Raw genomic sequence first — 143,863 nt, 5'->3', positions numbered from 1 at the left:
TGGACTGGACCTTTAGCGGCGATTTTGATCAATAACGGCAACAGACGTCGCCACTATTAGGTGGACCTATTCGCTGCAAGGTGTGGTCATTAGCCGCAAAAGATGTTGCTGACTGTTATCCGAACCTATTAATGGCGACGTTTGGTCATTAACGGCGACCATTAGTCATAGAGGCGAAAGTGTGGTCATTAGCGACGAACCTAGCAGCGACCCAATAATGACGACATGTCGCCGCTAAAACTATCAGTGGCGACATTTTGGACATTTGGCGGCGATTTTTGTCGCTGCTATTGAGCACTTTTTTGTAGTGAGGGAATTATGGGCATAGAAAGCGATGAAAAGGAGTAGGGCACGTTGCAGTTGCGATGAAATTGTTCGATGCAATTATAAACCCTAAATACATTGTATCGGTGAGACTTTACGGGCATACTTATGCTATGCATAAGATCGATAACCAAACAAAGTTGAACGATAAAATCAAATAACATTAGTAATTTACCATTTTAATATATATTATAATTGTATCATAAGAAACGCAAGTATTGAAATTGTCATGGTAAAATAAAAAAAAATAGTTATATACCCGTCATTTATACAAAACAAATGAAGTATTTTCTTACCTCAAATGTAGCATTCCCAAATTGGCGCTTTGATGGCGCGCACACGCACGAGCTCAGGCGATGGGCGCAATGTGGCGCTTTTAATGACGCACTTGGGGGCACGTGGCAGACGCTAGGGCTGAGTCACGATACACAATGGACCGTTATTACTCAGTGACATGACAAGTTACCAAAGATAAGGGACCAAAAGTGAAAATTTGAATACGGGAACCCATCGCGATACGCGATGGACCTTTATGACTCAGCGGCACGTATCGCACCAAGGGGACACGTGGCAGATGCTAGGGCTGAGTCATCATGCCACACGTTAATTTTCTGACGTCGCGATACGCAACGGACCCTTCCATCACGATGAGCTCAAACAAAGCCAACGTGATACGCGATGGACCGTTTTTACTCAACGATACGTGTCGCACCGGGGTGACACATGGAAGACGCTAGGGCTGAGTCATCAAGCCACGAATCAACTTTCTGACATCGCGATACATGGCAAACCAAGGAAGGATCCATCGTGATACGCGATGGAGCCCAATTTAGCTATAAAAGGGGGGTTTACGACATCTCATTTCACACACATCAAAACACACTCATTCATACACACTTTACCTCGTTTTGCATGCCAAGTCTCGTAGTGCGTGCCAAGCCTCGAGGTTTCGACGGTTTAAGATCGGTACACAATATAGAGTAGAAGTTTTGCTCGAACAAGGTTAGGCATATAAACTCTAAATACCCGTGTATGGTTAATCATTATTCAGAACAGACACTCACAGGTGAATATGTTAAACCTTTATAAACAGTCAAAATATATTTAATATGAACGGGTTGTTTGTCTTACAGAGTTAGTCAAACGTTTATAGAGAATAAAAGCAACTAAGACCGATTACACATGTGTATGTATCCAAACATATATGTCTAGCCTAAACATTCTAAGGCTACGTGGACGTGGGCTAACAGACATAATCAGCTCTCCAACAGGGGCTACATGGCTCAAAGAACTTTTGTGTGTGTAGGGCAGTGACACAAATACCGATAATATAAGATATTTCAGTTAAACTTGTAAAGAAAACTATATTTGTATTATAGCAATAAAGATTTATGAAATCCTTTTAGAGTCAACGATTCACCAGCGTATCACTGACGTATTTCCCCCCACATTTCAGGGAAACGGATTAGTACATATAGCAATGAATTAATGTCACTCATGGACTTAGATGCTCGCTATATGGAGAGGGCTCAGTTTTTAATTATTAAAATATTGCAAACAAGATCAAACAAGGTTTGTAAATCAAACACTTGGGTATTTATTATTAGAGAAGTTTTCAAATTAAATTAATATTTTATTATTACCAAAGTCTTCAGCTAAATAACCTGCAACTCTGATATATTTATAAAACAGGTACTGAATATTTTTCATACTCCTAGGCCCTAAGTTGGGGTGTGACACAATGAAACTAAGAACTTAATCATAAAATTTGATGACCACATAAACTGATAAAATCACAAAACATTCGATTACGAAAAATTGTTGAATGCCTAAACAAACATACAAGATTAATTAACCGAATGTTAATAAACTCTAGTTCCAATGTAAAGATTCAAAATACCAAAAAGTCTTGCTTAAAAACACAACCATACTCCTGGAGATGGTCACGAACGGTTTAGCCTTGCATCTTGATCTTGAATAGTTTCATTGATTGTCGCAAAGATGATAACATGAATGATTATGATGATTGGAAGGTGTTATGATGGTGTGTGACGGCTCCCAAATCTCCCAAGGATGATAGAATATGAAGGATAATCGATTTAGGGTTTATTCCGGCTTAAATATGGAAGAAAACCAAGAAAAATATGATTTCTCGTCAGACCAGGTCGTAAGCTACGACCTGGTCGTCGTAGCTTACGGTGGGACCGTAGTCTAGGTTTGGAAGCTTCTGCCTTACGATGACTTTTATTTCATTTTCATACTCGTCTCGTCGAGAAACCCAAAATTCATATATTATGGGTTTGGTAAGTCATTTTCTAAGCCGAGATATGCTCGTTTTACTAAAAGGCACTTTCCTGGTAACTGGTCTTGTTTAGTTTTTGCTTTGGCTTCAGGTTTCTCATCAAAACCATTCATGATTCCTTCTTAACCATCCATATATGTTTCCCTATGCTTCCGTCTTCTCGAGGCTTACTTAATCTTTATCTGGATAGCTCTGAATTAGCTCGTTTAAGCTCCGAACACCTGCGATCATAAAAGAACTCAATGTAATCGTGTTTGATACATATAAACAACTAAAATACATAAAATAACTCATATATACACATGATTTATACCCGACCATCAGGTATACTAGCCATGATCGTGCGGAATTTTGAACCTGGGTGCTAGATAAGCGTTTTTTTACTTTTTTAATTTTTACGTTTTTTGTCTTTATAATTTTTTTAGTTTTTATTTTATTTTCTCTTGGTGGGTTTTTTTTTTTTTTGTTCAAAATGGTTATTAAAGTTCTCAATTTTTATATTGTTTTAACACGTTATAATATGTATTATTTTTTTTTTATTTATAACTAACTAGTTTTTATCCGCCGCATTACTAGTTGTTTTACATTATTCGTTTCCAACATTTATATATTTTTTAGGATTTTAATTTTATTTATTGTAAGAAGTTAATAATATGCTTAGATTTTCATAATGAACGGGTTTCACAAATATTGAGATGTTATAAACCAGTTTAAAAGCTAGTTGGGTTTGGTGAGACTCATGACCCATTTTTTATTTTTTATATACTCTAGAATTGTTTCATTATTATAAATATCTTTAAAAAAGTTGAATTTGCGGGGAGAAACTTAGAAACAAATTATTTTAAAATTTACGAATGTTTACTTCTTATTTTATAAGTGCGGGTGCTACAATTTCCTCCATGAAGATGCAATATTTAACTCTTGGGTTTATGATTTTTGAATTCTTGATTACTTTTAAAAAGATTTATAGAATGGAAGAGCGTGACCATCATCCCAATCATTTGATTGAACAAATGTCACAAAAATCTCTTTTTTCCTTCTTTTTATTCCCTGAAAATAACTTTTTATTACTTTATGAAAAATAATCATTCTACTATGAGATACTTGCAATAAAAAGTGAATAACTAGTTATTTCATAGGCAAAATCCGAATATACTCAATTATATGGACACTTTTTCTATGTGGCATTCTTGTTTCTGATACAATTTGATAAGGCCGTCTTAACTCTGAATTCATTTCAAAACCTCAAATACATTTTCTAGTCTCGGATATATTTCAATAAAACATTCTCCAGTAGTAATTACTAACACGGACAAGTAAATATACCCCTAGTCTATCATGGAAGGGTGCAACTACTCTTTCATAAGCACAAAACTCGTATTGTTTATCCAGTTCTTAGTTGGGTACCTTGGTGGAAAAGGTGATGCCGACTGAAATTTCGAATTTGTTTTATGTTTTCAATTTCTTTTTTGTTATTCTTTCATTTTCTTCCCAGTTTTTTAGGTTTATTTTTATTTTTATTTTTTGAATTGTTATCTGTCTTATAATTCCGATTGAATCGCACGCCTTCATCGTAGCGCACGGGTCTCCACTAGTAATAAACTTTTTCATATTAAACTATTAATATTTATATAATGAACCATTATATTAAATGGTGGGAGTATTTTTGTGCTCAACTGTCAATTATTATATACAAATTTGAATATACAAAGGTAATGAACACTTCTGGAAAGTAAAGTCAGAGGGGGTAAAACCAGAATAGACTATTGTGGTCATGGTCAAAAGGATTGTAGGGTCAATGCTTTGATGTCAAAGGCATGTGTGGTGCCTGATCCAAAGATCCACATTCCTTCATATACACATCAAATGTCATGCCTACTCATTCATCATCATGTGTCTTGAATGAGATCTAAGATTTTATATCTTTTTTACATTATGAATTAAGATAACCATTTTCATTCTTAATGTCAACCTTACTATTATTTAAAGTGGTTATGCGGTTCTATGTTTCTCTACCTAAAGTTGGTTTTGTAATTGAAGGCCATAACATATAGAGTGACATATTCATTAGGAAAACAATTTTAAGAATATAACAACATAATAAACTTTTACGTAATGCTTGATAGATGTGAGTTGGAAAAGAGAATGCGGTAAATGGTTTGATAACTGCCCTATGCATCACAAGCTAAATTTACAAGTAATATGTAGTTCTTGTGATTCTATACTTAAACTCGGATATCTATTGAACCTGTAAGGTCAGATTTTGATTCTTCAACAAAGTTTCCGATTGTGTTTATAAAAGACGTGGTTTAATCCAAAATGGGCTAGCGGCGCAGGTTGTTGCTCACCAGCCTTCAATATATCGATATAAATTAATTCAATACAACTTGTTTATATAAAAAGACTGCATATAAATCTTTACCAAATAGATTCAATGGCTAAAATGTACTAAGTGATTTGGTACACTTGATAACAATAGTTAAGTTTGTACTAGTTCATGTTAAAATATTAATCGATCTGCTTTTTATACTCTTTTCAACCATATATTTTCTTGAAAACCCAAAAAACAAATATGAAACCAAATAAAGTTGTCTAAATATAGTTATAAAACCATAAGCCAAACTTATTTGCATAGTTTGAATTTGAATGATCCTAGGTTTTGAGTTTCTGCATACAACCAATCCTTCTTTTTTTTCTTAGAAAAAAAATATATATTTAAACCTAATTAATTCACAACATTTAGATTAACGAGTGACTGGTTATTACCTCATCTGCCTACGTGGCAGTGATGTGACGCGATAACTAACTTCTAGCTATCCCATAAGACTAAACGTAGTGGGGCGAAATATTGGGCGATTTTGGGGCGAATTTGGGAGGAACACCGCCCCCCGGGCGATATTGGGGCGGAATTGGGCGGGGGCTGGAGGTTATTGTCGCCCAGCATGTCTGTGTGGTTTGTGTGTGTATATTATTATTATATACATGTATGTGTGATAGATATATATATATATATATATATATATAGGGGAGGGTTATATAAAAAATAAGTAGTTTTTTAAGAAGAATAGGAATAAATCATAGTTATTGGATCATGTGAATCAATGATTGAAATTTAAAATTACTAAAAACCGTCATAGTTTCCTAGAATTACTCTTTCAAAATTATAACCGACATAGGTTCCTAAATTTATTCTTTAACCATAGGTTGTAATGCCACATGTCAAAAATATATTGGTTCTTATCATTCCTATGAAACTCTTTATTTTTATTTGAACCATATATATATTATATTACTATTTGTAGCCCTACACCATTACACCCAAAATACAAATTATCATCCTTTACTGACTGGACATCACATCAGTGCCGGCTCTAGTATGAAACTGGTAAAGCAAAAATTTTAGGCCTCCATATTTTGAAGGCCCCGTATTTTAAAATCTTGTAGAGTATGTTTTAAGCAAACTGCACTAGTGATATGTATTTGTTTATGTTTTTTTAAAGAAAAGAGAAGAAAATTTTGAAACAAAAGTGAGTTGTTCTGGCTTTGCATTTTGCTCTGTTTTTGTTGTTGGTGACTGTTGCCTTGTTGAGGTCTTTGAGAAGATAGTTGCAAGCAAAAAAGTAACTGGTAATAGCAATGTAACTGTTTACTAATAAAGAATGGCTATATTGGTTATCTAAAAATTATCATTTTTCTTTAGTTTACTTTTACATTTTAAATATAAAATTCTATGTATGTAATTTGAATATACGGAGTGTGTTTTTCTTAATTAACTTGTTATAAAAAGTTTCCCTGTATTTAAATAAAGAAAATACATATCTGAAATATAACTCAATTCGTAATATAGCATATATTGAAATATGGAAAAATTTGGATAAAATAGTATATTTAAAGTTATATGAATGTCCCATAAAATAATATGTTAAAAGTTTATCCAGCTTACATATTACAAGCTACTTATTACAAGCTATTGCTTAAAACTAAATATTTAATGAAAATTATATAAAATAAAATTTCAGTATATCACTTAGTCGTTTAATTATATTAATTATGATTATTTTGAAATTAACATGTAACATCTCTTTATAATTTGACAATGAGTTATAATAAAAGGCCTCAATTTTTTTGTAAAGCTTTAGGCCTCTCAAAGTGTTGAGTTGGCCCTGCACCACGCGGCGCAATACGCTTCAATTTGTAGCTTCTCCATCACGCATAGCCTAAGGCACAGTGTTACCGTAAACAAATCACAACTTTAATGTTAGGAAGTGTGGTCTGTCCATAGAGATTAGGCATGATTCGTAGGGATGATGAATGAAACAATATGATTGCAATCCCCACTCCAAATATATATTCTCTTGATTTATGTGCACATAAGTGGGTTCTTGTGGTGTTAAAATGTGGCAATCATACACCCATACTTCACATTCCTTTTGCCTCACAAACTAACAATTTATAGGTAAAACTATGTTAAACTAAAATAGATACAACATATAGATATAATTAAAAGTGAAATAAAGAAATTGTATCACAACCAAATACATATATAACCTATTGGAACAACCTTCAAACCACACTCATGGTTTGATGCTGCCAAAGAACTTACACTAAAAACAAAACGAAAAACTAATATCCGAGAACAAAAACCGTATGGCAGACCTACATAGTAGGTTACAAGAACCCCCTTCGGATTTTTAGTAGAACGTATGTATAAAAAAATAACTTGAGTGTACAACTGCTAAAAAGAACAAGGGTCGGCCTGATAGTTAAGGCTTTGTTTTGTTACGCCCGACTTCAATTCTTTTTCCCAGTGTGTTTTTTGAAATCTTTTTTAAGTCTGTTATATAATGTTGCATATGACACATCGTTATTCTATTATAAATCATAATCATATTTTGTTACTGCTAGATATGATTGTACTGAGAGTGGTTGAGAAGAAGTCTATTTGTTATAAATTTAAACTCTAGGCAATAATTATTTCAATGTCTATTCTACCATAATACATTTTAGACTCACTTAGTGCTCATTTTGTTATCATCTATAAGGACTTTCTGCTAGAAATGATTTGATTTCGCGTTACAATTACTTTGTAAGCTTCCATCGATCACCTTGAATGAAGTTTGTTACAGTGTCGACATGCTTAGATGGAATCCGGTTACTCCAACCCTTTTTGACAATTCCGTTGTTAAAGTCACCGCAATAAAATGTCTTTCATCCTAAGTCACCAGTCCATGTCATCCACCCTTTGGTCAAAGATGCAATGCAACATTTTTAAAAGATGAAAACTCTTAAGAAACCACTACAGGTAGGGTGTTATTTTTTTATAATTTGTAAAGACATATTTATAATGTGTTTTTTTATATTTAATGACGAAGACGTTATTTTATGTATCCTATTTGTATTATGTGATAAACCTTACTTGACACAATCATGAAACAGATCGGAATTTTTTGTATCCGAACCTATGAAATTGGAGAATATAAAAATAGTGAATCCACTGGAGCAAATTCCTAAATCCATCACTGCGTATTGATCTATATGTCAATGCACTGCAGTTGCATGAAATTGTCGAACACTACTATCGCTACCGACTCTCACCATCATCAAGTCAATTAGTAGTAGCACTCGAAAAGGCATCATCTTATCTTGTGAGCAACAAATTAGATGGTTTAGATGGTGGCTGCGAGTTAAAAAAAAATTAATCTTTATGTTTTACATCATTTTGAATCTTCATATTTTCTTTTTGAATCTTTATGTCTTAAGTAATTTGTAATTATGCTTTGAAGGTTACATTAAAGTTTAATGATTATTATATAACCTAAGAGTTCCAGTTGTATTATTATCAATATGATATATTTTGAAGCTAGAAGTTGAAACCACAAACGCAACCATGCAAGTGTATTGATATAGTTGCAGCCCACTAAAGACTAGCCCAATTATTTTTCAAAGTCTTGATACACCATTTGTTTGGATTAATTGCATATTTAGGTAGGGTCATAGGGGTATAGAAAACTAGCCTCTAATAGTCTAACTAGATCAACCCATAAGCTAGGGCTGTGCATAAAACCAGAAAAATCGAACCGAAATTGAAAAAACAGAAAAAACCAAAGCAAAGCCAAAATGAATTAGAAACCAACGGCTCGGTTTTCGACTTTAGTAAAAACCGAATTATTAGTTTTGGTTTGGTTTTAGTGTTTAGTGAAGAACCGCAAAAACGAACCGGAATAAACAAAAAAACCGAAAAAAAACATAATAACATAACAATAACCATTAAAATCCAATCTACCAACGACTAAATGCTATTGAATTTATGACTTTTTATCTTAATTTTGAATGTAAGAATATTATATTAGTTGTCAATATTATAGGTCAACATACTCAATATTCTATAAACCATTAACTTTTCTAATTTTTATATATATATACTAGTAGGTACCCGCGCGATGTGGCGGGATTCAAAAAAATATGTATTATTCGCAAAATGCAGATTTAGTAAGACCGCGTTAACATAGGCTAAAGTGAAACCAAATGCGCAAGTGAAGAATCATTCATGTATACGTTGATATAACACATGAGATCTTTAAGAGATTAACTAAACAAAGGTGATGTCCAATAAAGGAGCCATTCTACACCAAAAATATAGTATTATTTGCAATTTAGAGTTTACTTTAAGATATAAATAAATATATATAACTAACAAGTCACTTACTTTGAAATAATTATACAAATAGAACAAAGTGCAATTCAACATCAAATCTTTTTTATATAACCACTTAACAAAAACAACCAAAACATTATATTATCCTTAAGTGATAATATACCACACAATACTATGTTAGTTCATTAAACTTTTGTATTTCAAATATCTATATTTATGTTGTGTGTGGACTTTGTATTAACACTAAATAATATATCACCAAACCAAAGACTGTTAACTTTTTAGATGACAATTAATTGTAATAATTACTCGTTACAAATTACTAATTACATACATCTAAGATTCTACCATGCGATTATGTTAAGTAGGATTGGCGATGAAGTACTGTTATTGATGATTGATGTTATTACCAACCCATTCTATAAATATTGCTATATGTATTTGGTAATCTAAAATTATAGTTTTTATATGCTTCATGATTAATAATTTTTTATTTTTTTTTGTAAGAGGAACAACACCATGGTAAAAATTGTATGAATTTAAATGAGGCCTACAACAAAAAAAAAGAGAAAAAACTCACATTTATTGAAACATGTCTTCAAGTAATGTAAAGTCTCCAAAAGTAAACAAAATTATATGATAACAAAAGATATCATATCTTCTCCCTACAATCTATAAACTAAAAGATACTAAACCAAAAGTAGCTAGTCCTCTGTTTACACACTCGATACCAAATGACACCATACCATTAACAATAAACATATACAAATTGTAATCGTTTGGTACTTATAATGAATTAATGTTTTATATACAGGTTAGTCAACAATCAATGAGTCAAAATTAGTATCAAGAGTCAATGTTTCATGTGACAGCCAACAAAAGAAGATAAAGCTCTACAACACCACCAGCACACCTTACTTCAATTGTTTTATGTCCATATGTAACAGTGAAATTCAAAGAAATATAAGTTTTATAAAAGATTTCTTATATATGATAGTATAAACTAATGACCCAAACAAAATTGAATGGTAAGGACATTTGAGCTGTGAGAGAAAAGTCTCGTGAACATGAACTTCAAAGTCCATAGTTTCCATTTCCATTTTCCAACATCTGGTTATGACATAGAATTTTAAGTTTTTAACCCAGATTATAGAACACCATTACAAAACACATCAGAAGTTTGAAACATAATTTTGTCAGATCAGATCCCTTTTTTAGAATAATATTTTCCCAGGAGTTTTTTCTATTTCATTGAAGAATTAAAAAGGTATATTGTTAAGCCAAATAACTTGTATAGAGGCTTGAACAGCCATAGAAACATTCCAAACCAACCATAGTGTGTAAACACGTCAAATTCAAATACTTGTTAACACCTAAGCGCGTCATAACCCAAACCAACCATAGTGTGTAATAATGTGTGAGCGTGAATGCTCGTCACGTTACCTGTTGCTAGACAGCATATACAAACGTTTGTTTTAAACACAACTTCTTTCTTTTAGCCAAGTTTGAGAGCAACGTTTGACTTAGCAACGTCTAGTGCCTCATCGGCGTGTTTGATATCCAATACCTGGAGACAAAACCACATGAGCAATTTATAGATTTTCTGGGCCAACCCGACAGAGTCACCCACCCAGCCCAACCAACTCATCTACCACCGATAACGAAAATAAAAATGTTACCCGTCCTTGATCAAGACCACCTTTCCCGCCACCACCTTTGCCCTCTAGCGGTTTCTGTGCCGCCTTTAGCCACTCTAGAACCTTCAAGTGGTTGTTTTTTCACTCTTTTCCGACACACCTGCACACACTAATGCCTTCTTCGACTGTTCGTTCGTGTTGAAACCATCAATGTCATTTCCTATCCACAAAACAAAACATGTTAACAAAATAAAACGTAAAAACAACACAAATAAAATAGCAGCAATATCTGACCCCACACCAACATGTGAAATGGAGAAAGCTTACCTGAAGATCGAAGACTTTTGCCTTTAGACCCGCCTTCTTTGCTACTTGAATCAAGGCAGACTCCACGTGACCATTTAAAAATGCCACTTTATGGAAAAACATTTCAAGAAATGTAAATATGTCAAAAATGTAAAATATGTAAATGGGTCAAAAACGTAAACGCAACCTGTTCAAGCAGGCATGATGCCACCTCAACTTTCTCCTTAATAGCACCAAAGGCATATTTAGTTGTTACATAAGTAACTCTTCTAAATTATAATCCCCTTAGCAATTCCTTCCTCGGACAAAAAAGAAAACGCTTTCGCCTCGCGGGTATTTGTAATACGAGTCCCTAGTTTTACTCACAAAATTTAATAAACAGATTTAAATATATTTACAAAAATCACCAAAATTAAAAAACTTGTGTACCGCCTACAGATATCGATGACCATTCCTTCATATTCAAGATTAGCCACTTTTTAACCAAGAGCAACAATCCTAACTGGATCTAGATACACCTGCACTCAAAATGCAACTTTAGAATTCGTGTATTTTGTATAAATAAAAAATTTAAAAATCCCCTTCTATTTCAAACCGCTTACTTAACCAAAAACACTAAAATAGCACGCAAACCGTCTACATGTTTTGCATAAGAAAGGCTTGCCTCCTTTGTAGCTCACTTTTAACTTGTTCATTCTCAACATTAGTCCCGAGTACTTCCTGCAAAGATATTGTAAGGTTTATAAAGGTTTTGGATTGCACGCAGATGGAGCAAGAATTTAACATGTGTGTACATGTATGATTAGGAGCAATTCCTCAACGCCTTTCTAGTTCACCTAAACAAGATTCCCCACAAAATGACGGGTTAAAGGGGTCGGGTGAATGGTCAACAAGTAATTTGTAATCGTATTCAACAGCTTACCTGACAAATCACTTCATCACCCACATGAAGTTGGACTCAGACTCGCCACTTATTTCACCAACATGAAGCACAAAACCACCATAAAGTTGAACGTTGGTGACTTTAAATGATCCCGATTTGCCTCTAATTCCTCCAGTATCAAATATTTAAAATAAATAACAAAAAAAACAATAAAGCAAATAGTATGGTACGAGGATTTTGTTGCATATTAATCTAACACTAACCTGACCATTTTGTCCTTATATGTTTTATAGATAATACAGATATAGATATAGATATAGATGATTTCTGATCATTACCCAAAAAGAAAAAAACCTTGAATGAACATACATGGTATTACCATTCGCTATATGCACTCGATTTGAAATAAAAAAAAATGCATTAATATCAGTAGCTAGCTTCATTCATTCACATGACCTATATGAACAACGCGCGGACGTTGAACCTACAAAAGTAAAAAAAAATTGCAACATACATGGAGAATTATGTTTCTTACGAAATCAAAATCAAGAGACATGAGTACTACCTTGAAAGCAAACAAAATGCTAATGGTTTTTCTAAGCTGTGTTGTAAACTCATAGCTATCGTCATCTACTACATTAAACTGTTTGTAGTGAGTATGGATTTTAGAAATATTAAAAAATAACTAAAAGGCTCAACAGACCCACAAAACACAAAGAACTAACCAGGAATTGACTCACCATTAAACCACTGATATCATCGAAAGCAATTTCACCCTAAACCCTGAAAACGAAAATACACAACCACAGTCGTTATCAAGCATTTACACCACCAAAAACTCGTGTTTTGCAGAAAACAAAACCACCAACAGTAGTCGCTATCAAAGGCCTACAGTGGAGGTGAATGCCAACCAGATGTTGTAGAACAAATCGGAAGTAATGGTGGGGATGGAGATGGGCGGAGGTAGATGAGATCCAGCCATGGAAGAGAAATAATTCAAAATGGAAACCCTAAAAGTTGTTTTACATACGATTCGAATTTTAAATTCCAAATCTCCCGGTTTTCTCTTCACTAACCCATATGCTTCATGATGTTGTACATTGTGCATTAAATATAGTAAAACTCTTATTTTAAGAGTTTTTGGTAAATTACCTTATTACCCTTCCTATATGTATTATAAGGTAGTATAGGTATATAGATATTGGGTCAATTTTTCAAAACGAAACCGAATTGAACCCAAAAACAAAAAACTAAAAGCAAAAAATAAAACGTAACGGTTTTGAAAACTAAAAAAACCCACAAATTTGGTTTTTGGCTCGGTTTTAACTTAAAACCGCACCACGCAAACCCCCCAACAATAGTTTGCCTGTTAGTATAGGTGTTAACGGTGCATGGTTAACGAGTTGAAAGATTCATACTGTCAGGTTAATAAGGCGAATCCAAACACAACCCATATATGTATCCATGTCAAATGCATGTTGAATAATTTGGGATAAACTAGGATTTAGGCCCGTGCTTCGCGACGGGATCATTGAACCGGAAAAATAAACATACGTAAAAACGTTAAACCACGAGTTGATGCGAATTCATCTTGTATCAGGTTACAACATTGAAATTAAACAAAAGAAATAAACCCTTCAATGCCAAAATACAACAAATTATAATATGTAAAGCCAAAAAACCGGAACGTTATAGTTGTGAACTGATGCAAGTTTTGTTAGTATCGGCGGCACAAACATAAATTCGTAAACATGAATTTGTAAGAAAAAACATATTTTAAAGGCTCAAACGTCGAAACATGGATATAAAAACATTGTGATGACGGGATATTTTTAAATCACGATAAAACTTTCGATCATTGTAAAACTAACTATAAGAAATACGAAAGCAAAGTTAAAACAAAATAGTTTAACCAACAAATAAAACATGTAAAACCGACACTTACCCAAGTTTAAAGTTTAAAATTTTTGTTTGTTAAATTTTTTAATTAGTAGAAAAAACAAAGTAAGTAAAGGTAATAAAGACCAAGTGATAGTGTATAGATCTCTATGTATTTTTTTAAAAAGTTGGAATATATATATAAATATAAATAATAAATATATAGTAAAAGTTAATTAATAAGAAAATAAAATATTATTAAATTGAATAGTAAAATGAATAGTGTTTTTGTGAGGGGGTATCTCCTTTTTAATATATATACTAATAAGAAAGAAAAGGAGTTTTTTCGTTAAGTATGAAATTGTATTCATCAAATTTTGGGGCGAAGTTAAATTATATGTAATTGCGGTTAATATAAGCGCTAACTATTTCATTTGTGTTCTATGTTGTGAGAACTTCGTAAAGAACCAAGTCCTGTCCAATACAGACATAAGATGAATGAAGTATCGATGCCTAAAATTGAGTGTTTGGAATGTTAAAGCTGTCAAAGGATTAATAGCATTCACAATGGGTTCTTCAAATTTATATGAGTGTGATATCCATTTTTTAGAGTATGGTTGTGAGTAGAGGTGCACAAATCGGTTTTTTTGAAAAAACCGGTTCGGTTTTTAACCGGACCGGTTTTTTTTATCCAGAAAAAAACCGGTTCGGTTAATAACCGGACCGGTTATTAACCGGTTATTATTGCTGAAAACTCAAACCGGCCAAACCGGTTTGGACCGGTTTAGAAACCGGTTAGAACCGGTTATTAAACCGGTTTTTTTATAACCGGTTTTTAAAAACCGGTCTAACCGGTTAACCGGTTTTTTTTTTTTTTTTTTTTTTTTTTTTTTTTTTTTTTGCTTTAGGGTTTAGGGTTTCGTTGTTAGCATTCTTTGCTTGGAAGATTAAAAACACATAACTTTCATTTATAGCTTTTACATTAAAAATACAAACATTAAATCGTTATCGCATATTCGTAACTCAAAAATACAAACATTAAAGAATGTTTAGACACGATTACATTAACAAGTTGATGTTTGTTACTCATTTTCTTCGCTACCCGATCCCGAGCTATTCCTTAGGTAATCGTCGTACGCGGCTTCTTCATCGGTCATTGGTTGAGTGTGTCCTTGATTGACCTCGTCTTCATACAAGGCCGCCTCATAGTCCATTTCCCCCTCGAGTGAGCGTTGATGTTGTGCCCTGTCTAAAGAGTCCAAGTAATCCTTGTAGCAAATCGACATCTCTACAGCTGGTGGAGTGAGTCGAGTCCTCCTAATCGATATAACCCTGCCAGAAACAGAAAAAGCAGACTCCGAAGCTACCGTGGAAGCTTGGACCGTTAGTAAATCTTTGGCCATGGCGGCGAGGATCGGAAACTCATCCTCCTTACCTCTCCACCAAGCCAGCAAATCAAGACTTCTAAATTCATCCGGAGTCATGTGTTTCACAAAGTTGGTACCACCATACCTTCCAAGTTCACTGCTTGGGGTGTTTACCCTTTGACGTTTACCGGCGTCTTCCCAAATCATGTAGTACATCCCCATTTCAAGGTCGGTTTGGGATTGGGATTGGGCAACAGCTCTTAACGAGTCATGAATTTGGGAAGACGACCCGTATCTTGTAAGGTAAACATCATACATGTTTGCCAAGGTGGTGTTGAAATCATTCTTTAAAGTTTGGCTATAATAGGGGTTTTGATCGTCGTTTAACCCTAGCTCATCACAAATTTTTTCTATTAAAGCTTCAACACCACCAACATTGATGCAAGGGTTTAACGCAGCAGCACAGGTCAAAACAGCGGGTAGTTCTTGAAAATATTTTTTAAATTTTTCTTTCATTTTTACACCCATATCAAAATAAGGTGCACCCCTACAATGAAGGTCACTCAACTTTGTGCACATGACAGCAATTTTTGGTAAAGCAATGGGGCTTGTTGGATAGTAAACCCCGGATAAACTACTTGTGCAAGATTTAAAAATTTGAAGAACCTCCGTAACGATCTCAATCAATAACCAGTTTCTAGGATCGTACGGTGCACATTTACCCCTATTTGACAAAATTTGATGAAACGCAATTAACGATTGTTTTTGTTGGATGGCTTTCTCAAACATTTCACAAGTCGAGTTCCATCTTGTTGGACAATCCCAGTTAGGCCCCAACCATTGACAGTTAGCTTCTTCAGAAAATTTTTTGTATCTTGAAAATGTTGAATTGTTGCTAAAAACATCTCGTAACATTCTTTTAAAATTGTTTCTTTGCGTTTCGATCACGTTTAACCCATCTTGCACGGCCAAGTTGATAATATGTGCAATGCATCGGCTATGAAAAAACGCTCCATCACAGATAGGTTTATACTTTAATTTTAAATGGCCAACCGCGGTCGTATTGTTGGACGCGTTATCAAACGATATTGAAAAGATTTTATCTTCAATCTTGTATTGTCGAATGACTTTATCCAAGAGTTTAAAAATATTTCTACCCGTGTGCGGGTAATCAAACAATTGAAACGCAACGGTTCGTTTCATCATTTGCCACGACCGGGGGTCAACCCAATGAGCCGTCACACAAATGTATGAGTCGGGCGAACCATTAGGTACCGACCACACATCCGTGGTTAAGTTCACACCAGTTTGTAAGTTTGAAAAGTATGAAATTAGTTCGGATTTAGCGTTTTTCCATGCTTTAAGCATATCTCTTCTAAGGGTCGAACGACTTACGTGTTGGTAGCGTGGTTGAACATACGTTTGCATCATCTGCGTGAATTGAGGGTTGTCGAAGTGGTTGAAAGGAAGTGATTGTTGAATCACAAAGTTGCCAAACTGTTGACGTACCGCTTCAAGGTCGTACGTAAACACCGTTCCTTGATTCGTCATCTCCGGCTGCGAACTACTTCCGGATTCGTCCTTCAAGACCTTGCAAGAGGGCTTTTCTACATGAGCTCTTAAACTGGAGTTTGCTTCTTTGTTATAAAACTTCAAACAATGTTTGCATCTAGCTTTTTGGGTTCCGTTAGACATTTCGCATAGGTCGAAATGTTGCCAAATATCTTGGTTTCGTTTCGTGGGGATGACCCGAACGACGGTTTCTCCCGTGTTCGAGGCACCCATGTTGACCGATGAAGCAGCACTTTGGGAGGCCATGATAATCGACTACGAATTAAGAGTGGTATACTCGAGTATGAAATAAACGACTACGAAAGAAGAGCGTTTGGAGTTGTATAATCGCGTATGAAATAAACGTTTAGAGCTTTTGGAGTTGTATAATCAAGTGTGATCTAACCAATACCCAACCTAAACTATATATAGATGTTTGTGGGGGTAAAATGGTAAAAAAACCAAAAAAAAACGGCTAAAAAACGGTCAAAAACACAAAAAAACGGCTATAAGGCCGTTTGGTAACGTTCGAAAACCGGTTAAACCGGTTAACCGGTTATTAAAAAACCGGTTAACCGGTTTTTTTTATAACGGTAATAACCGGTTATTTTAAAAACCGGTTAACCGGTTTTTTAATAACCGGTTATTAAAAAAAACCGGTTTTTTTTATAACCGGTTATAAAACCGGTTTTGGGTCCAAAACTTATAACCGATACGTAAACCGGTTACGTAAACCGGTCAAACCGGTTTTTAAAAAAACCGGTTTTTAAAAAACCGGTTTTCGGTTAAACCGGCCAAACCGGTTCCGTAACCGGTTTTTTTGACCACCTCTAGTTGTGAGTAAGTGGAAGAGAGAAAGTGTCATTGTCCATGAGTACATTTGAAGAAACACTTCATACTCTATATTTTGTTTAATAATTATTGAAAGTGGATAAGAGAAAAAAGATAACGATAAAGGTATAAAAGTACTATTTAATTGAAAATAAGAGAGATAAATATATTAATTTTTAGTATAATTTTATATTTAATAATGAGAATGGATTAAGAATGCTTTAATAAATAAAGAAGAAGAAATGGGATCTTGTCCAATTGTGGTAAAGAGAGACAAAACCTTGAATAGTTATTAAAGAGAAGTACTCCTCTCATAATCTAATATTTATTGGATCGCATTCATGTGTGCACATATGTGTGTTGATATCATAGTGAACCCCATTGAGTGGTGATCATTAAGTTTTTTAACCTGTTGCGAGTTCGGTCCGGAAGCCATGCGCAGATTCCTAGGTCCATTAGTCATGTGGGTATCGAACTGACTACTTGTGTCGGGCCAGCTGCCTGGGCTCCACGTGTACACGTAGTGGTTGCGCATGTGTGGTGTCAGGACCCGCAGAGTGAAAGATTCGTCAGCAGCCGTTCCAGCTCTTACTCATTTTGAGACCATTGGGCTTCTCAACTAAATACAACACGAGTCTTGGACTTCTGATAGGGCATATCATATTTGTTGCCCCCTTCTATTCTGGCTCACATATTCTGTTCACTTGATTGGGCCGTTTGAACAGGCTACATGATTGAGATCTACGATTCATAACATCCTAGACATAGACCAATGCATACGAGGATAATTGTATTGTGTCGTTACGCTCTTAATAAATAATATATAGAATTACAAATTTGTCTTTTAATTTTATTTAATTTATGAATCAGGTCCTTTAAAAATTTTATTTGCAAGCGATGTCCTTTATATGACAAAATACATTTGTTTTTTGTCATTTACACTAACTGTCATCAAAAAACTCAGTTAAATCTAAACATGTCAAGACTTAACGGGGTTTTTGTTTAACATATTTTATTTAGTTTCTTTTTCTAATTTGTTTTTTTAATTATAAATACTTAAATAGTATGCGTAAAAGACTTAAATGCCCTCACATGCCAAGACTTAACGGGGTTTTTGGATGACAGTTTGTCTAAAGGACGAAAATCAAACAAACATGTCATATAAAGGACACCGTCTATAAATAAACTCTTTAAATGACCTGATCCATAAATTGCATATGTTTAAAGAACAAAATTTACAATTCTGTCTAAATAATAAAATAGTTGTAAGAGTTACAAGTGACCTGATTGCCTAGTTTATATAATGATCATAATGCCACTGTGGGACTAGCTCACATGAGAGAGGTGCAAGCCTCTTTTCGGTTCAATCTCAAGTAAGAAATAATTTGATGTAATTTTGGAGTATAGAGAAGAGGTGCAAACTTAAAAAAATATATGATGATCATAATAATATATTAAGTTTAGTGAAACTTTCAAAAACTAACTAAAACATGAATATGAATTTTTATTCTTCTATTTTTAGTCCCAAACAAAGAACACCACCATCATTGGCGGAAAGGAAAACAAAGTCGAACATACCTCGGCCGATTAACCGAAAGAAACTTGAAAACTAAGATGCAACATTCTTGAACTCTTGTTATACAAGGTAACATATATAATCTTGTTGTGGTGAAAGGGACAATGGACATGAAGTGTTAGAAAGTGACTAGTTACGGAGTTGCCTCTTATTCCACACCTTGACTTATACGTTCTTTAAAGTGTTTCATTCTAAAAAGGGTGGAAAGAGGCAACTTAAATGATCATCCATTAAATATCCTCACGTCCATAATTCCTTTCACCAATACAACATCAGAACTCGGACTTCCAAATGCAAAAGAAACAAGAAATGTATCACATTCGAGTTGAAGCTCTCGGATGCAAAAGAAAACGTTTGTTTTTAGGCATTATAAGAAGAGAAGTGGCTTTTGGATGCAAGAAAGTGTGTGTTCGACGCCCAATAATTAGTTAAAAGCTAGAGCATCATTAAAACAGAAAGAATAGTCCCAAACAGCTTTGAATCTGATTCTGCAAACTACTTTACAAAGTATGAGGTGTTTTGGGTGAAAGGCACATGAAGTAATGAATGCATGTGGGATCGATTAATAATAATGTTACCTATACTCTACTTTAGACCAATAAATTAATTAATCTACTCTGTACCAAGTGGGCTGGCCTCACATTGGCATTAAAGTAGTTAATATAAAATCAAAAATCACCCGGGTCTTAAGAGTGCCATGCAATGTCCACACTTGCATCTTCGTTAAGTCTGCTATGACTTCAAACTTTTTGTACATATTTTAGTTGACTTGTTTTAATTCTTATTTCTATCACATAATAACCAATTGTAGAACTTAACTAACATAAGTTGGCGAGTCGAATGGGTATGTGGGTTCTATGACGTTTCAAGAATTAGAGTGTTTCCCAGAAAATATGTTTCTGTTAGAAACATCTTTCGTTGCAATGTTTCTCGTTTCTGTATTTCAAGTGGTTACTGAATCCCATCATGTGCTTATGATGTTACTGACTAGTTTCTTGCTAGTCGTTTTCGTTTCATCTATATTTAGCTGTAAAAAAAAAGACCATAATGGTAAGACAGTAACAGTCATATTATCTTATTTATCACATCAATAATTTACAAACTTTGAAAAAAAGTGCAAACAAGTCATGCCAATAATGTAAAAGAATTTGTCAAGATCAATACTACAATACCAAACCAACAAAGTCATCAATCCCACAACACACTAAAAAGCCCACAATAGCAACAACTATCCTTATGATTCAATGTAACACACAAATCATTTCCACAGTTTGTGCTTCCCACCGAAGAACCCTCCCTTGTGCCTACCAAACATCCCATGCTTCCATCTCTTTCCAAACTTGCCATGCTTGAACTTACCATGTTTAAACTTACCATGGTGACCAAAACCATGACCATAGTGCCCATGACCATGAGAAAGATGGTGGGCCCCATATGCAGCGGCTGCAACCGCTGCACCTCCGGCTAGCAGTGATCCCATGCCAGGTCCATGCCCTGAAATGTTTCTTTAGTCAGACCAAGCTTCATGTTTTACAAAATTTCAATTATCCTTCCAAGAAAATAAAATTGACTAAAAGAACCTTGTGTAAAGTGTCAACTGAAATTAAAATCTTTCATCTTATTATTAAAGATATAAAGGGCAAATAGGTAATCTCAACATACAAGAACCTTGACTAATTTTCTATCTGGTTGACCCTTATTTTATTATTTTCTTATTTTTTTTCATTTTTTGCTAACTTTTTAGAACCTAAACCTAGGTTTTAAACGCATCAATTGAGCACAAACGAGGTATGTTCGTGTTCGTTCTTTTAACTTTAACCGAACACAAACAATTAAACGGATGGTTCACGAACGTAAATGAACAAAAACGAACAAACGTAATTGAACATAGATGAACAAAAATAAATGAGCAAACAATTAAAAGTAATGTTTGTCCTTAAAATTTTATAAAACTAGACTAAATAGTAAGAGGTGATATTTTAATTTCTTAAAACTAAACTGTAATGGAACTAAATTTTTAATTGAAAACATAAACAAGCGTAAGCGAACAAACCTAAACATACATTAAACCAACAAACATAAATGAATGTAACCAAACGCTCATGAACATAAATGATCGAACAAGACATGTGCTTATGTTCTTTAGTTTAACCACATGAGGAAAAACTAACATTCATGCCCGTTCCTTTATCAAATAAACTAACTTCCGGTCAAACGATTCACGAATACAAGCCAACCTACCCATTGGGCCGTTTCATTTTCAGCTTTTTACGCTTTTTCTATGGTATGGAGGCTAATTAGCATTAATAATGATAGTTGTCAAAACAATAATATTACATACAAAGTTGTTGAAAAAACAAACCTGAATGAGATGGACCCGGATAGCCTGCTGGAGGGTAACCGGTGGGAGGATAACCACCGTAAGGAGGATAACCAGCGTGTGGTGGATAACCATGTGGCGGGTATCCACTTGACGGAGGATAACCAGCTGGTGGGTATCCGCTGCCAAAAGGGGGGTACGGATACCCCCCATGAGGAGGGTATGGTCCGTTTGGTGGCGGGTAATATCCGGTACTCATAGAGTGTCCGAGATGCGAAAACAATCCTCTCTCTTGATTATTGTCTGGATTATTATTATTATTATTATGTTCATCTTCACCACCACCACCCATTTCACCTAAACTTGATAATTCTTTCACAAAATCAGCAACAAAAATATATATATTTTATTTAATAATATTTAACCAACATGATGTGTATGACTATATTTTTGTAGAATATAAAAGTAGTCTTGTTAACCTGATTCTATAGACCAAAAAGAGTTGAATAAATCAATTACTCAAGCAGCAGCCATTAATTAACCTGCTACACTTATTTGCGTATCATTTTGTACCCCTAAAAAACTTTCATAACTCGTGGTTAATTAACTTTTAAAAATTTAATTTTAATATGCAAGTAAAACTCGAGCCCATGCTTTAATTAGGTCATTAAAATATAATTAAGCCATAGCCCATAGCAAATCAAGTTGATTTATTAAAAAATTAAAATATAATAATTAGAAAATCGGATCATGATCCATTAAGCCATAAATTTGATTAATAATAATAATATTATTATTGCACCGGATGATATGAAGAATTCTGTATCGCTAGGGTTTAAGACGGGTCGCAACGAAGAAGAAGAAACATATATACGGATTCAGATAATGAATGAAAATAATTATAAATATAAACATAAACATATTACTAACCGAATTGAAAATTCGTGGGTCTTGAAATTGAATTGAAAGTTGAAACAATAATTGGAAAGAAGATATTGAGAGAGAAGATAGATATTGGTTTTGGTTGGGAGATTTTATTTATTTATATACCATCAAATATTATTATTATTCAATGGTTTGCGCGTCGATCAACCAACAGATTTTATTCACGCCTTACTTTACTTAAGCGCGTATGCATTTTTTGACACGTGTCAAGCTATTTTTTCTATTCTTTTTTTGCAAGTTTAGTTAAAAAAAAAGTTATTATTATAGACTTTGTTACCACCCATAGTTGAGAGAATAGCTCACACATCGTGTTTAACATGTTAAATGTGATTCGAATAGTGTTAGTATCAAATATGAAAATGACTCGTTTAATATTAGTTTTTGTTGGTTTAAGCATGGTAGTTATTTATTTTATGTATCAAGAATGAGAAATGATAAATCATAGCATCTTAAGTTTAATTATAAAAAATATATACGTATATAAAATTGCATAGTGTATATTTTTGCTAAAATGATCTTATCGTGTAGTAAATATATACCCAATTGTCAGTCATAAATGGGATATGAGAATTAATAGAAGGAATGGAGATGATGATTGAGATCATACCAAGTAACAAAAGGATTTGGTATAGCTTTTATTTGAACAAGGTGAAAGATATATGGTATGTGTTATCAAATAGAACAAAGATAAAAGTGAATACGACTAAGTTTAAACAAGAAACTTATTAAAACTACGTGGTTTTGATATAAATTATCTCTGAATCTTATTTCCTTTCAAAAATAAAAAGTAAAGGATATCTTTTTTCCAGTTTTGTATTTGTTCTTCATCGCCGTGCACATCGATAACACCTCATGTTGTCAAACCAAACTTTGAGTTAGGTTACAAACACAACAAAAAAAAATTGTAAGTTGTAACAAGATTTAAAATTTGTATCATTTATGTTTCAATTTGTTGAGAAACGTGCACCCGCCAAACGAAATTTGCTTGGGAAACATGACCAAATTGTATTTAAAAGATAAACTGGCAAAACTTGTCTTTGTCTTTTATGTTTACATGATTTTTCAGTGGGTGTCCTTTACAAAGATAAATGTCAGTAGACATATTTTACATTTAAAATTTTATCACGTTATGTCCTTTGATCCTAACCCTGTTAAATTTTTTCATTAAATATGATCATGTGCAATGCACATGAGGGTATTTTTGTAACCTTACACGTTATTTAATAATTAAAACAAAAGAATATTTAGATTTACATGAGGGTCAACATGGGTTTGACTAACGGTAGGGGCAGATTGAGCCCGCCAGAAAAAGAGAATGGTACAACATGCGCAGTTTAAAATGCAGTGGTTAATTGTGCGCCCGCCGATATTACACAGGGAGACAAATCATAATTTTCTCGGGAAAATTTATGGAATGGGCTGGGAATGCTTTTACACATAAAAATCTACGAGAGTCAATGAATTCCATCATGCAGGTGCAATGTACGTGCCTAACAAAATAAACATATACCACACTTCCTAAACCCAATCAACTATAATATACATTTCACAGCATACACGAACCCAAATAAAGCAAACCAAGAGACAAAGACACGAGAACAACTTTCGAAAGAGACTCACACTACCACGGACAAAGAAATGAAGCAAATGGAAAGTATACCATGATAGCACATTAATAATACACCGAATAATAATTTCATATATCACATACCAAACACACGCCAAAAGACACCCCCACACCCATGACGGTATTCTTCATACACCAATTAACACATATCGAGTGAATAGAAATAACCGGCCAATTTAATGAATCCACCCAATGAGCCCAATCCCCACCTCCAATTAGCAATCTAGTCTACCACGTATGTTAGATAAAAAAAATATCTTCACTTTTTACATGATATGTTAATGAGTTTGGCCCTATATACCTAGACTTGCCACGACCACCAAACTGATTTTGTAATGCCGCAAGATATTAGTAAATGGCTGGTCATTTCCTTGTTGGCCCCACAGGCCACAACTCAGACAACAACAATTTGAGAGGGAATCTCCCCTTAACGATAATGCATCAGAAGTTGCAATTCTTTCCATTGATGTCGTCTAAACGAGAACATGTTATTGTTAATAGTTATTCTACCTAAATATTGTTTCCACTACATTCAGCTGAATATTTCTTCTCAAGTCTTATGCTCTTCCACTACATTTTAGCTGAATATTTCTTCTCAACTCTTCGTAGTTTTTTGTATTTCTTCTCAGCTTTTCTCTTAGGCTTTGCTAAGAGAAAACATTCACTGGTAGATTTTTGTGTACATGTCTTAAAAAATTGCCTTACGCGGGCCCAGGTTTTCGAAGTTGCATTCGTGTCCGCGGAACGCGAGGGCACACGGGCACGCAAGAGTTCGAAGAATTTCTAGTCTATAAACCCAATTTTGAACCCCCTTCCCTACGCGCAGGTAGGGCTTGTGGTAAAACACAACATAAAGCTTCAATTCAGTAGTAAATGTTATACCTTATAAATAACTCTTCATTTTGTTCCAACCCAACGTGGGACAAACTTTCACCACTTTGCTATTTAAGACATCCATTCACACTATTACACTCAAAACTTCCAAACACTTTTTGTTTGTTTAATAGGTTGAATTCATTTCTATAGGATCCCACACCAAGTGAAGAGTTTCCATCTTTGAAATAGGTTGAATTCATTTCTATAGGATCCCACACCAAGTGAAGAGTTTCCATCTTTGATTTGATGTCATCTTAAAGTCAAATTCTTAAACCACCATATTATAACAAGCCAATTTAAACTTGTTTAGATACTTAAATACTCCAACATCCAAAGATGCGACAAGTAGGTTCCAACTTTCAAATCGACAAAGTTACACATTAATAACTGTTGGATTTTATGGACGTTTCGGGTCAAGTTAACGTGACCGACCCGAACGTGACCCGGAGAGTTACACCGGGGGTAACGAGAGATGGGCTTAATTAAATGTTAATTAGGCCCGACACAATTAATTAGATGGACAAGATGATGGTCAAGGCTTGGTTTTGTTAATTGGGCTCAAGCCCAATTGGTTTAACATGCTTAAACCCTACAAATATTACTATATATAGAATATGATATTAATATTTTAAAGATATACTTAACAAAAGCCTAAACCCTAGCTGCTATCTTAAAACCGGCGCCGTTTTCCGGCAGCCGCTTTTCCGGCGATACATTCCGGCCACCGGAATCTCAACCTCATCATCTTCTCCGGCCGTTTACTTGCAAACCACCACCACAATCCCTTATCAAGCTTCTGGTGTTGTTCTTTGCTCGTCTCCGGCCGCCTATAGCCCTACTCCGGCCACCACGTTTTTCCGGCGAGCTATTTTAGGTCGCCGGAATACCGTCTCAGCCAACCTACACCAAACACAGTCACCAAGTTTCATTCTCTGGTCATTGCAATCATCACCGCACCCCAATAAACCCTCGACGTCCATTAAACACTGATCCGCGCTTTTCCGGTGAGCTGTTATCTTTCCGGCAAGCTCGGTTTTCCGACGAGGGTTAGTCGGGTGAGTTGCCGCTGTTGTTTGCTGCTGTCCGTTGTTGTTGGAGCTGCTGTCCGCTATCGTCTACTCTAGTTCCGACGAGTCGCCGCCGTCTGCGGCCGCCCTCCGCCGCCGTCTGCCGCCGGAGCTGCTGTCGGGTCTCTTTTGTGTCCAGATCTAGCCTTCTTGTTAACTCCTCGGTGTCTTCCCGGTTCTTGTTAACCGAGGTATATCGAATACCCAACTATGGTTGATTATTTATTTGTTATTCGTACTCGTATTGTTGTAATCGGATCCGGGTTCGGGTTTCCGTTTTTTTTGGTTCGTTTTAACTCGTTAATATCCGCTGCGTTTTGTTGTTCGTTTACATACATATATTAATATTGATTAATATTTATCGAAACGAAACTTATAACTAAAACGGGTTCCATTTTGTTTATCCGTTTTCGTTCTCGAACCACCGTTGAAACCCAACAGTGGTATCAAAGCCGCGGTTACAACGTACGAGTCGATACCGGTTCGTTTAAAACCGGATCTACATCTTAAACTTTAAATCGTTTAAAGTTTATAGATCTAGAATTATTTTCGGGTGATTTTGGATTGGTCAAAATTTTGTTTATTTTATTTGACCAAATCAAAACGACCCGAAATTCGTTTATTGTGAATATGTAAATCCGGCCCCGACCTATGTGATTGATTGGTTGTGTTTGGTGTTTGAGCTTGTTTTGGCCATACGGTTGGTTCAAAAGTTGTAAAAAGGTTATTATTTAATTTTCGGTTTTCTTTTGGCCATAAAGATGGTTCAAATTTGTAATAGGACATATTAATGTTAGTCTATAAATTTGTAATTAAGAAGACGCGAAGATAACCGAGGACGAGCTCAAGGATTTCTTGGAGTTAGTGGGAGTTCGGGCAAGATGACGGGATGCACGAAGAAGTCCATCCTTGTGGTTGTTTTGTGTTGTGAACCCCTTGACCCGATCGGTCTCCCTAATTGGCTCTAGCGAGACCGATCACCTTTTGGCCATAAGGATTTACATATTTTTATTATTTGCTATTGTGATTGCTTGGATTGATTATAATAGGATTATAATATCACCGATCTAATACCAAATAAATTTGAAAAATAAACATTTTATTAACCTATTATGTTTTGCAAATTAAAATCGTTTTAATTTCCAAAACTAATAACTTAATAGATTTTCTATTAACTTAAAATTGGTTTGTCATATCGCGACAAACTTAGTTTTTAATAGGTTATCTAAAACTAAGTGTCCTGAGAGATGAAAGGGTTCATCTATTCGTCCCGATAATAAATACAGTAAAATTTGACTTTTACTCTATTTGGTAAATTTTAAAATTAATCCCAATTTAAAACCAATAGTTTATGCCAATCCTACTACAAGTCACACTTGAGGCATACTGCGAAATTTCGAGTGTTTGGAGCTACAACACCGCACTTGTTTTCTAGCCTATCCCATCAAGGTGAAAGCGCTTCGTTGACACATCCGGCCCTTTCACACGTCACGGTACTAGGACAACTATTATTTTACTCTCCTGTTACGTGCTAAAGCTGTCTGGAGACTTAAAATGGGCAAAGATGAGGCTAAACGTATCTATACAGACAATCGTTGTCTCTATAGGCCTCATAACCGAGAGTTGTGCTCTATTCACAATTGGCAATCGTTGTCAGTCTGCCTAACCACTTATTAATGTTGTGTGCTACAACTGCCTTTAATAACTAGAAGCCAGATTCTCATACTCCTAATTAATTAATGTTATTGGGTCATTAATAATAGGACTACAACATCGAAAATACTAATTTAATTTACTTTTGCTTAATTAATCAGATGTCGTCAAACGAAATTTCACCCTACGCCCTTAAGACTATCCTTGAGAAGGATAAACTGAATGGTACCAACTTCATCGAATGGCACGCAACTTAAGACTTGTTCTCACCATGGCAAAGCGCCAGTATGTTCTCGATGGACCTGTTCCAACTGAGCCTGAAAACAACACAGCCACTGCACGAAAAGTTCTTGACAAGCATAAGGATGACTCGGCTGAGGTCTCCTGTATTATGCTAGCCACCATGACTTCTGAGCTTGCTAAAGGCTTGGAAGACTTTGGTGCCTATGAGATGCTTGAGCAACTCAAGGGCATGTTCCAGAAACAAGCCCGTCAAGAACGTTTCGACACCATGAAACAACTCATCAGTTGCAAGATGGCAGAGGGGTCTCCCGTCAGTGCTCATGTTCTAAAGATGAAGGGGCACATCGATCAGCTCAAGAAACTTGATTATCCCATGCCCGATGAGATGGCATCGGATTTCATTCTCAACTCTCTCCCCAACTCATACGACCAGTTCGTAATGAATTTCAACATGAATGGTTGGGTGAAGACAGTGCCGGAGCTTCATAACATGCTCAAGACGGCTGAGATGAACATTCCTTCTAGGACCAATCAAGTTTTGATGATTCGATCTGCTGGTGTCAAGAAGCCAAAACCAAAGAATCGGGGTTTTAAGGGGAAAGGCAAGAAAAAAGTTACTGTTGCTGCTCATGTTGCCACCAACACTAATAAGGTGGTTGCAAAGAAAAAGCCGCCGCCCTTTGAGGAGCGCAAGTGCTTCAAATGCAACCAAATGGGGCACTGGATGAGAAACTGCCCCGAGCACCTTGCTGAGATCAGAAAGAAGAGAGCCAATGGTGAAGGCTCTTCTGGAGGTATTTCCATATACGTTATTGAACTTTTCACTGTCTCTAGCAACACATGGGTATTTGATACCGGATGTGGTTACCACATCGTTAATGTCTTGCAGGAGCCTGAGAAGTGGAGGAAACTGAATAAAGGCAGCATGGAACTCATCGTTGGAGATGGGAAGAGAGTACCAGTTCTGGCAACTGGAGTATTTCATTTTACTTGTCCATCTGGCCTAGTTTTTCCTTTAAATAATTGTTTGTATGCTCCTGGCTTGACCAGAAACATCATTTCAGTTTCGTTGTTATTTGAGCAAGGATTTAAGTATGTTCTTAATGGCATGGCTATTTCTGCTTACTTAAATGATATCTTTTATTTTGAGGCTAAACCTCGAAATGGTATTTATGAGATTGATGTTCAACCTGACAATAACGTATATCATCTTTCAAAACGTATCAAGACTAGTGTCAATGATACTTTTCTATGGCATTGCCGACTTGGCCACATAAGCAAGGCAAGAGTTAAAAGGCTCCAATCCGAAGGTATTCTTGAATACACAGGACCAGACTCTTTTAACACTTGTGAATCTTGCTTAGCTGGCAAACTCGCCAAAGACTCCTTCACTAATAAAAGTGAACGAGCAAGTGATCTGTTAGGACTCATACATACTGATGTATGTGGACCTTTCAGAACCCTGACTAGAAACCATGAAAGATACTTCGTTTCTTTTATCGACGATTATAGTCGATACGCTTATGTGTATCTTATGAAACACAAGCACGAAACTTTTGAAAAGTTCAAAGAGTTTCAGAGCGAAGTGGAAAAACAACTTGATAAAACCATTAAGATACTTCGATCAGATCGAGGTGGAGAGTATCTCAGCACATAGTTCATCACTCATCTAAAAGAGCATGGAATTGTTTCACAGCTCACTCCACCTGGCACACCCCAACTTAATGGCATGAGCGAGAGGAGAAATCGAACTTTGCTAAACATGGTTCGATCGATGATGTGTAGAACTAACTTGCCTCACTCCTTTTGGGGTTACGCCCTTATGACCGCCGCCCGCATTGTCAATCTAGCTCCAACTAAGAAGATAGACAAAACACCACATGAGATATGGCATAAGGGAAAGAAACCCAAATTGTCTTATCTTAGAGTATGGGGATGTGATGCTTATATCACAAGTGAGTCCGATGACAAGCTTGATCCCCGCGGCGAAAAGGTTATTTTCGTCGAATACTATTACAAGAGCGGTTATTACTTCTTTCATCCTGATACAAATGCGATTTCTGTCAGGAGGAAAGGCTACTTCCTTGAAGAAGAATTTCTTAGTCAAGGAACTAGAAGTGACATTGTTGATCTTGAAGAAATTCAAGAACCACAATCAACCGCTGAGGTAGTTGGAGAGTCTGATCAACAGGTTGCTGTTGCTGATACATCAGACGTGAACACAAGCGTTCGCAGAAGTAGTAGAACTCCCGTACCAAATTCTAGATACTTATGTCATCTAGATGGTGCCGAATTCTTATTAGTAGCCGAGTCTGGGGACGAGCCTACTAACTACAAGTCTGCTATCTTGGATCCGGAATCCAAGAAATGGCAAGATGCCATGAATGCTGAGATGCAGTCCATGCATGATAACCAAGTTTGGAACTTGGTTGAGCTACCCCCCGATTGTCGGGCAGTAGGGAGCAAATGGATTTTCAAGAAGAAAACCGACATGCATGGAAATGTGCAAACCTACAAAGCACGGCTAGTCGCGAAAGGTTTCACTCAAACTCAAGGTGTTGACTATGATGAAACTTTTTCGCCCGTTGCTATGACTAAGTCAATTAGGATATTGCTTGCCATTGCTGCATACTATGATTATGAGATATGGCAAATGGATGTCAAAACCGCTTTCCTTAATGGACATCTTTCTGAAGATGTCTATATGGTTCAGCCTGAAGGTTTTGTCGATCCAAAATATCCTAATAAGGTTTGCAAATTGAACAAGTCCATTTATGGACTTAAGCAGGCATCTCGAAGCTGGAATCTTCACTTTGACGAGAAAATCAAAGAGTTTGGTTTTGTCAAAAACGAAGATGAACCTTGTGTTTACAGAAAGGCTAGTGGGAGCACTATATCATTCCTCATCATGTATGTGGATGATATACTGATCATTGGAAATGACATTCCTATGCTTAAACAAGTTAAGCTATGGTTGGAATCTTGTTTTGCAATGAAAGACCTTGGAGAAGCCGCTTATATTCTGGGAATAAAGATCTATAGAGATAGATCTAAGCGGATTCTAGGGCTTAGTCAAAGTACTTACATAGACAAAGTAATGGCACGCTTCTCAATGGAAAACTCCAATAAAGGAGCTGTTCCAATGACTAAGGGAACCATGTTGAGCAAATCGCAATCTCCGGCAACGGACATTGAATCTAAACGTATGCAAGCAATTCCATATGCTTCTGCGGTTGGCTCTATCATGTATGCTATGTTATGTACTAGACCTGACGTCTCGTATGCCTTGAGCATGACCAGTCGTTTTCAACAGAGTCCTGGCATTGCCCATTGGACTGCTGTGAAGAACATACTAAGGTACTTGAATAGGACCAAAGACATGTTCTTGGTGTTTGGGGGAGTGGAAGAGGAGCTCACTGTAAAGTGTTACACTGATGCTAGCTTCCAGACTAACCGAGATGATTCTCGCTCACAGTCGGGTTTCGTTTTCACTCTCAATGGAGGAGCTATTTATTGGAAGAGCTCCAAGCAGAGTGTAGTAGCGGATTCTACCACCGAATCCGAATATATAGCCGCATCTGATGCTGCTAAGGAGGTTGCTTGGATGAAGAAGTTCATCACCGATCTCGATGTGGTTCCGAGTATTCACAAACCAATCGAGATATTATGTGATAACACAGGTGCTATTGCTCAAGCCAAAGAGCCAAGGTCTCATCACAGAACCAAGCACATTCTAAGGAAGTTCCATCTTATTCGGGAAATATTGGAACGAGGTGACATCGTGATAAGCAAAGTAGACACATATCAAAATCTAGCCGACCCGTTCACTAAGCCAATGACTCAGGACAAGCATGATCTGCATAGAGATGCTATCGGGCTTAGACTTGCTAGTGATTTATTTTGATTTAGTATTTGGATGTATGAACGTTTTATCAGTTGTACTTTTCTGTTCACTTTTGATTTAATGGTTAAACGCAAACGTTGAATGATACAACTGTATTCATTTTAATACGTTTAATCCATGAATATTGTATTCTAAATTATCCGTAGTCGGTCATACTCGTGGGAGCGATTCTGAATTAAGACTATTCTGACTTTGGACTCAAGTAGTTGACTTCCAAACTCACAGACCTCATTATGAATGACGTTGGATGTAACTCGCATCAAATCATCTTCATGGATCTTAATCATAAGATGTTTTGATAATAGTATGCTCATTTAGTATCCTTAGACCTGAGATACATATTAGAACTTTCGTTTACCGAGGAATACTCTTTGATCATGTCAACCGCTGTTGCGTAACTGCCAGCCATAAAGGCATTGATTGGGAATGTTCTGGAGTTCAGTGGGAGTTATATGTAGTCAAGATGGGATTCTGCACTCTTACATTTAAATGTAACAGTTAGACATATTGGCGCCCTCGTTGATTCAAACTGGTAAAGTGTGAGGCCTCACCCAAACTAACTGTGTGTTTGATTGGACCACTTTGACTCTATATCGAGAATTACAATAATTGAACACTATATGAGATTGATTTGATCCATGTCTCATTGTTCAATTAATGTCTTATGCAGAAAGGATAGATGACAACGATTACTATAAATACATTATCTTGCAATAAGGTATTCCAAGATACTTTGGTTATGGATTTAAAATGTCATATTCGGTTGGAGACATCTATGTGTAGCTAGAACGCCTCTAGCTGTCAGCGTTGTGATACTTGACCCAAATACGTCCAAGTGGGAGACTGTTGGATTTTATGGAGGTTTCGGGTCAAGTCAACGTGACCGACCCGAACGTGACCCGGAGAGTTACACCGGGGGTAACGAGAGATGGGCTTAATTAAATGTTAATTAGGCCCGACATAATTAATTAGATGGACTCAAGGCTTGGTTTTGTTAATTGGGCTCAAGCCCAATTGGTTTAACATGCTTAAACCCTACAAATATTACTATATATAGAATATGATATTAATATTTTAAAGATATACTTAACAAAAGCCTAAACCCTAGCTGCTACCTTAAAACCGGCGCCGTTTTCCGGCAGCCGCTTTTCCGGCGATACATTCCGACCACCGGAATCTCAACCTCATCATCTTCTCCGGCCGTTTACTTGCAAACCACCACCACAATCCCTTATCAAGCTTCTGGTGTTGTTCTTTGCTCGTCTCCGGCCGCCTATAGCCCTACTCCGGCCACCACGTTTTTCCGGCGAGCTATTTTAGGCCGCCGGAATACCGTCTCAGCCAACCTACACCAAACACAGTCACCAAGTTTCATTCTCTGGTAATTGCAGTCATCACCGCACCCCAATAAACCCTCGACGTCCATTAAACACTGATCCGCGCTTTTCCGGTGAGCTGTTATCTTTCCGGCAAGCTCGGTTTTCCGACGAGGGTTAGTCGGGTGAGTTGCCGCTGTTGTTTGCTGCTGTCCGTTGTTGTTGGAGCTGCTGTCCGCTGTCGTCTACTCTAGTTCCGACGAGTCGCCGCCGTCTGCCGCCGCCCTCCGCCGCCGTCTGCCGCCGGAGCTGCTGTCGGGTCTCTTTTGTGTCCAGATCTAGCCTTCTTGTTAACTCCTCGGTGTCTTCCCGGTTCTTGTTAACCGAGGTATATCGAATACCCAACTATGGTTGATTATTTATTTGTTATTGTACTCGTATTGTTGTAATCGGATCCGGGTTCGGGTTTCCGTTTTTTTTGGTTCGTTTTAACTCGTTAATATCCGCTGCGTTTTGTTGTTCGTTTACATACATATATTAATATTGATTAATATTTATCGAAACGAAACTTATAACTAAAACGGGTTCCATTTTGTTTATCCGTTTTCGTTCTCGAACCACCGTTGAAACCCAACAATAACTACTCCCTCCATCCCGGTCAAAGTGTCTTAGTTTGAAAAATAATGCCCTTAAAAGTTGGGTCCATAAATATTGTTTATTAATGTTAGTTATGTCCCTTGCCCTTGAAAATTGGCCAATAAATTTTGAAAGTGGATATTTGTAATAAGACAAATAAAAAAAGAAATATGGATATTTTTAATGAGACAGAGAGAGTATTTATTATCATCATATCCATCAAGCCAGAACAACCCGTAAACTACAATCCAAACTATAGCCGAGAATTGAAGCTCGGATATTAGCAAGGTTAAAACATAACATAACATGACTATAATTAACATATCAACATTAGTAATTACTTCCATTTCTTAAACTTTCCCTTACCCTTGTGCATTCCAAACTTCCCATGCTTACCAGCCTTGAACTTGCCACCGCCATGCCTACCATATTTTCCACCACTATAATGCCCATAGCCGCCGCCGACATGGCCTCCGCCAAACTTACCACCACTGTGATGTCCATAGCCGCCATGGCCTCCACCATACTTGCCACCACTGTAATGTCCATAGCCTCCGTGGCCTCCACCATACTTACCACCACCGTAATGTCCATAACCTCCATGGCCTACACCATACTTTCCCAGTTTGTGGGCCCCATACGCGACTGCAGCTGCGGTTGCACCTCCAGCTAGTAAACCATATCCTGATGAAACATATGAATGTTGGGTGATGATCACCAAGTTGAAAAGATTAAAAACAAAATACATGCATCTTTCACCATCTAAAGCACCATAACTACTTTAATTATAGACCAAGGCTTTCCAAAATGAAAAAGTTGGCTTTAGATATACTTTTTGAAATAATAATAATAATAATAATAATAATAATAATAATAATAATAATAATAATAAGATTTGTAATCTAATTATTCTTTTCAACAATAGGATAAAGTTAGGTGTTGATATGCAATCATCAAAGGAGTATTTGTTCTAAATATTTTCTTTTTATTTAACAGCAGAATAAATAAATAAATAAATAATAGAGAAAATCGGAAAAAATGTCCATTTTGACTGTAGATATTAACAAAATAAGCTCGACTCTTTAAAACTATCAAATTAAAATAGGTGTTTTCTATTTTTAGTTTTCATTAATTACAACCATTCACGGGTGGACACATGTCGCCAAAGCATCCGATCTGACGCATCAGATTTCAATCTGATGCGCCAAAAGACACTTGCCGCGCTCTCATTAATTTGTAACTTTAAAAACTAAAGGTTGTATTGTCAATTTTATCGTTCAAGTGGATATTTTCGTGATTTTCTCTAAATAATATGCGAAGTAACGAGTTTTATCTTCTCATATAACTCAAGAGTATAGAACAAATTGGACTCCTATCTTTTATGGCTCGGTGTTAGGACTTCAACTAGAAAAAAAAGTTTATAGGACTAATTAAATGGTTTATTTTCTGCAAACAATCTTTGATTATACAGCCAACAATCAGCTTTGATTAGTGTTGATCTTCGATCAAGATAACTATTTCTTAAAAAAAAGTTAGAAAATCATATATTTCCAGTAGAGGTTTCATGATATATATAACTTAACAAGTGAATTGTAAAAATGTGAAATACCTCTTGTACCATCTGGATCTGTGTGTCCTATATTCCCTTGGTGTGGGGGATAGCCTTGTTGCGGAGGTTGTCCTTGGGGAGGATACCCCTCTTGTGGTGGGTATCCTTGAGGGGGATACCCGGCTGGTGGGTATCCTTGAGGAGGATACCCAGATGGCGGTCCTTGAGGGGGATATCCGGATGGTGGGTATCCTTGAGGAGGATACCCAGATGGCGGCCCTTGAGGGGGATACGCAGATGGTGGGTATCCCTGAGGAGGATACCCTTCGTGTGGAGGGTGCCATCCACTCATGTTTTTTCTTCAACTTGGTATCACCTGCGGCCACAGTTGACGAGGAAAGATCGCTCCTAATTAAGTAAAGCGACTGGTTAATGAGCTACAAGCTATATGTAATATGCCTACATAAAATGATCATGAATACAAGCATGCATGCATTTATGATAATTGTTTCTTGAGCTACACTAATGTAATTTGTGAATATGTGATAAGACACCTTCATAGAAAATACAGTCACTAAACATATATTAACGTATTCGATCACAGATGTGATGGTAAACGAAACTTCGATTTGCAGAATTAATTCAAAAAAAGAGATATATGGAAATAAGTGGAAAAGTTCTTACCAGATGATTTGGTTTGAAATTAATTTGCAGGGTTTGAAGTTGAAATTGTGCAAAGGCAGGCCTATATGAGAGATATAAGATAAGAAGAATAATAAACAAGTTAAGAACAAAAGATATAAAAAAGAAAAAAAAATACTATGCACCTTTCACCATTTAAATTTAAAAACACGCATGAAAGTTTAATTATTGAGCATTTCCAAAAAAGTTTGCTTTGTATATTCTTTTCACAAAAAGAAAAAAGAAGATAAAAGTTAACAACAACTCTTATCCTATCTTTGCTTTACTCTTAGTTTTTTTAATCCATTCAGTTTTGGGACTACTCAAAACACACTTTGTTCTTGTTTTATGTCTATGTTTTATTGGGTAAATACTTTGTGTTTGCAATTTGTTTAAACTTATGTTTTGGGTTTGTTATAACCAAAGACCACAACCATGTCTAGTTCGTTTAGACGTGATCGAGATTAATGAGTGAGGAAGTTGCAAACGACGTGGTCAATTATCATTCCTATCGTCGCACCCTTCACCAACAAACACACGTACTGATTCCTATTCTTTGTTAGGGTGATTTAGAGTTGAACAAGAATTGGTGAAGCTTTTGTGTTTATTTACATTCATCTATGTTCTTGGAGATACTACTGATCAATATTTGTGGCAACTAAGTTATCTCATTGATTTGTATTCAGGAAGACTTTTTTAGAAAGAGTCGTGAACGTAACCGTGTCTTTTATGGTTTGGTGACAGGATTTTGACTTTGAAAGAAGTTGAGAGAACAAATCTGTTTATAAATCCAACCATTGTGGACCCAAGATTTTTTATACCGAGTAGGGCCACGTCCAATTTTTTTATTTTTTTTTTTGAGACGGATCACATAAATAATGATAGCTTATAAACTCAATCTATCAACAAGAACTTTACTCAGCGGTTAGCAACTTTTTATAGATAGTTACTTAGTTTTGTATCCATCAATTCCAAGGGTCTTAAGACTCAACAAATAATCAGCAATAAAATCTAAAATTAAACAAACAAAAAGTGTGTAACAAAATAATAAATATATAACCCTATAAAATTAAGTTAGAACTTTTAAAGGTGAATTATGTGACATCCTTTAGATAAACAATATTAAAGGTTTGGTGTCATGGAATGGGTTGTATGGAGACATGCATATTTCAAGAGATGGGCAGATGGCCGACAAGTCTCCTGTACCAACCACACCTCAAATCATTTCAGTATTCAAAGGCAATGGTCATTGATATGAAATATTTATTAACTTTTTTTTAAACTTGTATTTGGATTACTGATGGGTCATTAGCCCACTAGCCCACCGATCGTCTTAATTCCATACTCACCAGGATCACTGATGGAGTGATGGGTCACTGACCACCCGATCATCTTCATTTCATCCTCAACAAGACATGTCTTTTTATCTGCAGTGGCACTTCCAGTGAGTGGCATTTCTTCATTGTAGTTGCAACTATACTGGTGTTTCGCGACCCATTGCAATATTGCTCATCAACATGGCTTGTATCTTCAAGTCACTCTCTCTACGAGTCTCCATCTACGCGACTACGCCCATTGTCAAACCACACGCTTAACATGGTTAGTTGGCCTGTACCCATCACTTCACTTTTGGCTTTTCGTCAAGGTAAGTGTTGATACATTCATTCTCTATATCTACAGTTTGAAGCTAAACACTATAGTAAATACATGTCGTGTGAAACATATGGATGTCTACATGAGCATATGCTAACAACTATCCGTACGCACAATCGGCTCATGTGTTTATCATGCAAATCAACAAAATTATACATAAACCATGTTTTATTATCATAATATCTTAAACCAGAACCATAATAATCCGCCAAGAACGAACAATCCAGAAATTACAATCCTAACTATATCCGACAAACTCGGATTTTACATAAGTTAAAACATACCATAAAAGTATAACATATACATCATCAACATTTACTTCCATTTCTTGAACATCTTTCCCTTACCCTTGTGCTTCCCAAACTTCCCATGCTTCCCAAACTTACCTTTCCCATGCTTACCGCCCTTGAACTTGCCGCCATGCTTACCATGCATGCCACTAACAAACTGTCCCATACCCGGTCCATGGCCTCCATGCCCCCCATGCGATGATGTCATCTGGTGGACCCCGTACGCAGCGGCAGCCGCCGCTGCACCTCCAGCCAGCATGGCTCCCATACCCCCATGTCCTAATCAAATTATCAATGTTAGATTATTATTATTTATTATTTTTATAATGATAAGGATGATGACCGGGTTGAAAAGATCATAGTAAAAGATTGAAAAGAGCATAAATTTCCCCAACAAAGTTTGCTTTAATCTAATCTAATCTAATCATAGTAATCAAATCATTTCATTTCAACTATTGGATAAAGTTATCTCATATTGTATTTGATCAAAGAATTATTTATCTTACCATCTAAAGCAGCATAAATACTTCGAATGTAGACCAAGGCTTTCCCAGAAAAAAGTTTGCTTTTCCTATTTTTTACAACCTTTTTTGCAAAATGTAATCTAATCGTTTCATTTCAACAGTTGAATAAAGTTATCTTGTTGATATGATATTTAATCAAAGGAATATTTGTTCGAAATAATTCCTTCTAAATTAACAGCAGAATAAATAATATGGGTGGAACCGCTTTACTTAACAGCGCGCATGGGTCATTTTGGGCTCAAACGATCAAAATCGAAATTTCGGTTTCTAAGATTATGAAACCTGTTCAGTTTTTTATTGGCCATTTGAGCTTAAAAACTTAGTGTCAAAAAAACAAATGGACCAAAAATGATGAATTTGGGCTTAAATTTTTTTGTTAGTTAAATTATTATAAATTACTTAAAACTGAATATAAAAAATGAAAATCAATAAGTTCAGTTTTGGTATTTTCAGTATGTTTTCCAAGGGAAGCCTTTATTATACTGCAAACAACCAACTTCAATTAATTCTTTAGGTTCAAGACATCTATTTCTTCTAAAACGAATAACCATCCAATTTCCAATTGAGCTTTCACAATATGCGTACTTAAATGTAATGTGAAAACTTATAAAAATGTGAAATATGAATGTCGATGAGATCAACTTACCTCCTGAACCATGTGAAGTGGCCGGATAGCCACTTGGAGGATACTGATGCCCTTGTTGTGGGGGATACGATTGTTGTGGGGGGTATCCGGGATACCCTTGTTGTGGAGGATACGGTTGTTGTGGGGGGTATCCGGTATACCCTTGTTGTGGAGGATACGGTTGTTGTGGAGGGTATTGTTGATTGTGATGTGCGTATCCAGCAGCAGCCTGTGTTAGATTAGAGAGTAGCCCCTTGTCCTGATCTTTATGAGGCTCGTTTCCACTCATGTTTTTTCGAAAGTTAGAATTACCTGCAACCAAAATTGAAAAGAAAAGATACTAAATTATATGATAATTGTTTTTAAACTACACAAATGTAGTCAGGCAGCTGCTTCACAGAAACTATTGAACTTCAAGAAAACAAGAAAATGGAGTCTGTCCTGCTTAAAGGCGATTGGGTTATAAATGATTCTGCTACCTTTTAAGTTATGGAATAAAATTTGAGTGGTTATCTGTATGAATGTTAGGCATAGTAAAGAAGACAGTGATTCAATTTAGCATCACAAAAGATGTATTAAAATTCAATTTAGGGGTGTGTTTTCTAACTGTACCAGAATACCGAAGCCACCCGAAATACCCGAACCTTAAATGGTTCAGTTATCGGGTCATTCTTTTCTCAACAAAAGCCCCGAACAACCCGAACGCAAAATCAACGGACAGGTAGGACGCCTTACGTGTGTAAAAAGGCACCGAACGCATTACCAGTGTCGACGCCTAACCAGCACCGGGCACGCAATCAATGATATACACTAACAGGCGTTGAACACGTATAGCGTTAACCGACACAGAGCACGAACGTGTTAACCGGCATCGGACGCGTTGACGCAAAAGCGATACAGAATAAAAATGAAAAATATATCATCAAATAAAGATGAAGTGATACAACCCAAAATTAACAACTAGTTATTGTCAACAACAATTAGTAGATGATTATTCATGAACACAACACAATTAATTTAATTTCTCAGCAGTTTCAAATTAAAAATTATTAGGGTTTGTCAGTAACAAAATTGGGGAAGATATTTAGCAACTGTATCAAGATATTCGATGATCACAGGAATATTATTATTAATGAATTCGATCAACAATAATAATTTAAAAACTATGAAGCTAAATCGGTGCTTACCGGTTTGAAGTTGAAATTAGCTTAGCGTAGTCTCCTTCCTTGCGAATGAAGATAAGTATAATAATAAGTTGAAGATATACATATGTATGTATATATATAGTCAGAGAGAGAGAGATATTTATTATTATTATTATTATTAATATTATTATAGAGATGATAGTGGACACGTCTGTTGTGCAGCTACGCGTTTACTTTGATACGTACATTCGCATACACGTTTCTTGAACGTGTATAAGTTTAATACTCGGAGTAATCCAATCCTAAATAAAAAGTGACTCCAAACGACACTGATTGATTGCGTAAAGCATTGTGTAGCCCAAACTCATCATCTTATGATTTAGAAAAACCCAGACGCAAATACCAATTGCAATAAAACTCGGTTATTATCATATTTAAATTTGAGATCTTGCATTTCCCTTTAATAGCGGTTGAACTTAAGCGCATTGACAACAAAAGTAGCTTTTTACTTATTTAATTAAAATTTCTTTTAATTTAAATTTTAAAGTAATTCAACTATATGATAAATTATCTTTTAATTATACTTTGAAATGAAACGATTCAATAAATAATGATGCTTTGGTATTTGTTTTTTAAATAATTACCGTTTTCCTGATATTTTTAGTGAAATTTATGCGATCAAGAACTTAATGATCTCATTTAGTGTATCAACTTAAGAAGTTTGGGTTCTCGTTAGATATTTGATTTTCAGCTTTGGATCTTAAATTTATTATTATGGTATAATGTTGTTTTGATTTTGATTTTGATTTTGATTTTAGTAGAGTGACATGCAAGTCCTCTAGGTTATGGTGTGACCAAAGTACAATTGTTTAAAATGTTCGGAGATAACGATGTTTGAAAACGAAGATATTCACCATAATAGCTATCTTCCTTTCCTTTGTTAGTTAATTTTATCATTAGCAGTGGCTAAGTGAGTTCAATAGTTAATTATAATCCATTAAATTTCGCTTGGTTAGAACTTGAGTTGAATAAAATATGTTTTGCTACTACCTAAGAGGGTACACATCAAATCAATATATATGAAAGTACGTTTTCAAATAAAAAAAAGTTCAAACTTGAGGTTACAACTCAAGATCCGAGCTCGAGCTTCATATATCGATTATCTGAAAATCAAACTCTTTTAAAAACAAGCCCAAATATAAAAAGATGAGCAATATTAATTAAGGGGTGTAAATGCAAATATATAAAAAAACAATCCAACCAACCACATAATAAGAGCAATGGAAATGGGCGTGAAACACCCCCCGTGAGACCTCATTTGGCGCCATGAAGGGCGCGAAATACCCCCCCCCCCTCCGTGAAGGGGGCACGATTCACCCACCGCGAGAAGTTTAACGTTGGTGAAGAGATGCATGTGGGCCCCGTTTGCAATTAAAACGATAATATTTTAAAAAAATAGCTGTTGGCTATTAAATAAAAAAAAACTTTTTCCATTTTCTTTTTTTATCTATAAATACCTTCTTATTTTATAAAAACAAACACACAAAACTACTCTTTTTCTCTCTATAATCTATAAAAATTCCCTATTATTTTTTTTAAAATGTCATCACCATCTTCTTCCTCTTTGTCTTCGAGCGAAGAAAAAAACGCTTATATGTTTCGTGCTTTCGCAAAGGGGTGTTATGAGTGGTGGCAACAACAAGAAGAGGCGGGTTCGTCAATACGACACGAAACCCGACGTGAACGTTTAAACCGTGACCGAGCGGTTTTGTCGGCATGCTTGGTAGCATCGATTGCACGCATTGGGATTGGAAAAATTGTCCTACTGCGTGGCATGGTCAGTTTGCACGAGTTGATCATCCATATCCTAGTATTATTCTAGAAGCGGTTGTAACATCCGGCCCCTCGCACCACCAATATTGTCCGCTCTGCCTATGAAGAGCTCACGGATTTGTTTTTGGTTGCCCAAAACGCGTTGGTGATTGAAGAGGCAGGACATTACTTATAACCAGTGATCTCTCTTGTCCACGACCGATGTGGGATAGCCTAAGAGTGGGACGATGTTGTGTTTGCCAAGGGTGTTACAGCGGTGGCGTCCCAAGACTTATGGTTTTGGCATGCATTTTTTGGTATTGCCGGCTCAAACGACATAAATGTACTTGATCAATCTCCCGTATTTGACGATTGGATCAACGAGACGGCACCGGACTCCTCTTTTGAGCTTAGAGGGGCGCTTTACAAGCGTGGGTATTACCTTGCCGATGGAATATATCTGATTACTCGACAATTATCAAGTCGCTTTCGCAACCCATCGGCGTTAAACGACAAACGTACAAAAAAGCTCCTGACGCGGCAAGAAAGGATATTGAACGAGCATTCGGGGTGTTGAAGTCTAAGTGGCACATTGTGGATCGTCCATCCAAGTGTTTTTCTCAAGTGAAAATGAGGAACATTATGTACGCTTGTGTTATTCTTCATAATATGATTTTAGAGGACAACGGGTTGGCGATTTGTCAACATAACCCAAATGAGGATGCGCCTATGTACGAAGAAATCAACGAAGACAAAAAACGAAGAAACCGTCAAGAAATTCGAAGCCGAGAGATTCATGACACATTAACGGCGGACTTTATCGAATATATTCACGTTCGTTCAAGCAATCGGTAGTTTATTTATGTAACTTTTATTTATGCTTTTATTTTAAAATTATTGTAACTTTTATTGTAATGTTTTATTTATGTTTATTAGTCTTTGAATGTATTGTAATTTTTATTAATCAATTAAATTTTTATTAGTTAATTTAAAAAACAAAAGATTAAAAAAATAATAATAAAATAATTGAGGTTTCACATACCCTGTTTCACACAGGGTATTTCCAGTGAAAAATGTGGATGTGAAATGGGTATGTGAAAGCAGATGTGACACATAAAACTAAAGTGGAAAGATATGATATACGATATGATGGCATTGGCTCCTTGTTTCAATTTCAAACCACTGCCATTGCCACATTCACGGCGGTTCTCCTCCGCCGTCGTACAGCCGGATTCTTCATCTACTTCATTATCATCTACTCTGGTCACCTACCGTCCTAAGTTCAACCCACCAATAAAAATTAATTATTATTATTATTATTATTATTATTATTATTATTATTATTAACATTAACAACAACTTTATGACCATTAACTAGGCCTGGAAATTTTAACCCAGTCCGTGCATAACCAATACGTGTTACGCGCCTTACGTGGCGCTTGTGTAAGCGGCACTGGGATACGCGTAACAAGTGCCAAAAACCATAAGCAAAGCTCACATTTATAGTAAGTTAAAGAAAAAAACATGTTTCAAACTAACTTGTTTTGACCCGAAACCCCGTGCGACCCGGACCAATTAACGGGTGCCGAAAACCAGAAGCAAAGATGAAAGTTATGGTACTTTAAAGAAAATATATATATATTTTTAAAACTAACCTATTTTGACCCAAACCCCGTTCCGACCAGAACCTATTCTAACCCAAACTCTTCCCAACCCGGACCAAATTAACCTTTTTTTGATCGTCCGGTTCTGACTTGTGACCCAAACCCGCCCGACCCGGCCAATGAGATTTGTATTAATAGTTACAAGTTACAACACTAAAATAGGTGTATCAACAGGTTTCAACTTAAGATGATCACCAAAATGCAGTTAATGAATAAGTTTTATTAATATAATCTTGATTTTTTGATAGGGATTAGGGAATAATACAGGTGATTATCAGAAACTAGTTTTAACTCTAGAAGGATATGGTGTTTCAACTGTGGTTGCCAAAGTTTCAAGAATCGACTGGCTCAGAAACGCTGCGGGTTTGGTTGACCCTAATTACTGGCGAGGCACCCTCCAACCTCGGCCCGTTCTTGATTGGTAGGTTGGCTTTGCATAGTTTTTGAGCATTATGATTCAAGTTCATGAATGAGTTGATTTCACACTTGAAGTTAAATGTACTATCGGGTGCAGGTATTTAAATCGGGTTGATGAGGCTGTCAATGAAGCTTTGAAACAATCTCAAGGTTAGAAGATGAGCTAGTGCCATAGAAACCAATATACTTTATTGTTCCTCAACTTAATATATTCAAGTCAATCATTTTTGTTCGCTTAAGTGCAGTTCTGTTCTGTCGTTACATTTGTTTTAGTTCGTTTGTTTACGTTCGTTAATACGTTCATTTAAATACTTTAAGCCCATTACAATTTAGTCTAGCTTTAATAACTTTTTTAGGCCAAAACACAACTGTTCACATTTTCTTTTAACGAAAGAACGGGCTCAAAGGAGCATGAACACGTTCATTTTTTTAACAAACGAACTCGAACAAGAAAACAATGGTCGTTTAACTGTTTGTGTACTACCATTTGTTTGGTTGAAGTTAAAATAAACGAACGCGGACATGCTTCGTTCGTGTTCGTTCTATTCGTTTACAGGTACGAAAATTTTTTTATATTTAATAATGGCTTTTGAACTTTTAAAATGGTCACTCTGCAGGCGGTTCGTTGTCCATAATCAGACACTCTGCAGGAGGTTGGTTGGCTCGGGTGTATATGGAAGAGTTCACCGAGGCTAGTAATAACATTTCCTTGCTTCTAACTCTAGGATCGCCTCTTCAGTATGTAATTACCAAATGCTTTAAACATTGCTTCAATTCAAGATATAAAGTTTAAACCTTTTTTTTTCATTTTCTGATTCTAATTTTTAGGCCACCACCAAAAGGGGTGCCTGGAGTTATTGATCAAACAAGGGGTCCGTTGGATTATGTTGAGAAAAACTGCAAGAAAGCTGTTTATACTCCAGAATTAAGATACGTATGCATCGCAGGCAGGTATACTGTGATAATGTTTTTGTCAAGAAATTAAAGGGTGGGTATTTAGACATTTCAATAGTTTTGGTTCCGGTTTTGAGCAACTTGCAGGTACATCTATGGCGGTCGTTTATTTGGTAACTCATATCCTGCGACAACTGTTCCAGTTACAAGCGAGTCAGGAACTTTAATATCAACAGGTGCTACGTTTCGCACCCGCTTTGTTGGTCAGGGATACAAACATGTATTTTTTTTCTTTTTTCTTTTTAATCCAACCAACCCGTCCGATCAACCCATTTCATGAATCGGACGGGTTGGGTTGACCCTATAACACCTTGTCTATATTTTTCCTTAGTGGGTTGAATACGTTTCAAAAACTATAATGGCATAATTCGTTATGAACAAACTTTGAACCTTGATTTTAAAAAGTGTGTTGATCATGTATGTGAGACGCATCTTATGTACAACCATATAGGCTTCATTTACAATCAAAGGCTGCATCTCTCATCTATTATGCATAAATCTTTGAACTCGGAACCAAAATGAAACTCAATACATATGCAGTCAATATATCGGTTATTGGTCACCATGTGAACTATCAGTCAAAATACCAGTTAAAGAATCGGTACTACTCAATCTTTAGTGTTTAACAATGTTAGTGTTTTAGTCTTAATAAGTTCCTACTTGCTACAATTGTAAGTCCTTTGCAAGTTGCGTTAAATTGCTATATATATAAATTCTGCATTATATTAAAATCGTTCCTTGAGCGATATATGATATTTTTCGGCATTCACTACATAGCTTTATACAGATATAACATTTGATGGAGCAAAACAACATTTCAGAATCATAATATTCATCATCAGTTTGATATAATAATTAAGATACTTCAAAATCTTAATTCAACACAAAAACTCTTACCAATTTGTTTTTTCAAAGCTCCTCTTGATTCCTCAAAAACTCACCCGTATCCGCCTGCCGAATAACCACAAGCCCATTCGGGTCCATCTTCCTACAATCCTGCGTCGACTTGGCGGCAATCCTGAACCCCAGTGGCACATCCGACATCGAAAACACGACGACACCATCATAGACATTAATACTATCCGTAATCCTCCCTAACCCACCTTTAATGACATCATTCCCATACAAAAACGACATTTCCGATGTGGGTTTCAACCACACCTTATGTTTCGCATTCGCCGCCACCAAATTCAAAGCTTGGATGGTTAAATGAAACTTGCCGCTTTTGGTGAACTTACCGATGGCTGTTCCAAGTGCGACGAGGTTGTCGCGTTTGATGTTGGTGGCACGTTTGACTAGTGATTCGGAGACGTAGTAGACTTTGTTCTTGTGGAGGCGGGAAGCAGTAACGGCCGGGGGTTTGGTCGGGGCCTTCGTGTGAGGGAGACTCGACGATGTTTTTGAGGTTGTTGCCGGTGAATTTGAAGAGCTTTTCGAAGACTTGGGTGGTTTCGGATTCGTCTAATGGCCTCATCTCTGCCGGCGGCTGTGGGTTTTGGGGAAGAAGAAGAAGAAGAAGAAGAAGAAGATGGTGGAACCCTAATTTAGGGTTTAAATAGTCAGAATATAAAAACTTAAAATAAATAAAATGAAAAGGAATGCAACCTGTTTGGGTCTAAATAAAAATAAGATCACATTTGGTGACTTTTGTCACTTTAATTCAAAATATATATATATTTTTTTTAATTTTTTATTGTTATTATTATTATTATTAATATATATATTAAAAATCAGATTTTAGTTACATAAAGTACATCAAACTGTTACAGGAAAACGCAAAGTCGTTGAATTCGAAGAACGATTAGAAAGATAATAATGAATCGGCAGATTATTTACACTAATATAAAGTCAAAACCCTAGAAATCAAAATCGAATGGTTGCGAAATCGAATTGAAATCAGTTACAGGTTTAAGAGTAATGTATATAACATAATTAATTAGGTAAAGAGTTCATATAAGATGAAATTAACAGATATTGAGCATGATAATAATAATAATAATAATAATAATAATAATAGTTGAAACTGTTTACCAGAAGCTTAGTTGGTCCGGTGAAACGCGGCGGCAGTGGGAAATGATGAAAAACCTTACAGGTTGTCATATATGATTCTCTATGGGCCTCATCATATATGGTCTGGGCTTGCTTACTTACACTGGTTTCGTTCTGTAGTCAGCAGACGAGCGTCGAGCGGCAACAACTCGCTGCCAGTGATGGGTTCATGGTGCAAGCACGACTAGGCATGTATGCTTTCTTTCCCGCTGAGACCATGCCCGATGAAGTCCGGGACGAGTTAACAAAACCAAGCGTTTCAACACAAATCAAGCATCTCGATCTTCATATATTTGGTCAGTGACACTCAGCCTCAAATAAAGCTCGTTTACTTATCGAGCACGAGCTCGACCCTTGTTCGGGGAGCTCATTTAGGCTCATCGAGCATCAATGAGTCTTGTTTATTTTTAAATTTTACCTCTTTTAGACTTGTATTTATTAAGTTAACACTTCACAACCCAGCCCTAGCCGAGCTTTGTCTCGTTTAAAATTTTTCTAAACATATATAAAATTATTAGTAAGAATATGTATATAAATTAACTAATACACAATAAACGAGCCGAGCATTAGTTTGAAAAAACAGCTCACGAGCCGAGCTCGTGTTTGCACCCATGTAAAACTGAAACATATTTCTCATAAATCACTCTAAAAGACTCAAAACTCACATAATTTAATTTTTATGTATGTTAAAGTATCTCTTTTAAGTTTAGCAAACTTATCTACCTATTGTAATAAATAAAAGTATAAAACCATTGTTGTGTCACATGACACCTAATTATCTCATTTTTTGACAAGTGGCATCATTATTGTTCAACTTTGAAAGTCATAAATATCTAATTAAAACAATTACTAAATATTTTAAACATTCCATATTGATGATTTATCTATAATTTTTATAGTAGTAAATAAAAAAAAACAGAAATGAAATAACGTCTGTAGAACTTTTAAAACTCATTTTAGTGTGTGTAAATTTGTGTTGTAAGTTTTTAGTTTATTAGTGACCGATTCAGAATGTGTCATAATTCGTCTTTACTTTGAACAACACGAAAATGGTTAATCTCATTTGATTATTTTTTACTATTAATTCTATATAATAAACTTTTTTATATGTATTGATAACTTTTGCTAAAGTGACATAATTCAGCACTTAAAGAGAATAATAGATTGATGAGGGTGTATATCCATATTCCTTCTTTCAGATCTAATAATTCTATACATTTTTTTGTCACATGTTAACTGATAGTGAAATTAATTGTGCTTATTCATTGTCACAAGCTTGCATCAACTAGAGTTTTAGGCCAAATTGATATAGAAAATGAGTTGTTTTGATCTCTAAAATACATTGGTGTCATTGTGAGTTTTGTTTCCTTGATGATATACATTTACTTTCATGAAGCAAAATTCAAATGTTATTGGAATAGTATCCTGGTGGTGATAAAATTGTGTTGCCTCTTAGACCATCTCCAACGGTTTCTGGTTCAAACCAGTCACGTCAGCTTTCTTAAAAACCATCTTTTTTACTCCAACAATACACATTCTCAAACCATCTTTGCATTTCCACATCATCACTTACTTTTACATTTATTTTAAATAAGAATTTCACAATACTATAAAATAATTTTTTACTTAAATAAATAGCAATACAATGAAAATCTAATAAAAATAGATTAACTAAAATATAATAAAAAGATAAACAAAAAAAATACATAATTTAAAATGACAATTACTCTAACAAAATGAAAGAGAGATAATTTGAAACTTTTGCTTAATAATAAAACTTATGAATTATTATTCTTAACCGTCCACAAATGTTCCACTAAATTATTCTGAAGTGCATGATGAGCACCATTGTTACGTAAATCCCTGAACCATTGTACGCTTGTAAAGTTTTTTTTATTCGAATTAAGCGTTGTAAAATAAATAATAAAATCGTTAAAAAAATAGCCGTTAAAAAATTTAACCGTTGAACTTGTCGTTATGTAAAAAATAGACAAACAAAAAAAATACATAATTTTTGAAATAAGTATAAAAAAATATGCATATAAGTATAATATTTTAATATATTTTATAAATATAAAAATGGGTAAATATATATATGGGGTGAATTATATAGTGTTGGGACCCACAATTGGTGGTTTTTTGTGGTTTGAAAAATCAAACTTGAAATGTTGTTTTTGGTTTAAACCAAGTCCTCCATTGGTTTCTTGGATTTTAGGTTGGTTTAAATCACACAAAAACCATCCAATGGAGATGGTCTTATAGACACAACACTCATTATTTTATTAAAATATTACAAGTTAAGACCATAAAGTATACTTGACTATTATAAATGATAGGAAGATGGTTGCAATTATGGGTGTTGCAAACCGAATTTACACAAAATCATTGTAAGGAGTAAGAGCATGAGTAGGGTGTTCGAAATACTAATATGTTTCTTTTAAGTTGGTTGTTTATTATTATAATTTGTTTATGTTCTATCTCCTATACAATAATCTCAAAATTGTTTGATGTATGAAAGGAATGATGGTTTGGTTTTCAGTAAGATAATTATTTGTTGTGAATAAAATATTTGTAACAGTTTGTTTACTCTGATTTACGTAACACGTCATAACAAGTTTCACTTGAAACATACCCACTTTTAGTATGACTTGGATCATTTTGGGCAAGTTCAACTTGTATTCGACCCTTTAAGTATATGGGTCAATTTGCTACTTGTGTTCTCTTATAGTTGGCAAAAAGGACGGATCTTGTCAGTCGGCGCAACACATAAAAACCGGTTTGGTCAGTACAAGTTAGGGTCAAAACTGGTTATTTAAAAAAAAAGGTCACTTTTGGTTTTGAATATGTTTTCTTTACACTTTGTTTTACAGTTTCACACAAATATAAAACTCGCTATAATTGTTTAGTTTCATGTATGTTGTTGGAGTTGAGCAGAATGTGTCAAAATCATCGAAAATTAAAAGTTTAATAAGATGTCATGTTTGATACAAAAAAAAATTGTGATAAAATGCCTACAATAGCTTTATTAGTATTACAATTTCTTTTCTGATATTACTAAATATGCAGTTGCTCTTACTTCTAATTTTATAACCTAAGGCAGAATTTCGAACAAAAGACATAAAGTAAGTCACGCAAGTTTATTTTTTTGTTGGTTACAGATGGTTAATAATTTAATATTATTAAACCCTTAATTTGAATTCTTTAGTAATTTTTTTTATCGATAGAAACTATTGCAAATGTTAGTTTAGTAGCAAGATATGTTGAAACTGACTCAACAATATACTTAGATGCAGTTTTTTTTTTTTTTTACTTTTTTCAGTTTTTGTGACTTTTCAAGAGTTTTGATGTATTTTTTGTACATGATTATTGCAATTTGAAGAACCAGAATCATATAATAAGATAATGAGTGAGATTTAATTTTTTTAACCCGTGTAATATACGGGTTTATAACCTAATGAAATAATGTATTATAACTCTTTGTTGCAAATACGACGCATGAAAACTATATAGAAACCAAACATAAATGTGATTATTAAGTTTTAGTGAACGTGGTTAGTGAAACCAATTCCTGCTACGTGATAGTAACGTTACACGACTTTTAATTTTTTAATGAAGCCGAATCAAATCAACTTTTAATTTATAATCAGTTATTCCATTCTAATGGCCAACACAACTGTACTAGACCATATCAACTATTGCTATTCATATTGTATAGAAGGTTTAAAAACATGTATGGAAGTATATTTGATCATCCATGATCAAGTTTGGCCTGTGGATTAATTATTAATTGTCATTTTGGGTCACTTTTAGTCAAAACTATTACTTGTACTAAATTTCCATATGATTTATGCATTGATTTTTTATTCTTTCACCTAGCATTGCAAAATGCAAAGTACCATCTATCAAAGCCGTGATTGATTATATTTTCGTTTTTTTTTAAATACGCACGCGTTGCAAAATGTTGAAGATGAGATAAATCGAGTCTCAGCTGCTATCATTTTACCCGTCCCGTCTTCTTTCACAAACTTGACATCTAATTTTTGGAATACCGATAATACTAGTAATATTAACTTTTATAAATATTATTACCCTGGAAAGTCATATGTTTTCTTTTTATATTGAAATTCTGCAACTTTTGTGACATAAGAGTAACTCATCCTAACACATTGCTTCAACAATCCTTTTATATTTTTGTGAGGCAATTGTAAGTCCTCCTAACATATTGCTTTAAAATTTCTTTTAATATTTTAGTTATTAAAATGGTTCCTTAAAGACTTAAATGTGTATTTTTTGAAACATATTCTATTTTTAAAATTTCCTTTTTCATAATCTCCAATATTTTGGACGTTTAAAAACATTAAATTTCACTTGTTTTATACTAGAAGAAAGCTTGTAACTAACATAACATAACGTAACAACATTTATAAGTTATAACACAGTTATGTGTTTTACTACATCAAACAATAACAGTTTCATAAAATCTAAGTATGACTTGCCATCAAGCCTTTGAGCAAAAAAAATCCTTTTAAGTATGTTTTGGTGGGCATTTGCCGAAAATTTGCTACATTATGTTGTGCAACAAGGCTTCGCGCAGGGCCTAATTCCGTACCCATACTTGAGCTGTAGAATGTTGCTACTGACATCCTCTCATTGTTTGAGTTCACTATCGCTTGATGCTCGATGCTCATGTACACGCCATTACTTACAATCTGCAAAACGCTTAAAGTTCATAATATGAAACTAATAAAATAAATTAGAGTTGGCAGTTAGAATCTGTCTTATTCTTATTTCTAATAGAAAATTATTAGCTAAAAGAGGTGGTTAAAGAGTCTATATAAAACCCATGCCGAATTGTTACCCAAAACGAGTACGTCGGATCAAGTTGGTAACAAGTCAAAACGGGTTTAAGTCACACTGGTCGTTTTAAAAAGTGATTGTTTGGGTTCAAATCAAAAGGTCTTGACAAAATTGGATACTGGTGGAAACAAGTCGTTTTAAAAACTAACTAGAATCCAAAATTGTCTTACTAATTACCTCCATTATGTCTCCAATGTTGACTACCAATGCATCCGGTCGAGGTTCAACCGTTACCCATTTTCCATCTTTGCGTATTTGTAGGCCCGAAGTTTCGTTTAACTGGTAGAGGATTGTTAAAGCATCTGCATCAGAATGAGGCGAGAACCCCAACGCCCTTTCGGGTTGGGGACATGGTGGATAGTAATTCATTCTCACTTATTGGAAACCTGCGTCCTGAAATAACTCATTCATTTCTTCTTTCTCTATCCCTAGAGCCTTAGCCATTTGAACTAACAACTAGTTATTGTCAACAACAATTAGTACATGAACACAACAAAATTAATTTAATTTCTCAGCAGTTTCAAATTAAAAATTATTAGGGTTTGTCAGTAACAAAATTGGTGAAGATATTTAGCAACTGTATCAAGATATTCGATGATCACAGGAATAATATTATGAATGAATTCGATCATCGATAATAATCTAAAACTATGAGGCTAAATCGGTGCTTACCGGTTTGAAGTTGAAATTAGCTTAGCGTAGTCTCCTTCCTTGTGAATGAAGAAGACAAGTAATTCAACTATATAATAAATGATCTTTTAATTATACTTTGAAATAAAACAATTCAATAAATAAGTTTATAAAATTTTATCTGATGATTTAAGAAAAACAATGTTTTGGTATTTCTTTTTTAAATAATTATCGTTTTTTTCTGATATTTTTAGTGAAATTTATGAGATCAAGAACTTAATGATATCATTAAGTGTATCAACTTAAGAAGTCTGGTTCTAGTTAGATATTTGATTTTGAGATTTGGATCTTAAATTTAATATTATGGTATAGTGTTGTTTTGATTTTAATTTTAGTAGAGTGATATGCAAGTCCTTTAGGTTACGGTGTAACCAAAGTACAATTGTTTAAAATGTTCGGAGATAATGATGTTTGAAAACGAAGATATTCACCATAATAGCTATCTTCCTTTCCTTTGTTAGTTAATTTTACCATTAGTAGCGGCTTAGTGAGTTCAATAGTTAATTATAGTCCATCAAATTTCGTTTGGTTAAAACTTTAGTTGAACAAATATGTTTTGCTACTACACAAAAGGGTACGCATCAAATCAATACATACGAAAGTTGTCATCATCGTACTCAGTATATCCTACCAATAGCAAAGCTATGGTAGGGTCTGAGGAGGGTAAGATATAGACAGCCTTACCTCTACCCTTTAGGAATAGAGAGGCTGCTTCCGGTGAAACCCTCGACTCGATTTTGCATCAAGCCTTAGACATAAGGAGCATAACACTCAACCATCGGGACACCGCCAATTGGTGCATGTACCCTTGTCTTTCGGCTATCAACGCCACTATATGGTGCCTGATTAACCTCCCGTCACTTTTCACGTTATTTTCATGAGATTAGTATAATAACGTCAAAATTAATGCAATTTCACTTTTGCCTACCCGAGGGTTCACACATATATAGATTATATGCGCGCACCGCAAGCAGGACGAAATACATACGAAAGTACGTTTTCAAATAAAAAAAAGTTCAAACTTGAGGTTACTCAAGATCTGAGCTCTAGCTTCATATATCAGTTGTTTGAAAATCAAACTCTTTTAACAACAAGCCCAAATGGAAAAGATGAGCAATATTAAAGGGGTGTAAATGCAAATATTTAAAAAACAATCCAACCAACCGTCATATGTAACCACATAAAACTAAAGTGGAAAGATATGATATATGATACGATGGCATTGGCTCCTTGTTTCAATTTCAAACCACTGCCATTGCCACATTCACGGCGGTTCTCCTGCGCCGTCGTACAGCCGGATTCTTCATCTACTTCATTATCATCTTCTCCGGTCACCTACCGTCCTGCTGTCATTCTGCCCGTAAGTTGGATCAAAATTGATATTATTATAATGTGCAGAGATTTGTAGTATTAGTGATGATATTTTATTAAGTTTTTTATTACTAACTGAATGCTATATATGATGAGATTTTTAGTGAACGGTGAAAACATTTTTTTTATAACTATATATGCATTAAAATCCTGACAGGCCCCATGATATTTTGAAACCGACCCCATGAAAAAAATTTTTGGGTCTGAGTGACAGTAGTAACAAGATTCCAGTGACCTATAAATAGGGCCAACAACCATTAGTTGTAATAATCCCGTTTCAAATACAAAATCAATAATACGAATTCGTTTTTGGTTGATTGTTTTGTTGTTACTTACGTGTTGATTGTTTTGTTAATCGATCCTAGTTACTCTCTCTATATTCAGAGAATCACTACTCATAGGACTCTAGATTTTAGAGACAGAGACTCTGCAATGCTCTAAGGAGAATTGTTACAATTATCATAAGTTTCTAATCACTGTTTTTTACAAAAAAAAAAAAAAAAAAGGTGTTGATGAATTTCATTATGACTTGGGTTAATTTAATCTTAACTTTTGCTAGGGATTAGGTAATAATACAGGCGATTATCAGAAACTAGCTTCAACTTTACAAGGTTATGGTGTTACAACTGTGGTTGCCAAAGTTTCAAGAATCGACTGGTTGAGAAATGCTGCTGGTTTGGTTGATCCTAATTACTGGCGATGCACCCTCCAACCTCGCCCCGTTCTTGACTGGTAATTCAGTTTTACATAGCTTTTGAACATCATGATTCAATTTCAATCTTAAGTTCAATGAATTGATTACATGCAGGTATTTAAACCGCGTTGATGAGGCTGTCAATGAAGCTTTAAAACAATCTCAAGGTAAAAAAAGTGTTAATAACTTATAAACCAATATACTTTCTTGTTCTTACAGGAAAAAATGTCTCTCAGCTTAATGTGTAAAAGTCAATCATCATGTAAAAACTACACAAAGAAATCACTAAACTAATTTCTTTATATTAAAGTCTCTAAATCTAGGCCTGTAAAGGAACCAAGTGTTCAGCGAACTGTTTGGCAGGAAGTTCATATATATGCGTTTATTTAATAAATGAACGAACATGAACACATTTCTCGTTCGTTTATTTATGTTTGTGAACGTTAGGGTTACGTTCATTCATTTATTTACATTTATTTTTGTTTGTGTAAGTTCTTGTATGTTCGTTAGTTTACATTTGTTTAAGTTTGTTTGTTTACTTTCGTTAATATGTTCATTTAAATCTTCTAGGCCCATTACAATTTAATCTAGTTTTAATAACTTTTTGGGACAAACACTTTGTTGTTCATATTTATTTTAATTTTTCGTTCATTTATGTTTGTTCATGAACCGTACGTTTATACTGTTAACAAACGATTATAAACGAACACGTTCGTTTTCTTAACGAACGAACGAGAAGCGAACAGGAAAACTTCGTTCGTTTAATCGTTAATGTTTGACCATTTCTTAGGTTAAAGTTAAATAAATGAACATGCTTCATTCGTGTTTGTTTGATTCTTTTGCAGGCTCATCTAAACTTGTCTGAAGTACACGCAAACATTTTTTTTAAATAATGACTAGTTAACTCTTAAATTGGTCACTCTGCAGGTGGTTCATTGTCTGTAATCGGACACTCTGCAGGAGGTTGGTTGGCTCGGGTGTACATGGAAGAGTTCAGCGAGGCTAGTAATAACATTTCCTTGCTTCTCACTCTAGGATCACCTCTTCAGTATGTAATTACCAAATGCTTTAAACATTGCTTCAATTCAAGATATAATGTTTAAACCTTTTTCTTTTTTTTTTCATTTCTGATTTTAATATTTAGGCCACCACCAAAAGGGTTGCCTGGAGTTATTGATCAGACAAGAGGTCTGTTGGATTATGTTGAGAAAAACTGCAAGAAAGCTGTTTATACTCCAGAATTAAGATACGTATGCATCGCAGGCAGGTATACTGTGATAATGTTTTTGTCAAGAAATTAAAGGGTATTTTAGACATTTCAATAGTTTTGGTTCCGGTTTTGAGCAACTTGCAGGTACATCTATGGCAGTCGTTTATTTGGTAACTCAGATCCTGCAACAACTGTTCCAGTTACAAGTGAGTCAGGAACTTTAATATCAACAGGTGCTACGTTTCGCACCCGCTTTGTTGGTCAGGGATACAAACAGGTATTTTTTTTTCTTTTTTCTTTTTAATCCAACCAATCCGTCCGATCAACCCATTTCATGAATCGAATGGGTTGACCCTATAACACCTTGTCTTTATATCTTTTTATGGACACTTGTAGTAGTTTAGTGGGTTCTTTATGAACAAACTTGGAAAACAAGTTAAAATTACCACCAACAGCAACAGTTAGAAGTCACACTTCTTAACCTAAGGTATAACAAAACATTATGTTTTCACAGGTATGTGGGCAAGCAGATGTATGGGGTGATGGAGTCGTCCCCGAAGTATCAGCCCATCTCGAGGGAGCTTTAAACATTAGCTTCGACGGGGTGTACCATTCACCAGTCGGTTCAGATGACGAATCAAGACCATGGTATGGCTCACCGCCCATAGTCGAGCAATGGGTTCACCACCTTCTTAACTAGCCACTTATGCATATAATACACACATTCTCATCACAAAAAAAAGACCATATGTAAAGCAGTAAAACCATAATATATCAATGGCAAGAAAACATCATTCACCAAAAACATGCTTTCCTTTCCGATTCTTACAAGTGTTTAATCATCAGCATCCATTTCAAAAGATTGCAAGTTCCTAGATCAAAAGAGCAATATCAACATTCAACAACAACCTGCCTAAATGTCATAATCAGTAATCAAGTAGTCTTCACAAAATGTGGAGCAAGCAGTTTGGCAACCTCTAGAAACCCTACTCTTTCTTTCCCATCAAATATTGTCTTGAGCTTCTCATCACATATTATCTCTTTCTTGTTCATCGGATTCTGCAATTAAACCAATTTCATCATAACCTTAGGGGCTAATAATATCAAACCACAATCAAACGCCATGGCCTATAAACAGAGTTTAAGATCAACTAATATGAACATATTTGATCACAAACTTAAGGTTAAAATGCATGAAAACACATCACATAACTAGGGGTGCAAACAAGCTGAGCCGCTTGCGAGCTACTCGAGCTCGTATCGATAAAAAGCTCAAAACAAGCCAAGCTTTTTTGATCCCAGGCCTCAAATAAAGCTCGTTTAGTAATCCAGCCCGAGCTCAAGCCTTGAATGGGAAGCTCGTTTAGGTTCGTCAAACCTTAACGAGTGTTCAGTGTTTTTCAGTTTTACCTCTTTTAGACTTCTAAGTACTAGAGCTCGAGCCGAGCTTAGGCTTTTTTAAGTTTTTCTCAAAATATATAAAAATAACAAAAAAAACATATATAAATTAATTAATAAATAATAAACGACCCGAACCCGAGCTTTAAAAAACAGCTAACGAGCCGAGCTCGAGTCCTCATAAGTCAAAACGAGTTGACTAAATCATTTTACTTGTCCAGGTCAACACATTTGGGATTAATTAATATGAAACACTAAAAATGAACATAAAAACTTAAAATATTATTAAAAACTCACATGAAAACAAGGTAAGACCCGCAGACCCGAACTGATCTAGCCCAGTTATAGTTCTCAGGGCTTGAGAATACCATTAAACGGGTGGGTCCGGGTCGAGAAGGGACTCACTGGTTTGACCCATTAGCATAGCCTATAAACAGAGTTTAGGATCAAAACATTGGGGATCAACTACTATGCAAAAACATAAAATATTATTAACAGATTTGATAACAAACTTAGGGTTAAAATGCATGAAAACACATAACTAGAGGTGCAAACGAGCTGAGCCTCTCGCGAGCTACTCAAGCTCGAATCAATAAAAGGCTCGAAACAAACCAAGATTTTTCTAGATTGAGCCGGGCTAAGGCTTGTTTAAAGTATTTCTCAATAAATTTAAAAATAACAAAAAAACGCATATAAATTAATTAATATATAATAAACGAACCCGAGCTCAAGCTTAAGAAAAGGAGCTCGAAACTACTACATTTCATCATGACCGGTTAATAACTTCAAAGCACAAATCAAACAGCATTAGAGGTGAGCATAAACCGGGCAAGACACTCGAGACCCGAACTGATCAGAATATCATCAACCGGGTCCGGGTCAAAACATTGGGGATTAACTAATATGAAACCCTAACCCATAATATTATTAATAATAACTTGCCTGAAGCTGATTGGACTTGATGTACTCCCAAATCTTCTTAACGGCTTCAGTGCGAGCCGACTCAGAGGCGCCGAGGAAGTGAGCTAGGGCTGGTGAAACGGGTAAGGGTTTCAGAATGCCGGCAGAAGAAGCCTTCTTCTCCGTTGGTTTCTTCACGGTGGCGCTCTTCTTCTTTAAGGCGGTGGTGGGTTTGGGTGTGGCGGACTTTGCGGCGGCGAGTAGCGTTCTGCAGCCATTGAAAACCCTAGCACTGGACGCCATTGTTGTGTGGATGTTTGTTTTCAGTGTTTCGGTCCTTAGCTTTTATACTTATTATTAATATTGTTATTATTATTATTATGGATTGAGTTATAATAAGAAAATTAGTTTTCCTAAGAAATAATCTTATTCATTCGTTTTACAATTGAATGGTTGAGATTAGATTAGAGATATCATTAAGTGTAAAACAAGTGTAAGGACATAATAGGGATAACACATTTGTTGACTTTCTCTCTCCATATGCAAGACATATGTCAAATACTCCCATCATTTTAAAACGCTCATAACTTTTTTATATGACATTTTTTTTTCAAAACAATTTCACCATAATAACGAGTGTTTTTTTATCTTTTATATGAGTACCATATTGCTATATAAAAATACAAAAAAAATTCGTGGGTTTTTTACAAAGTGTGTTTTATCAAAATTATGTTTTACAAAATTGTGTTATACAAGTGTGTTTTATTTTTTCATAGTGTTTTTTGCATTGTGTTTTTTACATTGTGTAATTTAATTGTGTTTTTATTGTGTTTTTGTCATTGTGTTTTTATTTTCATAGTGTTTATTCCATTGTGTTTTTTACATTGTGTCTTTTTCATTATGTTTTTCATAGTGTTTTATTTTCCGACGAAATTTCCGAAGACTTTTCCGGCAAGATGGTGGCGGTGTGTGGCGGTGGGCGGTGGTAGTTGTAGGAGATAAGTGAAAATTTAAGTGGGTTTTAATTAAGTGAGTTTTTGAAATTAAATTAAGTGGGTTTTCAATATTAAGGTATTAGACAAAAATACCCTCCTTTCTAGCATTCTTAGGATAATCAAACTTCTTATTTGATCTTTTCTCTTATTATTATTATTATAGCAATTAACTAGCCCTTCAATTTATATTATAAATTTATTTATTTAACTTTTCTATTTAATTGATTTTATTTATAAATAAACCTCTTATGGTAACAAAGATTAGTTTGAATCCGGGTCAAAACATTTGTCAGCTTTATGTTATAGGGTTTCGACTCTTATAGCGCACATGGCATCAGGAGAATCGGGAACCAGGGGTTATGCCATTCGAGAAAAGCTCTCCGGGGGTTTCGAACTCGGGTTTGCCACAATTTTGTTTAAATTAGATTATATGGTTTAAACAATATAATCTATATATGATTTTATGCCATTCAACGTTCTAATCAATTTTATTTGGTTTAAAATTGATTGTATGTAAAATTTATGTTACGGTCGATTGATTTTAACAAACGTCTATATCACTTAGTCCATTTCGTTCATGTGACATAAAACAATTTGAAGTAATGTGTGGAAGTCCTCCATGTTAGTTACATATAAATTGTAAATGAGCCAGTCTCAATCTTGAAAATTTCTCACGAGTCTCAAGCTTGAAATAAACTAAGCTCGAGTCCTGTTAAGTTAAATGAGTTGAGGTCGAAGTTAGACGAGTTTGAGTCTAACTTCCGTTGACATTTTTACACCCCTAGTAAACTAATTATAACCAATTAAATTATGTTTATTAAAAACTCAAGTTCGCGTGAGTACATGACATATAAACTAGATAAACTTTGATGAAGGTAAGTTGGAACATATTATACATCTAGAGCTCAATCGTATCAAGTTACCTAGAATATACAGATCTTTATAATTCGGATTTGTAAAGATCGAGAGACAACATAAAACATTTGAGTCTGCTTCAAGATCTAAGCCACTAACTACTATTATTGATTTCCTGATGTTTGTGACCACAAATGTTACCTCATAGAAAAACTTGCGACTACATCTTGTACTTGCTAATACTTCATGTGAAATATTAGGACATACCTTATTGATTGTTCGTAAGGATATAGCTCATTTTTCTCACATATGGACCTAGTCACAAAGAATAATATGTACACTTCTATAGTCATAACTCCTAGCTAACTTGCTTTGACCACGTCCTTAAAATATCTTGGCCTCTAATATTGTGCTCTCGTGAAACATTTTCTCAGTTGTTTGTTATTAAAAATCAAGTATATATAAAGTCTAAATGTATTATTAAATTATTCTTATATGAGCTTATTAACCTGTATTGGCTTAAACTCAGGGACAGATCTAACATAGGTTGAGATATACTACCTTTCAACTTTCTTGACGATGTACATTTTAATTAGTGCAAATTATTTATATTCTTCTCTCTATGTATCGGCTATCCTTGAACAAAATTATTTTATTCACACTACCCATCAACCTTTCTTCTTGATTCACTACTGCTAGAACTTGTGCATAATGACGTATTGTTCATAGCTCTCAGCTAGATTGGAGGGTTAGTTAAACCACTTTTAGTACTTCTTCAAATTTTTAATATGATTTGCGACAGAATATAGATGGTTGCAAACTTGCAACCGTAGTGCGACTGGTATTCATAACTCAATTTTAAATGATTAATTTTACCTTTTCTTTTGCAAAAGATTTTCCATCAAATATAGACGGTGGAAAAATCTGCAATCGTATTGCGACCGGTATTCATAATTAAATTTTGATCAATTAGTTTTAACCTTTTTTAGATCGTTTTGCGGTTGAATTTTGACGGTTGCAAAATATGTGAAATGTTTTGCAACCGAATTTAAACCTTTACGACAGTTTTATTCGTTCGCAAGTTCCATTTCGCAATTGCTTGGTTTATATCTTGCTTTGGAGTTTCGCCAACTGCTTTGAGATATCTTTGACCTCTAGAATTATGCTCTTACTAAACCTTTTCCCTGCTGTTTGTTATATATTCATTTGACTCACCAGATTTTGATGGATTTTACTATGAAGACATGTTTTTCCACTTGACTTTATGTAATATAAATAGATAGATATGTAAAGACATATTTTATAAGATTGCAAATCATGATCACTTTTTTTTTGTCCTCATGAAAACAGGTACCTTCTGACTATCAAATATTAAACAAACAACTTTTTATCTTCAAAAATCAGTATAATTACAAGACATTGAATAAATAATATATGTACATATATATAGGATATTCCTAACTCATACATGAAAAAGAATATAATAGATAATCACATGCAAGGGAATAATCATCAACCATTGACCCAACCAAGTATGCAGTGTATAAGTCGTCCGAAATCATCTGCCATTAACTATCATTACTTGTGAGTGAAAAGAGGTTAATCACTAAACCCGCAGTTAGAGCGAAAATGGAAATTGCAGGACCATCACCGGTTGTTCCTTTTGTGATAGTGAATGTTCTTGCACTAATAATCTTCAGTCCCATGGTACAAAACATAGTCATGATTCCTATTTTATTGATACTAACCATTTACTTGCTTTCTACGTTCTTTCCAACCCAAGATTCTTCGGCGAATTCATCATGTCAGTATCAAAGTGGATCTAGTCATGAGGGTGAGGGGGGTTTTGGATTTGGAGCTTTTCTTTTGATCATGATATTTCTTATTTTGTGTCAAGTCTTATGAGCTTGCGCTCGCTTGTCATGACCGCGTATCAGAGTAGTATGATAAGTGGTGTTTCTTGCATACAATCAAGAGTTTGCTACATCCAAAATGTGTTTGGCTAACAGCAGATTATATATGTGTTCATGATACATATAATTTAATGCTCCTTTGTACTTGTAACTCAGATATTTGCCTAGAAAATGTATGTTACCAAATTTTCTTATCCATAGCATACTTACAATAAGGGAATGAATAAATAAACAAATGTTAATTATTTTACAGCAACCTCTTATTTTATTTGTAAAAGGGTCTTTTTGGATATGAAGCTCTTATCTTTATACAGATTATTAACAAAGTTGGTGTGTTTGGTCTCCAAAGGCATTTCTTTCCAAACACACAAGACCAAGTTGACTAGCTTAATTAGGTGAATGGATAATCTGCAAATCATCTAATCATTGACTTTCTTGAGCTTACAACTAAAACATACACATACATTGTGTTTGTGTGTCTCATTTGTATGCATCACCATTGCATATATGTTGGTCAGCAAATACATGGTGAGATCATTACAAAATAACTAAATTATTGCAAGAAAAAACAAACGATCTAAATCATTAAAGTTTGATCAAAGGCTCATATATACACATACGGACGTTATGAACATAAATATAGGTAACTGTTTACCGAATTTGTTCAGTTTTTGTACCGTTTACCTCAAGATGTGTAGGTTATATGTAAACGGACAATCAACTATATCCATCCCTTTAAAATACACACACACACACACATAAATGTGTATATGTGTGTGTGTGTGTATGTATATATATTCAACTATCATATGTTGGTTTCACTCACCAAATTAGGTAATGAGAACAAGAGGGCCATCTCCTCTTGTGCCTTCTTTGATGGTTGGCGTCCTTACTCTAATCATATTTAGCTCTACCATTGAAAGCTTACAGGAAACCATTTCGTCACTAATTACAGGGGAAGAAACATTAATTTTGTTTGTTCCTATCTCATTGTTACTGCTCATACACTTAATCTCAAGATTCCTCTCTAAGAGTTACAATTCGTATACATATCAGTCTAGTAGTGGCTCCGAGTTTCATTCAGACGGGTTCGGATGCGGATATTTACTCATGGCTGTGCTCTTCATCATCCTCTGCCATGTTTTCGCTTGAACTTATCTTGCTTTTAAATATGCTCACTACTAATTAATAAACTTGGGCGGGTTGTTTTCTTGTTATTTGTTTGTTAACACGCAACTTGTGATTAGTAGGGGAATACACACATGATTAATGTATGTGAACATGCTCACTTATAGTATGTAGGTTTATTTTCTTGTAGCTTAAACTTTGTTTTCTTGTTTTATGTATGTTTGAGGTGGTGTTGCAAAAAAAAAACAAAAAAAAACATCCAAAAGAAAAGAAAAAAAAAGGCAGCAGAGAAGTGAATAAAAACAGGAACAAATATGAAATTTCTGCTAACTCTTGCTACTAAACATAATGCCTTCACCAAGGCACTTTTCCGTCGAAAGCCCCACGGTACGTGCAAGGGTGTCCCATACTGCATCTAAAATTCATCGGTGATACTCTGTCCGAAAACATGGCGTGAGTAATGAGTTTACTAACGTATATTATCAACGGCAAATATCGACAGCCTTTTCTGTCAGCTCACATGTTAAAATCTAAGACGGATCATTGACAGATGTTTCAACGATGGTTTCTCGACATGTGCCTGGCCGCCTGCCTACAAATTTCTAAGCGGTATTTTGTTTTTGTAATTTTTGGACAACTTACACACTCTAATTATTTACTCATAAATTGCACAGTATTGACAACATGAGACTTGAACCCCTACCTCTTTACCCATGAAGAAAGGATCACAGGCAGTCGGTAACTCGGTATATATTGTTCCCTATATATGAGCAGCAGATCTTGTTCTAGGAAAAATCCTCTGATTTGTAGTTCTTTTAGGTTAATCCTCTAACTTAAGATAAAAAAAATGCATCCATCAGTTCCTTCATTCCCCCTTAATTCAATTACCCTGGAGGCCTTGATCCAGATTAGCTCAAATGCGTACGATGTATGGATAAAACAATTTGAGACGCATTTATTGTATTTTGGTTCTACATATTAATCACGATCGCATGAAGGTATTTGGATGTGTTAATGAAAGTTTAGACTATAGAACCATAGGGGTGCAAATGAGCCGTGTGAGCTACTCGAGATCGGCTCGTTAAAAATGGAAAATCAATCTATCACTAACCGGGCGGTATATCAAATTTATCTCAAACATACTCTCGAGCATAGATTTTAGTGTTTTTTAAAAGAGCCTAGTTATGAATCAATGGTCTACATCGACTTTTCCTACCAATATATTTCAAGACAGAAAACCCCTATTTTTAAAGTCCTTGGAAAGTATATCGATTGCGAAATATGTTGCTAATTTTGATCACATCAAATATATCCGATCAAATACTTCGCAAAATTACAGATAGCATGATAGCATGTTTCAATCTTAAGGATGTTAATATTAGTAGTGATGCACACAATTTTTTCACCATTTATTAAATCAAACACAAAGGAAATATATAGTCGGTTGTGGCCATGTGATTTCTCAGAAGAAATGGTTCAGTCCTCATGCTATATAGACCAGTGGCGGATCTATATGTGGGGGCTAGCCAGAGGGTGCTCGGATACCCTTCAACTTTCTTGATAAAGTGCAATTTCATGTATTGTATACCTCAAAACTTTAAGATCCGTCATTTTCACATAACAAAACCCTTTCTTAATATGTAAACGAAAAAAGTTCTGGGACGTGCACCCTTGAATTTTCTTTTAGATCCATCATTGACCTAGACTCCTAGAGGATATGGAAGCAGAGGATCGAACACAAAGTTCAAAAACCCTGACGATACTAACGTTGTTGATCATTCTTAGCTTCTTAGTAGGTTTGATTATGTTTAATAAAATTTAAAACAAAGACATTGATATTATATAAAACATGACATAGTATACACAAATCTCTCATTTCATGCTAACACCAAATGAGTAGGGCAAACAACACTTATTACAAGAAAACAATATAAATTCAACATCAACCATGGATGCATTAGTAGCTCAAACACAAAGACAACAACCAACTCTTCCTCCATGCATAATAGAGGCTCCAATCCATGAGCTTCAAGATTCGATCAAGTGATTCTGGAAATATGTAAGATTATAAACTTATTCCATCAAATCAATATTGGCCAACTTGTTACAACCGTGCCAAGAAATTGTTAATCATCTCAATATGAAAATATTCATTAATTGATAAAGATATATAATTTCATATATGCCAAAAAATATGTTTAATTATAAGAAAATCTAGTTGCTTTATTTTTTTAATCTATTTTGACAAGTATATACAAAGGTTATACGTACTAATGGTTATTCATTTAACATGACCATTAACTTTGGCTAATCTATGCATGTTCATATAGCTTAAAGGTCATATTCAGTGTAGTCTAAATTTACAAAAGGATACTAGTAACTTACTTGGTGCAATCAACGCTAGTTGAGATGGTGAAGCCCAAACTGATCCCACAATTTCCCGGAAGTGATTTAGCTAGCGCGGGATTCGGGTTTATACTTCCTGAAAGCTTCTGGAGGCAAGTACAAGCAGCTCGTTTATCGTCAGTGGCGGTCGTGGCAGCCACTAGAGCTTTGGCACCGGAACAACAAGGAGGTGGGGGCATCCCGCTCCTACTTTTTAGGTAATTCACACACGGCTGTAAGTCCTGGATGACCGTACTACAAGATATCGCAGCGTCTGAGGAAGGTAACGACAGTATAAGTAGTGAAACGATTGTGATCACTAGCAAGAGTGGTACTTTGGAAGAACCCTTCATGATGAAACGGTGTTCAAGTGATTGTGATTTACTTTTGGTGGATTTGTGGTGTTTTTTTATAGGAGAAGTTGAAGTATGTTAATTACCATTGAGAAATATTTATTTTATTGGTTTGAGTATGTTAGTGATTGAGTGCAAGTAAAATGGAAATGTTTTTCCAAACTCTTGGGTTTCTTATTCATGTTCTTATAGTCAAACAAACATAGACAAGTATACATATATAAATAATTAACAATGAATATGTGGATGATCGATCTTATGTTAAGGTTTGGGATTTTATGGTCTCAGGTTTAAAACTTGATACCAGTTGCACGCTCACACACACACATGAAGTGATATATGTGAGGTGACTCGATTGACAATTCAATACGTAAAATTTGGAGTGAACCTATAAACGCTCTCACGGAAGTAAAATGGCTTTTCTATATCATGTAGCATTTGTTATACTTATTAAAATGTATGTAGAAGTTAATGATTGTTAATATGAAAGAACATACAAATTAATGCCGGTAAACATCTTGAATTAGTGGTATTAACTTGTTTTAGAAGACTTACAACTCACTTGGCTTCAAAATGGATATCTCAACAACTTGTCGTATTATACTATAAAATAACACTGACTTTTCATGTTATAAAATTTGAGTTGTATTTAGGTTTTCGGTTTTTTTTTTCATCAAAGCCTTTTGTATAATCAAATGTGACATGTCTTTTAAATAAAAATTTTGCCAAATTTCGGCCTATTTATATAAACGCACACTAGATCCAAACCGGTCACGCGTGATGGGATGCAAATGAGGAGGGTCACACTGGTCATTTACCACTTCATCCAATCAGGTTTTGATGTGTTATTTGTGAGTAGGTTTCAGATGAAGGTGGTGGGATAGCAAGAAGTGGTCTTCCTAGGACTTTAACATATCTTTATAGTATTGCACATGATTCGGTTTATGAGCGGTTAGATGTTGGATCCACAGGTGTGGTGACAATGGATGGATACAGGTTACCCATTAGTCAGTTGTATGCTCGGTACTTGAAGATAATGAACGTGTGTTGTGTTGTTTTGTGTTGCGGGGACATATGCGTATCTTCACTAGCTTGTCGTGTTTGGGAGTCACAGGAACCGTTACCTTGATAATGTGTGCTTTCGTGTTGATTAGGTAACATGTATAATAGCGTGTTTAGATGTAAGTATTTAAGGTTTGATTGTAATAGAGCAAGAAAAACATGACATGGGTCCAAAAATGCATCATGGTGTTTAATATCATATTCATATAGCTAATCTTAACTTCTTTGATAAATAAGGTATAAAAGCAGTGTTCAAGTTGTACTAAAATTAAGAAAATCAACCCAAACTTTACAAGGGTAGAACACATCATCAAGAACCCACAAATATGTTTACAACTCTATTATATACAAGCCATTTATACCTGTTTAAATTCAATTATTAACACCCAATTATAAAAGATAAACAAAAAATCACTAGTGGCAAAACTTAAAATTTTATTAAAAAATGAAGTTATATAGTTTTAACCAACCACAACATTTCATTTGAATTATCAAACCAAAAGTCCAACCTACCTCAAAGAAGCCTTGAGCAACATAAAACAAAAATAATAACAATAAGATTGCATTGATCAATCAGCAGCCATAAAGGGATCTGTCTCTCCAAGATCTGCAACCAGAGGCTTCAAACTGCTTACATCCTCATCTTCTGTTGAAAAGTAGGTCGGGAACGGAAGCGTTGATATATCGGGTTTCTTGTACAATGCATCTTTTAGGAATACGAAATCCCCTTTGTTCCCCGGTACCTGCAATAAACCAATATAACAAACAATATGTGAACATACATATAATAAATTGAACAAATATATAGATCCAAATCAAGAATCATACTTGGCCTCTAACCCAAATCAAGTTCCTTGCAGGGTCTATCTTGTATACCCACACGTTTTTAACTGTCATCTGCTTCCCGCCCATACGACCGGGCATCTTTTTACCTTTGAATACCTGATTCAGAAATGAATGTTGTAAGAAAACACAAAGATATTAACTAATGGAAAATGAGCACACATATAATAATAATAATAACATACCTTACCCGGAGCATCTCTCTGACCTGTAGAACCAGCACCTCGATGCGACAATGATGTTCCGTGAGATGCGGGTTGTCCAGGGAATTTCCATCTTGTCATCACACCCTTAGTTGGCATATAAATATCATATAAGATGACTGAACATATGTATGTATATTAAAAAAAACAAAGCATGATTTAAGTTATCACCTCAAAACCTTTTCCTTTAGTGATTCCAGTAACATCAAGGAATTGGCCAGGAACGAAATGACGGACGGTGATCTGAGTGCCAAGTGGCAGTAGCGCGTCCTCGGTTACAGGGAACTCTCTTAACTTCCTCTTCAAAGGAACACCTTGTGCTCTAAAGTGTCCTACTTCTGGCTTTGTTAAGTGTTTCTCCTTTTTATGGCCACAACCAATCTGATTAACAAAAACCGTATCCTACCATATGTTTAGAACAATGTTGTAAAAGTAGGTCTACAAGGCCAAGTACTCTCTGAGTACTCGCTACAAGGTATGGTGCCGAGGGGAGTTTCTTTAACTCCGCCTAGTTACTAAAAATTGGTCAAAGGTGGTCAACATTAGCCTGAATCACATCTAGTCGGTTAACTTGGGTCTATTTTGACTTAAAAAATACAACATAATTTGTATTTCTATAATATTAAAGAACGAATATCATTATTTTTAATTAATGATTAACATTTTCTAGAATAATTTAGTGTTTAAAAATGTATTTCTCTTATTTATATTGATATTCATTTATTTTGTTATAAATATTAGTAAACTTATGATATTTGAAATATATATATTACCCAAAATCTAATTTTCTTTATATTTATCATGTCCGAGTACTCTCTGAGTACTCCCTGAGTACTCTGAGTGAGTACTCCCTCCAAGGGGGTCGGCCACCTAGGGACCGCCTAGCGACTTTTGCAACATTGGTTTAGAAGGTGATTGTAACTACTAAAAATCTGTTTAAACATATTGTCGTCGTCACCGCAGCATACATAGTCATTCCCAGTGCACAAATAGCATAATAATAATAAACAAAAACACGAACAACTTAAGAGATAATAATAATAATAATAATAACAATAACAATAATAATAATAATAATAATAATAATGAGACCTGTAGAGCGGTGATTCCTTCTTTGTCGGGTGTTTTAACTTGGGAGACAATGTTTTGATCGCACCAGAGAACAGTAATGGGAACCCTAGCTCCCCATTTATCCCAAAGCGCCGTCATTCCACATTTCACAGCGTTAGCTCCGGTCCGTTTCGAATCAGCCGTCATGACTCTTCTTCTTCGGTTGTCTGCATCGGAACCGAAGGTTCTTAACTGATTGGCAGCTATTGAAACTGAAACGGTGGTGCTTCTATTAGCAGCAGCTGTGGATACATTACGGAGGTAGTATATGAGACCCCCGGCGGCCATGATTGAAGGTGTGATTAGATGATCTGGATCAGGAGGTGCTTAATATTACATGCAGAGATTAGCAAAACTACTAGCCCACTAAACAAGCCACGAATTCTTTTGTTTGACCACAAGTTTGTTTCTTTACTTAAACAAACACGGACCAGTGGGGCTGTCACTTTTACCCGAAACCTAACTCGAGAAAACCTGTATCCGAACCCAAACTAACCTGACCCGAGAAACCCGAATTAAAGTTATTCGGGTTGATTCTTGGGTTTGATTAATGGATTGGGTCAATCCAAATAAACTATTAGTTTTGAAACCATATATAGTTTTATGTGTAATAGGCTAAGCGTTAGCCATTTTATTAAGTTGTCATAATTTGTCCAAAATCAATTGTTCTTATTCCACCAGTTATATATCGATTGTTTATTGTTTATTTATGTTTTCCGTTTATGACGAATAGCAATCGTAATCGAACAAAATCACGTCTGATATATTGAAGACGGTTATAGTTGGAGCTTGTTAAACTTTACTCTTTTTTTGAATTGTTTTATAGGGTTATTATGTTAGTTTATTATTTGGTTATTTACGTTACGAGTAAAGAAGAGTTGCTTTAATTTCGGCATTGTGGTTTATAAAATTTATTTATTTATTATTAATTTTTTTCTATGATACTCGAAACCCGATTAACCCGACCCGAAAAAACCCAAACCCGAAAAACCCATGAGAAATTTGGGTTGGGTTTTGGGTCGATATTTAAAACTTTGAAACCCGAAGAACCTGACTCGAAAAGTCCGAAACCCGAAAAACTAACCCGACGAACACCTCTACAGACTAGTCATTTATGTTTTCTTTTACGTTTTTTTAATTGTCATTTATGTTTCAAAACTTTATCACGTTATGTGCTTTGACACTAACCCAATTAATTTTTCACGTTAAATTTGGTCATCTGCAAATTAACATACAATTATACCATATATAAATAAATAAATATCAATGAGTAGGGCTGTCACTTTTACCTGAAACTAGAGGTGGCAAATGAATTGGGTCGGGTCGAACGAGTTATGGGTTGAAATGAGTCATGGGTCAAAACGAGTTTGGGTCAGAATGAGTTTGAGTCAGAACGGGTCAATTAAAAAAAGGGTTGTTTTGGTTTGGGTTGGAATAGGTTAGGGTCGAACCGGGTTTCGAGTTTTTTTTTTATGAACGGGAATAATGGCGGAAACATTTTAGTTTTTTTTTAATTTTTATTTTTTATTTATATTTTAAGTTATGATTTTTTTTATTATTTTTTTTGAATTTTTTTAGAGGGGTTTCTATTAAGATCAAAAACCCTTAAAAAAATATTCAAAAATTATAACTCAAAATATAAAGCATAAACAAAAAAAATAAAAACACTAAAATGTTTCCTACGTTGACCTCGTTCTAAAAAAAACCAAGAATCGAACCGAAACCGAAAAAAACGGAAAAAAACGAGTCCCGAATCGACCAAAAAGAAACCAAAATCTAACCTGTCACGGGTGAAAACTCGTGTTGGCTTGAAACATGAACCGAACACGTTCCAATCTGAAACCCGTTTCGTGTCGAAACTTGTCTTGTATGAAAACTCGTTCCGATTCGAGACCTGTCACATTTCCTTAGGACGCTAACCCACATCGACCCAATTCTTTGAACTTGTAGACCCATTTTGACCCAAAAATAAAATGATGAAATTTAAAATGACTCATATTGACCCATTTAGTTAAAACATTTTACCCAAATCAACTCATTTAATTTTTAAAACAACTCAAATTGACCCATTTGAAAGAGTTTGGGTCAAGATTGCCACCCCTACCTGAAACCCAACCCGAAAAAACCCGTATCCGGACCCGAACTAACCCGACTCGAAGAACCCGGACCCAAGAAAAGACTAACCCGAACCCGAACCGAAGTAATCCGGGTTGGTTCTCGGGTTTGATTTATAAGATTTGGGTCAACCCGAATAAACTTTTAATTTTGAAATTAAATATATTTTTATGTATAATAGGCTAAGTCTTAGCCACAAAAGTTATCAGAATCTGACTCTAATCGACTGTTGTCATTTTAACTATTATGAATCGATTGCTTATTATTAATTTATGGTTTTCGTTTATTACTAATAGCAACCGTAATCGAACAACTAGATCACGCCTGATTGAATACAATTATGGTTCGAGTTAGTTTTGCTCTTCTTTTGAATTGTTTTATAAAGTTAGTTAGTTTATTCTTTGATTATTTGTGTTATAAGCAAAGAAGAATATGTTGTTTTAATTTTAGCATTGTAGTTTTTAAAACAAACTTGGTTTTGTGTTTTTATTTATAGGATACTCGAAACCCGAAAAACCCGTGAGAGATTTGGGTTGGGTTTCGGGTCAAGATTTAAAACTTTGAAACCCGAAGAACCCGACCCGAAAAACCCGAAAAACGAATCCGAAGAACACCGCTATCAGTGAGTATGTTGATGATCTTACGTTAAGGTGGCTTAGGATTTATTGATCTCATGGTTGAAGCTTGATTTAAGGGGTTTTCTCACGCTGTTTGGTTTCTTCCTTCTTTTATGGTGTTTCTAGGTAAATTAGACCTGAAGCATTAAAATTGGTATAGGCGATTAGCATCCCGTCACAGGAAGCTCGGTCGAGAACGTTGTTCAAAAAAAGCTATGTGCATGATCTCTTTCTGATTTTTTTAATAGTTTTGTTACAATCTTACCATCGTATTTTAAAAAAAATATTAATTAATTGCAAATTCATCTTCAAAATTATTCAAATAAAATGTTCACAAGTCATTTCTAAATTGTCATAATTCACTATTTTCTTTCACATCTTAACTATCACATTGATCAATATCGTCACAAGTACATAATAACATTACTGATATAATCATTTAGAAATCAAGTATACACGTTCAAGTTGCGTGTGCCCACACACACATGAAGTGATATACGTGAGGCGACTCGATTCACAATTCAATACGTAAAATTTGCAGTGAACATATAAACAATCTCACGTAAGTAAAACGGATTTTCGATCATGTAAGTATTTGTATATACACTTGTTAATTATACATATACAGAAACCCCAAACTTGTTGCATTTGAAAACTTATTAAAGTATATGTAGAAGTGGCCAATGATTGTTAATATGAAGAAACAAACAACACAAGTTCAATACCGGTAAACATCTTGAATTAGTGGCATTAACTTGTTTTAGAAGGCTTACAACTCACTTGCTACAAAATGGATATCTCAACAACTTATTGTATTTTACAATTTAATAACATTGATTGATTTTAGAGGTTATAAAATTTGAGTTGTATTTAGGTTTTCGGCATTTTTCTTTTCTAATCAAAACCTTTTGTATAATCAAATGTGACGTGTCTTTTGTTTTGAGTTATTTTTTATTTATTTAAAGGCTAAATATTTGCCAAATTGTTTACTCCTTTAATTATACAAATTAATTACAAGTAAAAAAGAAATGTTATATTTATCATGCAGCATGCACGTTTGCATTGTATTGTATATAATAAAACTAGAATGCATCCTTGAAAAACATTATAAAGTGTCAACTTTTATAACCCGGTTCACGTTTGGGGATAAGACATGGATAGATTATTTTCTTGTAGTAGTTTAGAAGTAAGAAGTAGATGGATGTTTGAGTCGTCAATTTAATAAAAGTTATCGTCTAACTTTTCCAACACCTTTCCAAGGCATAGGGTATATTTATTTTCGTTAAAATTTTAAAACAACGGATTTTCAAGGGAAATTTTAAAATGTTTTGTCATCATTTCAATAGCAGGCTTTCAAAACCTTTTGTTGAAGTTTTAAAACTTCCAAGGGATTTTTGATTTTGAAGCTATTTATTTTGGTTTTCCATCTTAAAACATCTATAGAAACATATAAAAAAATGTATAACCGGTTTAGACCAGAACCGGTTACAACTCGATCCGAATCAGTTCCTATAGGTCTGAATAATTCCCTTCAGAAACCGGTTTGTAACCCGTCCCCATTTGAGCAAAATTGGCTAACCCAAAGCAGTTTGGGGCCATAACCCGATATGTCCATCTCTAGAGCCAGGTAGAGATGTACATAAAAACCGGTTAACCGGAAACCGAACCGGACCGGTTCGTTTCAATAAATAGGTTTCTGCCAAAAAAGCGGTTCGTATAGAGGTTTGGTTATTGCACAATTTAACCGGTTTTAAAACTGAACCGGTTTGATAAGTTCAAGTAGTTCTATGCTTAAACCGGTTTTTTAAACCGAACTAGTTTGAGTCAAACTGGTTTCAAACAAGTAAAAACCAAACCGGTTCGGTTTGTTAAAAAAACGGTTTATACACCTCTAGAGTCTAGAGACAATAAGATGGTTTTCATGGGCTAAGAAAGAAGATGAGAAGTGGGTTGGGCTTGGAAGCAAGAATTGGGCTGGGAATTTTGCTGTAAATGAGAGTGGTGGGCTTCAAAATATTAGCAGTCAACCATTGGTCGGAGACTGATGTTGGATCGGACTTCGGAGAGTGTCACTTGAACTAAACTAGTAAACTTTCAAGTAATTGTGTTTGTATTTTCCAGTCAATAATTATATACTCCAATGGGTTCATTTTCATGTAGTCTCCCCTTTGCCTCTCCTATTTTATATATTTGTTGTATTTTTTTATTTGCTATCTAAGAAATAAATTGCAAGCATATGTGACATATGTAAAAAAGTCATACAAGACTCTCACCAAATTTGACAAATTTTAAGGCCTAATTTTCGTTTTTGTGTTACACCAATTTTTTTTCTTACTTTGAACGCCAAATTTCTGTTATATGAGGGACTTGAACTTGGATATCCCAACCTTTTTCGTTTTTGCATTACACCCTTTTGTTACTTAATCAACCTTAAATACAACAATACACTTTAGGTTAAAAAAAATAAAATAAAACAAAGAAAAGGTCCATTTGGACATGTTAATATTGTAAATGGGTTTGAGGGTCACACCATATGTTGATTGCATGGTTGTTAAATTGGATACGCAAACTCACACGATGCCATAACAAGCAAATTAAGGTTTACTGATTCTTGTGTGTATATTGTACATTGTTGGATATTGATGGAATGATGGGCCCTACCGTACATGTTAATTGGTAGATTGTACACAAAAAAGTTAACGCCGTTAAGGTTTTTTTAACGTTGACCACTAAGAGCCAATCTTTTTTCTTTAATCAAATGTGGGACCACCAATGATGATAAATTCAGTTGAGATTATTATCGGCTAATAGCTTTTAATTGGATTATTATAAAATCCAATAAACCTAAAAAGAAAGATAGAAACTAATTTGTAACTGTCGTTAGATAGAATGCAAAGGAAAATAAAGGTTTATTACCCCCCCCCCCCTTCTATAAATATCCAAATTATGATGCCTAAATCCTAATGCCACATGGATTGTTCGAACTTTACAAGAACAAGAATCAATTTGTCAGTTGGTACACCCTTCCCACACTAACTATTGGTTTGACAACGGTTAGAAGTTCCTTCAGTAATCGGTCAGCGATTAATGGTGGAGTACGGACCTTTCATTTTAATTTACATTTTTATTTTTTATTATTTAACTGTTTTTCGTTGGAGATCGACGATAACAATCTGTTAACAGTAAACGGGTTGAACTTGTCAGCAAATTCCTCTTAATACATGATCAGTTAGTTGTAGGTAGAACAAACATGTAGCTTTGAATAATGATAAAAAGATTCTAAAAGAGAACAACAAACTTCCAGATGTGAACCAATCACAATTAAGAAAACTGAGGGAGTATTCAACTGTTTTTCAGCGAAGCTACATAGGTTGTTATCCTAGGATAATCCTATTTTATATCATTGACTTTTGAAATAGTCTTAATTCCTAGATAATTTTGCTATCATCACAAACCATTCACTGGCATATATATATATTATATGTGTTTGACGTGAGGATAGGGAATTTAATGATGTGTCCCTTTCCTTTGTACAGCAGACTAGACCAGACCAGTTCATATATACAGAAAGTCATTAACTGAAAGGTTGATTAAATTAAAATAGTCTTTTGGATTGCTTTATTCAAGTTAAAAAATGGTGTACTTGAGAAGTAGAATAGAGAACGTGTAGTTTCCGTTCTAAATAAAAAAGAAAGAAAAAGAAATTGGTCCTCAATTTATTTACTTTGCAGGCTTTGATTGTGTTATATGCGAACGGATATGCATGTTTAGAGCCCGCTAATTTTTTGAAGGAAAAGCACAGACAAACCAGAGATGCAAACAAGTCGTCGGGGGAAATCTGAAACAAGTCGAATAGAATTTTAAATATAGCTTTGATGCAGAAAACCTTTTCACGTTAAGTTTAAAAACTAAAACAACTTTACATATCAAATGTAGTTATAACCCTCTATCCAAAGAGATGAGGGTTAGGTCCCACGATGTAGTATCGGATTGATTTAATAGGTATTACAATTATCAAATCAGTTATTATTGTAATAAATTTACTTCTAAATTACACATGTATGTTGACCATTTAATATTTTTGAAGAAACACTAGTTCAACCCTAAAAGGGTTAATCTAATATCTTAGCCGAGCCGGGGGTTATGTTTGATCTGATCTCCTCGAATAAGAACCAATTCAGCCTGCAAAACAGAACGTCGTGAGCTCGTTACAAGAAGGGGAACACGAGATGGGGTGGGGTCTTCTTGTAACCACCATCCGGCGTGTCAATCAGTATGAGTATTGAGAGAGTGAGGACCCTTCAACCGTTGATCCAAGTGCAGTATTTATATCTGGAAGGGTAGAGAAGGATTGGTCAAGTTGTCACTATAAGTGGAAATTCTATTCTTGTGGGGGGGGGGGCACATTTAAGCTTTTTGATTGGATGTGACAGTTGATGAAAAGCGACGGCTGTCACCTGAGGGTACTGTACAACGCTGTTGTCCTGTACCACGGTATTTTTGTCTCTAAAATCCGGCTGCAAACCAGTACAAAATACCACAATATATTTGTCCAGCTTAGCTAGGTCACAGAGGGCTATTTACGAACGATTTAAGTACAAATGAAATCACAGTCCCGAATACCCAATTTTCTAGTAGCATCTTTAGCTTTCACATTCAGAAACTCAACTTGTCCCATGCCAAAAACAATAGTTGACTTAAACTAGTATACGCCAAACACATCAATTTTGATCAACGCGGGAAATGACGTTAACTTCATTACTTTACTTTAGATGACTAAAATATTAATGATCCTATTGATAACATATATACATACCTTGATTTATTAATAATAACATTCTATCATAGTACTTAATTAACATATTTATTTAAAAATAATTAATCACAGTTTAAACTCTTATTTTTAGGCCTATATAAACCCTATCTATGGTAATACTTTTGCATGGTAACTAGGCAAGTATTCTAGAGGAAATGGAAGTAAAGTTTTTCTTCCGTTTCACGGTGGTAATCTATCTACTCGCCGCGGCACATTTTTGTTTTGCCAGCAAAAGTAGGTCTCTCAGTTCCAAGGAGAAGTTTGAGGTTCTGAATCATTTGACTCGTTTAAATAAACAACCGGTTAAATCCATCAAGGTTTGTGATCTTACTTTTGCTACTTAATTTCGCCATTTTTCTTGCCAGATGTTGGCTAACACGTGATCGTAATATTCTATGAACTTTTTCAACAGAGCCCGGATGGTGATATAATAGATTGCGTCTGTATCTCTCACCAACCAGCTTTTGATCACCCACTTCTACAAAATCATACCATTAAGGTTTGCTTCTTCAATTCTTTTATCCTCATGTGTTCATATGTATTATGATCAACATGGTAACAATATTTTATTATAGATGAAGCCAAACTATCATCCAAATTGTGCAAAGGATGGCAGCATTAACATGAATGCTTCAAAAGTTGGGTTATTAACATCATCATCGTCGGATGAATCAATTAATCAATTGTGGCATGCATAAGGAAAATGCCCCAAAGGGACTATCCCCATTATAAGAATAAAGAAAGAGGATGTATTAAGAGCGGATTCCATCAAAGGTTATGGGAAGAAGAAGAAGAGTATTCCTGTTGCTCAACAAAGTTCCGTTGAACCTGCACTTACCGACGTGCGCAAGGGCCATGAGGTAACTAATGAAGCTTCTTTAGCCCCATGCATATACATATTGTATTCTACATATATCTTGTTTTCATTCATTATATTAATTTCTTGATCTTGAATTTGAGTTTTTGTTAGTATGCACATGCACAAACTGATTAAGGGAATTATTATGGAGCACAAGCAACATTTAATATTTGGAACCCAAAGGTTCAAGAAAATAATGAATTTAGTTTGGGTCAACTATGGATATTAGGAGGTCCTGATTCAGATTTGAATACCATTGAAGCTGGTTGGCATGTAAGTTAGTCCCTTCTTAAATCATTTAACTTATCATATCATATAATTAAAACATGCATGTAACCAACTTTCATATCTTCCAGGCATATCAAGGACTCACAAAATAATAAAAGTATTAGATGATTTGAACACTTTAACTTAGAATTCTTACTTACAACTTTGATATTATAGGTGTTTCCAGAGTTGAACGGACACCAGCACGAGGCTCTTCATCTACTGGACTGTAAGATTATAAGTAAACTTTTTTAAGTAAATATTTGTCTAAATTCAACAACTTGTAACTTTATTATTTATCATATTTCTGGGCAGAATGATGGATATCAAACAACAGGATGTTACAATCTTAAGTGTTCCGGGTTTATTCAAACCAACAATGAGATTGCAATCGGAGGCAGCATATCTCCTACTTCACTAGTTGATGGTTCTCAATATGAAATCACCATACTTATCTGGAAGGTATACATACATACATTTCTCCAAGTTCCTAATTATTTATCTCAAATTATTTTAATTTACATCATCATTCGTGCATAATTACGCCTGTTTTATATATGATATTCATGTTTTCCCTATTCAAGTATGAAATATGTAACGAGTTCTAGCTAGTAATCATAAATGCTTACAAACTTAACTCACTTTTTACCTTGGAAAGGATTTCGGAGGAAACAGTGGAAAAATCATGCTTCCGAGTTTTTTTTTTTAGCGAAAGAAGTAATGAGAAATGAAAGAAAACTTTTTGAAAATTCCGAAATTACCCTCGACTAATTATTAAAAACATTATGTCAACTCAACCCTTTCTTTTCTCTCCTCAAGCTCATTTCTCTTCTTTTCTTTCGTTTAATAAACTCGGAAACATATACTTATATGCAAATTTTATCTACGTAATATTTGTTCGATTACGAAGATAAAAAGATTTCATATATTTTCTTAATATGCCGGTCTAAAGGGGAAATTTTAGTGACAAACTATGGCATTTGTTTCTCTTTTTGAAAGTTGTTTTAAATTTTTATGAATCTAACTATAAATTTGTATAGACACACATACTAGATAACTCAACCAAAGTTTGTAAAACTCAATAAAATAACTTGAGGCCAAAAATTATAAGTTTTACAGTTATTAAGACTTAATATAAATGGTTTAATGTTATGCATTTACAACTATTTAAACACAAGGTAAAGTTGCATAAAGTTTATATACCATTGTTTGTAGGACTGAAGAAACACTAGCCGGACCCCGGGCAGATTACTGGTAACCTGGGGGTTAGATAGATGTTTCCCACGAGGGGTTAGACCCTGAGAAGATGGTTCTTCTGATGACCTGCAAAACAGACACCGTGAGCTTGTCACTGAGAAGGGGGGGGTTCCTTCTTGTGACCACCCTCCGGCGTGAGAATCAGACTAGATTGCTCTTTAAATATAAGTGTATATTAAGAGATTGCTAGAGCAGATATCAAGTATAATACAAGATGAGATGATCATACCATTTGTGGTATTTATAGCCGAAGGTAGGTTTCCAAGGAGGTGTGGCCGGCTGCAACAGTGTTCCTGTTCCACCAACAGTGGCCTACGCACGTGCCCTGCTGGTAGTTGGTGGGTAGGCAGCGGCTGATAGTGACCAGGCCTGCTGTGTACTATTCCTTTTCCACCAACTGCCGGCTACGCACGTGGTATGGCAGTAGTTGGTGAGTAGGCAGCGGCTAATAGTGACACAGTACAGGAGCATGCTGCTCGCCATACTGTTGTCAATAAGCTGTCGTATCTTTAGTCAGATCTTTTTCCCATACCTCGTCAGGTACAGTACAGAAGATCTTCCCGTATCGTACGGACTGGCTTATTTGGGCGGGAGTATTCCCCCTCCCGCCCTTGTGCGGGATTGTTCCCGGCTTTGCTCATTCCCTCAGGTGACACTGAGTGATTGAGAGCTAAGTGCCTTGTGCGTGTAGCCTTGCTGCGCGGGTGGCCTTCCCTGATGGCTTGTATCCGAGGCTGCGGGGACAGGCGGAGTCCTTCACCATTGGGAGGCATTTCCTGCGGGAACAGCTTGCGTACTGCGCGTAAGGACGTCACGTCTCTGAGCATGGTTGGTCCTGCGGATCCAGTTGGTTTCTGCGCAGACGTTCCACTTCAAGGTGAGTCTTGCGGGTCCAACTGGGCTCTGCTGGGACCTACCTCTTCAAGGACATAAAAGAAGGAGACTGGTGGATGCAGTATAATGGAAAAACAGTAGGTTATTGGCCGGCCTCACTTTTTTCATACTTAAGTGAGAGTGCATCAACCATCGATTTCGGTGGGGAGGTGGTGAACTTAGGTTCAGACGGACAACATACAACTACCCAAATGGGCAGTGGTTATTTCCCTAGTGAGGGGTTTGAAAAGGCCAGTTATATAAGAAGTATTCAAACTGTTAATGGATCTAATACCTTAACGACTCCTGAAATTCTCAACGCGTATGTTACGCAAAAGGGTTGCTATCATATTTTGACGGGCATCGCTGATAACTGGGGAAGTTACTTCTTCTACGGTAGACCTGGTCGAAACCAAAATTGCCCATGAAAATTGTGTCATATTTTCATTTCTTGTATCGCTTATGCCATGTTTAATGTACCTTCTTATATGATCATTGTTCATCATATATAATATACTAGCCACTATTTTTATGATTAATTGTTCATAATAAATAGTGATAACTGTCAAAATTAAAATTATATTATATCTGTTCAGCTGATACATAATGCGTATTATGCTTAGTTTAATGTGAAATCATTATATTCGTTAAACTTTATGTATAGCTACATTGTCTAGTTTTATGAATTTAATATGAATACATATGTAATATACATTATTCGATTTTATGAATTTAATGTGAAAATATATGTTAAATAACATTTAGTCTTGTGAGCGTTATCACTTTATGTAAAAACATGTGAAACGAATGTGAAATTTTATGAAACTTGAACCAACTACTTTCTTAATGAATTTCCAAAAATCTCATCAAAAGTATGTGATACATAATCTTTTTGAAAGGTATATCAAATTGAAGTTAAAGTACTAAACCAAGTTTCGATTCCATAAGATGACATTTCGTATCTAGGATTATATGCATTTTACATAATTGCATTATTTATAGGGATATTGGTTTTTAATACACTCAACTTTCACTCATTGGACAATAATACTCCCAACTTACGATTTGTCTCTCACTACTCCCAACTTGTAACTTGTTTTCTTCCATCACTCCCGAACTTAACGGACCCTAACTCCGTTAGTTTTTTTGCTAATGTGGCATGTATTCGCTGATTTGGCATCCTATGTGGAAAACACATTATTTAAAAAAAATAGAAAACCAAAAACACAAATATTGTGTACACACATATATACGCGCGCACACACACACACACACAAATAGACATATATACACACTACTACAAATCCATCTACACCACCACATCAGCCTCCACCACCGCCGGTTTCTTCCACCGTCGCCAGCCTCCACTGCCTTCACCATTACCACCAAACCCTAGACCAAACTTTGCTAAAATTCAGTTATTTTGTTTATGGTTTGAATTCATTAGTATAGGGCTTTTGATTAGAATAAAGAAACAAGTAGAACACAATGTTTATCACCTCGAATTTCTACTATATCGTTACCGGCAAAACTCGCCGGAAAAACGTGGTGGCGACACTTGAAGATTACTTGTTAGATTCGCATGTAGTTGATGGCAGTGTTTTTTTAATAACAAAGAATGCATAATAAGATTAAGGAGACTGACGAGTTCCGCCGCCACCGCCACCGCGTTTTTCCGGCAGGAACTACTGCTGGTAATGAAGGCAGTGAGGCTGAAGGTGGTGTGAAACAGACAATATAGGTCGGAAGTGGTGGAGTTTTGTGGTGGTGGGGGTGGTGTAGACAGTGGCGGTGTACACATGGTGGTGGTGTTTGTGCCTGCGTATATATATATATATATATATATATATACGTGTGGGGGGGTGTACATAGGGTATATATATACATAGTGTTTGTGTTTTTGGGTTTTCTATTTTTTTTAAATAATGTATTTTCCACGTAGGATGCCAAATCAGCGAATTCATGCCACGTCAGCAAAAAAACTAACAGAGTTAGGGACCGTTAAGTTCGGGAGTGATGGAAGAAAACAAGTTACAAGTTGGGAGTGGTGAGAGACAAATCGTAAGTTGAGAGTGTTATTATCCAATTAGTGAAAGTTGAAAGTATTAAAAACCAATATCCCTATATAAACTTTGTGAAATTATTTATGTTTTACTGATTTAATATCATTATTTTATTAACTTATAAAAAAGACAGAATTACAAATTTTGTCCTTTAAACAAAGCCAATTTACGGTCCGTGTCCTTTTTTTAGTTTCTTTGCAGGCGGTGTCCTTTAAACATTATTTTTCTACACGTTATGTCCTTTACGCTAACTGAGTTAGAAAATTTCAGTTAAATACCCTCACGTGAGGCGCATGTGAGGGCATGTTGGTCTTTTCAACGAACTGGTTCAAATATATTATTGTAAAAATAAATAATATATATTAAAGTGATTCTCTCTCTCTCTCTCTTCCCGTCTTCTCTCTCTCTCTACTCCTCTCCCTCCCTCCCTCCCTGTCTCCACACCAACACCACCACTTCTTCTTAATCCGGCACCATCTCCTGGAAACAAGCCGATGAGGCCATTCTGCCACCCAATGGGTTTCTTGCAATAAAGAGGTATTCAAGATATGTGAGATTGCCAATGGATGGTGGAATCCCGCCCATGAAGTTATATTTGTCTAAGTATAATATCACCATCATCTTCTCTTAAACCAACTCCCTTTCTTCTTAAATCTGGCATCATCTCCGCTCCGGCGAGGAAGACGACAGCACCATCTCCGGTCATCTTCTCCGGCGAGGAAGACAACATCGCCATCTCCGGTCATCTTCTCCAGCAAGGAAGACGACATGATTCTTAACCCTAATTAACAACAACCATCATTCTTGTTCGCTAGATCTGGGACGTTTTTTCTCTTCACTAGATCTAGGACAAATCGAAACCCTAATTCCTACTGCTTGTTCTTCTTGTAATACGTGTGTGGGTGATTGACTGCCATGGCTATTCAAAACAGTGGTGGTGGATGGGTTGGAGGTGGCCGGATCTGGTGGTGGTGGAGGTAGAGGCGAAAGATTCCGGCGGTGGTGGTGGCCGGATCCGATTGGGGGTTTTGGGTATGGGTGGGTCAGGTGAATTGGGTTTTCGGATATGGGTTTTGGAAGAGGACGGGTCGGGTTCGGATGATGGGGATCGTTTACGTTTGTGAACAGAAAGTGTGGCGGCAGTTTGTGAGATGGAGAGGAGGTGGTGGAGGAGGGGGTGGTGGTGGTTGTTGGAGATGGGTGGTTGACGACGACGGTGGGGAATTGGGAGTGATGATGATTGGTGGGTTGAATGGAATGGAATGGAACCTGCAATGAGGTGGGTGGGGGTATGGTGGTCGGAGTGTAGGGATGAGATCGGGACCGTACCGGTACCGACCGGTCCCGGTCCCGATTTTTGCGGATTCTTGGTACCGGTACCGGTACCAAAATATTCGGTTCGGTATCGGTATCGGTACCGGTACGGGACCGGGAGGGGACCGGGACGGTATCGGTATTTAAGGTAAAATTTCGGGAAAATTTGTAAAATACCGGTCCCGTACCGTACCGGTACCGAAACCCAAAACGTTGGTACTGATTCGGTACCAAATCGGTACCGATTTAGGTACCGGTACCGGTCCAGAATTTGCCCATCCCTGCCGGAGTGGTTGTGGTATGGTGATGGTGGTGGCGTAGAGAGAAAGAAGAGAAAAGGGAGGGGTTGGTGTTATAAATTTGCATGTATAGTTGAAAAGACCAATAACATGCGCCTCACGTGTGGGTATTTAACTGAGTTTTTCTAACCGAGTTAGCCTTAAGGACATAACGTGTAGGAAAATAATGTTCATAGGACACCGCCTGCAAAAAAACTAAAGAAAGAACACGAGCCGTAAATTGACTTTGTTTAAAGGATAAAATTTGTAATTCTATCTATAAAAAATAATTAAACATGAAATGATGTTATTTAGTTTTACAAAAATACTTAGTTTTATATTAAATATGAAATTTGTTACTAGAGAATAAGAAATGAGTTATTTAGTTAGTGAGTTTGTTTACAAACTTGTATTAAAACGTCCCTAGTAACTTGGTTTTCACCCACTATTTAATAAAAATATATTAATTTTTCTACTATGCGTTTATGAGTATTACATTGATTTGCAAAATAAAAAAATAAAAAAAAATATGTTTTATCTGTTAATACGAAAATAAGCCACAACAAATTATACCGCCGTTAGGCTTAATTTGGGTTGAACCAAATTGTCGACAGGCTTAATTTGGGTTGAACCAAATTGTTGGTAGTCTTAATTTGGGTTGTGTATTTATCAACATTACATCGATTTGCATAGACACGTGTTTTACCTATTAATACAAAAATAAGCCACGACAAACCAAATTGCCGCCGAGCTTTATATGAGCTTAACCAATCTGTTGACAGGCTGAATTTAGGCTGTGCATTTATCAATATTACATTAATCTTATTGTTTCATATTTTAAACATGTCAACTAATCAAATCGTGTTAGTTAATCGTTTTTAAACCCACGTGTTTAGATCAAGATAGCAAGCAAGTAAGTGGATATCATTTCGTTTAAGAGTGTAGTTTTAGAAGACAAGCATATATAGTATGTGTTTAGTTGGTTCAAGTGTAAAGGTCTAGAGCCCATACCATTGTAATGTTCTAAGATATGATGAAACGAAAGGTGTATCTAGTTTATTCTCATTAAACAATATGTTGTTAAACCATATTTCGTCTCACCTCGTGTTTCCGCTTTGACGGAGTATGACACAAATTAACTATATAAAGTTGTAAATAAAATATATATCAATTTTGGAACTTTTAGAAAGTCACTTTCATCACTTAAAAAATAGTGGGAAGCACTATGAAAACAGACATGTGATATGAGATATTTTGTATACTGTTATATCGTATAGATAGATATAGATATTGTCATATGGATATGAATTCAATACGTTTTAAAAAGTCATGTGTTAAAAATAATGACATGTTTTTCATTTAATTATATCATTATTAATATGCAACTTACAAGGTTTAATTTTTTGTATTTTAGCCACCAAAAGTTTTTATTTGTACTTTGATCAATGATCACAATAGGTTTTTTTAATTGACAACCAAAAGTTTTATTTGTACTTTGATCAAATTTTGATTTTTTTTTTACTTTGATCATCAACAGTTTGTTTTTTTCACTTTAGTTAAAGTTCGGTTCTTTATATTTTGGTCACCACAAGTTTGTTATTTGTACTTTGGCCATCACAAGTTTAGTCTTTAAACTTTTGCCACATAAGTTTTACACTTTCGGCACAAGACTTACGAACTTACAAATTTTTCTTATTTGGGCTTTTGCTGCCACAAAGTTGTCTTTCAAACTTTTGTTATCAAGGTTTCACACATTTACATTTTTGACGCTAGGATTTCAGGCTTTCAAGTCTGGTTACAAAAATTTTATAGTTTTACAAATTACATAAACTATTAGTCTTTCCATTTTGTCATAAAAATTTTGGACTTTTTCAAACCAGTCACAAACTTTTTTTTTTCACTTATAACCTCAACAGTTTTTCACTTTCAATTTTAGTCATGAATACTTTTTATTAACGATATCATAACTGAACTACACCAACCAAGTTACCACCATGCCCCCGCTATAACGCGACAGTTTAAAGCAACTACATTGATTGAGTTTGGATCCTTTTAGGATGTTGAGGTAAACAACGAAGATGTCAGGGTTTCTTCGTGAATCAAGTTCAAATCGCCGCAACGTGTGAGTTCTCTAAGTTGTTACAAATTGTTAAAAAGTTATAACAATGTTAGAACCCTAATTTAATTTTTAGAAAAAAAAAATCAAACCACATAAAAAATAGAGTAAAAATTTAATAATCTAAAAAAGTAATTTTAACCATGCCATATAATAAAAATTATAATACATATACTCTTGCTCTTATATAATTGTTGTATACTTCTATCACCAACCCGTTTGGTTTGGTTTTGATCAACTAATTGCTAGGCGCTAGTCATACAGCAAAATAAAAACTAGTGATTAACATAAATTAATCGAATTAGAACTTATATGTAAATTTTCAAACACACACACAAAATGTTTTTATTTTCGATCAGTTAACCAAACAACGATTAATCCGCAACTAATCGATAAAATACTGACTAACGATTAATGGACGTCATGTGGGCCCGACCCAAATCGTGTCTTTGAAAACCCACCCTAAAATGGCGCCATCTCCTTCCCGCTCGCCCAAATTATTTCAACCCTAATTCTTCTTCACCACCACCACTTTGTAACCCCCAATTTTCACACATTCACAAAACCCATTTTGTGCATCTAATTTGATTCATCAAATCAACTGAAATCAAGATGTTCTACTCGCACAATCTGCTCGCAAGAAAGAACCCGTTGGGTACAGTGTGGGTTGCAGCACATCTTCAAAACCAACTCAAGAAAAAAAACTACACAGAAGTCAACATTTCATCCACTGTTGGTTAGTTCTTGGTTAATTTCATATGGGTTTTTCTTAAAGCTTCGATTTTTATTGTTTCTTGAACCGTTGATTTGATGTTTAGTCATTAGGGTTTGTTATTTTTATGTGTTTATGATTGATTGGTGTCTTAAAATGTAACTAAATGCCAGAATTGGTATAATTTTATTTGGGCATTCTTGATTTTTGTTAAAGCTTGGTTTTTTCATCTTGGTTTTTGTTAAAGTTTGGATTTTTATTATTTCTTGTTGTTCTTGAACCATTAATTTATGTTTGATTACATGTTTAGTCAATGATTGGTGTCTGAAGATTATTATTTTTGTTATGATAAATTAGAAATTGTAAAATGTATCTTAATGCTAGAATTGCTTTAATTTTATTTGGGTAATTTTTATTCTTTTTTATTGTTAAAGCATGGATTTTTATTATTTTTTGTTGATTTTGAATTGTTGATTTATGTTTGATTAAAATGTTCAGTCGTTAGTTTTTTTTTAATTATGATTGATTGGTGTCTTAAGATTATTCTTTTTGTAATGTTGGGTGGCATTGCAGGCATAAAGATTATACATTGGTTGAATTTTAGTCATTAAAGAGTTCTGATTATTTGATGAATTAGAAATTGTAAAACGTGTCTATATACTTTTGTGTGGGCATTCTTGATTTTTGTTAAAGCTTGGATTTTTATTGTTTCTTGTTGATTTTGAACCGATTATTTATGTTTGATTACAAGTTTAGTCATTAGTTTTTTTTAAGTTTATGATAGATTGGTGTCTTGAGATTAAGCTTTTTGTCATGTTGGGTGAGACTGCAGCTTAAAGATTATGCATTGTGTGAATTTTAGCCATTAAAGAGTTCTGATTATTTGATGAATTAGAAATTATAAAATGTATGTAAATGCTAGAATTGCTATAATTTTATTTGGGTTATTTTATTCATATTCTTGTTAAAGCATGGATTTTTATTATTTTTTGTTAATTTTTAATTGTTGATTTATGTTTGATTAAATGTTTAGTCACTAGGTTTTTTTCTTGATGATTGATGAGCGAGGTTGCAGGCTTAAAGACTAGTACATTGTGTGAATTTTAGCAATTAAAGTTTGTGACTTTTAATTATTTGATGAATTGGATAATATAAAATATTTGATGAATTGGATAATATAAAATGTGACTAAATTCTAGAATTTCTATAAATTTATTTGGGTATTCTTGATTTTTGTTAAAGCTTGGATTTTGTTTGTTTTTTGTTGATATTGAATCATTGATTTATGGGTGATTAAGTGTTTAGTTATTAGGGTTTGTTTTATTTATAAGTTTATGATTGATTGGTGTTTCAAGATCATATTTTCTTTTTTATCACGGTGAGTGTCTTGAAGGGCATAAAGATTAGTACATTGTGTATTTTAGCTATTAAACTATTTGTGAGTTCACTTATTATATGAATTAGAAAACTTGAATTATTCAACCAGTTATAAAGATTTATATGTTTTGTTAATATTATTAGTTGATTAAGGTGTTTGGTCTATATTTTTTATTTTCAAGATGATATTTGATATTACACTGACACATGGATTGCACTTTTGTAGAGCAAATAATGAATCCGGAAGTTCCGATTGCTTTAAGATTGTCGGGTTTTCTTCTTTTTGGCATTGTTAGAATTTATTCAAAGAAAGTTGAATATCTCCAGCAAGACTGTAGCGCTTTATGTATAGAAATAAGCAAGGCGTATGCAAATGTTGACATTAATCTCCCTGAAGATGCAAATAAAGCAAAGTATGAATCCATTACTTTGCCTGACAACTTTGCCCTTGATTTGATTACTATTGATGAACACAGCTTAAACGGGTATTCCTATTTTGTCTTTTATTTTCATTTAAACTTTGATCAATGTCATTTTGATGATCTAAATCATAGTTTGATTTTTAGGTCCCCAGATAGCCATCTTAGGCCCAACGAAGATATTTCGATTACAGGTAACGTGTTATGAAGTTTCATATTTGTTATTGAACTTATGATTTCTAAAGTTAAAAAAAATTATTATTGTTCAGATTATAGTCCAGCCAGTTTTTTAAAAAACAGACTTCGAACTCCTGCAGGATATATTATGATTAAAGTTGGTGAGGTAAGTGTGTTACTTGTTTTGGCTGAATATATCGAGTAATTTGGTTTGTTTTTGTTGTTTTTTTTAATTTTTTAATTATGAAAGTTTGGATTTAGAATTTGGTATTTTTTTAGGATGCACCTCAAAATCCATCTATCTCTGATGCTAGTCCCGGGCCAAGATCAGTGCGCTTGGATGAAACGTATGCTTTTTTTGTTTTATACTATTTAACATTGTTTAATGACCAAATTTGACATTTTTTTGCATATTTAAAGTTTGAGTCTTTGACTATTTGGATCATCTTTTGTTGGAAATCGACCATTATTCTTAAACAAGATCACCCTTTGTTGCATATTATTTTGTTATTGGGTTTGGCCGTCTGATTAAAGCATATTACTCAGTTTGTTTCATTGAATTTGGTTCGGTTATACATATAGACAAGATTTATGGAAGTGATAAGCGAACTGAAAACAAATTTTACTAAGTGTGTCATACTAATCACATTTCTTGTTAAAGTCCTAAAAAGACGCCACAATATAAAGAACCAATGAACCATCAAGAAAAAAGTTCATGGTTCTTGGAAAGCTAATGCTATCATTGTTTCCATTGTAAGAAATATGCTTTCCTTGCCAGGGGTCAGTCGTAATAGTCTGAAATGACAACCCTTTGACCTTTTGAAGTCAAATATGTATAAACATATTTAGAATAATTATAATCACTGACTAATCTTGTTTTAAATGCAGTTCTGAGCCTCGTACTCCACCTTCAAATATTCAAGCTGTCCAAGATCCTAATCACCATTTAGAATCGAATGGCAATTTCATGAACGATGATGATGTGGCACCATTTGAAAATCCTCGTATTAGTACTCCCATTTTGCAGAAGAGTCCTCTAGTTGCTATTCTTCCCGACATGGTGGATCCTGACCCAGTATTAGTGAATGAAATTTCAAAGTCAAATAATAATGATGTGACAAATATAAACGATATCCCTGATAATGGCGGGCCCTCGTCGCCACCTAAGCAAATTTCACTACAAGAATCTGCTCATACTGAACATGATAATGATCATGTCCAAGATAGCTCGGGACCACAAGTCTTGTTTGGTGAGTAACGTTTTTCTAATGTTGGCAAAATGGGGGGTTGACTGATTGGTCAAATGTAATATTTTATAAACAAATGTTTACAAACTGCCACTGTTATTAAATAATGGTTTATATGGTGTGCAGAGTTAGCACCATCTTTACAAAAGGCAGAACGGCCATCGGAGCCAGCATCATCTTCACAAAGGGCAAAACGGCCTTTGGAGCAAGCACCACCCTCACCAAGGGTAAAACGGAGAAGGATAAAATACGATCAAGCTACAGTCTTGAGTAACGAGTATGATTTTATAAGTTGATGATATTACATTACAATTTATGTTGTTTTTTATGAGGTGTTTTTTGGTTAATATAGGTTTATGAAAAACGCTATAGACGATGCTAAGGGTTTGAAACGGAAAAGAAAAGCAATATCTTCTTGTTTGGATGTTTATAGATTAAACAATGCCCATAAGAAGGAAAAAGTTCTTTTTGATCCTATAATTACTGGTTAGTTTTTTTTTCTTTTTACGTGAATAATGTATCTTTTGTTATACATTGACTATGAGGTCAAGTCAAATCAACTTATAATTTCACCATTTACTTGTGTTAAATGATTTTTTTTCTAGAAATTCAAATTAATTTTAATAAAATGCTTTGCAAAAATAACATACTTTTTATATTTTGACTTCTTGGATTCTACCTTTTGATGTTACATATTTTCTAGGTCAAGTCAAACTAACATATAATTTTACCATATACATGAGTGTGATTTTTTGAGAAACTTAACATTTACATATATCTTAATTCAGTGTCTTACATAATTACGTATGTATGCTGGTTTCTTGGATACTACCTTTTCATGTCGACTTCTTAATGTTTACATATTTTTTAGTTTAACCATTTACACGTGATCTTTGAGTTTTTAAAAAACTTAAAAAGTTACATTAATCTTAATAGAATTTCTTACAGTATGACATACTTTTGATGTTGACTTTTTTGGATACCACTCTTTTGACTCCAAGATAGTATGAGTTGACTTTTGAAGCCAATGTGCAGGTTTATGTAATGATCTGTCTCAAATGCATGAAGATGGCTATATATCTTCAAAAGCTAGTTTGATTAACGTCGAACAAGTGAATCCCAATTTTAACGTGGAACAAGTGAATCCTGATTTTAATGTTGAACAAGAGAATCCCGATGCGATGGAAATTGGACGTGATAGGGACGTTGATGACCATGTTGACCACAGCATGATACCAATAAGTTCTCCAGATACGCGGTTCTCTTCCCCACCTCCCGTGGATGAAAATACCCCTGCTTTCAGTACTGATGTAGGGTCGAAATCATATCAGGCAGACACTACCATAGGGACTAGGACTAGTGTGGCGTCCACACCCGACCCTGCATCATCTGTTAGCACTTTTAACATGTCTGATACTGAAACACCAGTTTCTCAAAGTCAACATCGTTTGGATAACAGTGGTCGATTATATGATATCCCTGAGGTGGATGAAATTGATGTATGTTTCCTATTTTTTTTATTTTTAATTTTAGTTATCATCAAGTTGTTTTTATATTGTTTAATGTTGAATTTTCAAAACTTTAAACTCACTATTGCAATCTTGTTTGAGCAGCTTGCGGTTATGGAAGATGACGGTGGTACACCAAGTATGTTCATCTTTGACTTTTTAGAGTCAACTGAGTTTTATTTTTTTGAGTTAAAATATGGAAAATAATTACTTTTTTGTAAGAATTTGGTTAGCATTTTGGAGATTAAATTACTAAAGAAAATTATGTCAAATTCAACTGCAGAAAGAACTATGCTTGACTATCTATATTCTATAGTCAAAAGCAGACTTTTGTTTTCTACTTTTAATAATATCATTTTTACATTTTAAAGCGCATTCTTGACAAAAGTAATACACTTTTCTTTTTACAACAGCATATGCTTGTTTTTTTGTTTTTTTTTGTCAAATAATTTAATTTAAATCTGTATCAATTTTGACCCGTGAATATTATACAGGTTTGATGGGCACACCAGAAACAGGATCATTGTTACCAAGAACTAGGTAATGTTTTTGAACATATGTGTCCTGTTATATTTAATTAAGTCTGTTATTTACAATATGTATTTGATGATGATGTTGCAGAAGTGTTGCAAAGTTGATAAAAGAAAAGTCAGCAGCTACTCCATCTACATCAGAAAATTTAGGATCTGTTAGTATGAAGAGTATTCTAGAAGGAAAAACTAAAAAAGTGTGTTCTAGAATGTTCTTTGAGACACTGGTAAGTATTTACTGTTTGCATTATGGTTCTTTTAGGAGTTTGTGTTATAAGCTTTGACTTTTAAGGTCAACAAACTATCTAAGAGTGCTATTTGAATGCAAATTGTAGCATTCTTTTATGGTAGTTTGACTATTTTCACAAGTATATATGGTGGTAGAAAAATCAACACTTTTAATTTTGCAACATTTTGCTTTTTAAAATTATAAAATTTTGAATGTTGGTGTTAATTTTTTCACTATTTTTTTAACTTCCTTGTTGTGGTATGCATTTGACTTTTGAAGTCAAAGAATCTACATCTTGTGCGCTTTTATTAATGCACTTAAATAGATAGGTGTAAACAACCGGAGTGTTTTTTCAAGCTCACGCTCAGCTTGTTTATTATTTTATTAGTTAAACTATATACATTTTGATTATTTTGTTATATATTTATAATTATATTTTTTATGTATAACATAATATATATTGTTTAGTTAACTTTTATCATAATAATTTATATAAAACTTATTATTACATAATTAAAAGTTATATAAGTAATAGGCTCGCGAACTAGCTCGAGCTTGATAAGTGAAGCTCAGATTTGGGCTTGGGCTTGTTTATTAAACAAGTTTTTAAGGCTCGAGCCTGTTTAAGCTTGGCCTAATTCAATCTTATAATGAGCTGATCTTTGAGTAACTCAGAAGTCTTTTGACTTGTTTACACCCCTAACTAAAAATTTCATAACCTGATTAGATAAAATTGATTGGCTTTTTCGGCATTGAAGTATCAATCATCAACACTTGATATTTTTCAAAATTCATGTAAATTTCAAAATTTTAGTTCAAATGTATATAAAACATTTGTGTGGTTGTGTATGATTCAGGTTTTGAAGAGTTGTGATTTTGTTGATGTGAAGCAAGATACACCGTATGGTGATATCACTCTGAAGGTGACTCCGAAGCTTCTAAAGCTCGATTTTTCAACCTAGAAGTGCTCCATGGTTGTTGATCTAGTATTAATATTTGGTAAGATGGTTGTGATTCAAACTCATTTTTTAAAGTATTATTTTTGTCATTGCAAAAAATCACTGTTTTATTCGGTTTTGTGATTGCAGTTGGTATAAACTTGGCGCGCTCATCGTTCTTGTAAATGGTTCGAATCTTTGATTATGGTCTTGAACAGATTGCCCAATCTGCTGTTTTTTTTTTTTTTTTTTTAAGTTTAGCTCTTTTTCTTTTAAAATTTTGTGAAGCGAAATTTGGTTAGTTTTATGTTGCTGAATGACTGATCTTTAACTTAGATTGTAAATCAAATGAATGATTACTTACCCAAGGTTTTGTTTTGTGGGATGGATGCTTTGTTTTGCGTCAACGATATTCATGTGTGATCATCAAAGATTACAATTTAAATGCGTGTTATTGTTCATCTCATAAACTGTAAGGTGAATAAGGAATAATGGGCTATCTTTTATTTTAATGAACATAAAAAAACAACAATATTATGATGTCCATAAAGTTCTAGAAATTTGTTTTAAACTATGTTATTTAAAAAATACTCAATGTTAGTAGAAACTAACTTATTGCAAAGAAATGTCATAAAATTTGTTAAATGGATAAAACTTTCGTTAAGTTGTATTATAAGTGAAAATATTATAATATAAAATTTGAATTTATACAAAAAGTGAAGGCTTAGTATAAATAAAGTACTTTGCTTTGAAATCCTTAATGTTGTGTCAATGTGGAACGTTTCATTTAACACATAATAAACTAAAGGTCAAGTTATTCTACAAAGGGTAACAAAAATGAGAAGTGTGATAAGCCATAAATAATTGATATGTGTCAAGTGGGGATGAGGATCAAATGAAAAATGGTATAAAGATAATTATACACATTTTCTCTCTCCACATGCAAGGCATATGTTAATACCCCCATCATTTTAGAACGTTTATAACTTTTTTGTATGATATTTAAAAAAAATCATCATAATAACAAGCGTTTTTTTTATCTTTAATATGAGCATGATTTTGTTATATAAAATTTAAAACAAAAATCACGTCATTGTGTCATTGTGTCTTTTCGCACATTATTGTGCATTTTCGCTTATCATTGTGTCTTTTTTCATTGTCTTTTCGTACACCATTGTGTCTTTTTTCGTCATTGTGTCTTTTCGTACACTATTGTGTCTTTTTTCGTCATTGTGTCTTTTCGTACACCATTGTGTCTTTTCGCATCATTGTGTCTTTTTTCGTCATTGTATCTTTTCGCACACCATTGTGTCTTTTCGCTTATCATTGTGTCTTTTTTCGTTATTGTGTCTTTTCGCATACCATTGTGTGTTTTCGCTTATCATTGTGTCTTTTTTCGTCATTGTGTCTTTTCGCACACCATTGTGTCTTTTTATCTAATACATAAAACACAATGCTTAATACATGTTACACAATAACTTGAAACGTAAAACACAATGGTGAATACGTATAACACAACCTAAAACGTAAGACACAATGGTGAATACGTATAACACAATAACCTAAAACGTAAGATACGATGGTGAATACGTATAACACAATGACTTGAAACGTAAAACACAATGGAAACAACATATTACACAATGACACAATGAACAACAAAAAAACACAATTAAAAAAACCCATTAATTTTTTTTTATTTTTATATAACAATATGATACTCATATTAAAGATAAAAAACGCTTATTATTATGGTGAATTTTTTTTTAAAAAAATAATGTCGTATGAAAAAGTTATGGACATTTTAAAATGATTGGGGATTGACATGTGCCTTGCATTTGGAGAGAGAAAGTCAACAAAGATGGGTTATTACCTTCATGCCATTTTCATCAATTTTTATTTATTAAATTAATTTCAGCCATTCAAATCTAAGATCAATGGACTAGATTCATTCTCACCCTTCCCATTTTTGTTGTCCTTTGTATTTTAACTTTACCCATAAACTAAATATAAGGTGCACATATATGTTTTTCATAGATTTCATATGAGCATATACAATTAACTAGAAGATGCATATATGTCCATAACGCAGATGAGTTTGACTCGCTCGCGAGTTATTTGAGGTTGAATATATAAAGAGCTCGAAATAAGACGGGCCTTATCAAGCTCTAGCTGAGCCCAATTCTTAAATAAAGTATATTCATTTGTTGAGTCCGAGCCCACATCTTGTATGAAAAGATCATTTAAGTTTATTAGCCATAACGAGTCTTATGCATTTTGAGCTTCACATATTAACTCAGTCGAGCTCAAACTAAACCATGGCTAGTTTTAAGATTTTTCTCATTATATTTAACAAAAATTTACATCAACCAATTAATAAAAATAAACTAGCCGAGCTTTAGCTTTAGAAAAGAAGAAAAAAAAAATACGAGCCTACCAGGGCTGACATATCATGTATACATGTACATGATAAGACATGAACATGAAACATGTATACGTGCACACGACATGAAAACTTATCGTGTACCCGTATCCCAAAACCCGAACATGAACCTGCTAATACCATGTATACACGATAAGACAAGAACCAGGTGGCGCCGATTCAATTGCGAGGAGGCCAGAATGCCGGAAAATTGAAGGCTGCCACTACCGGAGATGTGGAGGGAAACCAACGAACTACCCGAGATCCGGAGAAGGGTTTGTGTGTCATTTGTTTGATGTTGGGTTGGAATGATATGCGTCGTGTTCAATTGTTTAGTATAAAAATTTATGGTTAACTATTTAAGGTATATAGCATATTATATTATTATGATATATTTTTATTTAAAAAAAATATAATCAGATACTAACGAGTACTTAACGGGTAAACGAGTATTTTACCTTTTTAATACACGAAACACGTTAAGACCGTATCTGATACCTGTTAAAGTCGTATAGGTTGGTGTCATGTATAAAAAATCTCGAAATAACCTAACCTGACCCGACCAGACGCGCATATATACAGTGTAAAAAGAACAGTCATTTCAGTTTCAGCAAATAAACAACGCAAAGAAGAAAGAAAGAAAGAAAGAAAGATGCTATTGAAAACGGTGGACGCAACCTTATCGAGCTTCAACGCCGTATTCGACAAATTCAAATCCGAAGCACCGAACAACAAGCACAATTTTATATTGTTCTTGGCTGATAACGAACCTTCCACTAATCGCAGCTGGTGTCCCGGTAATTCATTTCATATTCCTCCTAATATGTTTATGTTTATTTGATTCTTTCTTGATAACTTATTATTATTGTTGGGTTTCTGTTCAACTTAGCACCGACTCACTAGACTAGCGAGTAATTGGGATTAATCAAATTGAAATATTTATATTTAATTTTCAAAAATTTAAAGTACAAAATATTTTATATTGATTTCAGTTTTGACAAACTAAGGAATATTACCCCAATTTCCCCAAATATTAATGTTAATGCATTGTAGATACAGTGTTGAAGCACAAATAGGAGAAATTGTTATGTTAGGAGTAATTTTTGTTATTTTATTTCTTAAACTAACATATAAACCCTTTTTTACACAAAAGTTTGAGAAAAATCTTGGAACTCAATTCGGAGCTGCGCAAGAAGAAATTTTGACAAACCGCCTTGTTGGGACGTTTTTGTCCACGTGTTATGTTAGGGGTATTGTTCAGGTTATTTATTTGGGTTTCGGAGTTTGGACCGGTTAATTGGTTTTTCGTGTTTGAAAACCTATCCGATAACATTCGGATTACTTGGGTTTCGGGTGTGCACGAGTTGGTTTTCGGGTAAGTATATTCTCAGAGTGATGTACAGTTTTCGTTCCTGTGGTTGGTTGAAGTAGGCTATATTAGCCCAAAATCTATATATAACCCGACCCGTACCTAAAACCCGATTGACCCAAACTCGATCAATCTGAATGTTATTTAGATTTATTATGGGATATAATTTCATACAATAAAAACCGATTAACCAAATCCAAACTACCCGAATAAATAACCCAAACAACACCCCTATTTTTTGTGCCCCGTAACCCCAAACTATGACTTTTTTTAAGTAGGGTCCTTTTTAGGGGCGGGCCTACGCTTGTGATACGGTGGTCGGCCATCCCATATATAGTACTATTACAGCGTAAAAATCCCAACCAACCCCTATGAGTATATAGCGATAAGTGATAAAATTTCCGATCCTACTGGTCCTTTGCTAGCCAACATGCTTTTATCCGGTTGGTTCAAATATCATCATTGTACTCAGTATATCCAACCAATAGCAAAGCTATGGTAGGGTCTGAGGAGGGTAAGATGTAGACAGCCTTACCTCTACCCCATAGGGATAGAGAGGCTGCTTCCGGTGAGACCTCCGGCTCAATAGTAGTTTTGCATCAAGCCTTGGACATAAGGCACATAGCACTCAATCATCGGGACACCGGCTGATTGCTGCATGTACCCTTGTCTTTCGGCTATCAACGTCACCACATGATGCCTGATTAACCTACTTTTAACGTTATTTTCACGAGATTAGTAAAATAACGTCAAAATTAGTGCAATTTCCTGTATGAGTATGCTAATTCTTGTATTAGCTCTGTATAAGTTTTTCTATCTTCTGTTAAAATTAAGGTCTTAAAATGGTTGTAGAGTGTAGACTAATGCTGCAAATGAGTCCTGCATTTCTCAAAAGTAATTTCAAGAAAGAACTCGATGAGAAACGATGACTTAAACATGAGCTTGAAAGAAGTTGACTTAAGTTGATATCTAGCTTATATGTGTGTTATTATGTTCGGATCAAGTCATATTTAAGCTTCAAAATCGAGATCGGGCCTGCGTTATGCAGACAAGTCAATCTGTCTAATCTAATAAAAATACTAACACGACCCGTGCAAAAATAGTTTGTTACAACGCGAAAGAATTAAAAATTGTTTCATTGACTTTTAACTTTTTTACAGACTGCGTGCGAGCTGAACCAGTTATATACAAAAAGCTTGAATCATCAGGTGATGACGTGGCACTCCTGAGGGCTTATGTTGGGGACAGGCCCACATGGAGGAACCCGAACCACCCGTGGAGGGTGGACTCGACGTTTAAGCTCAAAGGGGTCCCGACTTTAATCCTGTGGGAGAACGGTGAGGTTAAAGGTCGCCTTGAAGACCATGAAGCACACATTGAGAAAAAGGTAGACTCACTTATAGCCACCAAATGAAGATGTTGATGACCACCATGGTTGCATAATAAGGTTTTAGTATTGCATTTGCAATATGATGCTTGGACTTTTGATGATTATGTAATAATTGAGCCTGTGGCATATGGCTTTTAGTTTAATACTATGCAAGATTGTGTTGGAATTAGTGGTTTGTTTTTACTTTATGCTGTGACTTTATGGGCATATTGCTATGGCTTGTTGAATTTTCTTGATTTTGTTGTATTTAAATTTTCTTTTTGGGTTTAGAATATTGGTTTTCAGGTTATTGGTTGGATCAAGTGGGCTAATTCGAGTGAAATTCGGTCAATTGGTTGTCTCATTAGGAAGCTCGAGTCCATCTCTAATTGTATCGAGTCATGGGCTATATAACCTAATCAAAGTTGTGATTCTGGTTATGCGTTTGTAATCAGTTGTACAATCATAAATTTTTCGGGTTATAAGATTAAGAGTTATTCAATCCAACTTCATCATGTGCGTTTTTTCGTTATGGTGAGTTATAACAATTTGTCCTTGATTTTCCTCTTGTATGGCGCCACTTCCTAACAAGTTCAAACCCCTGTTCAAGAATCAAAATGGTTCAAAAAGTCGACTTGATGCAATTAGAATTAAATGGTAATAAAAAATCTCGTACGATAACCAAAGGATTCTAAACCTTTATGGTTTACGATGTTTATTCAAAATAAAAAAACTAACAAACCAAAGAATCGTAACCCTACTTATACTAACATCGGAAAGAGATAGACTTGAAAACAAGATAAACATAAAATAATATAAAAAATAAAGTAGCAAATAAAATATTCTAATTAAAATGCTCATGCATCATGACCCTTTGTTTAATTCATTTTTCTCAACTTTTTTCCATCTTCAATTTAGTAAATCTGAATCTTAGATCCATAATAAAATGCTACTTTTTAACCAATCTTACTTTGGATTGTACTGCAAACACTACTCTTTAAAGTTTTCGTTTGACTTTTAAAAAGTCAAACTTGGATGAACTTATATGGTTATGATTATTAGTTAATCATGTGGATACAATTATTCAAACATGTTCTTGGATACTAAAGCAGTCCTCATCTTTATAATCCACCACCAACCATTTATGCTGTTCCAGATTCTGAACCTAATCATCATATTCAATTATACAACACCACCTCCACCTGAATATGAACATGTTCCTAATGATAATAATTTGCATATACTTCATCAGTTCTTCCAGAAGTTGACTCACAAAGTCAACACGCTCGGCTTTTTTAACGCTTTAGCTCATGCGTTGTACAAACACGCGCATGAATGAATCGGTTGAATAAAGATTTGCTGATCGTGTAAATAATGTAACCATTGTATATAACTTTTTATATACATTTTACACAGAAAAAAAGAAAATCAAATAACAACCAAAAACACAAAACAGATCCCTCCTCGTTCAAAACCGGCCCGACCCGACCTGGACCATTTCTGGTTGCTGACCTTGGTCCGAAACTCACAATACCCGTTGAACCAATGAATCATTACGCATGCATTCGGGTATAGGATACTTAGTAACATCACGTCCCGATTTGCTAGTTCTAACAACCGGCTGACCCAACGAATCTCGATGCAAATCAAATATTATCTTATTAAATTTCGCTTCAGGGAGTGACGGGTTCAAGAAATACGATAACATTTGTCTTTTATTGGGTGTAATCGTCTTTTTATGGCCCGCGTACGCTCTGTGTCCTTGGATCGCGTGACCCATGTTCCCGCCATGAGAGGGCATGAAGACATCACTGTTTTCAGAAACAATGTAATCAAGAGCAGCCATTATTGAAGTTTTGTTTGCAAACTTATCTAACTCTCCAGGTAAAGCAAGGTCTTCTTTGTTGTATAAATTAGGATATTCTTTTATTAACGGTAGTAACGCTTCTTTACCGCCTAACGGGTCGCCTCCCGCCCAAAAGATCCGCGCGTTCTTTGGAGCCCCGAGAGCTTTTAAGAGGCTAAACATATAAAAAAATTATGTCATTATCATTTTCAAAACTCAAATAACAATAAAGTTAAAAGCTTTAGTAAAAGAAAGTTAGAAAGTTACCGTGTGACTTCTAGAGCGTTTAAAGGACAAAGGCCGGCAAGTTTCCGGTCATGATAAGTCATGTTTGACCGTGAAGTTAAGAGTTCGGGGCGAAGCTTTCTCTCGTTATAAATTATTTGATCGTATTTTGAGCTCAACCCCGGGAGACATCCGGTTCTAACCCAAACATCTTTTTCCATTCTAAGATGAAGTGCAAGATAAGGCCCTTTGCTTCTCATTCTTTCGGTAAGCTTGTTTCCAAGTTCAAAGATCGGTGGAGCAAATCGCAATGCATGAAACGCAACCTAAAAAAGTTTGAAAACATTAGTACTATTTTTTTATTTATTTTTGTAATAGTAAATACCATGTTAACCAATGGATCAGGTAAAGTCGATATGGCATACCTTGCATCGAAGCTTTTGGAGATCCGAAGGGAGATCCTTAGAGAGCCGCGAATCTAGACCTCGGAGGAGTAGAACACCTTCTCTCCTCATCTACATTTTAACAAACAAAAATAACCCAATTAAAATACCATTGGTTATTGTTGATTCGTTAAAGAAAAACAAGAAATTCTAATATTAACCGGCTATACACTACAAAAATTGATGCTTTTTTGTTCAACTCAAACATGGGAATCATCACTTCTACATATTATAGAATCTTGACCAAGTAAACAATACAAACAGAAAGAAAACATCGCATACCCGTCTAAGATAACGAGACCGAATCCATTGAGGCGAAACATGAAGTGGAGTGTGTTTTTCCTCAACAGGTCTTGACATCAAATGATTTGATGGTAATGATGAAACTATTCTAACATCGTCTGCTAACGTTTTCTTGAAGTGTTCAACATCAAATATATCCGAGAACTCACTGCAGCCACATAGAAATTAAAAAAAAAAATCAATACATGAATTTGGAGCTCAAAATACAATAATCTGAACTTTTCACAAATAAATAGAGTGCATTTTGGGGTGTAAACAAGTCGGCCCTAGATTGACTAGGCTTGAGCTTGGCTCATTTAACTGACACAGAGCTCGACCTTAGCTCATTTCATGCTCTTTTTCTAAAGCTCCAGCTTGTCTCGTTTACTATTTATTAACTAATTCATATATCTATATATACAACATAACATATGTTATTCATTTCAGTTATTTTTCTCACAAATTTGTATTATTGTATATACTACTAATAATTACTAAGAATAGGCTCTTTTAGGATCTAGAGCTCGATAAGTGAAGCTCAAGCTCGTTTATCAAACAAGCTTATTTTAGGCTCGAGCCCGGCCCGATCGAGGTTTTCACGAGCCGATCTCGAGCGGTTTGGCTTGTTTACACCCCTAAAATTCGACAAATCCGGAGGCGAAAAACCAACAAACACTTGGTATGCAACAACAACAACACCACCATCAAAAAGCATACCTTTCATCACCCCAAATAACATTAACTTGCAAAATCGGGACGACGAGAGTGGCCCCAAGGATCCTAGCAATGACAACGGCATCCACAATCTGATTCCTCTGCTGATTCATCCCACCAGACACCACCACCACCAAATACTTACTCCTATCTTTCAATATCTCAACACTTGCCTTCCTATACTCATTACTAAAATCCAAACACGGCTTATACCCTAACCCATCCGGCTGCTCCCAAAACCCAAACCCATCTTTTTGACTTCCATTCACATAACTTTGACTTTTTGATTCGTCAATTTTAACCAGAGAAGAAGTCAAACCCTGATCAAAAACCGAGTTTTTCCCACATGGGTATGAGAAATTAACCATCTTTAAGATGAAAAAAAACCCACAAATCAAAATTAAGGTGGAATAAAATCTGGGGTTTTTGATTAACTTCAATTTGGAAATGATAATATTATTATAATTATTGATCTTGGCAACTGCTGCTGTTTTCTTGGGTGTGTCAACGAGTGATTGGATTGAATTGGATGAGAGAGAGTTGATGATCTCAGATGGGACTGAGATGTAACAGTGAGGATGCTTCTTGTTGATGAGAGTCTTTTGAATCGCCATTGAAGGGTTTGAGAAAATGGGTTTGTTTGGTGAAGGTGGTTGGTTGGTTTATTATAAAGAGAGAGAAATGGACGGTGAGGATGAAGACAATGGTTGCCGGAGAATCCGCGTTTGGGTGGTGGAATTGGAATGGGAAGATGAGAAGAAATGTATGTTTTTGTGTTTAATGTTTAATAATAATATTATTATTATGCATGTTGGGTGGTGTATATATATAGGTGTAAAGGTGTGTGTGTGGGGACTATTTTAGTATTATTGTTTGGTGTGGTTCAATCTAAGTGGATGGGTTTCTTACTTTATTTTGAGAATGTTATTATGATCATTTATCGCAAGATATAAAATTGTTTTCTCACTTTTTTTTGAATTGGATAGTTTTGTTGTTTTATTCTAGGCAAGACTATATTGCTTTAACCAGATTCATGTTGGCTTAATAGTTTAATTTGGACATTTTCTCGAGAAAACATATCGTAGCTGCCATTTGACGATCGTTGTGCCGTCACAAGAGTAGAACTCTCTGACGTGACACACGGTGGAACAACCTCATAAGGCCTATCTCAAATCCTCTATTGTCAATATTCACAAAAAATGACACCAGTGGGGATCGGAATTGGGTCTCCACCGGAGAATCTAATCATTCCTACCTATAAACCATAATATGTTATAATCAAGTTTTTAAAGGCTTTTTCTTTGATAATGGATCTACAGTTACTGATCTAAGAAGTTTTTCGACTTGATTTTTTGGGTTTTGGGGTTTCTTGGGTCTGGTTGTTTTGAGATTTTGGCAAGATGCATGTCGACTTGTTGACTCTCTTGTATTGCATGTGTTGTTGAAGTATATACGGCCAACGATCGTTATTTCATATGTTGTATAATTCAATGGTTTTTAAACTTTTTTTTTAAAGCTTAAGCTTTATATTATATAAGTTGTCTGATTTAGGAGAATTTTAGAAAAATGAGTTAGTAATTTGCATATAATTTATTGATCTCACAACTAATTACATGTATTATATACTAATAATTTGTGTTAAAGAACACACTTTAAAGGATCATAGAGTAAACTATGTGTTATTAAAAAATATATATTACATGGTATATTTATCTTCACATTGTTGAAGTTTTTTTTTATTAAAACCCGATCTTATTTGTCTTAAATCGATGACGGCACTCGCATCTATAGCTTTGGCATTTTGCTTAGTACTATTGTTTAATTCTTATGTTGTCTTTGAATATCAAATTGTTGTAATGTTAAAATACTCAAAAGTGGTATACATGCACACAGTAAGGCTTAAAATATAATAGGTTATTTTAGCATAGAAACCATGAAAAAAGTTTTAGATTATAGTTATATTAAATTAATATTAAAACTTTAACATGCATGTTTCTCAAATTTTATAAAAACTAGATAACTTTTATATATTTTATTTTTATCTTATTTAAAATTTACACCAATAAACCAATAAATTTATTTTAAGTATGGCGTTGTCGTATGATTAAAAAAAGGACATTATATTTTAAAAATCATAATTTTGCCTCAATGGCCGGCATTATGCCTAACTTAAGAAATTAGAAATGTATTCGGGCAGCCCCGACATTCAACCTATTTTCCTGTATCTATATTTATAAATGTGATGGTGGCTATCGAAACACTAGTTAACAAAGATATTCTTCATGCTCTCGATATGCAAAACATTATCGAATTGCTCTTTGAGCGGTTGTGACGTGCAATTATCAGTCCAAAAGCGTGTGGTTTTCTCATTACCGATTTTACGCTTCATTAAGTTGGACAAATCCAAATAAGAGAATGCAAGCTGGTTCTTCAATTCAGCAATAGGATTTTAAATCCATGTGAAACGTTCGAAACGTGGCAAGATGGGCTATGGTTTTCATGTATGAAGTAGGAATAGTAAAATGCGTTTTGACTTTGAAATTAATGATTATAATTGTAATCGTAATAAGATTGTAATTAACAAGACGTAAGAATTTAGGAATGCATATAAAAGAAAATAGAAAATTAACTTACACGTTTGACTTTAAAGAAATTAGAAAACGAAATATCTTTCACTGTATATCACTAATAAATCAAGTAAATAAACTAAACATTTTTATATAATTCCAGCCACTTTACCTAATATTTTGATTATACTAATAAAACTAAAAAATAATAAAGTTATGATAGGGTTTGGAGAGTGTAAGATTTAAACAGTTTTACTTGTATCTCGTATAATTTATTATTAGAGGAACTGCTTCCGGTGAGACTTCCAACTTGATAGTATATTTGCATCAATTATTGGACATAAGACACATAGTACTCAACTATCTGGACATCTGTCAATTGGTGCATGTACCCTTGTCTTTCGGCTATTAACACCACCACATGATGCACGTTTAACCTTACGTCACTTTTAACATTATTTTCACGAAATTAGTAAAATACCGGCAAAGTTAATGTAATTTCATTTTTGCCCCCGAGGACCCACGCATGTGTCTTTCGACCGATTGATGCATGTAATCTTATATTTTAGATATCAAACGTTGCCACACGATAGATTATACGTCACAATGAATTTTAACATTTAATGAAACCAAAATAAAGTATTTTAATATTTAACAATCATGTCATAGAAGAGTTGAAAATAAAATTTTAATAAGTACATCTTTTGGTCAATTCCTTCGCAAAACGTGTGGAGGGATTAAAACTTTTAATTGAGTGTGTTAATTACGCCTAAATGTTGATCTGTTATTAAATGGATGCTAACCAATAAAAATAACTCTTAATATTCCTTGCCGAGAAGTAAAAACATATTTTTTTCACGACAAGTGAATAAACCCGATTACTTAGGGTCATCTAACGCAGAAGACGACCCTATATGCCCGCGATCGTAGACAGCTAACTCAAAGCCACCATCTTTTGTTCCGTGGAAGCCCGCCACCCAAAGGGGCGCTGTGACAAAACCCGGTTGAGATCATATTCGAATTTGAGACCTCTCTGCCCAATTCTTCACATCCCACCGATACCAGTTAATCTAAAACTTATTAGCAACAACGAAGACAGATAAACACGGAGTATATCTAACTTTACATTTGTTGGTATGTAAAACTAATTTTAAATAATAAAATACCAAAGTAAAAGTTTTGCTAATTTAACGAGAGACAAAGAGAGCGAGGTAAGTAGTCACCTAGCCGCATGCATCAACAATCACATTAAAAGCAAATACAATGTTCATGTAACTCTCCTTTTCTTTACTTACTTGTTCGTGTTGTGGCTAGCGGCCACAATGATTTAAGATTAGTTCGACTTGGAACAGCGTGATAAATATTCTTTATAAATAAGAAAGTATATAAAAATCCAAAATTGATAAACACGTTTTAAATTGAAGTCTCATTATTTGTGTAAAATAAGTAAGGTATTTAATTGTTGCTTTCTTGATTCTTCATAAGTTCATCGATGGTCCTCTTAGATGCCAGCCGGTGACGGCTACTGGTCAAGCTGGCTCTTTAATCCAATCCTACGTGGAGATACTTACCACCTTTATATCATCCAGTTAAAGCATTCACAACAATAAACCCCTATAAACCGTCACAGTGTCACATCAGATTCCAAACTTTTTTCAAAAACCTTTACTTTATTCCACAACAACAAACATCCACAAACCGCCACATCATCATTTACATCTATAATTAATTTAATCAAATAAATTTTATAACAAATTTATTTTTTATATTTCCTATATCTTTTAAATATTTTATAAAAACATATTTTTATTGAAATCTATAATTAATATAAAACTACATGGACCAAATTTATGATGGGCTATTTAAAAATCCAGCCCAAAACCCAAAATATCTATAAACCCTAGAACTGAAAAGATGGAACGTTGCTGCCATTATTCTTCAAGCCACCATCTGAAAAACGAAGAGACTATTCACCATTGTGTTTCTACAATAGCATCACTACTATACAACGAAAATAATTTAGGGGGTGTTTGGGATTTCTTATTTTACAACTTTATAACTTTTTATTAAGTTAATAAGTTACAACATTTTAACTTATGAAACTTTTTCTCTCACGTCAAAAGCAATCCCAAACACCTCATTACTTTTCAAAATGTTTATAAGTTATAAGTTGGTGAAAATAAGCAATCCCAAACACCCCCTTAATCTCATGATTTTGTTGCGGTGCCACTTTTAACACACCAAAAACAGGCTGGGATCAAAATTATGGCATCAGGTGTTCCGGTAGCCGGAGTAGGCCGATAAAGACGATGATCTTTTACAAGTACCGCCGTTAGATGTAAAAAATTTATGTTGTTTTTCTTCTTTTTTTTTATTATACAATAGGCGTCGGAGGGGACCCACTTTCGTCTGGGACTCGTTCGGTGCTGCAAACTTTGGAACCGGACTTTACCTCCACAACGGAGGTTAGTGCGTGGGGTTGGAGTTCGTCATTGCCACATCAGTTCGGACCTCGGGCTTTGAAGCCCGTTGCTGATGCTCTTAGCTCGGTGTATTATAGAGAAACTACAAAATGAAGCGTTTTGTGACATTTGATGTCTAGTCAGTAAATGAAGGATTTGTGTTTTAAAGGTGTAGTGGTGTTGTAGCCATATATATATATATACACACACACACACACATATATATATATATATATATGTATACGTCACACACATAATAATAAAATAATATTTCTCAAACCATCAACAACAAATTCTCGTCACTCCTCTTATTGCCCCCCCCCCCCACCGCGGGGGGGGGGGGGGGGGTTACAATCAAAATTCGCGCCAAAATCAGGAGATTTGTCGCCCACTACAGGTAGGTTTAGAATAAAAAATTATTTATATTTAAAGTGTAAAATTTGATGTTAGCATTCCCAATAGGTTTTTCTTATTATTGTAACAAAGTTCTTTATATTATATAAAGTGATTGTGAGTGTATGAGATATAAAAACTTTTGTTTGAGAGTTGTTTGGGGAAACGTTGTTTACGCACTATGTTTTTTAATTTTTTTTTAAAAATGATTGAGAGTGGGGGAGAAAACCCTCACTTAACATGTATAATTGTTGTAATGTTTGTATTCATATTTTCAAATCGCTTAGTAGTGCCATGGATATACAAGATTTTTGATGATTAAGTGTTTGGGAGGTTGTATATATGAAAATTCTAGTGAGTGAAACAACTTTTTATAAATAAATTAAGTACCAAGTCCAAATGACATGTTTGGTAGTCTATCGATCAGACGTAGAGTATGTTTGGTTCACTAAATAGACACATATAGTTAAATTACAAAGACATGATTAATGATTCATATGTTGTTTTTTAATCAGTCAGACTTCTTAATAATTCAATACAATATTGTCAAACAACCCCTAATGTATTTAATAAGCATATTTTACATGTATAAAACTATTTTGTATATGTTTTAAGATGATTAATGATTTTGTAAACTAAACTCTAAGTTGTTTTGAAAATAAAATGATGATACGTGTTTTACACTACTTGAAGTCATTGGTCTTTTACAATTACGAGTATTGAAGGTGAAACTAGAATTTTATTTTCTTGATATTTTTAAGAAAACAATGCAAGGACATATTAACCAAAGTTTTACCATATAACATTGTCATATTAAATAAATCTTGATCAACCTAGGGTTAGAATTATGGAGCATTTGTAACGTAACTATGAAGTTAATGACACGCCCAATAACTTTCTAGTCCACAAACATCTTCATCAAAGTTAGGTGATACCCAAACCCAACAAAACGAATTCTATATTATAATATTTATGATTAATAGTTTAAAAATACAACTAATCATATTAAAATATATTTATTATTGTTAATTACATTCTTTTTCCATCAAAGTTTTTGATGAGCTAAAATTTATATTTGCATAAAATCAATACCTTGCATATTCATTATTAACGCTTAGTTACTTAGACGTATAAAACTTAAAAGCTCCAAGTTAAGTACCAACTTGATAAATACCAGTCTTTCGAAACTTTTTCAAGTACTAAACCGCTTGTTTATTTGATCATATTGGTTTAAAAACTAGACAACATAATTAGCAACTTAAAAATTAAAAGGTTTAATATAACAAATCTAAAAAAATAAACATTAGATATTCAAATAAAATCAAATATATTAAAAATGAAAAAAATTAGAAAGTAAATTAAAAACCTGTGCCATCCATGCGTACTCCAAGCATTATGGAGGCTTTATGGTGGATAACGTCGGGGGCACCCCCCCCCCCCCCCCCCCCCGGTGTTTTGGTTTATTTTTTCTTTGTGGCGTTTTGTAGATAACGCAGGTGGAATGCACGAAAATTAGAAAAAAAATAACAAAATTATGGGAGCTTTATGACTACACCCTGTTTTTGTAAAAAACCATAACTCTGACTGGCGCGCTAAATGACGCATAACGCCCATGGGTGAGACTTTATGACTACACATGGTCTTATATCTCAACCACCCACCATGAATGTATACCAAAATTAATTAAAAGAAATTTGTGATTATTGAGAATCGAATGTGGATGCTCTTATGCCCGACTTACATCATTTTGTCCATGTTTTAAGTACCAATCCAATATTCAAAACTATGAAAGAGAATTAAAAATGGGGATCCCACATCATCTCATTATCCCTTCATATCCACTGATTATGATTAAATGCGATTAATCCTAGTCCAACCAAGTTACAAAATCCACTGTCTCCAAAATCCACTTATAGTTTATGTGGCAGCCATTTGTGGTAGGGGTGTCAATTCTTGACACGACCCGAAACCCAATCCGAATCCGACACGGAAAAAAACAGGTATTGGGTCGGCTAACACGACCCGTTTAAAAAACGGGTTGGGTTCGGGTTGACCTGTTTTATAAACAGGTCGGGTTCGGGTTGACCTGTATAAAAACGGGTTGACCTGTTAACCCGTTTAATTTTATATATTTTAAAATTAATTTTATTTTCCCTATTTTGTTTTAAAATGTATTGGAGAATTTAATTATTTTTCATTCCCCATATTACCTTTTTATGTATCCTTGAAAATTCTATTTTTCGTGAACGACACTTTTAAATTCTCAACTAGAATTTCATTACCCAATGTGCATTTCTTCTATCCATTCACCAATATACATGAACATATCGTCAAAACCATCTATATCTAAATCGACTCACGCTTAAATTTCATTTGAATTTTGCAATATATGGTTTTGATTTTATTATAATTTGTATGTCTAATTATGTAAATTAACTTGTTTAAAAAATTTGGGTTAAACGGGTTGTGTTCGGGTCAACCCGAATTTATGTGTGTGCGGGTTAGGGTTGACATATTTGACACGAATAATAATATGGGTCGGGTTCGGGTTGCACATTTCAACCTGTTAAACCACCAACACGTAACCCGTTAACCCGCCAACCTACCAACCCGACACGTTTGACACCCCTAATTTGTGGTCCTAGGAAACTTGCGTCATACGGCATTGGCCTAGGATAGCTTAGTCAATAATTTTAATCATAAACTCATTGGCTTTTGTGGTTAAAGTTAGAACTTTTACAAACTTTTTTTTAACAATGTTTGAAACAAGTTTCATTACTCGGGCAAGCCATTCTAAAAAGAGATTGTAAAAAGTATTTTAGAAAAATATTTACAAATAGTCTATATTCTATAAGATTAAGAGCGTGTGAGTTCTTAACTGAATGCTTACAACCCATAGATGCTCTCAAATTAGTAAACTTTATGTTTTTTTATCAAAATTATTTTGTATATATCAGGATAAAAAATCTAAGTTTTTAAAACTTATTGAAGTGTCCTCCAAAGTCTCCCAAATTGACTAATTGAACGAGTGAAATCTTAACTTGGGTTATATTCAAATTTTTTTTGTTGTGAATCAGTTTTTAGGGTTTAGCTATATGGTTAAGGACTTAAGGTTTAGGGTTAAGCGGTTCTGGTTAAATTTCGACGAGCCGGTTCCAATATAACTGAAATGAATTCAATCATATTTGATCTGGTTGATGGGGTTTGAATCCAGTACAAATTAAATTAACATGCTAACTGTAAGAATCAAGTAGTATAATTATATATGTAATATTGTATAGTTATAGTGTAATGTAATTACACTACGATGTAGTTACATAATTAAACTACATGTATATATAATTACACTACTTGATTTATACAGTTAGCACGTTAATTTAATTTATACGTTAACTTTCCTCTGGTTAATGGTTCCCCGGCCATTCACTCTTTTATGGTTCCTCATGTAACTCGTCCCTAGATGTATGTGTGTGTATAAGATTGCTTCATGACATTGCTTAAACAATGATTGGGAATTATAGAGCAAAAGCAAATACAAAACAATGGAGAATACCAGCTGTTATAAGGTGGTTTGAGAATAAAGTCAATTATTTCCCACTATTCGTGTTCCATTATACATTGTTGTCTCTTTACGGAATTCAGACGTAATTTTTTAGGGTCAATGTCCTGAGGTAGCGTTTGATACGCAGGAATGACAAGGGGAATAGAATGATACATTACGTAGGAATGAAGAAACTAGATAGCGTTTGTTATGCAGGAATGACAGGCGGAATGAAATGATTCATTACGTAGGAATGAAATAAGAGGTGTTTGGTTGCTCAATGGAATGGAATCATCCATTACACATGGAGTCCCATTCCTTCCCACCCCCCTTCTTTTTTTTCATTTCATTCCTCCTTCCACCTACTTTCTCAACAACACCATCAGGTCATACTTTCTCAACAACACCATCACCTAACAACAACCACCGCCACCACCATCATCTGACTGCCATCGCCACCGTCACCACCACCACCTCCGCCGCCACCACCCCCTGACCGCCACAGTCGCCATAACCACCTCCACCACCACCACCTTACCACCAAAGCTACCACGGCCACCAACGTCGCCATAACCATGACAATCATTGTCACCGTCGCATTTCAATTTTTTTTATTTTTTTATTTTTATTTATTTTTTTTTTTTGTAAAAAAACTTTATATCTTGGGATATGCATATTTTTATTATTTCTATTTCATTCCTAAATTTTTTTTGGATACCAAACATCATAAAGCAATTATTCATTTCATTCTCATATGTTAACCAAACAAGACAAAGGAATAGTAATGATCCATTTCATTCCTTTGTCTATTCCATTCCTTCCCCCATCACATTCCTCCTTAATTCCATTCCTTTCAACCAAACATACCCCTAGTGTTTGGTTACTCAATGAAATGGAGTTATCCATTACACATGGAATCCCATTCCATTAAAACTATTCCTTCTTACCCCCCTTCTTTTTTTTTCATTCCATTCCTCCCTCACCATACTTTCTCAACATCGCAACCACCTAACAACCACCACCACCACAACCATCGCCACCGCCACCACCTGACCGTCTCCGTCATCGTCACCACCACCTCCGCCACCGCCTCACCGCCATCGCTACCACCTCCACCACCACTGTCGCTGCCTGACCACCACTATCGTTGCCGCCACCCCACCATCGCCATCACCACCAATGCTACCACCGCCACCCCACCACCACAACCACCCCACTAACAACCACCACCACCATCATTTTCGTCGACAGAGCAACCACCACCACCGTCGCCATTTCAGTTTATTTATTTATTTTTATATATTTATTTTTTTTGTAAAATAATATATTTTGGGATATGAATACTTTTATTATTTCTATTTCATTCCTACAATTTTTTTAGATACCAAACAATATAAAGTAATTATTCATTTCATTTCTATATGTTAACAAAACAAAACAAAGGAATGGTAATGATCCATTTCATTCCCTTGTTTATTCCATTCCTTCTCTCATTTCATTCCCTATTCATTTCATTACTTCCAACCAAACATACCCTAAGTGTAAAACTTGTAAATACTTTAAAAATTATCATAAAAAAATGCTAGTTGATATTACTTAAAATATAATTTCTTTTAAAATACCATTTATGCCATCGGTAGCGTATATAAAATTATGTTAAAAACCGTAAGAACATAAATCACTCGTACCTTTTCTTTTAATTATGGCACTCAAGACATTAACATAACCGTCTACCATGCTATATTATTGAATTATCAATGCACTACGTAAAACTATAAAAGTGTTAATACATTCATTTGAAGAACCAATATTTTTAGGCCAATCTGAAAAATTAAACTCGCTTTAAGTCTTTGATTATAAAGGAAAAAAAGGAATAAAAAAGCCGGCCCGTTACTACTTACGTACATTGTACGCTCGCATGACCTATGGATTACAAAGAGTTGAATGAAAGCTTTGCTTCCAAAATTGCTAGAAGTGCTTCATGTTTTATTTAAGTTTTAGTTAGATTATTGTGCTAAATTACTTTTATTTGGTTTATTGTCATCACAATTATCTAAATTATATATGAGTTATTATGTTTGTATTTTCGGGCCCATTTTTTTACATGTCTCAAGCGGTTAAGCCATAGATGTTTTTTGTATTCTCAAGGACGGCTATGTATGCGTCTGTTTAATAATATAATCAATTACCACAACTTTAATGTGAAAATGTATAAATAAATAATTATTATTAGGTTACAGTTTTTGAACTAGAACAAATGAACAATTATTATTATTCTAATTTAGATTTTTGTAATGTAATTATTAAAGTTAACTTTGACTAAAAATAAACACTCTAATTATTTATACGTTAGGTAAGTTATTTATGTGTTTTAATCTTGGGTCCATCATTGATAAAGATAAAAATTAGATACGAACCCGCTCTATTTATTTTCTCATTACTATTAACATGTTAAGAATTCAATTATTTAGACCTAAGAAAAATCCAATAGAAAAAGAAGATTAAGATGTGTACCTGCTTTGATTATTTTGCCGGCTAACAACCTATTTATTCTCATTCCTACTTGCCTACTATTTCCCCATGATACTTACACTACCGATTCATAGACATTAATATTTGTAAAAATAAAAAAATTTGCAGTGGCGTAATTGGCGTTCAGGTATGATAGCATGAGGGTGATAATTGAAGCTCGAGATCTTAAGGTATCAGGTTTGAAACGTAACTTAAGAAGGTTTTCCTACAGTGGTAGGCGTAGCAGGGGCGACAGATCCGTTCTTATTCTCCTAAAATGCCCATAATTGTTAGAAAACAAATATATATGTTTTATGTTTTATATATAATTTTGTTTTAAAACATAAGTCTATAAAATGATTTGTTGGTGCAATGGAAAAAGTGCTAATATGTAAAATCAAAGGTCATGAATTTAATTTCACGTTGTTAGTGTTATTATTTTATAGAAAAAACCTTTTATTTGTGTTTAATGACAATTTTATCGACTATTTTGGTAACATTAACATTATTATTATTATTATTATTATTATTATTATATTTTCCTTTGGTTCGCATTGGCCTTAAGAAATACAACTCAATTGGTAAAATTGTCAAGTTACTTATCACATGATTAAAGATATGATTTTAGAGACCTTTTTATGTTCGTCCAAAACCCCGAAATTTTAAGGATTCTTGGAGACGGTCATGGTGGTGAGTTTCTCACTTTCTCCTTGATGGTGTTCTTGGATGAGTCAGATCTAGAGGGTTAAAATCAGCATGGACAGTTGGTATCCTCACTTAGGTATTGAAGATAGTTTCAAACGTTGTTAAAAAAAGTGAAAAATTGTGTTATCGGTTGTGATACTGTTTTAATAATTTATACGAATCTAAAGCCAATTAACCATTTCGCACTTCGATAATTCAGTTAACTAACTAATTGTTTTTATTAATTAATTGTATTTTAAAGTAACTAAATTTAATAACAAGCATAAATGCAATATGAGCATGAAAATCCAATTCAAAAGACAAATAATACTTATAATAACAACATTATGTCTATGTTGGAATTTAGGTGAAGATTCTTATAAGGTTGGCATTTTGCTTCCTTTAGCCATTTGTTGGCCAGAAAAAAAGATCATTATCTATAAATATAATTAATAATTGACTATACAAAATTAAAACTATGGACAAGTCCATATCCACGTCTTTTTTAGCCTAGATGTATGTGAATGTTATTAAAAATAATATAATGTGCATGTTACTAGTACTTTTTATGATTTTGATTCTTGACATAGGTATGTTCAAAGGTTTTATTTTTAAGGTTTAGATAACATTATATATGAGGTAATTTACATAGCAATTCGGTTATTGGTTCCATAACTGAAAATATATAATTTATACTGAACATTTAAAGTTTTCTTTCTTACCTCACTAACAAAGTTTATCTATAAGATGATTGTTTTAAAATAAAGTAGAGAAAATTAGGAGAGGAAGAACACTTTCATTAAGGATTACTTACAACTCTCATATACATCACATATATACACATATAACTTATACCCTAAACTCCAAAAGCCCATAAACATCTAGCTAGGCCATATAAAAGCCTGCTTTCATAATATGTTAAACTCAATCAGTCAGTTTGGTTTATTTATAGAATTAAAGTGAAAATAAGCCGACCGGTTATTAGAAACCGTAACCGATCGGTTAAATCGTGTTTATCCGCTTGTATGGGTGATTTGCATGGCAAAAGTTTTAAAGTTCACTTTTTTTTTTTTGGGGGGGGGGGGGGGGGGGGTTGTTTAAATTGGGGGTTTTGTTTGCATGCTCGGTTAAATTTTAAAGAATGGTTTGAATTTTTATTATTCATTAAGCATGAGTGATGAGTGAATTTTGACTTATATCCTACCAATAGTCCAGTACCGGATGATTTAGGCCCATAAACTCTTCTTTTTTTTTTATTTTGGAAAAACTAGGCCCCATTATGGTCTTTCAACGTACACCATTGGTATTACCAATACCCGATTTTTCAATATCCGATCATATCCAAAACCGGGTATTAAAAATACATGATTTTTCACCTCTGATCCAAGTTGCTATCGAGCCTAACTTGTTGCTAACTTCATAGTTCTAATGATCCAAAGTTCATATTGACGATGTGGTTTCTTGTGTGTTGAAAGTTAGTTTAAAGAAGTTACAAGTTACTTGGAACCTTTCATGATGTCAACATATCATTCATTCACTAGTGGTAATAAGTGATACGGGTGGTATATCCCATCAAACCATGCGACCAAATGTTGATAGGGTTTGTGTATATACATACCAGTTGTTTATATGACTCGTATAGCTAGCTTTTAGAAATGAAGCGATATGATAACGATGTGTCGTGTAACATGTCATACAGACAAAGCGTGTGATATAAAAGTTTCCTTTATTATTATTTTTTATTTTTATTAAAAGAAAAATAACATAACATAGAGAATAAAACTAAGAAAGAAATAGATAATGGACTATCTATCTCTAACCTCTACACTCTGTTCCCGAGTTTCATTTAACAAGAGAAAAGAAAGAAAAGGAAAAAGAAAGGAAATGAAAGGAAAATGTGTGTTTTTAGTTCGTGTTCCCGAGATGAAAGGAAAAGAAAAGGAAAGAAATGAATTTTGACATTTTTTGTGTTCCTGAGATGAAAGGAAAAGAAAAGAAACTTTTATTTTTCCTATTATACCATTCATAGAAAATTAAAAAAAAGAAGCTTTCCAGCATACCAAAAGATGGCAATTGTCTTTCACAACATTTATACATATAAATGATGAAGTCAAGAGTGTTCAAGATGAAGTCAAGAGTGTTCAAAGTATATGCAGCATGTGCATTAGTTATTCACCATCGTTGTTCCACTTGTTTATCCACACTTCAAACATTTATGTTTTACACTCAATATTCAATACTGCAGATTTATGGGATCTTTTGAGTAAATAGTATTCTTTGCAGTTACTATGTTCTACACATTTTATTGATTTGTATTATTTATTTCTTTGTATCTTTTATAATTTTATTGGCCAACTAGCATTGATTAATATATAAATCAATAAATAAACACTCTTAACCAGGTTCTGCTATGGTTTCTAATAAATAAATTACGCTGCTCATTTTTTATCTAACTTTAAATGTCTTATGTAATAAATTTAATTTTTTATATATTGCTTTCACGGCCCAAAACAACAAATCGAGCCTAACCGGTTCAGATTAATATTCCAGTCAGTAAACAAGTGCTATTAAACTGCTGTTAAACGAAACTGTTGTTAAGTTGAATCGCTTTAACGGGCCGACATAGCGTATCGAGCCTAACCGGTTCAGATTAATATTCCAGTCAGTAAACAAGTGCTGTTAAACTGCTGTTAAACGAAACTGTTGTTAAGTTAAATAGCTTTAACGGGCTGACATAGCAAATCGAGCCTAACCGGTTCAGATTAATATTCCAGTCAGTAAACAAGTGCTGTTAAACTGCTGTTAAACGAAACTGCTGTTAAGTTGAATCGCTTTAACGGGCCGACATAGCAAATCAAGCCTAACAAGTTCAGATTAATATTCCGATCAGTAAACAAGTGTTGTTAAACGAGCTCTACCGTAATTTCTGTTTAATGAAACCTGCAATTTGTTGTACTTCTACTTCTTAAAAAAGTTTCATGTAATATTCTTCATAAATCGCTTTAACGGGCCAACACAACAAGCACAACAATACCAAGAATTAACAAATGCATAAAAGTAATCATTTCACCATAACCAAAAGATATTTGTTTTCAACATCCATAACCTACAAGTACTAGCTGTGTCATCTATGCTGAATAACAAAAAAACACATGGCATCTAAAGATGACAACTAACAACAGTATCAAAATACATACCCAACAACTGCTAACAATGTCATCTTTGCCTGAATTAACAAAGAAACACATGGCATCAAAAGATGACTACTAAAATAACATCAAATCCATAACCTAAAACTACTAACAACGCCACCATTTTCTGAACTCGCTTACTTACCGCCCCTCATCATACCTTTCAGTATACCCACACGCATCTGAAAAGAACAACTAAACAAAGTCCTTGCTTTTGCTTGATTGTTAGCCAAATAAATTAAAGCGTCCGGTATTTCATGGGGTTCAAAACCCATTGGCTCCAATTATTTACAGATTTCCTCACCAGTAAACTCGCTATGATAAGCTCGATCAAATATCTTGTTCGTTTCTGCCAATATTTTATTGCCTTCTAAAATAGCATTAGCCACATTGTCAAGGCAATTCACAAGCTTCAAATTAAACACTTCATCTTCTTGTTCGAGTTTTCTTTTTTTACTTTTACATTTTTTTGCATTTGAAGACGGCTCAGGTGAAGAAACCAAAGAATCTAACACTTGAATATCATCATCAAAGTTGTATTGGTTCTCCAGGGTCACTTCTTCGGATGCTAGTAAGTCATCCAATTCAGCAATTGTTTCTACTTTAATCTTGTCATTCTTTTGCAGTCGTGCATTTCTTTCTTTAGCGGTTTCAGCATGTGCACCGGATGCCCTATCCCTTGCAAATAGTTCTAGCATTTCATTGTAGTTTGACACCCTTTTTGTCTTCAACTTAAGATCATCGGGCTTTGACTGATTAAAACAATAAAGATGATAGTATTATAATTGATTAGGTAAATATTTAATGGTTCCAATTTAATGGAACCGGTATTAGAAATCATGATTACTGTAGCATCATGTATTGATATTATATCATGTTATCAATAAACAAACTGATTTATGATAGTTATGCATTCTATTTTATGTTGGCTTAATATAGAATGAATAAAATATAATTAATGTCATGCAAGAATGAAGATGCAAATAATCTCTTATATGCCACTGTTTTGTAAGTTGCAACAAACAGGTTATGTGTTTTAATTAATGATGATCATGTGCAGCAAGTTATGCGTGTTTGCACACCCCTAGAAACAACTAAAAATGCTTAAACACTTAAAATGCTTACAGCTATTACTTTGTCCCACACTTCGTCCTCCGCCTCAATTAGTTGAGTCTCATAATTCCATGAGAAACCACTTAAAGAAGTTCCTTGAAACATATTGTACCATTGAGAAAAACGCTCTTTCAAAGTTTTTAAACGATGCTTCAAATGATTTTTGGTAATAACCATTTGAAGCTTTGTAGTTAGCTCCTCAATCATATTAGTATATGCTTTTGAGGTGAATGACCCATTTATCTTATAGCCCTTATCTTTTTGTGTTATCATTGCTTGAATGAATGCTTCATCCATCATCTCTGTCCACTTGAAGTGTTCCTTCTTACCATTGTTTCCAATGACTTCTTGTTTGCTCATGATGACTTTCTACATAGTAACATTAATATAAGAAGGATACCTTGTTATAAAAATTAAATAAATGCAAGTAGTAAACTTAATAACAAAACCTTCAATAACATATAACATTATGATGTTTTCAACTTTTAATTGCAGTTGGGTAAACTGTAATATAATAAAAATTCAAGTTACAAACGAACGCACTTCATCAACTATAATCAAGGAATATAGATCCGACTTTACTTTGCTCTCACCTATTTAATACAATTAAACTCATATTCTTCAAAAATAAAAGAACTAATGGGCGGTTTTGCGGTTTTAAACCAAACCTAAACTATGAACACTTATAGATGACATGAAACCCGAGCCCGATGAAAAAACCCAAAACCCGAAACATTTGGGACGGGTTTGGGATTACTTTTGAAAGTTTTCACGGCTTCGGGATTTGTAATATGCCCGCTAATCCGACCCGATTAGCCCGGTGTACCCGATTATATACCCAAGTTTTTTGAACATGGCCTTATCAGGTAAATCTTAATCCTATATTTAATTTCTTACACTTTATGAGAGACATGAAAGTTCATATTAATCGATCCTTAATCGGTCACTACAAAGCTAATTGAAAAAGATGTAAAATCAAAACAAAGTGAGATTAACTTAAAATACCTGGTAAGAAGAACGGGCAGTGGGATGCTTCTGATGGTTAGGTTTGGATAAGGAGAAAACACAATGACCTTGATATATTGTGATGGGAGAGATGATCCCAAAATCCCGCCTTCTTCTGATGAGGGTAAAATTGTAATTGAAATCTGATCTGGATGTTTATATATTCAATTCCTTCCAATAACACCAAAAAGCTCACTCTTTGCTTTCCATTCCATTCTTCCTATAAAAAAGAACTCTGGAACATCAATTTTCTTTATTTCCTTCCAACTCCTTTCCTTTCTCTCCATTTACAATAAATACTCTGGAGTTTGTTTTAAGGAGTCCGTGTGTTTCAGATCCACTTACATTACATAGATAATCTAATATATCAATCATCTGACTGTTGATCTCGGATCACAAACCAAACTAAACCAAGAACCAACACCTTCCATTCCGTAGATCTCCGATCTCTATCGCAGGTTAATCAACTTTTCATTCAAGGTAATAATAATTAATGTGATTTCGATTACTTACAGTCTCTTGATGTTCATACGTACATTTTGACAATGCCAACACTTTTAATCCATCTACGTTACGTATTCATTCCTTTTGCTCATTTTTATTATAACATCAATCAAACCATCTTCTTTAATTTTATATATTTTGAGATCATACCCTAACCAAGCCTAAGCTCGACTCGAGCTCGGCTGCACAATGTATCATTAGGCTGTTCTCTATGGTGGGGGGCATCGAAGCCCCTCCACAGCGCCACACCAGCACTGGGGGCGTCGATGCCCCAACCTATAACGCCCCCGCTGTGGTTTAAAGCTCCTTGGGCGCCCCATTATATATATATATATATATATATACATATACATATGTATGTATGGGTGTGTCAGAGATGGTGAGAGAGAGGGCCCACCATTATTTCTCAATGGCGCCGGTCGTTCCAAGGCCGCCCCCAGCCATTCGCGCCCCTCTGCCGTGTTTGGCGCCCAAAGCGTGAAGCCTTTATATATGGAGGTCCAAATTAGGTAAAAACGAAAAAATACACAAGGCCCGATCTTGAACAAATATTATGGATGGGCCGGACCTAATACATACAATTTTTTTAGGAAATATTACAGTATTAAGCGAAAAAGCTGGGTGGCTCGGCCTGACCCAGGCTAAGATCCACTAGTGCGCTCGGGCTCGGGCTCAATAACTAAATGAGCTTTATTTGAGGCTCGAGCTCGAAAAAGCTCGGCTTGGCTTTTTTTGAGCTTTTAATCGATCCACACTTGAGTAGCTCGCGAGCGACTTGGCTTGTTTGCACCCTACCAATGTTTTATTTAGGCCCTAAAATTTCAAGACCAAATTGCAAAACCAAAAACGAACCTAAACAAAAAACCGAAAAAACTGAAACTGAATTGTTTTAAAAAACTCAAACCGAAGTTCCTGTTTTGTGGTTCAGTTTTAGCCCAAAACCGACCTGCACGGCCCAAAAATCACCATCGATGCATTGTTCTTATTAGCTTTAATCTAACACTTGAAACGAACATGAACAAAGGCGTGATGAAGAAACACAGCTCTAGGAAGGAAGAGGTTTTAGAGGCGGAGGTAAAACGGTTAAAAGAAGAGCTAAAGAAGGCTAATTTGGAGAAAAGCGAAATGAATTCCGAGTATGAAAAGTTAATCACAATATGCAGATCACAAAGACAACAACTACAGGGGATTAAACAAGCTCTTGCTTCTAGCACAACACCTGGAATTCAACCACAGGTAGTCAGTTATATATAATTTTGTAACGGGTCGTTTGATTTATGGTTCATATCTAACGGGTCAAATGTAAAATGTGCACGGGGATTGGTCAACAAGAGTTGTTCAAGCCCGGATCAGAACTCATGGCAGGCGTTTCCTGAAGATTTCAAGGCGGAGGTGGCCGTGCCTCCTGGATGGGCTGCATTTTAGTTAGTATCAGATTTGTTATCGTAATTGCTTTTGGTTGTTGCGTTTTGCGTTGTGACGCGTATGGTTGATAACTTTTTAGGTAATATTAAGTGGTCTTGAGCATGCTTATGTGATTACTGGTTTTATCGGCTGATGTGAGTAGAAATTAAGAACAAAATTTCCACAAATAGTTTTACACGTGCTACATATTATAATCGATCGAAGAACAAAATCTCATAGAGCACTAATTATGATACAGAGTTGGTCTAAGAGTTAGCGGAGTCATATGTAGATCAATTTGACACAGATGGGTGGCTTAGTATCACGTAATACCACCCGCATATATACTTTTTTAATAACCCCCTACACGAACACATGTCTCAGATGTTTTAGGTTTCTCCGTCAGGTTCGGATTTTTTTTTAGTAATCCCCTACACGAATACTCTTTCAATAATATATTAGTTTTCCTATTAAGATTATTCTTTTATTTTGTACTTTAGCTCTACATTTGATTCATAGATGGTGTATTGCAGAAACATGTAGTTACAATATAAGACCAACTTACAGGAATTGAAGTCTTTCTTTAAACTCATATTTTCAAAGTATCAACGAACGGAACTCCGTCATCACTGAGTTTATCGCGATCATAGAATCTTTGCATATATCCATCATACGTAAACGATTTGTATAGCGCCACCAAGTCCGAGTTTATCAGTTGTTCATCCGGCTTGACTTCAAACTCTTTACCAGGATAACAAAATGTCACCACTGAAAACCTATCTTTCTCTCTATTTACCAATGCTCTATGATAAGGAGCTTTATATATCCCATTACTCACAACCTACCAATTTATATAAACTTTAACTAAAAAGTTAAAACATAAAATTCTAAGTGAAAGTGAAGTATAATGTTACTACCTCCATTATGATGCCAATATTTACAACGACGCCATTGGTCATAGGCTGAACAAACACCCATTGACCGTCTTTCAAAACCTGCAATCCCGGGATGTGGCCACAATCTGTCAAGAGTGTGATCGCTGATATATCTGCATGAGATGATATACCGATAACTTTTTTAGGCTCGGGACAAGGTGGGTAGCGGTTCATCCTCACATCATAGCTTCCGACTTCAAAAGACTCACGGAATCGGTTTGCATTGAGTCCTAAAGCCATTGCTATGAACCCGGTTATTGAAACCGCAATGTTCTTCATGTGATTCGAGTATGTATCTAATTCTTCCCTGATTTAAAACAACCCAAAACTTAATAATTGTCAAAAAAAGACACAAAAGGTGACCGGTTGAGCTTTAAGATAGAATAATGTTACCGAAATAACCGAACTGTAACCGGAATATTTGACATAGCTGGACCCAATAAAAACTGACGTTTGATTTTATGTTTTTTAAATATCAATTTTGTTTGGTTATGTTTCCGTAAAAAGATGAAAAAAAATCTAAATCGAAACGATTGTAACCGAAAAAACAAAAAGACCGGGTTTGTAAATAACCGAACGAACATGAACGCTCTGTTCGCATTTCATCGTTTAATTTTAACTGAACAAACGATTGAACATGAACAATTAAACTAACACGGTTTCTTTGTTCATGTTCGTTCGTCAAGAAAATGAGCATGTTTGTGTTCATTCGTTAAACAATGTATAGGCTAAAAAGTTATTAAAACTGAACTAATTTGTAATGGGCCAAAGAAAATTTAAAAGAATATATTAACGATCGTAAACGAACGAACTTAAAAAAATGTAAACTAATGAACACAAATTAACGGACATAAACGAACGTTCGGGAACATAAATGAATGATTGAGACACGTGCTCATGTTCGAACGTTTAACAAAATGAACAAAAAGTTTTGTTCGTGCTCGTTCGTTTGATAAATAACATACATAAACAAACTTCCCGCCAAACGGTTCACTAAACTTTCAGTTCATTAACAACCCTAAAAAGACTGAAAAAACCGATTTTTAGTTTATAGTAACTGGTGTAGCCCCAAAAATTTAGATCCAAACACATAATAAGCAATTTATCATTAATTAACCAAAAAATAGGCCCAAAAAATCATGTCCAAACTCATTATATTGAGTTTTTTTTTCGGGCGAAAACTTTCATACCCTTTAGCCCAAACGGTAAAACCAAACCCACTGTGAAAACAAAAAAAATCAAATTTAGTAATTTACAGTTTTTGGTTTGACTCCAAAACTGAACGAAACTAACCCATGCACGCCCCTAGCTAGTTACCTGAAATGATGAGGCCAAAACTGCAACTTTCGGGCATGAGTCGGAATAGCCTTGAGGAAGATCATATCACACCATTCCAGCTTTTGATCTTCAGAGATCACAAATGCTTGACCATAACCTTCTAGACTTCCAGGTTGTTGAGCATGACCTTCTTCTCCTCAGAGGACAAATGAAGAACTCTTGAATTTTGCTGTGCATACTTTTTACAGACTCATCACAAACTTCATGACCTATTAACTGCAAGCAAGAGATTATTAATTATATCATCAGATCATAGTTCATATTCATTTAGTAGCTTACAATAAACAAAATTATTAGAAAGCGAGCTAAAGTTGTGTTAAGCGTTGATTGATCGAGTAAATTAGGGGTGTGCGTGGTTGGTTCAGTTCGGTTTCAGGCTTAACTTTAGTTTGAGTTTTTGAAAACTGTTTGGTTTTGATTTTATCATTTGTGTTAAAAATTTTGGGCCGAAAAAAAAGTTGTCGTCCTAAAGTTTTTGTGGCATTTAATTAGTGTATTTTTATATATTTGTGATAGACTATATTTACTAAATTATTATAGATTACTAAAAAGTAAAAAGTAAAAAGCTCAACCGAAACCAAAGAAAAAGTTGGATTTTTATAAAAGAAACATAAAAGCAAACCGTCGTTTTTTTGGTTTCATACACATGGAATTATTAAGTATGGTTGACCTGAAAGATGCCCCAGTTTTTGCAAGCATCGTGAAGCTTTTGAAGCTCGATTTCACGAAACTGCGGGTGAAGAAGCTTGGACAAGTCTAGAACCGGGACCTGAAGTGAAGAAACTGCGGTGGGGTGATCGCGGTTGACGTTGGTTCGGTAGCGGTCCGGGACGGTGTCGGGAGTTTGAGATGCGATGTCTTTGACGCTTGGTACGGGGATTGATGATCCCAAGTTAAGAGTTGACATTTGAGAGTTTCAATGATTGAATGTATTATTATGTATGTGTTAGACACAGCCATCAATCGCTATACATATTCATGTATTAATATTAATGATTTATCATGTCTGTCAAAACTATTGCCTTTTGACATTTTGTGTTGGGAATCTGGTTTTTTGATGTTTCAAAATATTCACTTTTGAATACTACTATTAGATTACTTCTTTTTATAAAAACAATTAACTCAATCCATGTAACTTGTAAGCAATGTTTTCAGACCCGGCCCAGACATCGACCCGGATGTCTTACCGGGTCGGATCGGACCGGCCCGGAAGGTCGGACTGAACATTGACCTGGATGACGTTATACATTTTCATTTATAATGTTTTTGTTATTATATTAGATATTTATTATAACCAGATAAACATAATTACTCTTTGGTTGGGTGGTTGGTGTGGAATTCTCTAGTCACTTATAGCTGCCCGCTGTATAGGGTTCGATTCCCAGCAGTAGCATTGTTTTTTCTATTTCATCAAAAAAGGCTTTTACCGGTTAGACCGGCGGCAAAATGGGACGATTTTCGCCGTGTGACGCCCAATTAGCAAATTGTGGATTTTTGTTTTAGGAGTGTAATGGTGTTGTAGCCTCATACACACACACACACAAATATAATAATAATATAACAAACATGCATATGGGTGACAAGAACCTCTCGCCCTTACACATTTCCCCCTATGTAACGGTGTTGTAGCCCCAAAACCTCCATTTTGTCGTCCCACTACACTCACCCTAAAGAAGCTAAGGATAGAAATATTGGTTTCAGAGAGACCCTCTGTTCCACACCAAACAGAGCAAACAAACAAAACTATACGTATATAAAGTTTCAATAACCGAAAGAGAAATAAAAAAGGTATAGTAAAAGCATATGTAATATATATATATATACATAAATAGAGATGGCCAGTAACCAATCTATAGTAAGATCTAGGCCCATACATAAAACTAAGAGCACAAGGACATAAAAAAAACGTTAATGATATTAAAAATTAAAAATCATATCACCACTCAACGTCAACAATAAAAAAAATAAAAAGATTTTCTGTGTAAAATGAAAAGGAAAAATACTAAAAAGAATGTTAAAACCTTTAATTATTAAAATAAGAAATTAAATGACTTAGTTATAACAATTTTCAAACTTAAGTAACCTAATTGAAATGCTTTTAAAACTTAGTTATTATGTCTCTCACGAAAACCCGACAAGAATCCAATAAGCCGTCGACAAATCAGTGAACCACCCACCCATTTGAATCCGTCCGAACCCGTTCTGTCATAATAAACCGGGTTTGGGCTGGGAAGTAAACCAAATCTAAAACCAACCATTTGACGTCCCGCTGAACCCCTCTTTCATTCGGTTTAGCAAACCCTAGGGCTTTTGTTGTTAGATCTGACCCACCAATGGAGTTTGGCGGACGAAAACGCGGCCGGCAAGACGTCGGTTGGAATGGAGCTCCGAAGAGGCCTCGTGACGGTTAGTATTATTCGGTTCTCGTTAATTCTGTCCAGATTTGTTATTATTAGGTTTGATTAGCTGGTTAGATCTGTTAATTGTTAGTTTGTGACTGCTAATTGACCTAATTTGATATCAGTTTATGGTTCCTGTGAGTTGAACGCCCTGCTTGCGGTGCACGCATATAATGTATATATGTGTGAACCCTCGGGTGGGCAAAAGCGAAATTGCACTAATTTTGACGTTATTTTACCAATATCGTGAAAATAACGTTAAAAGTGGCGGAAGGTTAATCAGGCATCATGTGGTGGCGTTGATAGCCGAAAGACAAGGGTACATGCACCAATCGGTCGGTGTCCCGATGGTTGAGTGTTATGTGTCTTATGTCCAAGGCTTGATGCAAAACTACTATCGAGCCGAGGGTCTCACCGGAAGCAGCCTCTCTATCCCTATGGGGTAGAGGTAAGGCTGTCTACATCTTACCCTCCTCAGACCCTACTATAGCTTTGCTATTGGTGGGATATACTGAGTACGATGATGATGATGATGATGATGGTTCCTGTGAGTTGAATCGTTAATTGCTTCGGTTGTTGATTTCTAGGGTTTTGTTTTGAGATGTGTGTAATTGGTGTTATTATTGTCTAATATTAAGTATGGATTAGAAAGTGAAGTAATTGCAGGTAAAGGTTAAAATACAAAGGGGCATAAAAACGAGAAGGGTGAGAATGATTTGTGGTCTTTAGATTGTTGACATCAAAAACCCCGAAAATGATAATAAATAAATCATAATGAATATAAATCAAAAACTAAAAAGGTAAATAAAAAACTACAAATTTTTCCACGTCGCGCGCGGAGAAATATTGGTTTAGCTTCAGGAGGTTTCTCCTTTTAGGGTTAGGTTTTTGGGTTTAGTTTTTTGGGTTAGTTTTTTGGGTAGGGTGGTTTTAGGTCTGTTTGTTATTTATATATTTAAAAAGGGGGGGGGGGGGGTTGCTGGGTTTTTGGGGGGCATGTCCACGATTTCGATAGCCATATCAGAGATTTGGAGATCTCTAGAAAAGTCTTTAGTGCGCATTTCGGTAAACTCTCCATCATCTTTCTTTGGGGTGGTGGGGTAGATCTTTTTTTTTGGGGGGGGGGGGGGGGTTGATGAGGTCATGTGAGAGGTAGAGGATCAAAGAACACAAAAGGTGTACCATAAGAGTAGATGCATGGCGGCCCTAAATCCTTTTCACCCTTCTCAATTTTTTGGCCCTTTGTAGGATAACTCAACTCACTAATTGTTGTATTAATAGTACAACAAAGAGTTATTGTGAATATTTCAATCTGTTGGGAATCTTGGAACAGGAAATGAGCAAATTATTATATTTAATTAATTGCATTATAATTGTTAATATATGGTTATAAAGCGTAATAATGTGGTGATAAATTAAGCTTGATGTGGAATTTGGATGTTGAGAGTTTGTTAATTGGCAGAAGGTGAATGAATCAAAATACATAACTAAAACAAATTAATTAATTTTCTGCAACAGACATGGAGTCCTTTACACCTGGTGTAGGAAGCAAATCAAAGCCGTGCACAAAGTTTTTCAGGTTATAATCTTAACTTATACAAGATAATAATAATTGTCTAAATCAAATCCTTACTGTAAATCTTGCGTAACATCGAAATACACCGTTCGGTGTAATCTGGGAGAAATTATATAAAGTTTAACCCACAGTGGTTGCAGCTCAAATACAAAGGATTAAATTTAGACGGGTATTTTTGCAATGGCTCTTATTGTTTGACCGGAGAACAGATGAAGTTAAAATATTACAATAACACGTAATTGATAAGATACTGTCTGGTAATGTAATTCTCTGGATCCTAAATGCACTCATCTGGTTTCTATACCATGTAAAATAAGCATACGTGGTTTATGAATCTTAACTACATTTTATGTGGTGTTATGTTGACACACTTATTATCTTCTCTTGGGATACATCTGATATTAGAATAGTTTTGCTTTGTATCAATAAAAAGGTGAATAGATTACATAATAAGGTAAGTTGTATTCTTGTATGGTTGGTTAATGGTTTGGTTATATGTTTCTAAAGTAGAAATGTGAATTTTATTGCTTAGTTTTACCGATCACCTAAAAATGTGATTTGACTTGTATTTGATCTTAAATGAATTAAATATGTTAAATTCAAAAACTTGGCTAATAAGAAAAAAGGTTAAATGGGTTGAGTGTAAATCTTTTCTACAAAGTATTCAAATGTTGACCTCTTAAATTTCGTCAATATTTTTTTGTATTTCAAATACTGGGTTATTGGAGAAAATTCAGAAGTTATTGTAGATAGTAGAAAATAATGGGTTCGCCTACCTGAGCCTATTTTGGCCCATTATTTAACATGTATGGTCCGTCCATTGTACCGCCTAATGTCTAGATGCTACCACATTTTTGTTTGGTAAATAATTTTATTCCAGTATACCTTCTTTTGGTGTCTCATGTTTGCGATTTTGGTTAATGCAGCACTTCCGGTTGTCCATTTGGTGAAGGCTGCCACTTTCTCCACTACGTCCCGGGCGGTTACAATGCTGTGAAACAGCTCACAGCTGCCAGTGGGCCCGGGAGGAAGCCGCCAATGCAACCGCCGCCACCACCCTTTGCCACCAACGGCCCGCCAATGCCGCTCAAAAGCAAACTCTGCAACAGACTAAACACGCCAGAAGGCTGCAAGTTTGGAGACAAATGTCGGTTTGCTCACAATGAAATCGAGCTTTTAACCAAACCCTCGTTCCAGGGTTACGAAGACCCTCGTGGTCAACCTGGTCCGGTCAACTATGGCGGGGGCTACCAACCACCTGGTGTAACAGCTGCAGCTAACTTTGGTCAATCCGCCACTGCTAAGATTAGTATAGACGGGGCGCTTGCGGGGCCCATTATAGGAAAAGGCGGTGCGAATTCAAAACAGATATGCCGGATGACTGGAGTCAAATTCGCGATAAGGGATCATGAAACTGACCCGAGTCAAAAGAATATTGAGCTCGAGGGGACTTTTGATCAGATTAAGCACGCCAGTGCAATGGTGCATGAGCTGATTGTGAATCTTGGTAATGCTGGTGCTGGTGCTGGTGGTGGAAATGGGATGCCGCCAAGGAAGGCGGGCGGTTTTCAGCAGGGGGGTGGTGGCGGTGGTGGTGCTGCTGGTTACGCGCATAAGATAAAGACGAAGATATGTGAGAACTTTACAAAGGGACAGTGTACTTTTGGGGATAAGTGTCATTTTGCGCATGGGGAAACTGAGCTTCGTAGGTAGGTAAGATGATGATAACATATGATGTTTTGGTGTTGTTCGTTTGGGCTAAATAATTTATGTCATGATATATTGTTGTAGGGTGCAGTTTGTGGGCTGTGGTTAAACAGGGATTTTATTTTTTTATGAAACTTTGTGTTCATTTTATTTCAATTAAGTTTTCGGTTGTTATCGTCTTCATCTGCAAGTGTTTTAGACTCAAAACTGTCACATGATAGTGAATTGAAATTTGATTTTTGTTTATTTTTTTGCTGCTTGGTTTGCTGAATATGTTAGAATGAATAAAATACTGTCATCAAACTACTGAAAATTTAGATATAAAATACAACTGTATGTGCAACCAAAAATGCTATAAATAAAACTGTATGTAACACCCACTTTCTATAAGAACCTGTGTAGTATGCATGATATTGGTTCCTACTTTTTAAACCTTGATCAATATACGTAAAAGGTTTAAATGCAAAATTTCCTAAAAATAAATTGACCATTGTAATTTTTATACCCCCAAAACAATAACGTTAGCATCTTAACAAGTTGTTGCTGCATGCCTGCATCTATCATGTATAAAAGCTTGGTTCGAGTCGTCAAACTCAGTCCTAATGAGCGAGCTGAAGTATATAAGCACACATGTTAGCAACTGCTAATTGAGTAAACGCATACGAACCATACCAATATAGTTCAACACACAAACTGTGCCAAAAATCTAACTAACGTATAATACGCTGGTGGGCGTGTTATAGATCACTTACAGGTCAAATTGGCCAAAACTTTGTTAGTAACCTATCATATCTATTTCAACAGCTTTGATCTAAAATATATGTGAATAACCTATCATATCTTTGATCTATTCCTCTAATCATTAATCTATTTCAACAGCTTACTTACATCTAAAATATATGTGAATAACCCATTTTCATCATCATTTAACCAAAAAAAATAACCTTAGGATGATACAATGTACAAGTACAACATCCCAATCTGCCCCATGTACAAGAGGCGCTCTTGATGTGTGCGCCTCATGCAATTTTGACTTGAGCCTCATGCATCACCTCAAGCAGTCAAAGTCAATGCCTTGCACTCACGCTTAGGTGTGCCGTAAGACGGGTTTTTAAACTAAAAGCACCTCCAACAATTTCACTTGACAAATTTACAAATCAAACATGATAATTTTGTCAACCAAATGCATCACAGTTGACAAAATCATATATATTTGACAAATTTCAGTTCTAAATCCGGTCTTTTCGTATTCCAACTCATGAAGAAAAAAATTATATACATGCAATAATAATGAAGAGCCCGTGCGTGTAAACAACTATGTTTCGGAGATCATTACCCAACTTGTGTTTCCAACCCTTTGAAAAACACGTGCCAGCTTTGAAGGAAAGACTTGTTTCCAATTTGGATTTTGGATCAAGTACTCCCACACCCTAAACCATAGGATTTATGTCAGTATTTACCTATTACCACCTTAAAATTTAGATTAAACAAGTGTGTGTACCTTTTCTGATCCTTAACATAATCAGGGCCTTTAGCCAAAGGTGATGTTGAAGTAGCAAAGAGAATTTCCAGATCTGATCGGCGCCTCATTAACGAAGCATTACGAACCGGCCACTTGCTCCTGTTAATACCAGACAACAATTATTATTACTATTACTATTACTTTTGTATGTATGGTTGTTTGCTTCGATTCTTTTAGCTTCATTTTATGTTATGTGGATAATTATGCTACAAAAAAAAAAAACAAATTTGGAGCCAGGGGTCTTAGTAAGATGAGTTTGCCCTCATCTCACCATAAGACCGACATACCCTACCAATAACTCTGCTATGAGTGTGATTATACTCGGTACGTTTGTTTATTTACTATTACTAGTTTGCTACCATTGTTATTAACAAATAATATTAACTTTACCAAGGGGGATTACACAGGATATGTTTGTTTGACTGTTAGTATGACCACTATTATTATCAACTACCATTATTATAAGCAAATAATATTAACTTTATCAATAACTCTACTATGAGTGAAATTATACTGGATACGTGTGACGTGTGTTGTTACTATTACTACTATAATAATTAACAAATAATATTAACTTTATCAATAATCTGCTATGAATGGGATTATATTGGGTACGATTATTTGTTTGTTTGTCTACTTATACTATTAATTATTAACAAATAATATTAACTTTACCAAGGAAACGGCGTGATGACAAAACGGTCCGTTTGAGTTTCATATGTGTCTATTAACCGCCCAGACCGACTAGGGTCCTCGAATGAAGCATGTAACCGAATCTTCCTGATAATGTCATCTGGACATCTAGTACTTGCATCAAAACTGGCTGGAAAAACCGAACCGCTAGACGTCTCCACCTAAACAATTATAACCTTTTAGAAAACAAGTAACCAACTCTACACACTAATTGAATTTGTTAAAAGAAAACATAACTAACCGCGAGCCCATGGAAGATCGGATACGCATCTCCTTTATTGTCCTGTCTTGTGTTAAGTTTAAGCACTTGAAAATTTTTAATTTCAAACTTGTAGATGCTCTCTGCTAATTTTTCAACTATTTTTACACACAGCGGAAAAGAATAACCTTCAACACCCTTCTCCTGTTTAAACAAAAAAGGAGCCGGTGATATAACACACGGGGCGGTTAACGGGTCAAAATTGGCATTTTAAGCAGAACGGGTCTGGTTGTGGTTAATTCGCAAACTAACTTTTCTCTAATTGTCTTGAGTTTTATAAATAACCAAAATCAATCGATACAAACACTTTTTTATTAAAATTTAAAGGCAATGTAGATAGGCTTGTAAATAAACTGAGCGAACACGAATTGAGCATGTTCATGTTTGTTCGTTTAACTTTAACCGAACAAACGATCGAACATGCAAAATTAATGAACAGGGTTATTTGTTTGTGTTCATTCGTTACAAAAACGTGTTCATGTTCGTTACAAACCTAAATGGATAACATACCTAAGGTAAAATATGTTAAAAGTAAATGTAAACGACAGTGTGTTGGGCCTAAAAAGTTATTAAAACAAAAGTAAATTGTAATGAGCCTATAGCATTTAAATGAGTATATTATCAAAAATAAACGAACGAACTTAAACAAATGTAAACTAACGAGCGTAAATGAACGTAAATGAACAAACATAAACAATAATCAACAAACGAGACCTATGGTCATGTTTGTTCATTCAACTGAATAAACTAAATTTTTTGTTCATGTTCGTTCAGTTTTTAAATAAACGAACTTTCTGCTGAACCGTTCACTGAACATTTGGTTCGTTAACAGGCCTAAAAGTAGAGGTTGTTGAACCATACATTTGAAGCAGAATCCTCAAACGCGCCAACTAGATGAACCTGCAACGAATCCAAGTTTAACAAGATAAGAAACTTTTACTAAGTTTAAACAAAAATTTGAATAAAAGTATAAATTTAATTAAAGTCACAAGGATATAGAACATTACATCCAAAATAATATTATCAACATCAGATTGTGAAACTAATGCCATCATCTGAAAGAGACCAACTTCAACAACATTTGGAGAATCCAAATGGCCAACACACGTCCTGCAATAACGATAACCACGATTCAAGAATTTAAAATAATAATATAAATTAATTACTGAAAGAACATATAAAATAGTAATAAATATTCTTACATGCCAGTTTTTGAATTTCTAATAACCATCCCGATACATGTTGTTGCTTCATCAGTACCAACAATCTTCATAACATGAAAATAAAAATAAAGTTAAGTAAACTTATGATATAAAAGTATTAATTTTAGAAGATATCAAGAACATACATCAACAAGTGCAGGGTTTACAGTAGCATATTCTCTTTGAAATACATAGACACATTTAGCTTGAACCGGTTCTTCAGAAACAGTTGATAGCTTCTTTTCTGGTATAGCACAAAACGCACGTGAGGCGGATACCAAATCAGGATCAACCAGTAAAGCATTTACCATGTCATGGCCCTAATTGTTAAAACGATGTTAGTAAAAAAACCTTATTTTTGCAAATAATAATAATAATAAATAAGCCTGCAAGAGAAAATTTGTGAGGAGATTCATCATCTCAAATTCTAATGTCAAACCTATAACACCATAAGTGCAAAATATTATTACTTTATTCAGTTTTTCCTCTTCTAAATCCAAAGTTTTAAAGATAAATTGCCTCTATATATCCCTCCTCACTCACTGTAAGTATACAGTAACAATGTAGCTAGGCTAGTAAACGAACCAAACATTCAGCGAACAGTTGGTGCCGTTCAGCGGGAAGTTTGTTTAATAAATGAACGAACATGAACAAGAAATTCCGTTCGATAAGTTAAACAAACGAACATGAATAGAGCACCCGTTCGTTCAGTTGTGTTCGTGAGCGTTGGCTTATGTTCGTTTGCATATGTTGTACATGAAAGTATATTTGTACATTTATTTATACTCTTTAATTTATTACCCCTAACATAAAATCGAGAACCATATTCTCACATTTCCTTTAACATTATTCACAAGGCCTTGTTCGTGTTCATTTGCATGTGATGAGAATTCAAAGTTTGAAAGGTAAATTGTGTGTAACATATATGTAGCAGTTATAATAATAATTATATTAAACTGAAACGAATTCTTTATTTATAACAAACGCAATCACAATGAGAGTGAAATTAAGCAGCATTATCATCAGATTATAAAGTAACAGAAACAGAAACAGAAACAGAAAGAATAATAAAACCTAATAATTAATATAATAATAATAATAATAATAATCTCTAGTGTAAGTTTATGACGATGAAATGATTAATTTGACTTACGGAAGATGAATCCGGGTTAAATTGAGCTCCGTTAACGTAAATCATAATTTAATTGATCTGATCTGATCTGATCTGATGGGAACAAGAGAATAGAATGAATTGATTGATAGGAGTATTGTATTATTTTGTGTTGAGCGTAGACTTCAAGCGTTTAATATAAAAGTTTCAAAGTCTACTAGGAAACTTCCGTCAACACAAACACAATCCTTGGTTATTCCATTTCCACACACACACCCTACCTCACGCGTCTTATACTTTATTTATTTGTGTTTTTCTTCCACCATCCAACTTATTTTATATCTCTTTCTTCATCATTCCGTCTATTTATATTTATGAAATACAAAACAATGATTGGGGTGAGGATTTAAAAGATGTGTGTGGGTTGATTCATCTATACCAACTCATTTATGGGGCAGGGGCGTGGTGTTTCAATGAAAACGTTTGTGTCACCTCAGCACCATTAGTAGTGCTCCATAATGTATACATAATGGTCTTAGGTCATGTGTTATGAGTCACTTCACATATTTTGGATTGTTCGACACGTTAGAGCTATATGTACTTTTTCTCCAACTTCCATCCCGTCACTCAACTTATGTTGTACTCTATTCTATACGATTCTATTTGTTTATATTGTTTGTAAACAAAAAGAAATGAAAACAAGATTAAAAAGGAAAAGAGAGTGAGCCAAGTGAGGATGGTCATTGAGACCCCGCCACTAGTGGTCTCTGGATAGGGACACACGGTGTTCTCGTGACACCACTGATACCACCTTAGCACCACTAGTGATAGGGAGTGAGTCACACTCATTAATCTTATTGATTGTCTAAAATATCTCTATTAAATCTCATATTTCTAATTTAATATTTTCAAATAAAGACTATAACTATAACACTTCAAAAACATTACTTGAGCGTGTGTGGTCAATCAAGTCAACAATGACAATAATAACTTGATCAAAACAAACACTAAAATTCAAATAAAAACCAAAATATAATGGCCAAGCCAATAAATGAATTATATTAGCCCTTGAAACCTTCTTTGTGAAACAAGATATTGGTCTATTCATTTTATGTTATTTAATCTCTAATTCAAAAAACTATCTTCATCGTTTACTTTGGAAAATCTCAACCATTTTCACTGTTATATACGAAATTTCTATTCATACGTGAACAAATTTTCACTTTCCATCTTCGTAAAACGTAAAATTCGTGAATTCTCTTAGATTCTTCGTAAATCGATGTGGCATTAAGACACATGTTTTGGATGTTGGAATAGAAAAGTGGAAAACTGCTTTGAACTATGGTTGGTAGTGATCTAAATAATAACCATATGCGTACTTTTTTCTATATTGGGCCCTTGGAAAGTAGGTGTTCTAAGCCATTGCTCGAACTGCCTCTTCCCTTGGGGTGACCCTGGTCCCGTCCTTATTAATAGTTTTGTGAAAAGACCATAGTTCATTTAGTAAAAAAAATGACTTATCAATGAGCAAGGGACACTCATTCAGGAGTGACAATCCTAACAACGAGCCAATCAAATACTTCTTCAAATGAGAAGGATATGCAACTCCGTCACCAGCTCATAACCTTTCTATAGATTGAGTTGTGTTATGAAGTCTCGGAATATACCAACTACTAGATCACTAGAAAGAGGAATGTGGGATTTCGTGTATCAGTTTCAAAATCAGTACATGCAACTCTGATCAAACCCGACCCCAATAGTGATCCAATTATAACTCGAGTAAACAATTAACACCACATAGTGTGTTCAGACTTTTACTTTAATGGTTGAATCAAACACGACTTGTCTTTTTATTCGTGCCGATCATAAAAACACGACGACTCTCGGTTAAATATCAACGTTTTTAAAACCAAGAAGCCGCTAAACTCTTTCCAAATTCCAACACAAACAATCTTCCTCGTACAACACAATCAATCATCAAGTCAGTCAAATTGGAATCCTTAAAACCCCTCCTCGGACAATGTCATCTCCTCCTCCACCACCATCATCAAATCCCACCGCCGATTACTTGAAATCAGTGGCGCGTGGTATACACTCCCACCACCCATCAATCTTCTACACTTCACCTCTCCATCATCAACAACAACCACCACCAGCCACTGGAGTTAGGGGGTTTATTCCAAGACCTAATTCCGATCGCAATTCCGCCGGTTACCCTTATCACCGGCTACTCAATTCCGATCAGTTCATTAACCCCCATTTGCAACTTGCTGTGGGCCCCACTGCTGCTGCTGCTGCTTCTGCAAATCATCCCAAGGTATTATTATTATTATTATTTTGTTGGAAATCGGCAGAGCCTAGAGATTGAGTACCATGTATTCCTCAACATGAATAATGAAAGCCTGTAAATGAATCGAACAAACATGAACATGAACAGGGGCATGTTTGTCTTCGTTCATTTAAATTTAAACTAACACAAACACTTAATCGAACAAATATTTATGTTCACATTCGTTTATTTAAAAATGAATATTTGTGTTCGTTTAAGTAGATGAACAAATGTGAATGACCACAAACATAAATGAAAACTCTTAAATGAACATAAATTTACAAATATAAAACCTTTAAGTAGATGACTCGTCCATATAATATTTAATTGTTTTCTATTAACGCATAATCGAACAAAAATAAACAGAGATAAACGTACATAAATAAACGAACACTCATGAACATAAATGAACGAACGGAACATGTGTTCATGTTCTTCGTTTAATTAAACGAACACAGATTTTTTGTTCATGTTCGTTTGTTTATTAAATAAACGAACTTCCCGCCGAACAGTTCATCGAACGTTCGGTTCGTTTACAGGCCTACCTGTGAGGGGTTTTGGGTCGGGTTTCCGTTAATCTGGCGGGCTTGCGGGTTGATCTGTTTAACCCATTTTTTTTTATTTTTATGTTTTCAAAATGTTTTTTATGTAGAAATTTAATTTGATTAGGTATTTTATGCTAAAATTTAAACTAAAATGGAAATTGACCCATAAGATTTTATTATTTAAATGTAATTGTTTTATATAAGTTTGTATTTTATGTTGTAAAAATGTAAATTTAAAGCGTTAAAAAAATATACAGATAAATAACTTTTGGGTCAACCTACAATATGCGGCTGGGCTTGGGTTCAAGTGTCTTAAACGATTTTCATGTTTGGGGTTGTATCAAATTTTCGGGTCTGTGTCAGTTGGAGCTGCCAACCCGTGAGGCCGTGACCCGTTTAACACCCCTTCAAGTTGCAATGGTTCTGTTTAGTTACCTTTAATTATAATTTGATTGCTACTGTTAGCTTTACAATAGAGTGGATTTCACTAAATTGCATCTATATGCGCATTAAATATAATAGGGAAAATGATGAGTATAAACTGCACAAGATTAGAAACCGAAAGCTTTCTTCTTGTTTAGTCTTGATAAAACATTATTGCTCTTGCCATAACCATAGACTGAACTACAGATGATTGAATCTTTATGCAAAAAGAACAAATAGGCCTGTAAACGAATGGGACATACGCGAAAGGAGGTTGTTTGTGTTCGTTCTTTTACCTAGAGAAATGATTGAACACGAACACTTAAACGAACGAAGTTTCTTATTTGTGTTTGTTTGTTAAGAAAGTGAATGTGTTAGTTCATTAATATTCTAAACGAATGGTTCGCAAGCGTATATGGACACGAGTCCAAAGTAAATGTGACTAACGAGTTAAAAGTAAATGTGATTATCATAACTCAAGTCTAAAATCTAAATACCATCTTCATTACATCAAACATTTCAAAACTACAACCAACAACCAAGCATTTCAAAACGAAACGAATATATCTAAACAAGTGGTTTTAAAATATGAAAATCAAACTGATTTCAAATATTATTTATGAATATATTTGAATGAGTTTATATACAAATGAACAAATACAAACAGACGTGCATAGGACTGTAAACGAACTGAACATTCAGCGAACAATTCGTGAATCGTTCGCTGGGAAGTTCGTGCGTTTAATAAATGAACGAGCACGAACAAGACATTCTGTTTGTTAAATTAAACCAGCTAACATTAACTGAGGTTGTGTTCGTTCGTTTATGTTTGGTAATATGCTCTTTTATGTTCACTCATTTGTGTTTGTTCATTTAAAGGTTTTTACATGTTATATTTTTTATTTTATTTATTTTAGGTTTTAAAAATTTGAAATGTTAGTTATACTATACTACTATACGCCTCCATCAACATCCCTCATAATTATGTCAACTATGTTTGGACATTTATATCAAGTACTTATTTATTTTTTGTGGATTCTTCATAATCTTTATGATGAAAAATGTATAATTTATTTTAAAATCAATATATATTTTCGTTTGTGTTTATGAACGTCCGTTCTGTTTTTTTATGTTCATGAACTTTTGTTTGTGTTCGTTTACGTTCGGTAAGTGTTCGTGAACCTCATGAACATGTTCATTTCCTTAATGAATGAACATGAACAAGAAATCTCGTTCAGTAAGCGTTCGTGAACAGTTCATGAACAACTTCATTCTTGTTCATGAACAAGGCCTGGCTCGTGTTCGTTTACAGTCACATACATGAACGATCATAGTATGACGAGTATAAACAAACATAAATGAACGAACGAGACATTTGTTCTTGTTCGTTTGTTTAATTACATAAACAAAAGTTGTGTTAGTATATGTTTAACAAATGAACGGAAGAGTAATTTTTGCAGTTCAAGAATCATATGGCCAGTTGGATAATCGATAATCAGTTTACTAAAGTTGGATAGTTTTGATATTGATCAATCTATGAAAATTCTAAAATTAGCAAAAATTTTCATATAAAAAGCATATATCTATTCATTCATATATATGTTATATCTGCTTCTATATTTATAACCGGACACATGGTTTGTGATATTTTTTGTGCATACTGTTTTATCACCTGTAGGTTGCTGGACAATCATCAGTTGCTGCTGATAATAGCTTAAAAACAAAAGGTTCATGCTAACTATCCACGTGTCAAATATAATAATTTTGCGTTCATAGTTTCTGTCCTCATTTTTGTTAGACTATTGTAACCTTTTATATTATTATGTATTGTAGGGATAAAAATGGCGACGATAGTTTCGTCACTATTAGAGATAGAAAGGTAAATTTACTTTCTGCTCCTTATGTGTTCTTGATTAAATTATGATGGATCTTATGGCGACTTATCTTTATCACAATGTGTATATAAATCGACTCAAATGTTATTTCTAACCGGTGCTATTTTTTTGAATTTGTGTAGGTTCAAGTTTCTGAGGGCACTTCACTTTATGCTCAATGCCGATCATGGTTAAAGAACGGGTTAATATTGGAAAAACAGGTATGTATGCATTATTATTAATACTCACATATTTTAGCATACAATGCATATTGGTAACTTAAAGCCATGAAAAAGAAAATGGTTAAAATCAAATAATTATTTTTTTTGTAATGGCTGAATATGCACACTTGTTGACCACTTTAGCAAGTCAACAATGTTCTTTATAACATGTGAGTTATTGTTTTTTCCACTTTTAACAGTTATACCACTCCAGCCTGTTGGCCCAGACGGATCAAACAATCTAATCAAACGAACTTATCAAACAAACGAACACGAGATATTGAGGTGAAAACCCTCGACTCTTTCCATATATCAAACGAACATACCAAATGAACTTCACGAACTTATCAAACGTACATGGAGATGAGACTCCTTGACTCTCTTTCTTAACTCTCTCTCAACTCTCTCTCAAGTCTCACTAATAAAACTAATAAACTAGACCCTATTTATAGACCCACTAAACTTGCTCTCAAAGATATACCTTTTCTAAACCTACTACAATTCAAATAACTAAATTATAACTTAACAAAATAAACCTTTAACTTTATTAATATTCAAGATTAATCCTTCATTCACCCCCTTAATCTTGAATTATTCATCTCTTTTGTACCACCAAGGTCTTGAATTCCCAATAACGCTCTCAACTCTCCAATTTTAATCATTGGTTCATCTTTACCCTTTCTTTTCAGTTGTTTGTAACAAACCTGTTTAACAAGTTCTTCACATTCATCATTCAAACCATCTACATTGATCTCAAATACAACTTTGTTCTCCACGTTCTTCTTTCTCACTTTTCTTTTCTTTATTTGCTCATCAAAACTTGTAGATGGGTTATTCTTTCTTTCTTTATCAGACCCTACTAGGCCTTCCATTCTGACAATTCTTCTCAAACTTTCATTCGGTTCTGACTTTTCATCAACAACTGCTCGATTGTTAATTTTCACACATAGTTCTAAATCTGCAGACTTGTTAGTTGCATCATTCATTTCATTCAGTACAATATCCTTCCTCTCATCATCATCAGTAGCAGATTTCTTGCTTCCTTTCTTCTCACTTATCTTATCAATTTTCTCATCTTCAAGGTTGTTTGAGTCATAAAAACATACATTAAGATTCTCCGTCTTCTCTTCTTCTTCTTCTTCTTCTGCTGAAGAAATTCTTTCTTTTTCTTCATTCAACCTTTCTTTTCCTTCACTCTCTAAAACAACTTGCAAAGCTTCTTCTATCTCTGCAGCTTCCCGAGCTTCCCAAACTTTTCTCATATGTGATTGTTCTTCTTGAACAATCACATCTAACCTTTCTTTCTCAGCGGCTTCTTGAGCTGCTTTTTCCTCTTCTATCTTTCGTACATAATCAATTCCGAGAAATCGAATCTTCAAAGCACGCCATACTTCTTTAGCATTCATAAGTATGCCAACTTGTACCAAGATATCATCCGGTAGGGTTTGACATATGAACCCCAACGCTGTGTACATATTCCTTTCATCTACTGTCACACCGACTGTAGGTTCAATAACGTCCCAAAAACCATACTCTTTCAGGAATCCCTCCATCTTGGTCGACCATACTTTGTAGTTCGATTTTGTCAATACTGGAAGTCCCTCATTCACCATCGCGTCTTTCCTATCTTTACTTTCTTCTCTGCTTTGCTATTTTCAATTGAAATTGATTCCTAATTTTGAAACCAATCTCCAATAAATAACCAAACACCACAAACCTTTCTTTCTTTCGTCAAGAAACGTTCTTTATTACTTTCTTTAAGAACACACTTGATTACTTTCTTATTGCGTATTTTCTTGCTCGCACTTGTTGAATATAAAAAGAAGCTTCACAAACCTTGTCTACTCCCCTTGATTTATAGCAACTAAAATAAACTAATTAATGTATGCGCTTGAACCTTCCGATTAATATTGAAAACTCATAGGAATAACAAATTAATTCTCATAGTATGAATCAAGTGTTTACTCAAAAATTGTGCCAACCAAAGCAGGTAGGAGGTAGCTCGTGAGTAATATGTTGCAATGATTTTTTAATTGATGAACAACAATAAAAACAATATGGCGGCGGCTTGAGTATAAATTTCTAAAAGAGATTAAAGGACAGATACTTTTCACCTTACGTTCGATCGAACACAAACATCAAGGAGCATAAAAATTCTAGCGATACTTCAACGGACGTCTCACTATTCAATCAGCAAACACCCCGATAACCAAAAACGCAACTTCGATCTTTGAATCAGGATAAACAAATGAGCCTAAGCTCTGATACCAATTGTTGACCCAGACGGATCAAACAATCTAATCAAACGAACTTATCAAACAAACGAACACGAGATATTGAGGTGACAACCCTCGACTCTTTCCATATATCAAACGAACATACCAAACGAACTTCACGAACTTATCAAACGTACATGGAGATGAGACTCCTTAACTCTCTTTCTTAACTCTCTCTCAAGTCTCACTAATAAAACTAATAAACTAGACCCTATTTATAGACCCACTAAACTTGCTCTCCAAGATATACCTTTTCTAAACCTACTACAATTCAAATAACTAAATTATAACTTAACAAAATAAACCTTTAACTTTATTAATATTCAAGATTAATCCTTCACAGCCACAATTTAAGCATTTTTTTTACCTATGGTTGCTCTGCTAATAATACTTTTTCAGGCATATATGATTATATGCCATCATACTCTTTTGTTTGTTAGTATGTATTAGGATATTTTTGTAGCATTGCTTTTAATTTGCAAGATTTCTTCATTTTATCATTTTGTTAAAGGGTGTTTTTAAATAGTTGATGTGTGTATTCAAACATTTTCACTATACTTTGGCTTAAATAGTATGCTGCTCGTGAGCTATTTGAGATAGGCTTGTTGAAATTCAAATCGAGCTGAGCTTAAAGGAGTTCGAGCTCGCTCTTAAGTTAGAATTCATTTAATAACGAGCTTCACATACCAAGCTTGATTAAGCTTGTGATCCTATTATTATATAATTTTATCAACTTTTATTTTATATGATAAATATAATTTCATAATGTATATTACTGATATTGTTCCAATAAAGTCACACACACATTTTTGATTACTCAAGTTTCATTTATTAATCCGATGCCATCAATCATTGACAGCCACAATATGTGGATCATGTGAAGCCTCTTCCAAAGCCACTGCCTGCAGCCATCGAAGAACCAAGAAACGATAATGACATGGAAGTTGAGGAGGTTTGTACATATGTACACCTGTACCACTTTCTTTTGTATCACTAACAAATGACCATTTTGCCCTTATTTGGTTTCAGAAAACCGAAGATGTTGAACACTTGTCAGATAAGGAGTTACTGCAACAGCATGTTAAGCATGCAAAAAAGGTTCGAGCAAGGTAAAATATTCACACGTCTTCTTACTTCTTAATTCGTTTGTAAACCGAACGTTTATAAAATTTTCAACTCATTGACTCTTAAAAAGTAAACACGTATCGTGATATTTTTTTGTAGATTAAGAAATCAAAGGCTGCAAAGAATCGAGAGGTACAAAGACCGTCTCGCCCTACTATTTGCCCCCGGTTGTCAAACAACAGCCTAAAACAGACCCGATATCTTGAAACCGAGCAGTATCAAAATGTAATTGGTCTATTAAATTATGCAATAATCATTGGAATTAAATTTAGGATAATTAGTAGTGTTTGTAAGAACCTCATGTGAACAACAATGGTTTTCATTGATTTAAAACTTAGGATAATGTATATAACATATTATATATTTTATTATTTTTTTTTTCAAAAAGATTGGTAATCATGGTTGTATCCCCACCAATGACCAATTTATATTCTCAACTATTATGAAGTACCTTTTGTCTTTTATTTACTTTTATAAACTTTAAGGGATCCTAATATCTATCTACTTTGTGAAAAAGAATCATTTTCTTATGAACAAAATTTCAACTTTGAGAACGTGGCAATCCATTTCTCAAATCATTACCAAATGCATGAATATGACTTATTTTTTAGGACCATTTTTGGAACTTATAGGTTTTTTAGCCTTTCTTTCTTTCTTTCAAGTTGGATTATGCATTAAACTTATTGTGAACTAACTTTTAGTATGTCCTCAACTTTATGGATACTTAAAAGTTGCCCCAATTGAAAACATTATGTTTTACAAACCAAAGCCATATTATATGATTTTGGTCATCAACAATAATGTGTCATGTAATCAAGTTTTAAAACTTGATAGTTATTGATACAAAATTTGTTGGTAACAAAAACATCTATGCATGTGTGTATTCAGACATACTTATATACACGTATATGTGCATGCGGTTTACGATTATAGATAATTTTTTTTACTAAAAGATTTTATAAAATTCCTTATAAAGTTTAGATTTTGTATTGGAGAGGAATCGAAGATTTGGGGGGAGGTTGCAAAGTCTCAAATTAAAATATGATCATAACCGGATTTTACTGTATTTGTCCTTCAGACTGTGGGTTTTCCATGGAACATGAGATGGTGGGCTTGGGCTACCCAGCACTGTCTGTGATCGCGGATATGTATGGTCCGTCTTTAGTAATTGGGTTGGTAGTTGAAAAAAAGGATTTGCAAAATTTTAGAGATTAAGAGAGGTTTTTAAACTTGTACTCTTTCCACTTGGCAAAAAACCTTTTACTTAATTCTTAAACCAGTCAACTCTAAACATTGCATTCGTTTTCCAAATTATTGCATATTCTTTTTTGGAGACCTTTAGAA

At 34.7% G+C, this 143,863-nt stretch overlaps 13 protein-coding genes and 4 pseudogenes across 17 annotated transcripts; 7 read left to right on the top strand and 10 right to left on the bottom strand.

Moving 5' to 3' along the window:
• Positions 1-20,429: 20,429 nt before the first annotated feature.
• On the bottom strand, positions 20,430-22,010 carry LOC143545066 (uncharacterized). The gene is made up of 2 exons (XM_077037014.1): positions 21,673-22,010; positions 20,430-20,804 (listed from the first exon to the last, which is right to left on the bottom strand). The coding sequence occupies exons 1-2, from the start codon at positions 21,980-21,982 to the stop codon at positions 20,569-20,571; spliced, it is 546 nt and encodes a 181-aa protein (XP_076893129.1). The 5' UTR covers positions 21,983-22,010; the 3' UTR covers positions 20,430-20,568.
• A 12,064-nt stretch (positions 22,011-34,074) lies between these two features.
• Positions 34,075-40,505, bottom strand: LOC143545040 (uncharacterized). Its single transcript, XM_077036995.1, has 5 exons — positions 40,407-40,505; positions 39,241-39,531; positions 38,100-38,349; positions 35,507-35,805; positions 34,075-34,581 (listed from the first exon to the last, which is right to left on the bottom strand). Exons 2-5 carry the CDS (start codon positions 39,506-39,508, stop codon positions 34,235-34,237), a joined length of 1,164 nt encoding a protein of 387 aa, XP_076893110.1. The 5' UTR covers positions 39,509-39,531; positions 40,407-40,505; the 3' UTR covers positions 34,075-34,234.
• Positions 40,506-43,325: 2,820 nt separating this feature from the next.
• On the top strand, positions 43,326-45,578 carry LOC143545039 (uncharacterized). The gene is made up of 7 exons (XM_077036994.1): positions 43,326-43,439; positions 44,089-44,261; positions 44,355-44,407; positions 44,875-44,995; positions 45,086-45,208; positions 45,299-45,431; positions 45,543-45,578. Exons 1-7 carry the CDS (start codon positions 43,326-43,328, stop codon positions 45,576-45,578), a joined length of 753 nt encoding a protein of 250 aa, XP_076893109.1.
• Positions 45,579-46,084: 506 nt separating this feature from the next.
• Positions 46,085-46,725, bottom strand: LOC143545065 (uncharacterized; annotated as a pseudogene).
• A 4,963-nt stretch (positions 46,726-51,688) lies between these two features.
• Positions 51,689-52,561, bottom strand: LOC143545038 (protein SRG1 pseudogene; annotated as a pseudogene). The gene is made up of 2 exons (XR_013137355.1): positions 52,295-52,561; positions 51,689-51,969 (listed from the first exon to the last, which is right to left on the bottom strand). The product of XR_013137355.1 is annotated as a protein SRG1 pseudogene (transcript).
• A 1,436-nt stretch (positions 52,562-53,997) lies between these two features.
• On the top strand, positions 53,998-56,824 carry LOC143545063 (uncharacterized). Its single transcript, XM_077037012.1, has 7 exons — positions 53,998-54,167; positions 54,738-54,910; positions 54,987-55,039; positions 55,800-55,920; positions 56,017-56,139; positions 56,227-56,359; positions 56,597-56,824. The coding sequence occupies exons 1-7, from the start codon at positions 54,009-54,011 to the stop codon at positions 56,780-56,782; spliced, it is 948 nt and encodes a 315-aa protein (XP_076893127.1). The 5' UTR covers positions 53,998-54,008; the 3' UTR covers positions 56,783-56,824.
• A 49-nt stretch (positions 56,825-56,873) lies between these two features.
• On the bottom strand, positions 56,874-58,729 carry LOC143545064 (upstream activation factor subunit UAF30-like). Its single transcript, XM_077037013.1, has 2 exons — positions 58,423-58,729; positions 56,874-57,141 (listed from the first exon to the last, which is right to left on the bottom strand). Exons 1-2 carry the CDS (start codon positions 58,681-58,683, stop codon positions 57,016-57,018), a joined length of 387 nt encoding a protein of 128 aa, XP_076893128.1. The 5' UTR covers positions 58,684-58,729; the 3' UTR covers positions 56,874-57,015.
• Positions 58,730-67,431: 8,702 nt separating this feature from the next.
• On the bottom strand, positions 67,432-69,515 carry LOC143545037 (large ribosomal subunit protein uL3m-like). Its single transcript, XM_077036993.1, has 5 exons — positions 69,210-69,515; positions 68,289-68,498; positions 68,100-68,204; positions 67,900-68,013; positions 67,432-67,814 (listed from the first exon to the last, which is right to left on the bottom strand). The coding sequence occupies exons 1-5, from the start codon at positions 69,513-69,515 to the stop codon at positions 67,641-67,643; spliced, it is 909 nt and encodes a 302-aa protein (XP_076893108.1). The 3' UTR covers positions 67,432-67,640.
• Positions 69,516-78,094: 8,579 nt separating this feature from the next.
• LOC143545036 (protein neprosin pseudogene) lies at positions 78,095-80,465 on the top strand (annotated as a pseudogene). Its single transcript, XR_013137354.1, has 3 exons — positions 78,095-78,130; positions 78,217-78,363; positions 80,085-80,465. The product of XR_013137354.1 is annotated as a protein neprosin pseudogene (transcript).
• Positions 80,466-86,238: 5,773 nt separating this feature from the next.
• Positions 86,239-92,963, top strand: LOC143545035 (sister chromatid cohesion 1 protein 3-like). Its single transcript, XM_077036992.1, has 13 exons — positions 86,239-86,538; positions 88,118-88,376; positions 88,458-88,504; positions 88,580-88,653; positions 88,767-88,834; positions 89,376-89,737; positions 89,861-90,011; positions 90,087-90,220; positions 90,770-91,233; positions 91,348-91,381; positions 91,737-91,782; positions 91,864-91,999; positions 92,859-92,963. The coding sequence occupies exons 1-13, from the start codon at positions 86,415-86,417 to the stop codon at positions 92,961-92,963; spliced, it is 2,004 nt and encodes a 667-aa protein (XP_076893107.1). The 5' UTR covers positions 86,239-86,414.
• A 3,036-nt stretch (positions 92,964-95,999) lies between these two features.
• LOC143545062 (thioredoxin-like protein Clot) lies at positions 96,000-98,339 on the top strand. The gene is made up of 2 exons (XM_077037011.1): positions 96,000-96,158; positions 97,891-98,339. Exons 1-2 carry the CDS (start codon positions 96,014-96,016, stop codon positions 98,142-98,144), a joined length of 399 nt encoding a protein of 132 aa, XP_076893126.1. The 5' UTR covers positions 96,000-96,013; the 3' UTR covers positions 98,145-98,339.
• Positions 98,340-99,511: 1,172 nt separating this feature from the next.
• LOC143545077 (O-fucosyltransferase 20-like) lies at positions 99,512-102,417 on the bottom strand. The gene is made up of 5 exons (XM_077037026.1): positions 101,613-102,417; positions 100,896-101,064; positions 100,596-100,685; positions 100,213-100,496; positions 99,512-100,120 (listed from the first exon to the last, which is right to left on the bottom strand). Exons 1-5 carry the CDS (start codon positions 102,221-102,223, stop codon positions 99,625-99,627), a joined length of 1,650 nt encoding a protein of 549 aa, XP_076893141.1. The 5' UTR covers positions 102,224-102,417; the 3' UTR covers positions 99,512-99,624.
• A 14,596-nt stretch (positions 102,418-117,013) lies between these two features.
• LOC143545061 (uncharacterized) lies at positions 117,014-119,159 on the bottom strand. The gene is made up of 3 exons (XM_077037010.1): positions 119,077-119,159; positions 118,084-118,440; positions 117,014-117,710 (listed from the first exon to the last, which is right to left on the bottom strand). Exons 2-3 carry the CDS (start codon positions 118,429-118,431, stop codon positions 117,243-117,245), a joined length of 816 nt encoding a protein of 271 aa, XP_076893125.1. The 5' UTR covers positions 118,432-118,440; positions 119,077-119,159; the 3' UTR covers positions 117,014-117,242.
• A 2,279-nt stretch (positions 119,160-121,438) lies between these two features.
• Positions 121,439-124,187, bottom strand: LOC143545059 (oxoglutarate-dependent flavonoid 7-O-demethylase 1-like; annotated as a pseudogene). The gene is made up of 4 exons (XR_013137360.1): positions 123,928-124,187; positions 123,237-123,473; positions 121,902-122,226; positions 121,439-121,825 (listed from the first exon to the last, which is right to left on the bottom strand). The product of XR_013137360.1 is annotated as an oxoglutarate-dependent flavonoid 7-O-demethylase 1-like (transcript).
• A 1,383-nt stretch (positions 124,188-125,570) lies between these two features.
• LOC143545076 (zinc finger CCCH domain-containing protein 14-like) lies at positions 125,571-129,105 on the top strand. 2 transcript variants are annotated; one of them, XM_077037024.1, is made up of 4 exons: positions 125,571-125,663; positions 127,175-127,235; positions 128,159-128,941; positions 129,024-129,105. In XM_077037024.1, exons 1-4 carry the CDS (start codon positions 125,591-125,593, stop codon positions 129,046-129,048), a joined length of 942 nt encoding a protein of 313 aa, XP_076893139.1. In that variant the 5' UTR covers positions 125,571-125,590; the 3' UTR covers positions 129,049-129,105. The 2 variants fall into 2 exon arrangements, with proteins under 2 accessions (XP_076893139.1, XP_076893140.1); XM_077037025.1 differs by having other exon boundaries at positions 128,159-128,945; positions 129,024-129,044.
• An 803-nt stretch (positions 129,106-129,908) lies between these two features.
• LOC143545060 (protein N-terminal asparagine amidohydrolase-like) lies at positions 129,909-133,885 on the bottom strand. Its single transcript, XM_077037009.1, has 9 exons — positions 133,769-133,885; positions 132,762-132,935; positions 132,616-132,680; positions 132,421-132,523; positions 132,275-132,313; positions 131,396-131,557; positions 131,137-131,315; positions 130,441-130,560; positions 129,909-130,369 (listed from the first exon to the last, which is right to left on the bottom strand). The coding sequence occupies exons 1-9, from the start codon at positions 133,811-133,813 to the stop codon at positions 130,255-130,257; spliced, it is 1,002 nt and encodes a 333-aa protein (XP_076893124.1). The 5' UTR covers positions 133,814-133,885; the 3' UTR covers positions 129,909-130,254.
• Positions 133,886-138,759: 4,874 nt separating this feature from the next.
• Positions 138,760-142,854, top strand: LOC143545058 (uncharacterized). Its single transcript, XM_077037008.1, has 5 exons — positions 138,760-138,902; positions 139,041-139,118; positions 142,254-142,346; positions 142,424-142,503; positions 142,619-142,854. The coding sequence occupies exons 1-5, from the start codon at positions 138,846-138,848 to the stop codon at positions 142,704-142,706; spliced, it is 396 nt and encodes a 131-aa protein (XP_076893123.1). The 5' UTR covers positions 138,760-138,845; the 3' UTR covers positions 142,707-142,854.
• Positions 142,855-143,863: the final 1,009 nt, after the last annotated feature.

This window comes from Bidens hawaiensis, unplaced genomic scaffold, assembly GCF_021521415.1.
Source record: "Bidens hawaiensis isolate Kalapana, Puna unplaced genomic scaffold, B.hawaiensis_p1.1 tig00013810_1, whole genome shotgun sequence".
In the NCBI taxonomy this organism is placed as follows: domain Eukaryota; kingdom Viridiplantae; phylum Streptophyta; class Magnoliopsida; order Asterales; family Asteraceae; genus Bidens; species Bidens hawaiensis.
This window is presented reverse-complemented; position numbering and strand designations above follow the sequence as displayed.

What these genes read in the sequence shown, in the direction of transcription:
- LOC143545066 (XM_077037014.1), bottom strand. Translation starts at nt 21,982, where the DNA reads ATGGGTGGTGGTGGTGAAGATGAACATAATAATAATAATAATAATCCA. An exon ending in TCCGGGTCCATCTCATTCAG is followed by an intron (nt 20,805 to 21,672) that starts GTTTGTTTTTTC and finishes GAAACATTTCAG; the next exon opens with GGCATGGACCTGGCATGGGA.
- LOC143545040 (XM_077036995.1), bottom strand. Translation starts at nt 39,508, where the DNA reads ATGAGTGGAAACGAGCCTCATAAAGATCAGGACAAGGGGCTACTCTCT. An exon ending in CACTTCACATGGTTCAGGAG is followed by an intron (nt 38,350 to 39,240) that starts GTAAGTTGATCT and finishes TAATTTGATTAG; the next exon opens with GACATGGGGGTATGGGAGCC. An exon ending in AGATCCAGATGGTACAAGAG is followed by an intron (nt 34,582 to 35,506) that starts GTATTTCACATT and finishes ATGTTTCATCAG; the next exon opens with GATATGGTTTACTAGCTGGA.
- LOC143545039 (XM_077036994.1), top strand. Translation starts at nt 43,326, where the DNA reads ATGGCATTGGCTCCTTGTTTCAATTTCAAACCACTGCCATTGCCACAT. An exon ending in CCTCGGCCCGTTCTTGATTG is followed by an intron (nt 44,262 to 44,354) that starts GTAGGTTGGCTT and finishes TATCGGGTGCAG; the next exon opens with GTATTTAAATCGGGTTGATG. An exon ending in AGCTTTGAAACAATCTCAAG is followed by an intron (nt 44,408 to 44,874) that starts GTTAGAAGATGA and finishes GTCACTCTGCAG; the next exon opens with GCGGTTCGTTGTCCATAATC.
- LOC143545063 (XM_077037012.1), top strand. Translation starts at nt 54,009, where the DNA reads ATGATATATGATACGATGGCATTGGCTCCTTGTTTCAATTTCAAACCA. An exon ending in GTCCTGCTGTCATTCTGCCC is followed by an intron (nt 54,168 to 54,737) that starts GTAAGTTGGATC and finishes AACTTTTGCTAG; the next exon opens with GGATTAGGTAATAATACAGG. An exon ending in CCTCGCCCCGTTCTTGACTG is followed by an intron (nt 54,911 to 54,986) that starts GTAATTCAGTTT and finishes GATTACATGCAG; the next exon opens with GTATTTAAACCGCGTTGATG.
- LOC143545064 (XM_077037013.1), bottom strand. Translation starts at nt 58,683, where the DNA reads ATGGCGTCCAGTGCTAGGGTTTTCAATGGCTGCAGAACGCTACTCGCC. An exon ending in TCAAGTCCAATCAGCTTCAG is followed by an intron (nt 57,142 to 58,422) that starts GCAAGTTATTAT and finishes GTTTAATTGCAG; the next exon opens with AATCCGATGAACAAGAAAGA.
- LOC143545037 (XM_077036993.1), bottom strand. Translation starts at nt 69,515, where the DNA reads ATGGCCGCCGGGGGTCTCATATACTACCTCCGTAATGTATCCACAGCT. An exon ending in AGAGAGATGCTCCGGGTAAG is followed by an intron (nt 68,014 to 68,099) that starts GTATGTTATTAT and finishes TTTCTGAATCAG; the next exon opens with GTATTCAAAGGTAAAAAGAT. An exon ending in TGATTTGGGTTAGAGGCCAA is followed by an intron (nt 67,815 to 67,899) that starts GTATGATTCTTG and finishes GGTTTATTGCAG; the next exon opens with GTACCGGGGAACAAAGGGGA.
- LOC143545035 (XM_077036992.1), top strand. Translation starts at nt 86,415, where the DNA reads ATGTTCTACTCGCACAATCTGCTCGCAAGAAAGAACCCGTTGGGTACA. An exon ending in GATGAACACAGCTTAAACGG is followed by an intron (nt 88,377 to 88,457) that starts GTATTCCTATTT and finishes TTTGATTTTTAG; the next exon opens with GTCCCCAGATAGCCATCTTA. An exon ending in TCAGTGCGCTTGGATGAAAC is followed by an intron (nt 88,835 to 89,375) that starts GTATGCTTTTTT and finishes TTTTAAATGCAG; the next exon opens with TTCTGAGCCTCGTACTCCAC.
- LOC143545062 (XM_077037011.1), top strand. Translation starts at nt 96,014, where the DNA reads ATGCTATTGAAAACGGTGGACGCAACCTTATCGAGCTTCAACGCCGTA. An exon ending in TAATCGCAGCTGGTGTCCCG is followed by an intron (nt 96,159 to 97,890) that starts GTAATTCATTTC and finishes ACTTTTTTACAG; the next exon opens with ACTGCGTGCGAGCTGAACCA.
- LOC143545077 (XM_077037026.1), bottom strand. Translation starts at nt 102,223, where the DNA reads ATGGCGATTCAAAAGACTCTCATCAACAAGAAGCATCCTCACTGTTAC. An exon ending in GTTATTTGGGGTGATGAAAG is followed by an intron (nt 101,065 to 101,612) that starts GTATGCTTTTTG and finishes ATGTGGCTGCAG; the next exon opens with TGAGTTCTCGGATATATTTG. An exon ending in TCCAAAAGCTTCGATGCAAG is followed by an intron (nt 100,497 to 100,595) that starts GTATGCCATATC and finishes AAACTTTTTTAG; the next exon opens with GTTGCGTTTCATGCATTGCG.
- LOC143545061 (XM_077037010.1), bottom strand. Translation starts at nt 118,431, where the DNA reads ATGAGCAAACAAGAAGTCATTGGAAACAATGGTAAGAAGGAACACTTC. An exon ending in TGTGGGACAAAGTAATAGCT is followed by an intron (nt 117,711 to 118,083) that starts GTAAGCATTTTA and finishes TGTTTTAATCAG; the next exon opens with TCAAAGCCCGATGATCTTAA.
- LOC143545076 (XM_077037024.1), top strand. Translation starts at nt 125,591, where the DNA reads ATGGAGTTTGGCGGACGAAAACGCGGCCGGCAAGACGTCGGTTGGAAT. An exon ending in TCCGAAGAGGCCTCGTGACG is followed by an intron (nt 125,664 to 127,174) that starts GTTAGTATTATT and finishes TTTCTGCAACAG; the next exon opens with ACATGGAGTCCTTTACACCT. An exon ending in GGGGAAACTGAGCTTCGTAG is followed by an intron (nt 128,942 to 129,023) that starts GTAGGTAAGATG and finishes ATATTGTTGTAG; the next exon opens with GGTGCAGTTTGTGGGCTGTG.
- LOC143545060 (XM_077037009.1), bottom strand. Translation starts at nt 133,813, where the DNA reads ATGATTTACGTTAACGGAGCTCAATTTAACCCGGATTCATCTTCC. An exon ending in TTAACCCGGATTCATCTTCC is followed by an intron (nt 132,936 to 133,768) that starts GTAAGTCAAATT and finishes TTTAACAATTAG; the next exon opens with GGCCATGACATGGTAAATGC. An exon ending in CGATCTTCCATGGGCTCGCG is followed by an intron (nt 131,316 to 131,395) that starts GTTAGTTATGTT and finishes ATAATTGTTTAG; the next exon opens with GTGGAGACGTCTAGCGGTTC.
- LOC143545058 (XM_077037008.1), top strand. Translation starts at nt 138,846, where the DNA reads ATGTATTGTAGGGATAAAAATGGCGACGATAGTTTCGTCACTATTAGA. An exon ending in TCACTATTAGAGATAGAAAG is followed by an intron (nt 138,903 to 139,040) that starts GTAAATTTACTT and finishes GAATTTGTGTAG; the next exon opens with GTTCAAGTTTCTGAGGGCAC. An exon ending in GCAAAAAAGGTTCGAGCAAG is followed by an intron (nt 142,504 to 142,618) that starts GTAAAATATTCA and finishes ATTTTTTTGTAG; the next exon opens with ATTAAGAAATCAAAGGCTGC.